Here is a 133,255-nt window from a genome sequence, read left to right on the forward strand (position 1 = left end):
TTTACAGTATTAGCGAATCAGATGCAAAAGATAGCTTAGTCCAGTACTGGCCTCTAAAGGCAAAGCGCAGTAACTACACATTTGGTCAAAATTGAGTTAAGGCTTAAAATGGACTTTGTGACAACTGTTTTGTCTTTTGGCAAAGTCTCCTGGTTAAACTGTGTCCTGTTTCAGAGATGAGAGTTTCAACATGTTTGACTAGCTGGTGTAAAAACTTTAAAGGCATTTTTTCTCAGTTTCAGTGTTGGCGTAGTTACTGCACTTTGGCTTTGGAGGGCAGAGTAATCAGACGCTGTTTGACAGGTGGACGAAATAATGTTATTTAACCGGTAAGGCTTAAAGCACACGCAAAAACCGTGCTTTCCTGATTGTGAATAAGTGCAGTGTCCTGTGAGATGATGCATGTTGTGCTGTACAGTTTGAGACGGAGGCATACTGTAGCACGATACTACAATATTTTTTTAAAAGCAGATCATAGAGACATTTTAATCAACCACGGTCATATCATATCGTACACCCCTACTACAAAGTATGCATGATTATTTCCCTTTTTTAACATAGACAACTCGTGCATTGACTGATATTTTTCTGATATTTACACTCTATCAAGATGGTTCGGTATATTGGTAAAACATACATTCTCTAAGTATTTGTCACATCCATAATGCAAAAAGTCAAATCCATAATGCTGGATTTGCTCTACTGCTATTTAAATTTATTTCAGTGTAATTTCAATCATCAATAGTTGTTTTCGCAAAAATCTCGAACTTCCCATCCCTTTGTCAACACAACGTCCCTTTATCATCTCTGCATCTCTCTTCATGTCCACTCTCTCAATGCAAACACCTGTCTGTTTTCATAAGGCTCTCTCTGTCTCCAGCTAGCCCCTCTCTCTCAATCATTTTCTCCCTTTTTCCTTCTCTCCTCTTGGTTGCTTGAAGGAGTCATAGAAAAATTAATATAATCATTGTGTGCAGATGCAAACACTCCAACACATACATACAAGCACCTAGAGAACTAAAACCATACATGCACTCGTGGCCCAGCATGCACTTCAGCATATTAAAAAAGTAGTTGTAGGTTGAGCAAGGGCTGCTTTGCATTCCGCCTGTGCTTCTCATTTCAGTAGTGCTGCACTTCAGTAACGCACGTGCTTACCGTAAACTACCGTGGTGAAGATTACACAATAATCGGCCTCCTTCAGCCATCCTGTTTGAACACCTGAAGTGGTCAGCGACTTGCTTCCTATTTGTAAACGCTTTGAAAGGACCAAACGCATTGGTCACCCCTCTCACGCGTCTGCCCTCGTTTATCAGCAAAGGGGCTTAACTGAAATCCTTGTCTTAAAAAAACAGCCAGCATTTCATTAGTCACCTAAATGCACACAAAATATTTCAAAATGACAAATTCAAAACGTGTAACTAATTTCACAGCTGCTTGAGGTAGTCTCTGGAGTGATATGCCAGCGTGTGTGTGTTTGTGTGTGTGTGTGTGTGTGTGTGTGTCTCTGCGGAGCTGGAATGCAAATGACGGAATTGGCTGTATCTCCTGTAGAAGGGAAGTAAGTCATTTTGTAGCAGCTGTGTTTGGAGCTTCTGGGGGAAAAAGGGACGGACTACCTCGGTCTCAGGACAAAACGCGAGGGTTTGTGCGTGGAACTCTGAGACGGAACTGGAAATGATGGGAAAATTAGTAAAAAGAGTTGTGGGGTGACTAGAAGTGTTAATCAAAAGCAGGTTAAGAAGCCCAACATTTGATTTGACAGGAAATAAATGATTCAGCCAACTTTTGATAGATTTTTTTTGAGCTAAACGCTTTCATAAGCCTGCCTGGAAAAATAAAAGCAAAAATGACTTAAGAAAGACTGTATGACAGGAATTAAAAATAAATAGCGTGCCACGCTGGGCGGGAGAATAGAAAAGCTGGGGGTCAGGGTAAAGAGCGATGGCGGGGGTTACACGAACCCCTTTATTGTCAAAGTCAAATGTGGCCGGTTGCTGTGACAACATGCAAATGAGATGCAAACGAGTGGAACATTTGGGAGGAGGGATGGTTGTCAGGGTGATGTTGTCATGGCGACCCCCAGTGATGCACAACGGAAGAACACAAACAGGCAGGAGGGCTGCGCAGGGGGACGGCCGGAGTCATATTAAAAGAAAGCGTTTGGAGATGAAGAGATTATGGAGCAAAGCGCTGGACAGGGGGCATATTGGAGGGTGGGATGTAATAGGATAAGGATATAACATTAGGGATTTGGGAGAGGGCAAGGCCAGGGAAAAAGAATGAGTTCTTCATTCCAACGCTTTTCCTTGCTCTGCTGTTTCTTTTACGTCGATGTTATCGCGGCGTTTTTAGGTCGGAGACTGATGGGGGGACATAACAAACTCGGAAGGCACAGGGAAAGACAGGTGGAAGAAAGAGAGAACACGGCTTTATTTTGCTGGGCGAGAGAAATTGGGTTGTGAAACGAATGTGTTAGGATTACAACAGATGAGGGGAAAAGAAGCACTCTGTGCTCTGAGAGAAACTTTCTGGGAGAAGTGGGTTTTTCATGATGCCAAAATTTCAGTAGGCGAAAAAGATTTCAAGAACAAAATTGAAACGAGGTTATAGTATGTAATAAAAATGTTTTCTTTTTTGTCTTTCTGTGAAATATGGTTGCCCTTGGTCCTTTGTTTTTAGAGCATTAGTCCATTAGGAGAATAATTAACGTCAAAAGAGTAATCAATATTGTAATGTACCGAGTCAATATCATGGTGCTTTCTTATAGGGCTGCAAATTGTAATTTAATAATTATGCATAATTAAGCATAATCGTCTTCAATATTTGCCCATTATTGATCCTAAAATGTTTTTTCCCTCATTTGATATTTTCGTTATCTTGCATTAACACGTTTTTACAAGCTTTTATTCTGTGGGGTGCCAGATACCCAGAGTTTAAATCCCCCAATCAGAGTTTTTCTCTTACATTGATGAATTAAAGAAAATAATATATCAAATAAATAAATAAATAAAGTTCAAACATATCATAATATACAGCATCAATATGACAGTGCTGTACAATTTTCTTATAGGGCTGCAAATTTTAATTTAATAATTACTCATAATTAAGCATAATCATCTCCAATGTTTGCCCGTTATTGATCCTAAAATGTTTTCCCCCCTATTTGAAATTTTCGTTATCTTGCATTAACAATTTTTCATGAGCTTTTATTCTTTGGGGTTGCCAGATGCCCAGAGTTTAAATCTCCCAATCAGAGCTCTTTTTTTTGCATGGATGAATTAAAGAGAATAATATATCCAGTAATAAGTTCAAACATAGCATAATATACAGCATCAATATCACAGTACTGTACAACTTTCTTATAGGGCTGCAAATTTTAATTTAATTACTCATAATTAAGCATAATCGTCTCCAATATTTGCCCGTTATTGATCCTAATATGTTTTTCCCCCCATTTGATGTTTTCCCTATCTTGCATTAACAAGTTTTCACAAGCTTTTATTCTTTGGGGTTGCCAAACATATCATAATATGCAGCATCAATATCACAGTACTATACAACGTTCTTATAGGGCTGCAAATTTAAATTTTCAATAATAGTGCATAATTAAGCATGATGGTGTTCATTGTTTGCCGGCTGGTTATTGGTCCTGAAAGTAATATATTATAATATACAGCGTCAATATCACAGTAGTAACTTTCTTATAGGGCTGCAAATTTAATTTTTTACTAATTATGCATAATTAAACATAATTGCCCATTATTGATCCTAAAAGATGTTTTCCCCCCATCTGAAATTTTCAGTATCTTACATTAACAAGTTTCTACAAGCTTTCATGATTTTTTTGGGGTTGCCAGATGTCAAGAGTTTAAATCCCCCAATCAGAGCTATTGTCTTACATGGATGAGTTAAAGAGAATAATATATATTCAGTAATAAGTTCAAATATATAATAATATACAGCATCTCAATTACTGTACTGTACAGCGTTCTTGTATGTCTGCAGATGTTAATTTAAGAATTAAACATGATTAAACATAATCATCTCTATTATTTGCCCACTGGTTATTGTTCCTGAAAGTTTTTTTTTTTTTTTTTTTTTGCCCATTTGATATTTTAGTTATCTTGCATTAACAAGTTTGCAGGGCTGCAAATTTTGATTTAATAATTTAGCATAATCGTCTCCATTATTTGCTTGCTGGTTATTGATCCTGACAGTTTTTTTTGCCCATTTGATATTTTTACTATTGCGCATTAACAAGTTTCCACAAGCTTTCATGCTTTGGAATTGCCAGATATCAAGAGTTTAAATCCCCTAATCAGAGCTTTTCTCATACATGGATGAATTAAAGAAAATAATATATCCAGTAATAAGTTCAAACATATCATAATATACAGCATCAATATCACGGTAGTGTACAACTTTCTTATTGAGCTTTAAATAAAAATTGTACTAATTTTGTGTAATTAAGCATAATCGTCTCTGTTATTTACCTTCTGGTTATTGATCCTGAAGGTTTTTCCCCCCACATTTGATATTTTCGTTATCTTGCATTACCAAGTTTGTTTAAAAAGCTTGTTCTCCACAAGCTTTCATGCTTTGGGTTGCCAGATGTCAAGAGTTTAAATTCCCCAATTAGAGCTTTTCTCTGTCTTGGATAAATTAAAGATAATAATATATTCAGTTGTTTGCGACTACGGTCGCTGAATAAATCCACTTATGCAAACCTCCATACGTTCTGCCATAATGTAAAGTTTTCTTTCTTTTGTTTAATAGAAAAACGATAACATTGTGGAATTGACATTTTTAGCTTTAGAAGTTTCTTAAGGTTCAGTGTTAATTTTGACAGAAATTTTTGATTTAGACTTTTGACTAAAATGGGTTTAGTTACAGTGAAATGCATTTATTAAGCATTTCTCTAAAAATTCCAAAGTCATTTTATAGGTTTGATATTAAGGTTTTATCATGATAGACACAGATTTGACTGATGTACACATAACATGCCTTTATATTAAACTTAAATAAAACCACTTCTCATAAAGAAACAAGAACATGGTCTTCTTTTCAATAATATACAAATGGTTATATAATATGCATCCTTTATGACAACTTCTTCATTATTTCAAGCAGACATATTTATTTATATAAATAAATTCAGATTAATCCTTATTAGGGCTACTAAAGTGATTATAAGTCGAGAGCAGTGAGTGATTTTCTTTCTTGTCTCTCAGACAAATTAGGCTGCTGTCACTTTTAAATTAAATGCGCAGATACACATTACTGCTGCACGCCTGCTATTCTCGATATTTGAGTCAACTGTTTACATTCACTTAAGACGTAACCAAGTGTGTTTACATAAATACTCATGAAAACAACAATTCGACATCATTTTGTGTGTATTTCTCTGTTAATGTGACATGAAGAAGTACTCGCACTGTGTACTGTAAGAGGTGCTTTTCTGTGTGCACTATGCATGCTTTGGGTGTGTGAGCTCAGAAATTATAGACTGAATTGAGTTCTCTTTTGCGTTGTCAAATTTATCCATATGTCTGCTCTTCTCTTACTCACAGATATTGACATTTTTTAACGTTTTATAAAACATGCAGCAAGTGTATGCTAGTTTATGTCCTGCTGGATAGATCAATAGGTTATGTTGCAGTTCAAATATACGCACCTAACCTTTTAACCATGCAGCAGATTCGCTCTGAATTAATCTCTTTCCAAATCCTCTGCCCCTAACATTGGCCCATTGGGGAAATGGCACCCTAAATCCTCACAATCTTCCTCTGAGTCTGCACTTCCGTGATGTAATGCCGTTTTGACTCTCAGATAGATGTCTGCTGTGGAGCTCGCCCCGGTGCGGGTTCGGCACAAGTGCACATCGAGGTCACATGGGGCGCAAAGGGGGCGCTTGTGAGTGCTAAAATGAAAAATGGGGCACCCTATGCTCTTGTGGACTTTAAGGAGTAGTTCACTTTCAGAACCAAAATTTACAGATAATGTACTCACCCCCTTGTCATCCAAGATGTTCATGTCTTTCTTTCTTCAGGATTTCTGTTCATATAATGGACTTCTATGGTGCCCCCGAGTTTGAACTTCCAAAATGCAGCCTCAAATGGCTCTAAACGGAAAAAAAGGGTCTTATCTAGCAAAACGATCGGTTATTTTCTAAAAAAAAAAAAAAGTACAATTTATATACTTTTTAACCTCAAATGCACGTCTTGTCTAGCTCTGTGTGTACTCTGTGTAGATATTAAAAAGTATATAAATTGTAAATGCTTTTAGAAAACAACCGATCGTTTCGCTAGATAAGACCCTTCTTTCTCGGCTGTGATCATTTAGAGCCATTTGAGGCTGCATTTTGGAAGTTCAAACTCGGGGGCACCATAGAAGTCCATTATATGGAGAGAAATCCTGAAATGTTTTCCTCAAAAAACACCATTTCTTTACGACTGAAAAAAGAAAAACATGAACATCTTGGATGACTAGGGGATGAGTACATTATCTGTAATTTTTTGTTCTGAAAGTAAACTACTCCTTTAACACGCAACCATTGTAAGTCATTGAAAGTTCATTATCGTTTTGTTTTCATCAGTGAAAAAATGTTGTTGGCGAACATTTTTATTGTCAATAAATAGCACTGTTAGGTGTTAATAAAAACAGGTTTTACCATTTTTTTATAATATAGAGATTGTTAATTTTATATGATAAATATAATAAATCAGAAAGGTACATGAGGCAAAAAAAAAATTAAAACAAAAAATTTAAGGTCTTAATAATTGCAATTATAATTTTTGAGCAAAATAATCGTGATTATAAGTTTATTAGTCTCTGATTTTAGAATATTATGGCCCGGTTTCACAGACAGGGCTTAGACTAAACCAGGATTAGGCCATAGTTCAAGTAGGACATTTAAGTCATTTTTATAAACATGCTTGGAAAAAAAAACATTAAAGGTGTGCATCTTGAGACAAAACAAAGGCACTGATATATTTTAAGATCAATCAGTGCAATTTTGTTTCAGTTGAAACAGCTCAGGCTTACATTTTAGTCTAGGACTAGGCTTAAGCCTTGTCTGTGAAACCGGGGGTATAACTATTATATTATGATACCATGAGTTTATTCTTAAAATCTTAGATTTTTTTTTTGTAAAATGCATTTTAGCTGGCTTTAAAATGTATTAATTTCTCAATGTAATAAACATTGTTCTAATTGCAATTATTCAGTTAAACTTTTAGAAAAAAATGCCGCTGTAGTCTAAATCAAATGCAAAACTGATATTTCACAAAGTCTGCTATTTTTTCTATTATTTATTTTTTGATGTTTACATACCTAATAGGTTTACATTAGTGCCTCACTAGACTTGACTGTAGTCTTTATTTTGTATTAGAAGTATTGCAAAAGCTACCGGTGTCACTACACATCTATCAACTCTTTTACCGCCACATTTGCTGTCCTTCGAGAGAAGATTCGCAGCTACAGAATGAGCAGCGATGTGACGGGCACATGTGAACCAATCACGCAGAGAGGCATTATGGGATAGGGGAGAGGTGACTGGAGGTCCGTGTTTTACAAATTGCCGCTAAAAACGTAGCAGGCAAAGGTTGAGTGAGAGATGTACAAAACCGAAAGAGAGAGAGAGAGAGAAAGTACAGATTGCTCACAGCAAGAGATGTTCTCTTTGCACTCCAGATCGCAGCGCGGGTGTGTAGCTGCCTCTCCGGCGGGCATCCCGCTGCCCGGTCCATCCCTGACACCACGCGTGGGAAACAGCACTTTATCACCAGCGCACGCACACGCGCTTACGGAGCCTCAGCTTGCTGATGGTTCCTCTCCAGCCCCCCTGCTATCTGCCTGCAACCGAAAAACCCATCTAGCAGTATTGGCAATGCACAACTCTATTCATTAAACAAAACAACTTCGACTCAGAGAGAATGAATCACAGCCTAACTACCGTGAGAGGTGAGGAATCACACTGTAAACCGAGCGTGCGAGCACTCCCGCTGGCCGTCTGCATGCCGGAGACGGGCTGAAGCCCCGCTGCGGCGGCTGACGGGTCACGGAGGCCACACATCACCTGGCACTAACCACCAGCCAGGTTAAACAAAGACTCGAATCCAGCGAGTTCCCTCCTGACGACTTGAAAACACAACCAGCGGTATCTGGCGTACAGTGTACAGTGTGTGCTGGCTTTTTTTTTATCTCTCTCCCAGTTTGTCACCATCTTGCTTTTGTCCTCCGAGCCTGTTTCCTCTTCTTGGCTCTTGTCGTTTCGTTTGTTCCCTACCAGAACGGATCTGGAGAGCTGACCGGAGGGCTTGGCGAACCGGCAGAGGAACCGCTGGCTCTCTAAACGCTCTTCACACTCTCCGAGATTAGAAGGCTAATCAGGAAGCCCTCTCTCAGGCACCTGCGAGCCCCCTCCGGTAGTTTGGGTTGTTGTTGTTAGTTAGCACCACATTAGGGGAAGTTAACTGCAATTACATTCGCCTGCCTGCGGGGGTCAGCCAGGTTGCTCCTCATTAACTCCAACTTCTTTCAGTTGTTGTTTTCCCTCTCTCCTGCTTCTTTCTCACTCTTTTCCCTTTCTAGGTCACATCAGAGACAACAATTAGGAGGAAAAGAATAGGAGAGGGCTGGTAGGAGAGGAGAAGCGTCTTTTGTGTGGCATATTGCGGGCGAACACAATGGGATCACTGTGTTCGAGACCTGAGAAAGACTTTCACCAGCCATCCGAGTGCGGGGCAGCGTGTTTATTCATCTTTGCCCGGGCGGTCGAGAGCATTTGAATGAATGGGAAGAGTGTGGGAGGGTGCTTATAAAGCAGAAATATGTTGAAAATTTCGAGCTTTATTTCTTTGCGTCGGCTTGTCTATGTATGTGGGAGTTTGTGTGATGTATTATTGTTGTATGTGTGAATGCCTGGCAGGACAGAGAACAATATAAACAATTTGGGCCTGACATCATCAGCAAGCTGCTTGTCAGAATAATCGAGACGCTTCAGATGCTTTCAGACGCAAAGGCTATGAGCCAACAAACAGACACTCACTGTGAACACAAATGCAAATATCGTTGATCACAGAGTCAGAGAGAAAGAATCTAGAGACACAAACACACTTGATTATTCATCGCCTTCAACTCTGGATGGTGACTCAACAATTACTCATCGGTGAGACACCAAATGTTGACGTGTAATCGGCTCCCTGTTGTTGTTCTTTCAAAACGGATCCTCTCGGCTAAGCTACTGTCCATCTTAAATGACCGGTTGAAATGGTCGTAGTGCTGTTTTTCTGATGTAAGCTGGTTTAGTCTTATTTGTAGCAGATTGGCATCATTCATCTGAGACCGGTTGAGACGGTTGAGTTGAAGTCTTTTCTGAGTTTTATTTTTTTTTGGTGTTCTGTCTTTCTTTGCCAGCTGTGAGCACTCGTGATGGCGTGATAAATGATGAATACACAGTTCAGCAACTCTTCAAAGAGCTGAGTAGTAAAGCTCAAGATGGCCTCCACTCAGCCTTCCCTGATGAAAAGACCAACATATCTAGTCACAAGCATCTGTTGTGGTTTGCATTCTGGACCCCAGAATCGGGTACTGGTGTGTTGGTTAGTGATAGACCGATAACTCAGCCAGGATGAGTTTTGGCTACCGTAGGACTACCAGAAGTGGTCCTTCTGCTTAATGTTATTTCCAAAATCTGACAACCTGGGCAATGGAAAAATAGCACATTTTCTTTTTTTTTTCTTTTTTATCAGTCAAAAGTTTTTTAATGTTTTTAAAAGTAGTCTCTTCTGCTCACCAAGCTTGCATTTATTTGATCCAAGGTACAGCAAAAACAGTAAAATTCTGAAATATTTTTACTATTTAAAATAACTGTAACTGTAAAATGTAAATTATTCCTGTGGTCAAAGCTAAATTTTCAGCATCGTTACCCCAGTCTTCAGCATTACATGATCCTTCAGAAATTATTATAGTCTGCTGATTTGCTGTTCAAGAAACATTTTATTATTATTATTATTATTATTATTATTATAATTACTATATTTAAAACAGTTGAGTACATTTTTTCAGGTTTCTTTGATGAATAGAAATTTATCTGAAATAAAAAGCTTTTGTAAGATTATACACTATTCAAAAGCTTGGAGTCAGTATAAAAAGAAAGGGTAAACATTTATACTTTTATGTAGCAAGTATGCTTCAAAATTGATTAAAAGTGATGATTAAAGACATTTATAATGTTACAAAAGATTTCTTTTTCAGATAAGCTGTTCTTCTGAACTTTCTATTCATCAGAGAAATCTGAAAAATTTCTACTCAACTGTTTTCAACATAATAAATAAATGTTTTTTTGAGCCGCAAATTAGATTTCTGAAGGATCATGTGACTGGAGTAATGATGCTAAAAATTCAGCTTTGAAATAACAGGAATAAATTACATTTTAAAATATATTCAAAAAGAAAACAGTTACAAATATTTCAAAATTGTACTGTTTTAGATGTACTTGTACAAATAAATGCAGGCTTGGTGAGCAGAAGAGAGTTTTTTAAAAAGACATTAAAAAAACTTTTGAATGGTAGTGTGTGTATATATATATATATATATATATATATATATATATATATATATATATATATATATATATATGTATATATTATGTATGTATGTATGTGTGTGTGTGTGTGTGTGTGTGTGTGTGTGTGTGTGTGTGTGTGTGTGTGTGCAGTCATAAGGGTCAAGCTGAAAAAATAAGCTTTCCAATGATAATATTTGGTCAAGATACAAATGTTTGAAAATCTAGAATCTGAGGGTGCAAAAATAAAAAATCGAAATATTGAGAAAATCATCTTTAAATGGGTCAAAATAAAGTTCTTAGCAGTGCATATTACTAATCAAAAATTTAGTTTTGATATATTTACAGCAGGAAATTTACTAAATGAAACATCATGGAACATGATCTTAACTTAATATCCTAATGATTTTTGGCATAAAAGAAAAATTTTGAAAAAATCATTTTGACCTATACAATGTATTGTTGGCTATTGCTACAAATATACCTGTGCTACTTAAGACTTGGTTTTGTGGTCCATAATATTCCTACTTACAGACTTTAGCATCTGCCATTATTAAAACAAACAAAAAAAAATACATAACCTCCATGACTTCAACCATGTTTACCACAAACCAACCGAGGGTCAACCAACTTCCCCACAGTGACCTTGCTGGTCAACCACATTGCTATTTCATCTTTGTAGGTGAACACCACTGACATCCATTAACTGAAAAACCAAACCCACACTAACCAGCACAGAAATTCATTCTGGTCTTGGCTGGTCTTGTCAGCAGCATTCATGCACTGTGCGTCATTTCTCCTTGGCTTAATCTCACTCTTTCCCTATTCCTAATGGATGCCTCCCCCTCTCATCCATCCAACTCTCTCTTTCCAGAGTGCGGTATCATTACTGTGGCTCCATATGAGTTTTCATTGACAACCGGTTGCTGGGTTCAGCAATAACAGTGGTAACAGTTCTGGGCTCCTGAGGGCCCCGGTCTGAGCTTGAGAGTGTGTGTTAAGCAGTATTGATTGTGCACAGAGACGAGCGAACGTATTTCACATCCTGCTGTGATTTCTCTGCCCCTGGTGCTCTTTGTCGTAGATATATGAGGTCCTGTAAAGGTGCTGATGTGTAATTCAAAATTTCAGTGTAGCTCTGCGCACTGCCTGCTGTTCAGGAAATCTATATATATATTTATCTGTTCGGGTCATGAGATAAAAAAGTTGGTGTGGGTGAGCATGTGCACTTGTGTGTTTCTACCTTGTCACCTCCTACCAGCTGCTGTCTTTCTATTTTTCTTTTGCTGTCCTCTGCCTGAACTCGGCCGCTCAGCATCGCCACTGCCTGACACCTCAGCCATACTAATGACAGCGAGGTGATGGAGAGAACGAAAGAGGGGGGAGCCATAGAATAAACCGGAAGGAGAGGAGGAGACAAGACATTATTGAGAAATTATTGCGATGAAAATAGAAGGAAGCTAGATAAAATTTATATGGAGAGAGACCGGGCTTGTTGTAATACAGGGAACTTGTCACAAGTGTGTTTTCTCTAGCAGTGGTTTTGTATGACATTTCGAACATCTAGCTCAAAATCCATTTAAATTAGATTCACTTTCCTGTCAAAAATGTTCATTTTAGTATACTTTTTCAGTAACACTTTAGTATAGAAACCAATTCCCACTATTTGTTGCTTATTACCATGCCTTAATAACACATTTGATCATGGACCACAAAACCAGTCTTAAGTAGCACCAGGTATATTTGTAGCAATAGCCAAAAATAATTTTTTTATGCCAAAAAATCATTATGATATTAAGTAAAGATCATGTTGTGTAAATTTCCTGTAAATATATCAAAACTTAATTTGCACCCTCAGATTCTAGATTTTCAAATAGTTGTATCTTGGCCAAATATTGTCCTATCCTAACAAACCATACATCAATGGAAAGCTTATTTATTCGCCTTCAAAACTTATGACTGATTTTATGGTCTATGGTCACATATTGGTTGTTTATTAGTACTTATAAAGCACATATTCTGCATGACAGTATTCTACGTCCTTCGTCCTGCCCAATACCTAAACTTAACAACTTCCTTAATGACTCTTAATAGGCAGCAAATTAGGAGTTTATTGAGGCAAAAGTCATAGTTAATGGTTTGTTAGTAGTGAGAATTGGACCTTAAAATAAACTGTAAACCATATATTCAATTGTTGTTGGATAAACATTTAGATTAACACTACTTTCAAGATAAGCTTACTGTATATAGCACTGGTAAACAGAAACTTTAGCAGATCTCAAAATGATTATCCATTTGTTATACCACACACAAAAATGAGATGCAATCTGCGTTCACTTTATTTAATAGAATTTGAAATGTTTGGTTTAATTAACTTTATTCAGACAAAATAGTGTAGAATAACAGATGTTTTTTAGCTACGTGACTATAATATGCAAATAATGGTATCATCAGGTTAATGTTACCATCCTAAATTATATTATGGAGAACATCCCTAGTATTTTTTCATAAATATCAGGGTGACATTTAAAGGAGATCATTTGGTTCATTTGGTCCGGGCCAAAAAGGAAAATTATACATTTGATCCTGGTTCACTTAGCGTTCACACTGGCATTTTTGACAGTGAACCTAAAGATACCAAACCTAAAGGCATAGTGATACGTTCACAACCTGATTGGTTGGGTTGAAAAAAAATGTTGAATACACCTTTAGTCTGCTGGACTAAGGGGGCTCATTGTTGCGTGTATATGATTTTATTTTCACCACAAAGAACTCCTAAAAGGCACTTTACCTCCTTGTTGTTCCATGTTTGGCCTCTGTTCATTTTGTTTTGGATACACCGCTTGTTCCCTTCCTGAAATCATGTCGCATATCGTTGCATTTTGTCATTACTTTCTGTTTTTGATTTGATTAGAAGTGTTTGATCCATGTTGCGTTCATATTTCATTCGGACCGCACCAGAGTTTGTTTGGTTGTGTGCACCAAACAAGTGGACTGCTAAAAAGATGGGTCTTTGTCTGTTTGTTCGGTGCGCACCAGGGTTCAGATGGCAGCGTTCACACTTACTCAAATGAGCCGCACTAACAGCGCAATCGCACCAGAGTTCGTTTTAATCGAACCAAACATGACAAGTGTGAACACACCCTAGGTCTTAGGTGTCCCAATAATGTGTTTTAGAAATTTCAGCTCAAAATACCCCACTGATCATTTATTAGATCATTTTGAAAATGCCTATTTTGAGTAGAAGCAGAAACACGCTGTTTTCGTGCATGACTCTTTAAATGCAAATGAGCTGCTGCTCCACACCCCCTTTCCCAGAATAGGGCTGTTCCTTTACAGCTTGCAACTCAGATACTCCACTAAAAGACATCTGTTTGGTGAAATCGTGTTTTAAACCATATTAGTTCAAACTTCTGATAAACGGTTTTCTAAGCGCACACATCCGAAGCACACGCACAGAAAGCGGCTGTCACACAGCAAGTGAGTACTAAACTAAATTCTCTTTCATTCTCTTACTGCGCTTAAACTGTCAAATACACACAAATTTATGTTAAAAACACACAAGTTACAAAAATACAGTCAGTTGTGTCTGTGAAAGTAAACAGCTGGGAAAGAAATCGCTTGTTTATATTAGATATGTGTGGCAGCAGCATAATATACAGTAAATAAACCAATAAATCCACTGCGCTCTTGTCTCCTCTGAGGCTGGGACTCTAAATATTGTTCTGTGCTCATCTGTGAAGCCAATGACAGAACCGTTAGCAAGCTTTGCTTGAATAGTCTCCATGGCGTTAGAACTGGTACACCATTGTCACTTGCGAAAACAAAATGGTGGCGCCGTAGGTGGAAATGTGCAGATTCTACATCACAGAGGGAGCCAAATCTGAGCGGCTTGTTTTTTCACATGCTTGCAGAGAAAGGCTTACCAAAACAAAGTTATTTGGTTGTCTTTTTTCACACTTTCTGGATTTGTAGATGCACCGGCGACCTGATTATAACACTTATTTTCTTTATTTATTAACTACAACATTGGCAAAATAATGGTAAGATTTTTTTTGTTGTTGTATTTTTGTCTTTATATTTGGCTGAAAAACCTATAAGAGACTGTTTAATGGACAGTTCAATTGTGACAACTTATCCCATGCACATTGTACAAAAGGAATTGCTGAGATAAAGTGAGAAACATGATATATTGAAGCTGGGAAACATGCTCAGATTGTCGTAGTAAAACTACTTCGTTAGTCAAATTGACATTTTGATTTCGATTTCCTTTTCATACATTTTTTTTTAGTAGTAACCCAATAAAATAAGTATTTTGGTGGTGTATATATAGTTTTATAGAATACTTAATATGTGACCCTGGACCACAAAACTAGTCTTAAGTAGCACGGGTATATTTGTAGTAATAACCAAAAATACATTGTATGGGTCAAAATTATTATTATTATTTTTTTTCATTAAGATATTAAGATCATGTTCCATGATGATATTTAGTAAATTTCCTACCGTAAATATATCAAAACTTAATTTTTGATTAGTAGTATGTATTGCTAAGAACCTAAGACAACTTTTAAAGCCAATTTTCTCAATATTTGTATTTTTTTGCACCCTCAGATTCTAGATTTTCAAATAGTTGTCTATTGCCTCATCTTAACAAACCATACATCAATGGAAATCTCCATTTATGAGTGGTTTTATGGTCCATGGTCACATATGTGAAGTGCATTATGATGTTGTTTCTAAAGAATCAAACACCTTACAAAGAAAAAATATCTGGGATATAGATTTAAAAGGTTGTATAAAGACTTCAACACTTGACACACAAACCTCAAGAATAGTAGTAAAAAGATGAGCTCTTAACATCACAACACAACAAATAACTAACAATAATGACAAAGCACAAGTTTAAATACAGTCAGCAAACAGCAAAACAACAACCTTGTTTCAGTAACAGCAAGATTTATTCATGCTGCAGTACATGTTAGGAACCCCAAATCCTTAACATTTCAGCCCAGACAACTGTTTTTGACAACATTTAGGGGAATTATGTTGGTCCAACAAGGGTTTTCAAGTAGTTTCAAGTAATATTAGTATTTGCGGCTCAAAAGGTCCTGTCAACTGGAAAACACAATTAGGGCATGATGCCTCAAAAGTCCAATGAATGTTCACTGACCTGAATCTTTCCAGGACCATATTACCAGAAATGTTGAACGGCTATTTTGCAGTCAATATGTTAATGTATGTGCATGTACACAGACGGTGACCTTCAAAACTAAACCTACCATGAGAAATATGCACTGGAGGAAAAAGTGACACCACACCCCAGTGTCCCCAAGGACATTTCTCTCCATTCACCTGGACGAAATCTGTAAGAAAAGAATAAGGAATGAAATGTGTTGTAGATTATGCCCAGAGCCCTTGTATTTTCTGATCACAGTGAAAAGACTCAGGGGACCGACTCACCTGATTGGCCGAGAGTGCTGGTGTGTGGCCGGAGCACAGAGGCGTGTGCGCCTGCTGATAGGCAGTTGCTTGGCGACTGTGTGCTTTATGCTGAATGACATTACAGACTGTGATTGATGCAGCCAGTGCCCAGCTGTGCATTGAAGAAAGGAGAGAGAGAGAGAGAAGCAGACAAATGAGGGAAGAGAGAGAGAGAGAGAGCAAGGATTTGTCCGCCTGGCGCATGCTAGTAGAAGAGGAGTAAGAACTATAATTACAGCGCAATTTAACGCATTAAACAAAGAGATCGATGCCACACCTACAGCTAGGAGCTTGTTTGATAATGTGAGTGTGTGTACATGCATAGAAATGTACGTGAGTGCTAATCTAATAATAAAAACATAATGAAAGCATCTAAAAATAATGTGTTTATGAGTTAAAATTTGCACATAGGCACTTTTATGTGCAGGAAAACAAATTTTTTTTGTCAAATGGGACAAACAAATTAAAGTGTTCATTAGTGTGTTGTAGTAATAGTTTGGAGCTCTATATGTAGAAGCAAGCTAATGAGCCCTGTGATTAATACACACAAAGGTGGAGACAAAAATAGAAGTCTTTGGTGCAAAGAGATGCACACAGTTGAAACGTAGGGATAGTGCAGGAGAAATGTAGTGTGTGTGTGTGTGTGTGTGTGTGTGTGTGTAGGTGGGAGATAATAATGCTTTTGAACAGCCAAGATGTTCTGTGTTCTTGGCTGCTGACTATCTGATAGCAACAGCTTGAGTTTGACATGAAGCTCTGTAGTAAAAAATATGAGTGCATTATTTATCAAAGAGCACCTGTATGCTGGGGTCACCTTGCCCAGAAACTGTCCACTTCCTCTTAATGATGAAGGGAAGATGGGAATGAAATGGGAGGAGAGGAAACGTGGATGATGAAAATGATGAAACTTTAAAAAAGCTAGATTTGCGTGTGTGTGTGTGTGTGTGTGTGTGTGTGTGTGACATGCAAATACTTTTTGGCAGAGTTTAATGTGCGAGGCTGTAAATGTTCATCAATTAATAAAAATAACTGCAGAAATGTACTTCAGTACAAGTCTGTTGTGATGTCTGCAGTATTTAGGGCTGCTTTATTACGAATTGTTTTATGGTCTATGGTGTTATTTCCGTCGGTGGTGTTCTTTTGAGTTATGCATTATGTGATGTTGGCGTAGAGCGCATCTCTGTCTTTAAATATGTGGTTGAATGTCACCTTGTGCTTTGTGTGCATCATTGCTCTGGAGAGTTTTCTTCTCTTGGGATATTGTCAGCCTGACAAATGTGTCCCCAATAGTTCAACTACTTGTGTGAAAGAGTTGTTCACTTAAAAAGTGTGACCACATATATCGTTGCATTATGCACTGTATAGCAGTTTCTTACCGTTTTTTTTTTTTTTTTTTTTAAAGAACGTAATGCAAGTATTAAGCAAAGGTGCATTAAATTGATCAAAATTAATAGTAACGTTATTTATAATATTATAAAAGATTATAATTTCAAATAAATGCAGTTCTTTTGAACTTTCAAGTCATTAAAAAAGTGAAAAGATTATATGATTTCCACAGGAATATTAAGCATCACAAATGTTTTCAACACTGACAATAGTAGGAAATGTTTCTTGAGCATCAAATCAGCATATTAGAATGATTTCTGAAGGATCATGTGACACTAAAGACTGGAGTAATGGAGTATTCTGCCATCACAGAATAAATTAAGTTTTAAAATATATTAAATAGAAAACAGTTATTTTAAATTGTAACAATATTTCACAACTTTCTATTGGCCCGGTTGGACCAGTGGTTCAATTTTTACTTTTTTAATAGTCGTTGAAATATTGTTTTTGACTTATGTTATCTTGTATTCTAATAAATAAATAAGCTTATATGATATCAACATTTAACTACCAATACATTTTTTAAATTCTTGATTCCAATTTCAATACCACAGCAAAATCTACTAGCCTAACAAATATGTGACCTTGACAACAAAACCAGTCTTAAGTAGCACGGGTATACAGTCAGGTCCGTAAATATTGGGACATCGACACAATTCTAACATTTTTGGCTCTATACACCACCACAATGGATTTGAAATGAAACGAACAAGATGTACTTTAACTACAGACTGTCAGCTTTAATTTGAGGGTATTTACATCCAAATCAGGTGAACGGTGTAGGGATTACAACAGTTTGCATATGTGCCTCCCACTTTTTAAGGGACCAAAAGTAATGGGACAGAATAATAATCATAAATCAAACTTTCACTTTTTTAATACCTTTTTTAAATCCTTTGCAGTCAATTACAGCCTGAAGTCTGGAACGCATAGACATAACCAGACGCTGGGTTTCATCCCTGGTGATGCTCTGCCAGGCCTCTACTGCAATTGTCTTCAGTTCCTGCTTGTTCCTGGGGCATTTTCCCTTCAGTTTTGTCTTCAGCAAGTGAAATGCATGCTCAATCAGATTCAGGTCAGGTGATTGACTTGGCCACAGTTGGTAAATTAGGCACAGTCACTTGAAGAGACTGCATGTATCAAATATAATGATACATATCTGTTTCTTTCTCAGCTATTTAAGTTTACTTAAAGACTTGTTTTTGAAGATGCTTGCCAAGATCTTGACGTACTTTTGTAACAGGGTGTCCGCGGGGTCTTAAAAAGTATTAAAAGTTGATAAATCAATTATGAGAAAATTAAGGCCCTTAAAAGGTATTAAAAAGTCTTAATCACGTTTTTACAAGGTCTTAAATTTTGTTCAAGTGTTGTCCAAAGTGTTTGACTCCAAAAAAGCATAAATATATTTATTTTCCTCCTAATATTAACAACGGCGTGCTCGATCCACGCGATTGGTTCGGGCCGGGTGATGTCACATAATTTGCGACAAACGCGGGAAGGTGATGTGACGCTCTCCACATGTAGCGAAACCATAGAGTGAAACAGACGGTAAAATGGGAAAATGTAAGTTTGTGTACTCCTGGTTGGAGAAAGACGAGTTTAAACAGTGGCTGAAGTCTGTCACTGAAAACAACCACGAGACCTACTGTATGTATTGTAAAAAGAAAATTAGTATATCGTCGAAGGGCATAAACGCTGTAAAGTCCCACATGCCTTGTGGCTGCTGTTGGCCACAGAGAACCTTCACTTGAGTGGCGATGAGGTCTTAAAATATTCTGAGAAGGTCTTTAAAAAGTCTTAAAAAGGTATTGAAATTACCTTTAGGATTCCTGCATATACCCTGTGTAAGTATTTGTCCATTAAAGTGCACAAAGACATGGAAAGTAACTCAATAAAAGGCTCACTCATTGCCTGAGACACTGCTCTATGTGTGTGCTCTGTGTTCACAAAACACACCGAATGGAGTCTCGTAATTGAATGCTTTAAAATCACGTTAATGTTCAAATTAGCAAGGTATATTTGTCCGTTTGTTTTTCAACTGTTTAAGTACACTTAAAGACATGATTGTTTTCGAGAATACTTGCAGATACTTTGAGGATACTGCTATTTTGTCATACTTTTGTATGCGTTTGTTCATTCAAGCGCAAGAAGATGCGAAAGAGAACTCACAGAACATGGTGCATGAGTACAGAATGTAGTTGTGTTTTAAATGCTTTAAAATCACTTAAAGGTTTACACTGGCAAGGCTTAAAGACATGTGCAAATGATAAACAGCTGTGAGGATGCAGTAGTGGCCCTATCAGGCCAGTGACAAATCCGTCAACTGTCCCCAACGCTGGCCCCGGGCCTGAGTGTTGTCTTACAGTTCGGAAAGGTATCTAATGTTCAGGACAATTGGTAAACCTGTTTGAAAACACTCATTTTTGTTATTTTGCTTAGCACCACGCAAATCACACGCTGTGCCTTTAAGGAAGACAGCTTACTATTTCTGCCTTTGCTCTCTTGATCTGTAATCTACATAGACATCTGTCTCTCTCTCCCGCCGCTGCGCTCTCACACATCCAGTTCACACAAACGCACACAATCTCATCTATTTTCATTACCAAATATGTTTCACCTGAATGCACACATGAGAGACTGATTATAACACTCACGTTTGAGCTTTTTAAAACAATGTTTCAGGCATAACAATTTTCATAAACATCTTATCACCCACTTTCTGTCTGTCTCTCTTTCTCCCTTCCACACACACACACACACACACACACACACACACACACACACACACACACACACACACACCGTCTGTGCCCATGGGCAGTACAGAACCACGGTAATTGAACTGACATACCTACAGTGTATTAATACAAGTTTAATATGGCTGGTGTGAATGAGAGAAAAGCCGGAGACATAAAGACGACGGCAGGAGAGGGAGAGAGAGAGAGAGAGGGTGAGTTAGAAATGAGAGCAGCAGAGCAAATCAAAGCAAAATTAAATGGATTTGCATATTTCAATGAACGCCGCAGGTAGACCTTCTAATTATTTCATTTTCCCTCAGCTCTCATTTCCTCACTTGTTCCTCTCAGTCGACAGACGGCCTGTTGGACTGTTAAAGATGTGTACTTTAGCTCCAGACTTATTTTTCAGTCCGCTTCAGCATCTGTAGCTCTCAGTTATTGCTAATGATGCACTTGCTCTTGTACTTCCTGTCCCACTGTCCCAACATCACCCAAATTTGTTTCGCATCTCGGCCTACCTTTGTTCAGGTAATTTGTTTTTGGAAGTGTTCCTCTTTCATTGAAACCCTCCCCTGAGACGCCTTCCCATCATTCAGTTTAATTCAGTTCTCAGTCTGTGGCCGTGACTGCTCACATTGTTGGCAAATCAATGAAGTGATGGTTTATGTAACCCAGTTTTTGACAAAGAAACAGCAATGATTGTATGAATATTAGTCATAAATGTTGTGGCACATATCTCTGACATGATTGAGGTGGTGTTTTGGGATTTTGGGGGAAGAATGGATTGTTTTGGTCTGTTGTTTAATGGATTTAGATGTGCTGGGCACACTGGAAGTGAGATACTGAACACACAAAAATATGTTTTGAGTGAGATTGTGATTTTGTAAAATGCAATGGCATATGTTTTGCACCAGTAATCTGCCAAATCTAATACGCCAAAATCGAATGATGTTGTGAGGTTCCAGATTCTAGCTAGCAGGCTTTGGTTGAAATTGCAAGACAATACATGGTTATAACTAGGGCTGAGTAAAATATTGATTTTTGTTCTAGTGTTCCCAATGTTGATTCTCAAAATCAAGCAAGACCCATTTTTTACTATTGAGTTTAAGGGTGTGAAAGTTGTACAGATTACCCAAAACTCACTCGACTGTATAGTTTGAGCCGTATTGTTTTGTTTTTGAATGTATATTTTCATAATGTATCAAGTTGGAAGATTCCAGCACTGCTTTTCATCAGCGCACCTGCTGAATCTTAAAAAAGAAAAAAGAAAATAAAACACATTTTACTAGCAGTGGTAAATGTAAGTTTGCAGTCTATATTGAATCTGGTTTAATAGCAACAGTATGTTCCCTAAATAATGGCCAGACACATCTAAAGAGATATTTCTCAGAAAAATGAAAATTGCCATCAATTACTCATGCGCAAGCTGTTCCAAACCTGTATGGATTTCTTTCTTCTGCTGAACACAAAATAATATATTTTTTAAAAATGCAGGCAACCAAACGTTAGGATTGTATGTAAAAAGAACCATGTAACCAGTATAGTACAATAAGAAATAAATGACTTTTACTGTATGAACTGGTTCTTTGTAGTGAATCAATGGCATGACCAGTGTAGCCAAAAACGAAAGACTTTCATTTTTAATTGTACCTTTCTTTTCATGTGTAATCAGTGGTTTACAGTGGTGTTCTGAAATAAGGAGGCAAAAAACTGTTTTTTCTTTTTTTAATAAAATGTAAATTCATGTCCTAGTCTCATTGTCTTGGTTAAATACACATTACTATCAGAAAACGAAGAAAAAACTATTCTGTTTTATATTTTTACATTAACAATGTAATCAATATTCTATTTATTAAAGCCAAGTATGAATCTAATCAAGTTAGTGTTATAGCAATGTTTTTTTTTTTGTTAATTTTGTCATTAACTTTTTACTGATTTCGAATTTTTTCAAAATTTTAAAATTACTCACTATAAACTCCTACAGATCATGATTTCATGCTATTTTAAGTTTTTTTTGATATAACAAAGTGGTTATATCTAAGTGTGTGAGTTGTTTACTTACTTTTTTAATTAGTTTCTGCATTAATGGCATTATATTGTTCATTCAGACTGATTTGCGAATGCAGAACATGCACAAGAGGCAGGGTTTATTGCATGAACCAATCCCAGCCAAACATAACCCATGACTTTCCCCCATTCATTCTCAATTACCCCATAACAAACTCACCGCACACTTTAGGGGGTCTGTTAAAACTCAGTGGGCTCAGGGGAAATGAGAGAGACAACTTCACCAGCTGGACTTTTTTTATTTTATTTTTTAGGAAAATCAAGTGGTTTATGCTGTTTTCAATGTCATATTTTGTAATACTGGCGTTGTTTTATTTTTGCACTACAATTTTTTTTTCTCATCCAGTATTTTGACTGCCTTCCTCACCTCCTCGGAGGAAACGCCCCTAGCTGTTTGTGCATGTAAATGATCTGCAAAGTTACAAAGTCCACATCAAAAGGAGCTAATCTCTCAAACAGAAAACACTTGCCTGAAAAACCTCGTTTGTAGTCCTGCCATTATTTCTGTGACTTGGTCACATCACTGTGTTATACATTTGCATAATGCCTGCCCACTGGCTGCTTTGGTGCCCCTTCAAAGAACAGATGGGTGATTTCACTATGTCTCGATGAGATTTTATTTTTTCACTGTGAAGGCAAAAAACATTGTATGAACTGATGGCATAGTTACCATAGATCTCGTTTATAGCTGCTCATGACGCTTTGAAAGCTGAAACCCAATTATCTGACACATTCTCTAAGTAGTGAATCAATCACAACAGACCGGGTTTACCAGACCGGCTGGCCTATCAAATCAGACTTGAGCTTTCCGGGGAGGCAAGACTTAAAGGGAACTTGTATAGTTTAATTATTTTTATTTTTAGCATTATTTTTATGATGTCCAATGGTTGAACTCAGTGAGCTACTGCCACTACCTGTTGCTATTTTTGTCGCAACACAATGCAGAAAATAAAATACTGAAACAATGCCACATTGTGTGGCTTTTGGTTGTAATTTGCAGTCACAGGGGAAAAAGAGAAGCATTGCAAGTCTTCAATGCTTTCCTAGCAAAAAGAAAAGGAAAATAGAATGGGAAGATATGTGGATAAATAAAACTTTCTAAAGACCCATATTTGTTCTCTCCACTTCAGCCCTGATGATGGCTTTTAGTAGACCACAGCTACTGAAAAAGCTTACAAACAGCAGAGACAAGAAACGCTAGATGCCATCCTGGCAGGATGTAAACATGTCGATGCTTGTCATGACGCCGCAGCCACTGAAGGAGTTTCTCAGCATGGATTTCACTCGATATCTGGGCTGTTTAGCCTCCTTGTGAGGAAAAATTTATGGTACGGCATTTGGTTTAAAGGATAACTCTTGCCAAAATGCAACCTGGGTTTTTTTTCACTGTAAACGAGACAAACATTATATCTAAAAGCATAATTACGACAAACGAGCCATTTTTGAGATTGACCGTGATTTAGTTTTGTGGTCAGTGGCCGGTGAATGGGAGTACTAAGGGCATAACTTTGAGCGCATCAAAATCGATATTTTTACAACACTAAGAAGGCTCGACACACCATGACACTTTGCTCGAAGTATCGCCTGGGTCTCTACACATGAACTCCAGCATTGAGAACATTGTTTGTGTACACAGAGTTTACTAAAAAGAAAGGTTTTGAACAACTCACTTACACTGTTTGGGTTTCCGCTCGCAGCCATCTTACCAGTCAAGAGGTGTTGATCTATATTATTTTTATGTCCAACGAGAAGAATAGGACCGGTACCGTTCTTCAAAGCGTATAGGAGGATTCAGTGTGTTTTAGTTTTGCCATCTTAATTAGGTAGTTAATTAATATATACATATTTAGTGTAGGCCTATTTATATTATTCTTTTTTTTATTTCATTCAGATTTTCTCTGTTCTCAGAAGCGCAGCTGATGATAAATTGCTTTGTTTTTCTGTATGCTGCTGTTTGCACGTTAAAATGAAACATTTGCTTGTATTTATATACTTGTGCATTCTATTTTTATTTTAAACGAACGTATTATTCTAATTTGATCAGTTAACGGTTAATGTTCGGATAACGATCAACGGTTGTCGGTCAGGGAAATTAACCGAAATGAGCATCCCTAGTATAAAACAATGGATTTGTTAACATAACTTAAATCTTTAATGGGTTTTCTACTACATATCCAGGGAGACAGGAGTATTGGTGAAAGATGTTCTGCAGCAATGTACATTTTAAGAAGATTTAGTTTTTTTAACTTTAAATTATGTATATGTATTCTAGGAGACCTCAAAAATAAAACAAAGAACATAAATGAGCTAATATGTACTTTAAGAACGTTATGAGCATGTATTATACCTGAAAGATACTTAATTGAATCAGAATCGTATCTGACAGAATCAAACTGAGTCAATACCTTGTGAATCACTATTGAATTGAATCAAGTAATCTGTATTGATACCCAGCTGTAGTTATCTCTGATGTAAACAAATCCAAGAGTCTCAACCAATATATTAAAAAACGCTCAAGGCCTGTCACACATCTTCTAACATTTCTATAATTCAATACAGCGTGTCTACAAATGCCTTATTCTTATAGTACTGTCTGTATCTCTGAGAATGTGGGGATATTCTGCATCTTTGTCATACGTCTCTGACAGTGAAGATGCATTAAGTGAATCTGTATTCAGCGTCTCTGACAGTGACAACATATTGTGCCATTTCATAATCTCGTTTTGAAACCCAATAACATTAGAAGTTGTATCATGGTTTGTTTTTATTCTTTCAGTATTCCAAGGCCATTTATATTTTGTTTTGGTAATTTGATTTGCTTTGATTTGTATTGGGTCAGAGGAGATGCTACTGATACGCATTTGCTGTTATTATATGGGTTTCAGAATCCAACAAAAAGATATTAGATTTCATCCTGTTTTGATTCACATCCTGTATATTTATTCTGAATGATATACATCTAAATAGATTGGACTCTTTGGCCTAGTTTTGTCTGTGGGTAATATTGCAAAATAAACCGTGTTCATTTAAAAAATACTGTAAAAAGTGTTTTCGAGAGTGCCTCTCCTTAACACATGACCCTGTTACTGAACGGATCACTCATTTTAGATTCATAGTGCACATTCACAATAGCAATAAGATCCCCTTCAATTATTTTTCTTCGTGATTTAATTGGAATTGGAATTTAATTATGCAAGTTGAATAATGAACTCATTTTAATCACTCTAACACTCTCAACAGTCTGGATAGGTCTAGAAGCGCAACTCTTGATTAATTGTGATTACAGTTACTTCCCATGATTCCTCATCCCACTCCTCGGTCTCGTTGTAACACGATCATGTGCTCCGTCTTTCGCTTTTCCGTCCCAGACACCTCCGTCATCTCCATCCTCACAGCATAAATGTCAAATTAAACTGCTTCCTCTTCGTCTCGCACTCTCTCTCTCTATCTCTCTGTTGCCCTCTCTCCTTCTTTTCCCAGCATGCTGGCTTGTATAAAAGGTTGTTATGTGAGTTAGGTGTTAATTGGTTGCTGAAGTCCATTAATATTCTCCTTGCGACTTTGCTCGTCAAGAGCCAAGCGGGGAAAACTGATGACTGTGTGATTTTCCTCCAGAGAGAGAGAAAGAAAGAGCGTGAGGGAGAGAATGATGGAGAGGGAGGAAGAAAGAGCAAGGTTCAAAGCCTCGCTGTAAGGTCACTGGCACAGAAGGAAAAAAATAACGAGAGTTATTTGGAAAGGAGGAGACAGAGCAACATTCTCAGAAGGCGAACAGAGAGGGAGATGGACAGAGAGAGAGTAACACTGTGTTGATAAAGAGACACTAAAGGGCACTATTCAGAGAGGAACAGAAAAGGAAGATTATGTTATCATATGGAAAGAAATAGTTCCTTTGTGGCCTGATTGATAACTGGCAGAATGGGGACGAGACGAGAAGGGATGAAGAAAGCAGTGTGATGATCACGTTCCTGTTCTCCTGTTCCTTTTGATGAACAACATGCGGTGCTGCTCACTAGGCTCTGATCCCAGTGAGAAACAGCACACGCCGGCTCTCTCAGAACCTGTGAGAACACGCTTCCTGTTGACCAACTTTATTCAAGTGTGTTGTCTCACTGCAGGTGTGTGTACAAACAAGTGTACTTGCTAGCTGAAAGTGACAATGGTAGCAGTGCTAAGGCAACTGTTATCAATTGAATCTTTATCAAAGCAATCAAAAAACTATAAGAATAATAGCTGAGAGTACATTCATTCATTTACCAGATATTTTTATCTGAACAAACTTACAAATGAAGAACATCACGAGCAATTTATCATATTAGTAATGTCGCTTTTTTCAGTAACAAGCTACTGGGGAATATGTAGCAGTGTAGCGTGACAAAACAGCTACATCATATTTGTCACACTGTGTCTCGTACGCAGCTTTACAGCCTACTGAGCTGAGGCAGCGATCAAATGATAATCAGTCCGATTCATTTTGGTGAATCAGTTCATTCGGGCAGTTCGAACAGAGACTGTTCGCTGGTTTGTGTCTTTGTGCAGAAGTACATTTAATTACTTGAGCACCAAATTAGCATATTATCTTTTTTTGGAAGAATCATGTGACACTGAAGATGAAGAACTTTAAATCTTTAAAATAAAAAGTCATTTTATGTAGCATTACTGTGATATTTCACAATATTACAGATTTTTTTTTAATACAGCCTCGGTGAGCAAAAATTTCTGGAAACTTTCCAAAAATCACTGGAAATTTAAAAAAAAAATCCTGAAAAGTTTCTAAATTTCTGGAATGTTTCTAAATGTACTCCAAACTTTCCACCTTTTTGCAACCCTAATCAGAAGTTCTGAGAAATAAAGTCAGAATAATTCTGACTTTTTCCTCAGAATAACAAGTTTACATCTCACAATTCTGACTTTTTTCCTCGAAATTACGAATTTACATCTCACAATTCTGACTTTTTTCTTCTCAGAATAACAAGTTTACATCTCACAATTCTGACTTTTTCTCAGATTAACAAGTTTACATCTCATAATTCTGACTTTTTTTCTCAGAATTGATTTACATCTCCCAATTCTGACTTTTTTCTCAGAATTACAAATTTACATCTCCCAATTCTGACTTTTTTCTCAGAATTACAAATGTACATCTCCCAATTCTTCACAAGACTTTTTTTTCATCATAAGTATGCAGTTGTGACTATAATTTGCAATTGTGAGTTGCATTTATAAAAAAAAGTAAGAATTATGAATATTTATCTTGCAATACTGAATTTTTTTCTTGCAAATGCAAGTTTATATCCAACTATTCTGACTTTATAAGTCGCAAATGTGAGTTTATATCACGCAGTTCTAAGAAATAATCAGTAAATCAAAATAGCGAGTTTATATTTTGCAATTCCGACTTAGAATTGAATTGCAATTCTTAGAATAAAAGTCAGATTTGTGAGATTAAAAACTCACAATGACCTTTTTAAATATTTTATTCAGTGGTGGAATTGGGCTTCCATAAAACTGAGACTATAAATATCAAGTTGGAGTCGATACAATGGTCAGAACATACATTAGTAATACAATTCATAGCAAACTAGTCACATACACATGATATAAGAAAATGATTTTTTTCTGGCAAACAGGGTTAATAAATTGAGTGGAGCAGCTCTGCAGTGCATTTTTTTAAAGTAAAAGATTCAGTGTTGACAGCTTCATTATAATGGAAATAATTTGGATCGTTCAGTTCAGACCGGGTGTTACTGTGATGTTGCCCTTGAAGGGGTATTTTTGCTGTTCAGTGCTGTAAACAGGCTGTGTGTAGGGGGTGACTGGGGTTAGTCCATCTTTCAGTGCTTTAATAGCATCCCACAAATTGAGACTTCGGCAGGACTCGGATTTCTGTTCTTTTTCGGTATTTTCGTTGTGAGTCGACTATGTGCGTGTGCCTCCGGGTTTGTGTGTGTGTTTGTATAAAGGGTGATAATTGTGCTCATAGGTTTAGAGTTCGTGTGAGGTTTTAATGAGAAGAGCTCACAGGAAGCTGTCTGATTGAGTAATGGCTGCCGGCTTGGCATAAAAGCCTGGCACTAACAAACAACAAGACTCAGAAGGAAAGAGAGAGAAAGAGTGCCAAGAAAGTCTTCCACACACACTCAGGGCCATGCGCACTCGCTTCGCTCTCTCTCTCGCTCTTACTCGACGCCCTTCTTCTCCTCCAAGAGACTTAAATTCACCACTCCCCCACCCACACGCATTATTACATAGCCTGAAGGACAAAACGCAAATTTAATCTGTGATAAGCAGAACATAGGATCAGCGCATCAAAAATACCCTGCACCTTTTCTGCTGATGCACCAGGATTCCTGCACCCACGGACACCCACCTTCCCACCTGCAGCCTCGGGCCTTCCTGGACCGAACCGCTGGTGATGGATTAAGTTTTAAGAGCCTTAATGTCTACGGTATCACAAGCAGTCAGAGAGTGTATGAGGCATGCATGAGTTTTTAACATAACCCTCATGCAACTGTTAAGTCATGTCCCTTAAGTGCTTTGGCAACATTTGGTCTGGTGTGATGCCAATGAAAAATGAAATGATTGGGATGCAAATGAGGAGAGAAGAATGGGAAAGTGGACTGTGGACACGGTCTCATGCTGCACACAACTGTAATGAATACACACATAGCCGCATCAACAGTAATAAAGCATAATAAGGGTGAGAAGATGAAATGGCTGTGTAGAGACATTGTCAGGAGTCATCTAGAAAAGTAGTCAGCTAGTTGCTGTCTTAGTGTTACCAACACACACAAACATATTTATGCAGTATACAGTAGTTGAATAGGTGGATGGACAGATATGTAGGTGGATTTGTAAGTAGATGGATGGATGGGTAGGTAGGTAGGTTGGTGTGTGGGTGGGTAGATGGATGGATGGATGGATGGATAGATTGGTAGATAGGTAGGTATGTAGAAAGGTTGTTGGATGGATAAATTGATGGATAGGTAGGCAGATAAGGTGGATGGGTACATGGATGATAGGTAGGTAGATAGATGGGTAGACTGGATAGGAGGATGGAAGATTTGTGGATAATAGGTAGGGCGATAGATAGATGATGGAAAGGTAGGTAGATAAGTAGGTGGATGGATAGGATAGGTTGATGGATAGGTAGGTAGAAAAGGTGGATGGGTGAGTAGGATGAATGGATAGGTAGGTAGATAAGGTGGATGGGTGGATCAATAGGTAAGTAGATGGTTAAGTGGATGATGGATATGATGGAGGATAAGTAGGTAGATAAGTAGGGATGTATATATGAGTAGATGACTAGATAGGATGATGGATAAGTAGATGGGTATGTAGAAGGTTGTTGGATTGATGGATAGATGGATAGGTTGATGAATAGGTAGGTGGATAAGGTGGATGAATGGGTGTGTGAATGGATAGGTAGGTAGATGGTTATGTATACAGTATGGAACGATGGATGGATAGGTAGATGTATGTATGTGGATGGATTTTTTTTTTTTATGCAGAACCTGGATTGAATTTCTTTTAATTAATCAACTAATTATCTAGTGTGTTCACGGCCCTCACAATCTTGCTATCCTCTCTCTTAGTCCCCTGTGCACACACTGGATACTGTTCACACATGAATACACACAGACTCACACATTAATGCACACGTAGCTTAGTACAGTACAGAATGTACAGCACATCGCAAAACAAGACGCATTTATTTACCACATCCCCTCGTGACTTTGTGAACACTCTCTGTGTGCCAGACAGATAAAGACTGTTCAGAAAGAAGCTGATGACCCAGAGAGCTTCAGTAAAACACAACCAACTGTAGAAGTCAGACTGAAAGACAGTGAAGCTCATTGACTGACTGACTGTTTTGATTTCTGAATGAGTGCTATTGTGGACACTTACCCTCCCCTGCCCTTTACCAAAATAATGATATGTGGGATATGCATCTGCCAGCACGCACACACTCAAGTATATATACAAGGGATCTCTCCCAAATTCTGTCTGTGCAGTTTCAAGAGAGGTTATACAAGCATCAAGCAGATGACTCAAGAAGTTTTGGGCTGCGAGTAGAAGCCGAGGAAGAAAAGAAACCATATTTGAAGGAATTAGAGGACCTTCCACCGATGGACAGCTGAAGAAAGGAGAGGAGAGATGGATTAACTTTGACTCAACCTTGGTGGAAGTAGGGAAGTTGTGTGACGACTTTGGGGAAAATCGAATGGAATCAGGCGGTTACCTGAGGCGCAGATCTGAAGTTGTGCTCCCACACAGTGAATATCAGCCCTGCCAATCACTGTGTGTGTGCTAGTGAGGATCCCGGCTGTGCTCAGTATCACGGTGTGCTTAGAACACTAGTATGAACGGCTGTTCTGGGCTTTAAGACACCTGCGCACATGGTGCGATAACACATAGCTTTTTGTCAGGGATCATTCTGGACTTCATAGCTGTTTCTACTGTACATGGTTTTCGGTGTTTTAGAGCAGAACCTTGCGGTATGCAATCTCAACTTCAATTCCATGTCAGATTGGTTATAGAATTCGTTATACGACGCCAAACACATAATCAATCGCCTGTCGGTACTTCCATTGTTGCGTGCAGCCCTTTCTGAAGTCGCGCAAATGTGGTTGTTTAACTTCTTACAGTTTAACTACTCATTTCAAATCTGGTGAAAACAGTTGGCAGACTAGATAGCGAATTGATTTATGATTGTTTCAGCGAGCCAGACTGTGTTTGCGCTGTCACGGTGGCGTTCTGGCACGAGGTGCACGTTCTGACGAGGTGAATCTCAGCAGGCTCTGCCTTGTCACAGAAGACAAAAACAAACTCTCAAAACCAGACCAGGTGTGAGGAGAAAAAAAAGAGTTTAATTTTTTTGTGGGATTTGAATTTGTGATGTGGTTAGCCAGCTACCGTTTTAGATATAAACACAACAGCATTCTGCATAGCAAGTATGATATTATCTAAAAGCGACTTCTTCATTAGCGTTTGCAACATTCGAGTTTAGTCTTTGAGTGCTAATAAGTGGTTTGACGGCAAAGTTAAGTGTGGAAATTGCCACACGACCTGAGTTTCTTTTTACTTTTGAATGTAGAGGATTGTTTTAATTAGCCGCCTTCGGTTAGTTGTTATCGCATGCGATATTAGTCGCTCGAGGATTAAAACGCAGCCGCTAAAGTGATTTAGCTAACCCTGCACTTAAAGAGCACTGGTGTTTAGTGTAGTAATTTTGCTGCGGTTTCAGCTGTGTAGCGTGTGCTGAATTGTGCAGTCATCAACCACAGAGGCCTCATTGATCAGCTACGAGCCTCAATACACAATGAGACGAGGCCAGCGATCTCTCCTCCTCTCCTCCACTCCATCCCTCCTGCTGCGATCCCTCGTTCTGCTCTCCCTCTGCCGTGAGTCGTCACATTTCTTGCTTTACTTCTCCATCTGTCTCGTTTCTCTCAGTAATTCCTCGGCACACCTTGAAATGAATCTTTCTTTTTCTGTCTGTAACCTTATGAAACCCAAAGCTACTTTCATTTCTCTTCATCTTTCTCATTTCGGTCTCGGCCTCTCCCTTTCTCTTTATTTTCACCGGTCCCCGTCTCCTTAGACACTTCTCTCTGTCCTTCTCTCTCACTCCGCCTCAGAGGAAGATAATTTATGGGAAAGAGCGAAGAGATGCGCGTGTGAAGAGAAAAGAGGATACGGGCAGAGGAGAATGGAGGCCGAGCCAGCTGGCAGATTTATGATTGAGGGATCAGAGAGGAGTGTGGACCAAAGACAGAAAGATAGAAAATAGTGGTGTCACACACTTTTTTCCTTCTCTTTTTTTAAATGGGCACCAGTCTTGACTCACTCAGAAAATGCATCAAACTTTTTTTAGTTTTGTTTTGTTTTACAAATTACCAGTTGAATAAGTAAATGCAGGATAGAGTTTTCATTTCGCATGCAAAGAAACCCGGGTTCAAATCCCAACCTAATAGGCTCTTCTGAAATTAAATTGCAGCAGAACTTGACAGCTAGTGATCAACACGCATTTTCATCGTATGGAAAAGATTTGACATTTTGATAATGATCCTTTTGTGTTCCACTAGAAAAAAGGGCATATGAACTTTGAGCGATGTGAGGGGTGGGTAGATGATGACAGAATCTATTCGATTGTATTGGCCACATTTAAATTGGTGCAGCGTTTTAGAAAAACACTTTGCTTCTTAATTACCAGTGAACCAAATAATGTTTTTGGATGCTTAATTGTACGTTCATTTTCTATTACTTTTACAGTCATAGCTGACTTAAAGGGGACATTGGATGCCTACCACAAGTTGGTGTGATTGTTTAGGGTTTTCATGAAATGTCTGCAACATACTGTAGTTAAAATTCCACAAAGGTCATGTACAACAACACCCGTTTTACCTAGTCAAAAACAGCTCTGTTCACAACGACCTGTTTTGGTGCATCTCTCTTTAAATTATAATCAGCTTTGCTGACCCCGCCCCTCTCTTCCGTTAATGCTTAAGGTCTGAAACCAGCCTTATGTTTGCTTTTACATTCAACCTGCATTGCTTACACGACATTGGTAGGGCTGGGAAAATATGTCGATGCGTCACGAATCGAGAAAAGATTTAGCATCGATTCTTAGATTCTTAGAATGCATCGTGATTCTTTCTCGAGTCGATTCTAAACTTCATTTTGAACAGCAGATGGCACTGCATGCTTTAGAAACAGCCGTACTCTGCTTGTTTCCAAATCCTTACACACACTCGAACTTAAAATAATCATTCATAAAATTCGAAAAGGTTGAAGTGAATTACAAGGGTGTTCACAGTGGGCTGTGTTAATCTCGCGTCATAAAAACATTCTGAGCCGAGGTGAAATTATATGTCTCAGCCTGAAAGCACAGGTGTTCTTCAGCACTGTTCTTCATGAGCGTTTGAGTTTGTGGATAAAAACTAGATTAGAGCACCATCTGCTGTTAAAACCTGTTCGAAATAGATTCCAGAGAGAATTGTGATGCATCCGAAGATCTCAGAATTGATCCACAAATCAATTCTTTATCGATTTATTGTCGCAGCCCTAACTGTTGTTGCTACAATTGTCAGCAGTCGTGGGCGGAGCTAGAGCAGTATGGCATCATACTGCCCAGAAAAGCAAAACGGCTTGATGATTGAGACTGTTGTGGTTTTTGGGATTAACAAAAAAAAGAATAAAATGGATTTTTATCATTTTAGGGGGATTGTTTTCGCACCCTGCTAAGACACATTTATATGCAAACACCATGTAAAAGTGAACATATGGAAACTAGCAGAAATGAATTACTGTAGGCAACCTCTTATTTACAGAAGGCAAACATTTGAATACTTGCCGACTAGTCAAATGATTAGTCATGCATATATGAATAATAACTTCATTAAACAAAGGTCGACATAGCAAGGTCAAGATGAAGAAGCAAAGAAGAGTAATGGCAAGTGGAAAACTCACAGAGAACAGACATCTTGTAGAAAGAAGGGAAGAGAGGAGAATGGTAAAACAAGAGCCAGAAGTTGAGAGGGAATTGTTAATACAACCATTAAAATGTGCAGAACACTGGGGAGGAAGGAAACGGCAGTATAACAATGAGGAGAACGGGACGAGTGAGCGAGAATACAGACTCTGTTGGGACACAGAAAGGCAAGAATGAAGGAAGGAGATATGACAGTGGCTTTATAGAGGATAACCTCAAATTCACTCAGGGACTTTTGCAGTTAAAGAGAACATGTATTCAAGAGGAACCTCAAGGAAAACCAAGATTGGCCATTTTATGGTGTAATTGCTGTTTTTCCCTGAGTATGTGCACTTATAGCTCGGCAAGGACATTGTTGGTCCTGTTCTCGGTGACTCACCACTTCAGGTTGATATGACGGTCTGTCTGTACTTCAGACTTCTCTTGCTGTTTTCCTTTGCTTTTTAATAACGTCACGTCTGGGGTGCTGGGCCTCATTGTCAGCAGGAGCAAAAGTCTTTAGCCTAATCAAACCTGAAATAAATACACGTTTTAAATGATGCAAATACAACAATTAAAAGGGAACATCGGGGGTATGATACTTTAGGGTCTTCATGAAATGACTGTAACATACTTTGGTTAAAATTCCGACACCCTTTTTTATCTTGTCAAAAAACAGCTCTGTTCAGAGTGAACCATTTTGGTGCATGGCTCTTTAAATGATAATGAGCTTTTCTCACCCTGCCCCTCTCTTCTGTCTTTTGTGTATTCTGTGGTGCGTTACCATCAAAAACAAAACAAATGTTGGTGGCTCTCATGTCGGGAGAAAATGAGGACTCTTATGTTCACTTTTACATCCAAATACAAAACACCTGCATTGCTTACGCGACAACTAGCTGAGGGTGGAAATATGCTAATACAGGACAGTCCGTCAGTGGTCATGGGCGGGGCTTGAGCAATATGATGTCACACTGCTCAGAAAATCTAAACGGCTTGATAATTGAGACTGTGTAGGTTTTTTGGGGATTTATCATTGTAGGGTGGTTGTATCCACACACTACTAAGACACATTTATGTCCAAACACCATGAAAAAGTGAATTTTGCATCCGATGTCCCATTTAAGGATGCACAATAAAATGTATAATTAAAATAGAATTTGCATATGTCTAGTCAGTTTATTAGTAATTTATTTTATTAATTTATTATCAAATTTATTTTAATTGTATAGTGCTTTTCAAAATACCAAAGCAGCTTTACAGAAAATCATGAGGTAAATGTTCATAATATCTTAATATATTTATGCCTTTATAGTTTTGCTCTATAGTACAGTATATATATATCGTATATCGCCATATGTGACTATACTTTATGTACTTTGTTCCTTAAAATATATATATATTTTTAGATTCAATGTTAATGTAAAGGAACCGTATGTAGAATTGTGGCCTAAACTGGTACTGCAATCACTTTCAAAATACTGTAGAACGGTGTATCCCCTCCCCTTCCCTCTGACTCGAGGTTGCCAGCTAAGCTGCAGGATCCGTTTTCAGCCGTCTCCGTCTTTCAAAGGCATCTCCTATACAAATCCTTGTTTAATTTCGGACTTTGTCACGACGTATTTCGGATTCATAACGAGGTCTTTTAGGTTTCATAACGTTATACATGTTTTATCCGACACGTTCGTAGCTGCAGCTGTAACTAGAGCAGAGCTGGCCACCCGGATGACGAAACTCTACTGACTTCGTGATTAGTAGATAACTGGAGGGTGGAGCCTCAGACCAAAACACAAAATGACAACAATAACATCAGTTGAGGGCTGCAACTTTCACTTTTAAATGACAATATCCTGGCCGGACCATTGTTGTCAGTGATATAAGTATTTGAAATGAACATGATTTCTTAATGTCTAGTGACATGTCAGGGCCATTTTATGATTAACTGAAATAAATTTCTTACATACAGTTCCTTTAAGGTTACTAAGAAAAAGTTAGTGACGTTTATTCCATAACCCCTTTGTACAGACTGTCAGATGTTCGTTCAGTAAAGCAGAATTTGAGCTTAGAATAATTCTGGAGAACATGATCGTCAGGTTTTACACAAACTTGTGGAGTTCATGCAGCCTGAGTGCTGCTGTCTTTGAAGCGAAAGGGGGTCATACAGTACAAATACTAAGACATTCTGACAGTCATTAAATTAAATTTTCAATTCAATGTTTCACTCAAACTGTTATGCTGATAATATAATTTGCAATGGAAAAATGTATTAAATTAGAAAAAGGCTAAATAGAAGCAATTTCAGTGGTCTCAGACATTTGAACCCTGCTGTATATTCATAATCTCAGCAACAAAAAGCCATTCTCTGCACCAGCATGCGTGTATGTGTGTGTGTGTGAGTGAGAGAGATAAAGAATGGGTCTTTAGCCTTGGCAGAATATGCTGTTATGTAATTCTCGCCAATAAAGCATTTTTTTCTTTAGCAGTTTGAATGTGAGATGCTGCTGGGGATGGGAGCCAGGTTGACAGGATGAGTGTGTGTATGCTGGATTTCTGCGCTGGCCGTAGGCTAACTCTCTCAGGCTAGCCTGGTGTAATTGTCCTGTAAATTTCCCGTAAGCCCCCTTTGTTATGCCCGACTGTAAATGTCTCTGCAGTGCTTCGAAACAGCGTGTCAGGAGCACGCGGGGGTCTCCGCACTGCTCTAAAAACAAACAAATGTCTACACACACACACACACACACACATACACATCAAAAACCCAAGGATATCAGGGACAGAATATCCTGAAGGAAGTAGCCTAGAGAAATGGATGGATGGATGAAGGGGAACAGAGAGGGATGAAATGGAGTGAGGAGAGAGGGATATGACTGAAATATGGTGATAGAAAAGAGCAGCGTAAAACATGAAGGTCAAAAGAAAGAGAGCGCAGCGGTTATGGTGAGGGGAAGAGATAAGGGAAAACAGGAGCAGGAAATCACAGATGGGGCGATGGAAGAGGGAATGAAAGAATAAACATGATGAACAGACAATGAAACGGTGAAGAAAAAGTGCTTGGAGCTTCAGGACACCCTTTAGAAATGATCTTAGATCAGTAAATACATGTACGAAAATAGCCAAAAATTTTCTTTTGATTCCTTTCTTGTAAAGGAATAGTTTACCAGAAATGAAAATTGTGTCAATTTAGGTTGTTCCAAACCTGCGTGACTTGCTTTCTGCTGTGAGACATAAAATAATAATATTTTGAGGAACGCTGGGATCCAAGTAGGGCTGGGTGTCTTTATTTATTTTTTATTTTTTATTTTAGAATGTTTGAACTATATTGAGCCAGTCAACTTAAAAATATAGCTACAATGTGAATGAAGCAACATGTTCTTCTAGTTAAAAGAAGCTCTATTCAAAGTTCACCACACATCATGAAGTTTTCAACACGGTGTAAATTTAAAACAAATCACTTGTTAAATATCTTACCTTCCCACATATTGTACCAACTTGTCATAAAGATATATGTTCAGAAACAAAATAAGAAAGATAAAGTCTTAAAAGTCAAGGCGATTCAAATTCAAAGTGACTAAGAGTATAACACCAATAAACTTTTGTAAAAACTAAGAGAATAATAGCAGCTTTCAGCATGTAACCATCATGCAAAAATAAAATATTAGACATACAGTAATAGTTCTTTACAGGTTTTTCCATTCCACTGCACTGCTTTTCCATAGTTTTTTCTATGTGAATGTGCTTGATGGACGTGTTTGACCATTGCGCTTGTGTCTCTTGCAGCGTCTCATGCTTAAAAGCATGCCAGTCAAGTTTAAAAGAAGTTCTTTCATGACAACTTTCGAACAAAAATGTAACATGGTAATGGATATGACAATGTTAATGTATTTGGTCTTGGCCAACCCAACACTCTCTATTGACTTGTATTGCAGGAAGCTGTCTGCTTGTCATTTCTGACTTCTAACAAAAAACAGAACAATGAATAAAAGCTGCTATGGTAAACAGTAAAGTGTTTAAGGACGCAAATAGCTGTGGATGTCTGGTTATTTCAGTTTGGGCCATTCAATTGAATCATTTCTCCAACAAAAGGAAGGTAAGGAAAAGGAACACTGACATAGACCAATAAATAAAACTTAGTTTCTCAATATATCTCCCCCTTTCAGGGTGGTGAAATAATCCTTTGACATGGTTGTAATGAATGTCTACTGTTGCCTTTAAATTTCCCTCCAGCGGGCGGGAGGGAAATATTCTCAGAGTAATATGACACGTTGCACTCTACTTTTGTGTGCTTAAATGCTCGATTTTTAGGTTGACAGCTCATAAAAACGTAGTTTTGTGTTTTTTTTTTTTAGCTTGTTTACTATAAACCTGGTCACAGCAGCTTTTAGACGTTGTCCTGAATTTTTGTTATAATTCAGAAATGACAAGGAGGCAGCTTCCCACAATACAAAGTCAATGGAGAGCGGATTGTTTTCTCCCCTGGTGGGCATGGTTTTTAGATTATGTCTCTATAGACCAGTTATAGGTTTGTAAACAATCGGGATGCGCACGCTTCATGGTTGCAGAAAACCAGGGAGAGTTTTATTGCACAGAGAGAATTACACGGATACGATAGAAAAATTGTTAGATTTAAAAACAGATTATAGATTATATTGATTAGATGTAATTTTCAAAATGTTCTCCGCTTAGTACAAGAGTTTGTCACCCAGCGATAACCACTGTTATTCAACGAAATTGACATTAGATAGGGGTCTTACAGATCTGAAACAGGGATGACTTTTTTTATGGGCGAAGCCTATGTGGTGGCAGAAAACTCACTATTTTTTAGTTAAATCGAGTTGTATCGAATTAGGAGATATAAACTTGCATTTACAAGAAATAAAATCTGAATTGTGAGATAAAATAAATAAAATGTAAAAATGTTAATAGTAATAGGTTTAAATAATATTTCTTGCTGTAACTGTATGGCTAATATGGCCCTATGAACAGCATATGTGAATATTATGTAGACATTGTTTAAATCAAATTTATGCGTTACAAGTAGCATAATTATATCAGTTTTCATACATAGTATGACCATTTAAACGTTTGCGTTTAGCTTCAAATGGCGTCTTTGACGACAGAATTCTATAAAAATGATTTGCATTCTGATTTTGACATAAAAAAGGCACAAAAATATTTTTTTCCCTCTAATTCCATGGATTTTACCCGTTTACCTCCACTTGTTACCAGTGTTTTTCTGCAACCACTCTGCGTGCGCAGCTGCAAGTGACGTAACTGTGACGTCTACTCAAAATTGGTCTATAGAGCGTGAGTGGTTAATAACGTGTGCCTCGAGTCATTCTTTTTTCTTAACTGTTATCGTTAGCGTATTGTCAGCATGTGTAATACTAACATTTGGTAGTATTTCTGTTCAAAAATCACAATTCCTTGATTCATAAAAAATAAAATCGTGGCAAAACATTACATTTGAATTAATCGATAAAATCTGAAAAAACTCCCAGCCCTCCAAGCAACTGTTTGGACTGTTGACGTTCATTGTATGAAAAAAAAAAAAACAGAAAAGCAATGTTATTCTCTCCAAGTATCTTCTTTTCATTTAATATTTTAGTTTGGAGGTGAACTATCCCAAAGTTCAGCAGAAAATAATATTTAAAAAAAATTAGTATTTGAGTTTCTGTTAAAATGATCAGTTAGTTTCCAATTTCTTGTGGCATTTCATGGCAGTCTTTTCTCAAAGAAGATACAATCTTAATATTGCACATAAAATGTTTGCAACAGACTTTGATTAAAATTCGATGGTCATGTAAAACAACAACCTTTTTACTCTTACTCTGTTCACATCGACCCGTTTCGGTGCATGTCTCTTTAAATGATAATGAGCTACTGCTCGCTCCGCCCCTCTCTTCCATTTTTTTGTGTATTTGGTGGTGTGTTACTATCAAAAACAAAACTAAACCACTGCATCCTCAGTTGCTTTGTTTTTTTGAGAAAATGAAGACTCTTGTTCACTTTTACATGAAACTACAAAACACTTGCATTGCTTACGAGACATTGCTGTTGCAACAGCTGCTCAAGTGCAGAAAAAATGGTGGGCAGGGTACAGCTGGCTGAGGGCTGAAATATGCAAGTACGGAGCAGTCTGTCAGCAGTTGTGGGCGGGGCTTGAGCAATATGACATCATACTATTTAGAAAATCAAAACGGCTTGATAACTGAGACTGTTTAGGTTTTGGGGGATTGAAAAAAAGGAGTGAATGGATTTTTATCATTGTAGGGTGGTTGTTTCCACACACCGCGAAGATGCATTAATATGCAAACACTATGTAAAAGTGAATTTTGCACCCAGAAACAATTAGCATTGAAACGGTAAATTTTGTTAATGTTGTTGTTTTGGTGTTTACTGACACCTAGTGGTGTGGATGTATCCAATTTTATTCCAAAAGTGAAAATGTCCATTAACACTGAGGCTGCAAAACTAAATTGAGGATTATTCAGCTGGCCTTTTGATCTCAAAATGGTAAACCTGCTTTGTATAAAATAAAACTTCTTTTATTAGGCGACTAAAATGGCTGGAGTATTTATCTAAAAAAAAAGAATATTCAGTTCTTTGTGTTAAACTATTTAATGAGGGAAGAAATTACTGCATGATCCTTCAATCTAAATAGCCAATTATTACAATGATGGCAGATTTTAAGTCACGGCGGTTTGACATTTCCAGTTCAGTCAAGACATTTGCTTAAAATAATTACTTATGATAATGAAGTAAATGCATTCAAGAAAGCCATTTGCATGTCCTTCATTATTTTTTTTAAGTTCAGCGAACTCTTCATTTTGTACTGTGCTGCTTTAGAATAGGGATACGGCTGTGAGAGAAAATATGAAGGCAAGAACATGGATGTAATTAGACGAGTAGAACAAAGAGACAAGAGATGGATGTTCAGTCCATTTTCTCCTCTCTTCGCTTTTTGCATGTCCTTTTCACTCTCTCCTTCCCCTTTTCCCTCCGCTCCTCCTCTCTCCCACTCTATCTCGCTCGCCCGGACAAAGCAGGATGATTATACTGCGAGCCTGAGCTGCAGAACAAATCACATTTCTGAAGGAGAGAGATGGAAATAAACAGGCCCCTTGCCGGAGAGATAGAGCGGGAGAAACACGAAAGAGATGATGAGGAATCCATGGTGGGGAGATAAAGAGGAGGAAAGTTAAGGAAATGTAAAGTAGACGAGACACGGAGGAAAAGTTAGGGAAGGTTACAAGGAAGCAAGTGACGGATGAAGCTGGTTACAGAGGGAAAGGGAGCTTAGCGTGAGGGTTAAGGGGCTGAAGACAAGAACAACGAGGGGGAAATGAAGGAAAGAGCCAGGGTTTGATGTTAAGGAGGAGGTGGGGGAGTCTGTGTAGGTGTGAAAGCAGAAGGGAATGAGATTAGCGGGGAAAAGCGTGCGGTAGGAGAGGGAATTATGAGTTTTAGAGACAAGAAAAGAAAAGAAGAGCAGGGGATAGAAATATGCCAGATTGGAGAAAAGACAAGGTGCTGAGGGAGATGGAACTGGGGAAAGACCAGGAATAAGAGAGTGACAGATTGAGATAAAAAAGAAGAGAGGATTTGCAAGGAATTATGTTTTATTTATGGTGTGAATGTTTTTTTTTTTTAAAAAACATGTATGATTGGCAGAGAGCGAGATTCTTCTGAGAGATAGTTTTAATTTTAGACCACAGAGTGAAAGAAAGATATGTAAAGATAGAAGCGGGGAATCTCAGTCAGATTACCTGAGACGTCTGGGAGCTTCAGGTTGTGGAGAATCATGGCTGGAAACATAAAACAGTGACGAGTGACTCATGAGTTACGAACATATCAGGTGCTCGCAGAGCGAAGCAGAAGACTGAAATGAAATTGGATTAAAGGAAAGAATCAAAAGACGTCTTAATGTCTCAACAGAGCTAGTATTGTTAAATTTTGACGTGGATCTCTTAGGATATCCTCATCTCTGGCTGGTTGTCTGCTAATTCATTTGAGAATTATAAATGACTAGGTTCTGTGTGTGAGGGCGATTGGTGGTTCCACTGTATGCTGTAATACAGCTAGTTGATCTCAGGCAGGGTAGTTGCTCATACGCCTGCTCTGGATCTGGCCTTCTACCAAGTCACTAAATTGAACTCACCTCCATAAGTCACAGCTGCTTTCTTAGTAGGGGAACATGGGGAAAGTTAAAGGGACAGTTGACTCAAAACTGGAGATTTTGTCATTGTTTACTCAGCCTTATGTTGGAAGTTACAATTGAGGTGAAAAGTTGACATTCCCCTTTTAGAATCTGCAAAATGTTAATTATTTTACCAAAATAAGAGGGATCATACAAAATACATGTTGTTTATTTAGTACTGACATGAATAAGATATTTTACATAAAACATTTACATATAGTCCACAAGAGAAAATAATAGTTGAATGTATTAAAAAAAATCACCCCATTCAAAAGTTTACATCCCCTTGATTCTTAATACTGTGTTCTTACCTGAATGATAAACAGCTGTGTTTCTTTTTGTTTAGTGACCATTGTTCATGAGTCCCTTCTTTGTCCTGAACAGTTGAACTGCCTGCTGTTCTTCAGAAAAATCCTTGAGGTCCCGCAAATTCTTTGGTTTTTCAGCATTTTTGTGTATTTGAACCCTCTCCAACAATGAATGTATGATTTTGAGATCCATCTTTTCCCACTGTGGACAAGTGAGGGACTCATATGCAACTGTTACAGAAGATTAAAAGGCTCACTGATGCTTCAGACGGAAAAACCATGTATTAGTTAAACTTTTTGAATTTAAAGATCAGGCTAAATTTAACTTATTTTGTCTTCTGGGAAACACGTAACTGTAGCCTCTGAAGGGCAATACTAAATGAAAAAATATGATATTTAGGCAAAATAAGAAAAATGTACACATCTCCATTCTGTTCAAAAGTATTCACCCCCAGCACTTAATGCATGTTTTTTCCTTCTGGAGCATCATATGAGTCCCTCAGTTGTTCTCGGTGTGAAAAGATGGATCTCAAAACCATACAGCCATTGTTGGAAAGTGTTCAAATACATAAAAATGCTGGAAAACCAAAGAATTTGTGGGACCTAAAGGATTTCTCTGAAGAACAGCCAGCAGTTTACCCATTCAGGACAAACAAGGGACCCGTGAACAACTATCACTAAACAGCTGTGGATCATTCAGGTAAGAACACGGATTAAGAATCATTTTGAACTTTTGAACATCGCCATTTTTATAAATTCAGCTATTATTTTCTCTTGTGGACTATGTTGTTTTGGATCCCATTGACTTGCACTGAATGTACAAACAGTTCACATGTTCTTCAGAATATCTTTCTGAGTGTCTTCTGTAGAAAGTGAAAAAAAAGAAGTTTGTTACTGTAGAAATCTAAATTAATAACTGTGTTATCCTCGGGTAACAAATAGATTAAAAAAATAAATAAATAAATTCACAGTTCACTATTATATAATGACAAAGAAAAACGTTATAACCAAAAGTCTATCTATTATTCATATATCTCTATTTATATAACTCTATTATTTATGTTTCATATTTATATTTAAACTCATTATTTATTTAATAACTGGTGTTGTTTATTTATTTGCTCAGTCTACCTCTTCTTCAGGATAAGGATTTGTCCTGATGGTGTGTATTGATACATCGCCCTCATCTGGCCAAATCATGAATTTGTCCTCCACGTCCCACCATCACCACCCCCACCCCTCCAACCTACTTTATGTATTTGCCTCTGGTAGCATCAGTACGCCGGCCTGCTATCGATCTCCTCACTTTCGCACCTAATCCAATTGTGAGCATGTTGTGTATTTTATTATGGTTTGATTCTAATAGGGTCAAGATGAACCCATTTGCGGTTTCTTGTTTTCGCCCTGCCGTCGGTGCTCATAAACTTCCGTGCCCACAATGCAGATTCGACTGCAAACAACTCCCACGCAAGTTGTAATGCTGAAGCTTGTGTGGTGTACTCGACCGCCCCTCCGCTATTTTCCTGGCAGCTGCGAGAGTGTCCAAAACCCACAGCTGTCTTTCTCCTGCCCCGTGCCTCCCTCTACATCTCGCTCGGTGTCTTTCCACCCCCGTCAGAGAGTTGGCGAGTTTCTCCAACGGCGTATTGGCGCGGCGGCACGCTCCCCTCCCTCCGTGCCATTTGTTTTCCCGTTCGCGTCCCTGCATTTCGGTCATTTACATGAAGAGGAGACAGCTGGCGTGCGGCAGAGTGCATTTAACGGATGCTCAATTAGCCGTGTTTTGTTTGACTTCTCAATCAAACACATTTAGCTACTTTTGTTGGGAATTTGGCCACACTTGTTTGAGTTCTGTTAGGTTTGAATTAGGTTTTTAATTGCCTCCCATGCATTCACAGACCTTCTCTTGATGTATAGTGCTGTTGGAACAATTAGGAGCCATTAAAACAATGGCGGCCAAGTCTGCGGACGCCCGAGTGCTGAGTAATAACAGTCATTAGAATAATAATTGGGATAGCAATGGCGGTGCCGATTGTCATGATATGAATCACAATATTGATGCGGAGGACAGAAATAATAATGGCTACAATTACAATGGCAATTGTGCGAAATTTCAAGACGTCCTCAGTCACTGTCTCGCATTTTCTTCCCTGTTCTCGCCTCTTGATTTCAGCTCAATGCCTCACCTGTCAATGTTTTATTAACCCGCTCTCCCTCCACACTGAATTGAAGACAAGGGTACTCTGAGATGGATAGAGCTTGACAGGATTAAATTTAAATGAAGCCAGACGAGCGGGCCAACGGGTGACCGAGGATGCCGTCTAGCGCTTTTATAGACTCACTCTCCTTTATTTCCCTCCTGAATATTGTCTTTTGGCTCTTTTCAGCAAAAACTCCATAATAATCCTAATTGTTCCTCGATGAGGTGTTTTGCCTCTGGTCTGTAACCAGGATGTCCTGATAAAATGTTTGGAGGCTGTCTTCACTCTTGACTTTGAAAGGAAAAAAGTTTGAGTTTTGTTCATTTGTACACCGTGGTACAACCTTGAATAAGAATGTATTGGAGAAAAAAGTCATGAATTTTCAGCATTGATGCATGCATTCCACTGTGGTGGAAATAATATTTCACATTTTTTATATAAAATCTCCAACTCTAGCTAGTGTTTTATGTAGCTTAAACACACGATTGACAAATATTTTAAACTTGATTGGAAATAACGCTTAGCATATTGTTCATATTTGATATTTAACTGGCATGTTTTATCTCAAGCTTTTTACTGACACTTGTCTCCTTTATAACCAAGGACTTCTGTAGATAGAACCCTTTTTGTTTTTAAAAAAAGGCCCAAAATGTACACAGCTTACAAAAGAAACGTAATGTAAATAAGTTGTCACGGAATAAGAATATGTGAATTACTCAATTTTGACAAAAATGTCCGATAGAACCTTATAATTCCGAGGCGGCATAGTGGTAAAATAGTTGATTATGGTGCAAATAGCACTGAGGGACAATTGTAATTTGAGTATAAATTGGTATTTTCTCTTAACAAATATATAAATTGTTTAATGTTATTTAAATAAGTTTAATTTATATTTTTATTATTGATTTCCATATTTTGATCTGGACTGAAGTCTGTTAGTAAAAGTCTTTCGAAAAGTAGCAAAATAAAATAAATGCAAAAATAAATTGTGAATTCATGGGAAAACGATTTCAAGACAGTTTTAATACTTTTATGTATAAAAAAGTACACCAACTTTACTAATGGCAAAATTGTTGGTTATGTTGGAAATAACACTGAGGGACAGTTGTAATGTGAGTAAAAATTGGACAAATATATTTATCACAATAAATATATTTTTTTTAGGTACGATAGTTAAAATTATATAAAAATAAATTTGAATAATTGTGGATTTTCATAGTCTATAAAGTAATGAAATTTTTTTATTTAAAATTCGAATTCGAATTAGAAATTGAAGAGGAAAAGTTTCTTCTACAGTTTTAATCTAGAAATATAAGATAAATGCAGAAACAAATAAGAAATTTGTGAGGAAAAGGTTTCTTTCTAAGTTTTAAATGTGATCTTTATATAACAAGAAAAGGAAAAAATATATAATAGTTATAATAAAAATTAACCCTTTGAACATTTTTGCATAGATTGCATAAATTTCATAGTCTATAAAATACTAAACATCTAAACATAAAAGGCTTTTGAAAAGTAGCAAAATAAAAATAAATGCAGAAACAAATTAGAAAATTTGTGAGGAAAAGTTTCCAGTGTGATCTTTATAACTCTAACAAGAAGAGAATTTTTTTAAAAGTGTTAGTTATAATAAAAATCAACCCTTAGAAGACAATTCCATAATTTTCATAGTCTATAAAATAATAAACATCTAAACATAAAAGACTTTTGAAAAGTAGCGAAATCAAAAATAATTGCAGAAACAAACGAGGACAAGTTTTCAAGACAGTTTTGATCTGTAAAAATAAAGTAAATTCAGAAACAAATTCAAAATTTGTGAGGAAAAGTTTCCAAGACAGTTTTAATGTGATCTTTATAGAACAAGAAGAGAAAAAGTGAAAAGTGTTAGTTATAATAAAAATCAACCCTTAGAACACAAATGTGTAATTTTCATAGTCTATAAAATAATAAACATCTAAACAAAAGTTTTCAGGACAGTTTTGATCTGTAAAAATAAAAATATACTCAGAAACAAATGTAAAATTTGTGAGGAAAATTTTCCAAGACAGTTTCAATGTGATCTTTTGAAAAATATTTTAACATAAAAGACTTTTGAAAAGTAGCAATTAAAAAACAATTGCAGAAACAAATGAGTAAAAGTTAAGAAAGTTTTGGTCTGTAAAAAAATTAATAAACTCAGAAACAAATTCAGAATTTGTGTAAAAAAAATTCCAAGAGTTTAAATGTGATCTTTATAGAACAAGAAGAGAAAACAAATGAAAAGTGTTAGTTATAATAAAAATTAACCCTTAGAACACAATTGCGTCATTTTCATAGTCTATAAAATAATAAATATCTAAACATTAAAGGCTTTTGTAAAGTAGCAAAATCAAAAATAATTCCAGAAAGAAGTGACTAAAAGTTTTCAAGTTTGTAGTCTGTAAAAATAAACCAAATTCAGAAACAAATGAAAAGTTTGTGAGTTTCCAAGACCATTGTAATGTGATCTTTATATAACAAGAAAAGGAAAAAATATATAATAGTTATAATAAAAATTAACCCTTTGAACATTTTTGCATAGATTGCATAAATTTCATAGTCTATAAAATACTAAACATCTAAACATAAAAGGCTTTTGAAAAGTAGCAAAATAAAAATAAATGCAGAAACAAATTAGAAAATTTGTGAGGAAAAGTTTCCAGTGTGATCTTTATAACTCTAACAAGAAGAGAATTTTTTTAAAAGTGTTAGTTATAATAAAAATCAACCCTTAGAAGACAATTCCATAATTTTCATAGTCTATAAAATAATAAACATCTAAACATAAAAGACTTTTGAACAGTAGCGAAATCAAAAATAATTGCAGAAACAAACGAGTACAAGTTTTCAAGACAGTTTTGATCTGTAAAAATAAAGTAAATTCAGAAACAAATTCAAAATTTGTGAGGAAAAGTTTCCAAGACAGTTTTAATGTGATCTTTATAGAACAAGAAGAGAAAACAATTAAAAAGTGTTAGTTATAATAAAAATAAACCCTTAGAACACAATTGCGTCATTTTCATAGTCTATAAAATAATAAACATCTAAACATTAAAGGCTTTTGTAAAGTAGCGAAATCAAAAATAATTCCAGAAAGAAGTGACAAAAAGTTTTCAAGTTTGTAGTCTGTAAAAATAAACCAAATACAGAAACAAATGAAAAGTTTGTGAGTTTCCAAGACCGTTGTAATGTGATCTTTATATAACAAGAAAAGGAACAAATTGAAGTGTGTTAGTTACAATGAAAATCAGCCCTTGGAACATAAGTGCCTATAGTTGAAGAAACACCCTTCACCTTCTCCACATGATTGTGTTATACTGTGAAATGAGTCACCTACATAATTCTCCATCAACTTTTCCAAGCTCAAGCTATATACAGACTTCCTGTCGTAGGGCATGTCTGTAACATGTCAGTCTGAGCATGTCAGACGTCTTGTCCTAGCTAGGTTAGTGGAGCGATGGCAGAGACAGTTCTCAGCGAATCAGCCAATGTGACAGCTTCCCCCTAGTGATCTGTTGTGATATCATCAGATCGAGTCAGTTCTGCTGAAGAACGCGGCGCCTTGGTGTCAGGGTTCCGAATTATTACCGTCCACCAGAGACAGGCTCTCCACGGAGAACACGGCTAATGATGTGCTGAGGTTTCCAGCAACATGTTCGCATGGTCCAGCGGTGATGACCTCATGTTCAACCTCCTCTATGTTTTGCTAAAACAAACTTCAACAATACACGAGCGTCACCCAGAACATGCAGCAGATGCTACTTTCAACCAAGACGTGCTGTTTGATTTAGCAGCGAAAGTGCCATTAGATGTTCTGTGTTCCCAGCGTATGACTGATCCGAGTTCATTCCGGAAAAAAGAGCCGTCATTACGGGCGCTTTCACGAGGTGGATGTCAGAGCGAGCAGATGGAAGAGAGAAGTGTGTCAGCCCACAGTAATGGATAAAGATAACGATGCTATTGGTCTTACCAGCACTTAATTAGGACCCTTTCTTTCTTTTTCTCCCTCTCGCTGTGTCTTTCTATCTGTCAGTCTCTCATTATTTTGCTTTTTTCACTCGCTCTTCTGCATAGTTCACACTTCTAAGCACAAAGGTAGTTACGTGAGCGAAGTGTTAATTGGTCACGGAGGTATTTCTATCTTCAAAATTGCTCCGTGTGCCATCTTGCCTCCTTCTGTCCATCAAAAATGTCTTTATAAATCATTCATTTCAAATGAGAGTTCTGCTTTAACGCTGTTACCCCTTTTTGTTTCAGCGCGGGGGCAGGCCGTGCAGGCTGAGAACGTGACCGTGCTGGAGGGGGGGACGGCCCACATCTCCTGCCGTCTCCAGAACTACGATGGCTCGATCGTGGTCATCCAGAACCCACGTAGACAAACGCTATTCTTCAATGGAACACGAGGTGAGCGTGGCTGCTGCTTCAACGGAAGTCATTAGTTGTCTTTTTAAAACCCCATGAAAATAACATCACTTCAAGTGTTCAGACAAAGTTGTTTTGACATAATAGTTTCAATATGCATGCTCACATTACTTTAGGTTAGCTAGAAGACTTGGATTATGCTGGGATACACACGACTAATTAGTGAGATATTTAGTTTTATTTTAGGAGCATAAACAACAACACAGTTTACACCTGACAATTGAGATTTTACTTTATATCTCATGATTGCGACTATATGTCACAATTTTGACAATTTCATTTAAACCTTAAATGCATGCCTCGGGTCTTTAGCGACCCGGGACGTCATTCACTCCCCTCCTTCTTTTTTTCAAGTTTGACATTAACTTTCTTAGTATTTCTCAATCTATTCATTATAAACAATATAACAAGAAAAAAATAACAAAATATAAAAGAATGTCTGTTTTTTTATTTTTTTTAAGTGTATAGGGTTGCTAGAGACCCGAGGTGTGTAAAAGTGTAAGTACAGTCGTGGCCAAAAGTTTTGAGAATGACACAAATATTAGTTTTCACAAAGTTTGCTGCTCAACTGCTTTTAGATCTTTGTTTCAGTTGTTTCTGTGATGTACTGAAATATAATTACAAGCACTTCATACGTTTCAAAGGCTTTTATCGACAATTACATGACATTTATGCAAAGAGTCAGTATTTGCAGTGTTGGCCCTTCTTGTTCAGGACCTCTGCAATTCGACTGGGCATGCTCTCAATCAACTTCTGGGCCAAATCCTGACTGATAGCAACCCATTCTTTCATAATCACTTCTTGGAGTTTGTCAGAATTAGTGGGTTTTTGTTTGTCCACCCGCCTCTTGAGGATTGACCACAAGTTTTAAGATTTGGGGAGTTTCCAGGCCATGGACCCAAAATATCAACGTTTTGGTCCCCGAGCCACTTAGTTATCACTTTTGCCTTATGGCACGGTGCGCCATCGTACTGGAAAATGCATTGTTCTTCACCAAACTGTTGTTGGATTGTTGGAAGAAGTTGCTATTGGAGGGTGTTTTGGTACCATTCTTTATTCATGGCTGTGTTTTGGGGCAAAATTGTGAGTGAGCCCACTCCCTTGGACGAGAAGCAACCCCACACATGAATGGTCTCAGGATGCTTTACTGTTGGCATGACACAGGAATGATGGTAGCGCTCACCTTTTCTTCTCCGGACAAGCCTTATTCCAGATGCCCCAAACAATCAGAAAGAGGCTTCATCGGAGAATATGACTTTGCCCCAGTCCTCAGCAGTCCATTCGCCATACTTTTTGCAGAAGATCAATCTGTCCCTGATGTTTTTTTTTGGAGAGAAGTGGCTTCTTTGCTGCCCTTCTTGACACCAGGCCATCTTCCAAAAGTTTTCGCCTCACTGTGCGTGCAGATGCGCTCACACCTGCCTGCTGCCATTCCGGAGCAAGCTCTGCACTGGTGGCACTCCGATCCCGCAGCTGAATCCTCTTTAGGAGACGATCCTGGCACTTGCTGGACTTTCTTGGACGCCCTGAAGCCTTCTTAACAATGCAGTGGAAAGTTTTTTCCGGATTAATTTTCATGGCAAAGAAGGACTATGCAATTCATCTGATCACTCTTCATAACATTCTGGAGTATATGCAAATTGCTATTATAAAAACTTAAGCAGTAATTTTTCCAATTTCCAATATTTATGTAATTCTCAAAATTTTTGGCCACGACTGTATATTTTTTAATGCTCAAAAATATGCAAATATCTGATGACTAAATGCATGAAATTCACCTTTGTTCCTCGAGGTGGCACTGTTTAATGGACAATAATGACGTGATGCTTCACTCATAACTATTGCAGGTATAAAACAAAGAATATCAACAAAAATTTAACTGGTTTAAATAACTTTATGGCAGAGCAATTACTGTACGCAATAAAATATAAATGTCACTGTTATTTGATGGTGGATGTGGTGAATAAGCTGACAGGAATCAAAATATTGACTTTGAAGTCATTAAAAATGATAGTTTCGTGAATATGGTTGAGTTCGCGAACATGAGCCAGATGCTGAATGTACTGTGGAAGTCTGTTCTGAGTATGACGACGATTGTAAAATCATCTGCTCGGATTGAACCCTTCTAAGTTTCAAAAGATAACAAATTATGCTTTATTTTATTCTTCTGTTATTGTTCTGAAAATATCAAGAGAGTTTTTTGCTATTGCAGAAGTTAGAGATCCATCCGTGCTGGATATATAGGTCTGGGTCGCTAAAGACCTGAATATGTTGTAATGATTGGCGAAACATTCATGCATTTAAAGGTTAAAAGAGACTTCTGCTCTTGTGTTTGCTGCTTTATATCTCTAAGTTTATAGATTTGACTTAATTCTGAGAGTTGCAACATAATATCTCACAATGTGGCTTTATATCTTGTGATTGCAAATTTGTAACTTTATACAGTCAGGTCCATATATATTAGGACATGAATTTGGACTTAAAGTGCACACTCTAAACTTTAATTTAAGGGTAGTATCATCAAAATTGAAGGAAAAGTTAAGGTATTACAGCATTTTAATACCTTCCCTCTTTTTCAAGGGACCATAAGTAATTGGACAGTTGTGGGCTATTTCTTCATTTTTCCTACATCACTTAAGCAGGTAAAAGGTCTGGTGTTCATTGTGTGCCATTTGTATTTGAAAGCAGGCAATTGTTCGGCTTCAAAAACAAAAGAAATCCATCAGAGAGATATCAGGTACATTAGGAGTGGCCAAATCAACAGTTACATTACAGGTACATTCTGAGAGAAAAAAAAAAGAATACACTGGTGAGCTCAGAAACATATAAAGGCCTGGATGTTTACAGAGGACAACAGTGGTGGATGATTGGATGATCCTCTTCATGGTTAAGAACAACCCTTTCACAACATCCAGCCAAGCAAGGAACACTCTCCAGGAGGCAGGTGTGTCACTGTCAAAGTCTACAATCAAGCGAAGTCTTCACAAGAGCAAATACAGAGGGTTCACCACAAGGCCAAAAAACATCTAAAAAAGCCATACCACTTCTATATCCCAAATTCAGCCAAATGCAGCAAAGTTGATTGGACGGTTCTTCATAGTACAAGTGTACGATGACCCAAGACATAGAGCAAAAGCAACCCAGGAGTTTTATATTCTCCAGTGGCCAAGTCAGTCTTCTGATTTTAACTTGATTGAGCATGCATTTCACTTGCTGAAGACAAAACTAAAAGCAAAAAATCCTACAAACAAACAACTACTGAAGTCAGCTACAGTAAAGGCCTGGCAAAGCATCACAAAGGAGGAAACCCAGTCTCTGCTGATGACCATGAGTTCCAGAAGGCAGAAGGATTCTCAACAAATTATTAAAAATGAACAACTTATTTATGATTATATTTATTTGTCCAATTACTTTTGGCCCCCTCAGTGGATCTGTGTATAGAAATGGTTAGAATTCCTAAGCATTTTATGTTATATTTTTGATCGACCCCTTGAATTAAAGCAAAGTCTGCACTTCAATTTCTTCTTGATTTGTTTGATTTTAAATCTATTCTAATTAGCAATTAACTTGCAATTGTGTCATTATCAGTGTTCTTTTTAAGAGTAATGCATAACAATATTGCATTACTCCCTAAAAAGTAACTTATTATGTTGTTTAGTTACTTTTCATGAAAAGTAATGCATTACATTACTTTAGCCTTATTTTTTTTAATCTGGGTAGGCCTTGCTTTTGTTTTTATTATCAAAAGCTCTGTTTTTTGCAAATGTAAAAGCCCTTTCACACCAAAAGCCTCAGGCTGAAGGAAAGATACATTCATGTCTGTACAGTAGAATGCAGAAAAAGAAAGTTTAACACTCTTCAGCAATAAGAAAAAAGTTCAAACAAACGTTAGTTTATCTTAACTAATATTTGCTCATTTGTGTGGTGGATCATCAGATCATCAAAGGTCAGCAGCAAAGACACTGGTTAATGAAATGGGATTAAATACATAAAGGATATTTGTATTATTAACATACTTAATGATTGCAGGTTTGCATCATTTATTTTAAAGAATACTGAATCTGTTTTTTTGTTTTTTGTTTTTGAGAATGAGTTGAATTAATGCAGGTTCACATTTATTCTAGAGCTTAAGTAACATTTTACTCCTAATTTCTGTCAACATGAGGACAGGAGAGATTTTAATCAATAAATGAGAGGGAAAAAACTGGCATTACTTATTTGAAAACGTAACTCAAATACTTTCTTGTACATTAAAAAGTAATGCATTACTTTATAGTTACTTGAAAAAAGTAATCTGATTACACAACTCAAACATAACAGCATTTTACTGTAAAATTAAATTAAAAATTTTTAAAAAATGGCTGGTTTTACAGTTTTCCCTGTTTATAGTATGGGAACCTACTGTTAAACTCTTACCATTTTTTCTGTAACATTGTTATCATATTTTATAGTTAAAATTACATTCATTTTTTACAGTGTATCAATGATCAAATTTTCTTTTTTTTATTTCAAATAAAAATGTTTTATTTTGGTTTATTTTTATTTATTTTTTTAATTTTGATTTGACTTTATATGCCCCAATATGACTACATCTCATAACTGACTTAAATTTTCAAATTGAAATGGTAATTTACTGAAAGTTTTAACTTTTTAGCTCACAATTGGGCTTTGTATCTTGTACTTGCAACTTTATTTATTTATTATGAATATGTCACAGTATTGAACCACAGGTGGATAGGCATGAAGAACATTTACTCTTATATTTAATTAAGTAATTTTTTGGAAAATCTGTACTTTTAAGAGTAGATTTAAAAGGTTTTAAACCTTTACTTTATCTCAAGTACATTTCCTATGAATAAACTATACTTTGATTCAACTGCACTGGGTGACTTTCCTCTTGTTACTTAAGTTTTAATGCATACATGTTAAGAAACACTTTATCTAATCTCTTTTTTTCTGGGGAATGAGTAAAGCCCCATTCTCAAATGAATGACTCTTTGGAGTAAATTCTGTTCAAGGCCTTAATCAAACAAGTTCGCTAAATGGTCTAAATTGGTTTGCAAATCAGTTTGAATGATTTGTAAAGATCCCAACACTGAATCACTGAATCATCTAAAGCGGTTTCTCATTTGTACCTGGAAATTCTGTGTTCTCGTTGTGCCCATGATACAAAGCAACTAGTAATTCGCTACTTGAGTAGTTGTTTCATTGGATACTTTTTTACTCTTACTAAAGTGATTTCTATAATTCTTCTACTTTTCCTTGAGTACAGTTTTTGGATACTCTACCCACCTCTTTCATAACTAACAAATAATAGTCTTGTTTTATTTTTTTACTTTGAGGTGGAAGCTGTCTTCCATAATAACTAACAAATCTTTATACACTCCGGACGAACAGTTCAAAAGCTGTCATTTGAAAGGTACCCTTTCAAAGGGTGTACCTTAATACCTTATTTCCTCTTGAAGGTTGGATTTTAGTTCCTTAAAAGTACATATTTGTACCGAAAGTGTACATATTAGTACTTTTTGAAAAGCTACCATCCCTGTCATGCTTTTTTGTGAGAGAGTTTAGCATCTGCTAAGCATAATATAAAGTTTGACAATGATCTTATTAAAGTTCCTCCCCATTTTTATTACATTGCAGCTGCAGTTTTTTTTTTTAAGCAAAAGCACCAGAATTGATTTATTAAGCACTCCTTCTCTGACATTGAGTTCATCAGACACATTCCATATCCATTAATGGCTCTCTTGTAGCGCTGGTAAGTGGTAAATATGTTAAACACAACCTTGGAGTCCGTGCTAGCAGTGGAGCAGTCGCTTTTCATGCTGGTTAGCTTTTATCATCTTTGGAATATATTTATACTGGCGCCATCAGTCTTTCTGAAATCCTTTTTAACTGATTACACCTTATTTCAATTTCTTTTTAAAGATCCTTTTATGTAATAACCTTTGTTTTTTCCATCTCAGCCGTCACTATCATTCAAATTTGAAATCCCTTTAAGTGATGACTCTCTGTCACCCTCGTTTTACATGATATGTAATGTGTTTTCATCCTTGCCTTTGTAACCCTTGCCTCAGAAAAGGACTCGCAAAGCATACATAATTCGGTGAAAAAAGGGAACGGAGAAAAGGAATTGGAATTGGTCGAAACAGAAAGGACCACAAAAGCTAAAAGCTGAATTAGTATCCGTGATCTCTGCTTTTATAAGTGCACATAATTGGGCCATTTTGTAGGAGCTAAATCACCCCCTCTTCTGAGCCATTCACACCACTATTTTCAGACACACTTTTTGCGAACAATCTTTAGGCTTTTAATATCGGTGGATTCTACAGTGCGATCATGACAGCTCCAGGCTGCCCTTACTGCTTGAGTGCCTGGTCTAAATGTACAGAGAAGACGCAAATGAAAACCTCTGCTTGCTAACTAATGAATCCCGATAACAGTCTTTTAGCGGGCAGCAGGGTGTAAATATCCCTCAGCGGTCATGTGTACAATAGCCTATCAGCATGTGCCCTTTCCATGAGATTCCTTCAGATTGGCCAGATCTGTGAGGTATGTAAATGAGGCGTGACTAAAGGTGACACCGGCCTGGACAATGCATTGACATTTCCCTGCCATTTAGCATGAATGAAGGCATTTATCTCCTTTAGTGAGGCTCTTTTACTCCTGGTGCGTGAAACATGGATAGAGTAAGAAGATACACATGTCACAAAAAAGAGCTCACTTACTTATTCAGTTGATCACTTTTTCATTCACTAATTCATTCACTCAGTTGCCTGTTCACATACTCAACGTATTGCTTACTTGCTCAATGCAAAACACTGAATCATTTATTGGTTTGTTTATGCAATAATCATTCAATTCATGATAATCAATAATAATCATTATTCACTAACTTGTATTCATTCAATGTATCACTCTTCACTTAATGTATAACTCTCATTTACTCATCTATTTATATAGTGAGTGATTTGCTTGCATCACTTTCACTCACTCAATGTACTACTGAATCATTGATTCATTCGTTTACTCATTCATTCATCTTGCTTATCTGTTTGCTGTACTGTATCTCTCGCCTAATGTACAACTCATTTACCAACTCACTTACTCATTCACTGACTGATTAATTTATTGATTCACTTACTCTGTGTATCACTGTCACTTACTCAGTGTAACATACTGAAGCATTGAATCAAATTATTATTCACTAACTTTATTCCAGTGTTGTTTTCGTCAACGATGACGATGACGAAATCATTTCGTTGACGCCACTTTTTTCCATGACGATAACGAGACGTTGACGAGATAAAATTGGCTCGTTGATGATTAAAACATGACGAGACGTGTGTGAGTTTTCGTTGACGAGACGAGAATAGACGAAAATGTTAGTGGGTGGTCCGTCAGGCGTTTAAAATGCATGACATTTCTGCTTATTGTGCATGCCAATTAAAACCGGAAAATATCTGCCGCTATGGCAAGCCGTTTTAGCATTAAATACTCTTTGCCATACTACTATGGCAAGCCGTTTTAGCATTCCATCCTTGTTTGTCTTTTATGTTTTAAAACATTCCTTCATTATTGTAATTATTGGTAAAAATAGTCGATCCGGAAGCTCACATTGTGTTGAACTATAGATCTGCTATTTTCAGAACGTATAAGTGACACTACCCAACAGCAAAATACTTACTGACCTACATTAATTTCTTAAAAGACTACTTTTTCCCCTTTTTTTGACTAAAACTAGACTAAAACCTTTTTGACTTTTCGTCGACTAAAACTAGACTAAAACTTTCTTGACTTTTCGTCGACTAAAATTGGACTAAAACTATCACATATAGAAGTGACTAAAATTTGACTAAAACTAATAACCATTTTAGTCCAAAAGACTAAGACTAAGACTAAATCTAAGATGGTTGTCAAAAACAACACTGCTTTATTCGATGTATCACTTTTTTTCTTACTTAATATATAGCAACAATTCACTCATCTGCTTACTCACTGATATGTTTAGTAAATCACTTACTCAGTGTATCACTACCACTCACTGGATGCAACACTCTGAATCATTGATTTAATTATCATTTATTCACTACCCTGTTCCTTTAATATATCACTCTTTTACTGACTCGGTGTGTAACTCTCATTTACTCAGTTGCTGATTGATTCATATAGTGATTCACTTATCACTCACTCAATGTAAAACTGAATCATTGATTCATTCATTGACTCACTGATTCATTCATTCATTGAGTCGTTCATTCACTATCTCGCTTATTTGTTCACTGTACTGTATCTCTCACTTAATGTGCAGCTCATTCACCAACTCACTTGTTCACTGACTTATTAATTTAGTGATTCACTTATTACTATCACTCATTCAGTGTAACAAACTGAAGCATTGATTCAATCATTTATTCACTAAATTTGTTTAATGTATCACTCGTTCACTTACTCAATGAATAACTAATTCACTCAGCTGCTTACTGTCTGATATATTTAGTGATTCACTTGTGTATCACTATCACTCACTCAGTGTAATCATTGATTCAATTAATCATTAATTCACTAACTTCTTCATTTATTACATCACTCTTTTACCAACTCAGTGCAAATGTTCATTCATTCAGTTGTTTGCTCACTGATTTATTTAGTGATTCACTTACTCAGTGTATCACTCACTCTATGTAACATTGATTATTTCATAAATCACTCATTCATTCAGTCATCCACTCAGTATCTTACACATCTGTTCACTCTACTGTATCTCTCACTTAATGTACAACTCATCACCAACTTACCTACTCGTTCACGGACTAATTTAGTGATTCACTTACTTTGTGTATCACTCAGTGTAACACTAAATTATTGATTCATTGCATAATTCACTCACTCGTTCATTGAATTATCCATTCACTGTTTTGCTTATTTGTTCATTGTACTGTATCTCTTACTTAATGTTCAAGTTATTCACCAACTCATTCAGCAACTGATTAATTTAGTGTTTCACTTTGTGTATCACTATCACTCACTCAGTGTAATACACTGAAGCATTGGTTCAGTCATTTATTTGCTTTTTCTTTCAATGTATCACTCATTCTCTTACTCAGTAAATAACTGTAGTTGACTCCCCTGCTTACTCACTGACTAACTTAGTGATTTACTTACTTTATCACTATCACTCACCAAATGTAGCACACCAACTCACTTACTCGTTCATTGACTAATTTAGTGATTCACTTTGTGTATTAATATCACTTACTCAGTGTAACATTGACTCACTCACTCACTCATTCATTCAATTATCCATTCATTATCTTGCTCATTTGTTCACTGTACTGTATCTCTCACTTAATTTCCTACTTATTCACCAACTCACTTACTCATTCACTGACTAATTTAGTGATTCACTTTCGCTGCGTCCGAAATCGCATACTTCCCTACTATATAGAACGCGAAAAACAGTATGTGAGGCGAGTAGTATGTCCGAATTCATAGTATTCAAAATACAGTAGGCGAGAAGTACCCGGATGACCTACTGCTTCCGACCGAATTCTGCAGTACGCATCCGATGGACACTTCAGGCTCCAGGAGAGGAGTCGTTATTCGAAAAAATGGCGGAAAGTGGAGACTCGGCGGATGTAGTACGTCCGAATTCCATTCATACTACCCATATTCATACACTGTAAAAAATTTACTGTAAAATTTACAGCAAGTTACTGGCAACTTTGGTTGCCAGCAATACTGTAAATTTTTACAAGTGCACTGTAAATGATTAACTACAGTTTTACTGTAAAATTTACAGCAAGTTACTGGCAACTTTGGTTGCCAGCAATACTGTAAATTTTTACAAGTGCACTGTAAATGATTAACTACAGTTTTACTGTAAAATTTACAGCAAGTTACTGGCAACTTTGGTTGCCAGCAATACTGTAAATTTTTACAAGTGCACTGTAAATGATTAACTACAGTTTTACTGTTAAAATACAGCAATTTTCTGTATATATATACTAGCAACGATATATACATTATTTAAAGCTGCTACTGTGAAATTGCAGCAATAGTTTGCAATTTTACAAGTGTACTGGAAATCATTAAATAACGTTTCACTGTAAAAATATTGTACTACTTTAATTTGTATATTCTTTATTTGCAGTATTTATTTTCCAGATTGCTGAATAATAATGACTAGCAATTTAAACAATTTATTAACTGCATAAGCTTTAAACAATATTTAACTGCATAAAGTGTTGTATAGTATGAAACTCAGTGCACCTATTATTTAATAAAAACAAAAATAATAATAATTTGACACATCTTAATCTTGATAAACAGGTCCAATTTTATTTAAAAAATCTCTTATTTATTAACTCTCAAATTTGCATGAAAGAAATGTCATAGAACAGTGTATTCAGTATTATTCTGAATTCCAAAATAAATTGGGCATGAAAATATTTACTTGAAACATATTACGCTGCTAAATATTAAGGTTAACCAATATTTAGCCAAAGTTGAAACCAACATCAAGTTAACCAACATGGTTATAATTAAATGGTTCGAAATACCATAAAGACAGTGATGAATTTTCACAACTTCATGGACAGTCCAACATGGCCAAACAACAAGCCCTCAAGTGAGTCCAAAAAAACTTCTGATCGAAAAAGGAGAACAGTTCAGATCCAGATGCTGTTCCAGCCCAGGATGCAGAGTGGCTAAAAAAATATATAAAAGAACAAAAAGGGCAATACATTAGATATTTTACAAAACAATGATACAGTCAGACAAAGACAGAGGGATGACAGATACAGTCAAAGGCAGAGAGAGTGATGATTGTTACAGTTAGATCAGTATGATATTAAACAGTAAAACACTAAAATTGTGAAAAATATTACAATTTTTACAAGTTATTACAAGTTTTATATTTTACTATACTTTCAAATATAATTTATTTCTGAGATGCAAAGCTGAATGTTCAGCATCATTACACCAGTGTTGCATGATCTTTCAGAGATCATTCTCATTTATTATCAATATCCTGATTTATTGTCAATGTTATTGTCAATGTTGTCAGTGTATGTTTTGGAGCCTGTGATACTTTTTCAGGATTCTTTGATGAATAAGTTTCAAAGAACAGCAGTTATTTAAAATATACATTTTATCTAAAAATATAAATCTTTACAATCAATTTCAATGTAACATACTATATATAAGTATAATATATAAGATTCCTGAAAAAAGTATCACAGGTTAATAAAAATATTAAACAGCACAATTGCTTCTAACATTGATAATAAATCAGCATATACAATAATTTCTAAAGGATCACTAAAGGACATTGGAGTAATTAGAAGACTAGTGTATTGATGCTGAAAATTCAGAAATAAATTACATTTTTAAGTATATTAAAATGGATAAAACATTTTAATAATATTTCACAACATTATAGTTTTTTCTGTATTTTTTATCAATTAAATGCAGCCTTTATGAGCAGAAGATACTTATTTCAAAACATAAAACCTACTGATCACAAACTTTTGAACGCTAGTGTAGATAAAGGATAAAATAACATAATAAAAGGAAAAAGATCTTGGTGTATGTGTACTTACATGTCAGTAATTCTGCTGAAAATCCTTCGCATTGCAAAGAAAACTGGTAACTTGGGTTCACTTCTGCTGGTTTCTTCTGTGTTCTGTCGTTTTAGATGGGTCTTTTCCTTTCAACTTCTTTGTTTTTCTCTCAGGATAAATATCTACAAAACAGTCAGGAAGCAGACAATATGTAATTCACATTAGTTTTAGCTTTTGTACATCTGAATTATTCTCCCTAAAAAAACTCTCTCTACTTGAGTTGAGAAACATATTCTATCATATCTACATGTAAAATGCAGGTACTCAGATTGTTAGAATGCAACTATTACCTTTGTATGAACTCCAAAACTCCGTCTGTCTCCTCTTGATAACGTTAGTCCAGAATATGTAATATGCTGCGAACAGGCCAGACAGGACAATGGGCTGGATTAAGGCATTCTTCAAATCAAAGTTAGCAAAAAGCATTAACGTTACATTCAAACAATAAGCGAATAAGCAAGTTATCAAAGGTGCTAGTACATCTCACTGCTTACGTTAACCACTTTAACAGCACCGTTCAGAGTTTACGTGACACACATCCTCCGTGAGCGGCTGACCGCGAATCGCGAGCCCTAAATACGCGTTTTATTTCGGTGCCCGTGTTAACAGATGGCTGCCTGTGCAAATTTGTTGTACATCATAAAATAATCACGAGAAAGTGTGCTGATCAGCACGACGTCGCCGTGAATCACATCTTTTGCCAATGAAGCTTGTAATTCTTAACGTAGGAACCCAGAGATGTTACGCCTATAGCCGATATAAGGCAGGGGAATGTGTGTGTAATCCTTCCGCGACTGCAGTGCCGAATCCCCGCACAAGTCTCTCTCGTGCTCCGCGGACGGAGGATTCGTTAATCTGCGGTTACCGCGAATGTTTATGACACCTTATATTCTTTAATATTCTAATACAGTTACAAATTATGAAAAATAAAACAGAAATAAGACACTTACTTACCACAGTTATGAATCGTTCTTCTTGCTGCTCCCAAATGTCGACCGTTAAAGATAATCCCGCCTCTTTAGATTTGAAATTTACCAGAATGCATTGCGGTTTACAGCAATATGCTGTATTGGCTGTATTATAAGAAATACAACCCGCTGCTGTAAAATATTGCTGTAATTTTTACAGCAATTTGTTACAGTGTACTATATAGAACGTACTGTTTTAACGGTCATGAAGTACTTTGAATTTAAATGTAGTACCTACTGAAGCAGTATGCGATTTCGGACGCAGCATTTGTGTATTAATATCACTCACTCAGTGTAACATTAACTCACTCACTTACTCACTCACTCATTCATTCAATTATCCATTCATTATCTTGCTCATTTATTCACTGTACTGTATCTCTCACTTAATTTTCTGCTCATTCACTAACTCGCCTACTGATTCACTGGCTGATTCATTTAGTGATTCACTTTGTGTATCAATATTACTCACTCAGTGTAACACACTTTATCATTGATTCAATCATCCATTCACAAATGTTTTTCATTCAATGTAACACTCTTTCACTTGCTCAATATATAACAATAATTCATTCAGCTGCTTGCTTGCTGACTTTTTTATTTAGTGATTCACTTACTCAATGTATCACAATCACTCACTCAGTCAATTATTAATTCAATTATTCATTCATTCACTAACTTGTTCCTTCAATATATCACTTTTTCTATCACTTTCTTAATGCAACATACTGAATCATTGATTCAGTCAACTTGTTTATTTAATGTATCACACTATAATGTATAATTCTCATTCAGTTGCTCACTCACTCACTGATTTATTTAGTGATTCACTAATCACTATCACTATGATTCATTCAATCATTGGTTCGTACAACCACTCACTAATTCATTTATTAATTCATTCACAAACTTACTCATTTGTTCAATGTATCACTCACTAAATCAATAACTCATTCACTGATTCACTTGCTCACTTGATTCATTTTGTGTTTACCTTACTCTATGTATCACTATCACATAACACAGAGTCATTGATTCATTCCCTCACTCACTCATTCATTCATTTAAACATCAATTGTTTGCTCATTTAGTCACTCGTTTGCTTCCAACATTACACACAGATACACATAGCCAGGTGTTGAAAAATGTCTGGGTTCATTCAGAGCAGTAATCATCTTATGGAGCCAGTGGGTCGTGCTGCTATCTGTGAGTGTGCTGATGGCAGAGGGTCACGTCTCCAGAGCACAGTCAGCCACAGACAAAGAGCTTTAAAAGGAAGTAGGGAGAAAAGGAGTATTTAGCGGCAGTCAATACAAAATGGGTTTGTGTGAATCTTATCCCAAAAAGGCCCATCCAGCCTTTGTAACCAGCATCGTTATTTGTTATTATTATTATTTTCTGACAATTGATTTTTCTCTCACCTTGGTTTCAAAGCACAAATCATTTTCGACACTCGTTCTCGACGCTTCTGTTTTCTGCTGCCCCTCAGTATTTATGTGTTGTTCTGTGTCAGCTGTTCTGTGAGAGATGCTGGTTAAAAACCCTCATCTGCTGTTTTCTTTTCCGTTTCATCTTTTCCTTTTTATGTTGCTCTATTCTTTTGATCTTTATTTTGTGATTTTTCTTGTTTGAATTCGAGGAGTTAATTTGAAACTATAACTTGCAAACAACAAACTGCTAATTAAAAGGAGTTAAGCTACAAGCTTCCCTTTTAATAATAGCTAACAACGCTACAAACTAATACACTAACTGCTGTAAAGCTACTTAAAAGGTAATACTAGTTTATTTATACACAAATTATTCTCACCAAGGCTGGATATATCTGATTGACAAATACATTAAAAACAGTAGCTTACAAAGTAAGTTACAATTCAAAATATGTGACCCTGGACCACAAAACCAGTCTTAAGTCGCTGGGGTATGTTTGTAGCAATAGCCAAAAATACATTGTATGGGTCAAAATTATTGATTTTTCTTTTATGCCAAAAATCATTAGGAAATTAAGTAAAGATCATGTTCCATGAAGATTTTTTGTAAAATTCCTACTATAAATATATCAAAATGTAATTTTTGATTAGTAATATGCATTGTTAAGAACTTCATTTGGAGAACTTTAAAGGTGATTTTCTCAGTATTTTGATTTTTTTGCACCCTCAGATTACAGATTTTCAAATAGATGTATCTCGGCCAAATATTGTCCTATCCTAACAAACCATATATCAATAGAAAGCTTATTTATTGAGCTTTCATATGATGTATACATCTCAGTTTTGTAAAATTTAACCTTATGACTGGTTTTGTGGTCCAGGGTCACATATGTGTTTTCTATTTTTAGTATATTTTAAAATGTAATTTATTCCTTTGATGACAAAGCTGAATTTTTAAGCAGCCATTATTCCAGTCTTCAGTGGCACATGGTCTTTTAGAAATCATTCTGATAATGTGATTTTCTGCTAAAAAAAAAAAAAGCATATTATCAGTGCTAAAAACAGTAATATTTTTGTTGAAACTGAATACTTTTGAGGACATTTTGATGCAGAATTTTTAGCAGCCATTTCCCAGTTTTCAGTGTCACATGATCCTTCAGAAATCATTCTAATATCCAGATTTGCTGTTAAAAAAATTGTTTTAGGACCAATACTGAAAGCAGTAATATTTTTTGTGGAAACTGTGATTCTTTTTATGGTTTTTGATGACAAAACAGATTTTTTTTTCATCAAATTATTTATTAAATCATTCCAATATGCTGATTTGCTGCTAAAAAAAATTGTTTTAGGACCAATACTGAAAACAGTAATATTTTTGTGGAAACTGAGTATTTTTTTAGGATTTCTTATGACATAACTGAAATTTTTCCAGTATTCAGTGTCACGCGATCCTTCAAAAAAATCATTCTAATATGCCGATTTGCTGCAAAAAAAAAAAAAAAAGTATTAGAACCAATACTGAAAACAGTAATATTTTTGAGGAAACTGTGATTCTTTTTAGGGTTTTTGATGACAAAACTGAATGTATTAAATCATTCTAATATGCTGATTTGCTGCTAAAAAAATAACATTATTCTCAATGCTGAAAACAGTAATATTTTTGTGTAAACTGAAAATATTTTAGGATATTTTAAAACTGAAAAAATTTCCCAGTCTTCAGTGTCACATGATCCTTCAAAAATCATTCTGATATGATATGCTGATTTGCTGCTGAAATTTTTTTTTTGTTTTTTTATCACATTATTATCAATACTGAAAACAGTAATATTTTTGTGGAAACTGAACATTTTAGATGAGAATATCTTAGATTAGAATATTTTAATGACAAAACTGAATTTTAGCAGACATTTTCTAGTTTTCAGTGTCACATGCTGAAGACAGTCATATATTTGTAGAAACAGTGATAATTTATAATTTATAGTTTTAGGATATTTTGATGACAAAACTGATTAAAAAAAACTGTACAGCCTTTTTTCCAGTCTTAAGTGTCACATGGTCCTTCAGAAATCATTCTAGTATGCTGATTTGCTTCTTTTTTATATATATCAATACTGAAAACAGTAATATTATTTTTTCTTTTGGAAACTGTGATCATTTTTATAGGGTATTTTAATTACAAAGCTGATTTTTTTTTTTGCATCCATTTTTACAGTCTTCAGTGTCACATGATCCTTTAGAAATAATTCTAATAATTCTATCTGAAAAAAATGTCAGTGGATATTTTGGATGTTTTGATGCATAAAAGCTTTATTTAATCCATTCTTGTTTGAACAGCAGTATTAATATCTTTAAAAAAAAACTTTGAATGGTAGTGTAGTTAAGTTAGTAGCATTTGTATGACTCTATTTTCTTTTCACAGAGCCATTTGGTTACTTTAACTTAGTGTGAATTGCCAACCGCAACCCATTTTACTTCTGTAATGGCCTTGACTTGATTTTAATCACTGTGAAAAGAAGGCGTTATAAACCAGAATGAAGCAAAACTTGAAACGAGATTGCTTAAATGCCTATTTGGACGTCAACGGAAAAGGGAAGTCATTTCAGAGAAAGAGAAACCCATTCCAGTTTGATTAAAAATTAAAAAGATACATTTTCTACTTTGCAATAACATGCACCACTGGAATAGCTCAAAATAAGACCACAAGGATGCATTTAGAAAGTAAATAGGCTCAATTTTAATTTAATTTTAACCTATCTTGCGGTTCCTTTATCCTTACTTATCCCAACTCTCTCTCTTTTTTCAGCACTAAAAGACGACCGTTTTCAGATGGTTCTTTTCTCACCGCGCCTGGTGCGGATCACGCTGACTAATGTAAGTGTATCTGACGAGGGTGGCTACTTCTGTCAGCTGTACACCGATGACACACACCACCAGGTGGCGACACTTTCGGTGGTGGTGCCTCCAGAGGTGCCTACAGTGGAGGTGAAGACTGAGGCGGTGGAGGGCGGGGAGGTTGAACTCACATGCGTGTCCCCGCGGAGCAAACCACCGGCCACACTACGCTGGGTCAGAGACCGCAGAGAAATCGCAGGTGAGTTTACTTTAAATGTCACAGTAATTTCAGTGCAGGTACATTTATATACTGTACATGCACTTACAAACATAAAAGCTGCATATAAGCACATGTACAAACACATAAGAGTCAGCTTTTTTTTTTTAAATCCTTCACGTGTGCATATTTGCTTTGTCTCTTTGTCAGACTCTCTGTCTTCACGGTAAATGTCATGCATTTCGACTAATCTCCCTGACAGCCAGAAAGATACGCTTTGCTCCTCTCCCCCATGTGTTTGCTCATTGGCACATTTTCCCCTCTATTGCTTTATGTCACTCTATCGAATTTCAAATGCATCTGTCCATCTGGGTCCCTTCGAATGTGTGCAGAAGAACGTTTTTTTTTGTCACACACCCCCACACACAGAACTGGATCCAGGTGCGGCTCCAATCTGTGCCTTTTATTCCTTTTCTGTCAACTCTACCTCTCATTTTCCTGCTCTTTTTCTCACTGCCATCATATTTTCTCTATCTTTTTGTTTCAGCTTTTCTTTTTCGGGCTCTGAGAAGAGAAAGAAAATAACAAAGACACAGAGACAGGGAAAAAAAGAGACAGGGAAAGTGCAGGGTGAGATTGTAGGCTTGGCGCTCTATCAATGTTGTTGGAATATAAAGTTGTGAGCGCAAGTGTCTGTCTGTCTGCGACTGATTCGGTAAGAAGGGGCGCAGTTTGAATTTCGACTTCTAAGTCTGCCGCTGTTCCGCTTCAGTGAAAATAATTTAAATGTCTGCCTGATCAAGGCTATTTAAGCAATATCAAACAAGTAAGAGTTATATAAACAAGTTGATGTCAAGTAATGTGAGTTTCAGACAAAATTTGCTGTTAATTCACCAAGTAGCCCACAGGCTGACAGCCTGTCTGAGAAAATGGCATGACTCCAAAATACCGCTCTCATGTTGTGGTCTGAAATGCCACTAACACAGACAAGTGGAGTGACACAAACATTAAAAACTGGCCTGTGCTGTTACACCAATGCTGCGTTCATGTCATTGTATTGTGAGATGGTATCTCTGAGATTGGACATGCTTCATAATGTTCAATTTGTCATTTACAGCATTTATTAATCTAGGTTTATTTATTTTTATTTTTTTTTAAAAAGGCCGGATCAAAAATACAGTAAAAATTTAATGGTAATAAATATAATTAGTATTATTATAAAAAAAAAAATCTTACTGACCTCAAACTTACGCACAGTAGTCAACACATGTACATTGCAATAAACAATATTAACAAACAATGCTTTACCAAAAGCCAATAGGATTTTTCAGATGGCTTTTGGATTATTGCTGAAAATAAACTCTGTAACCAACAAAAGTTTATGATTTGATACCTGTTTCATAATTTAACAATTGATAATTATTCATCAAACAAAAATAAAAGTAATCGGTTCACTCCGAGCAGAATCGACATTTAAACATTTCTGTTCCTGTGTTCCTCTGTAATATTACAGAGGAACTATAAAATAATGTAGTCTATTGGCCGATTCTAATACCGATATTGGTCAACTGCGTAAAGCAAGGATCTAAAAAAAAAAGATCGGTTTACTTAGAGCAAAATCGGTATTTAAACATTTCTGTTCCTGCGTTCCTCTGTATTATTACCATTACAAAACCAGTTTGACTAGAAAATAATGTAGGCTACTGACCGATTTCAATACCAATATTGGTCAATTGCATAAAGCAAGGCTCAAAAAAAAAAAAGATTGGTTAACTCCGAGCAGAATCGGCATTTAAACATTTCTGTTCCTGCGTTCCTCTGTATTATTACCATTCCAAAACCAGTTTGACTAGAAAATAATGTAGGCTATTGGCCGATTTCAATACTGATATTGATCAATTGCATAAAGCAGGGCTTAAAAACGAAAGAAAAAAAAATAAATTATTGGTTCACTATGAGCAAAATTGGCATTTAAACTTTTCTGTTCCTGCGTTCCTCTGTATTATTACCATTCCAAAACCAGTTTGAGGAGAAAATAATGTAGGCTATTGGCCAAATTCAATACTGATATTGGTCAATTGGATAAAGCAGGGCTTATGTGTTTCATAATTTTAACAATTGATAATTCTTCATCACTACAACTTGAATGCATTTTGAAGCCAAATACTATTTGCAGAAATAGAAAGCTAAATGTATAAATAGTTTAAAATGGCTATAGATTTAGCCACGTGACTTTTTCAAGACAAGTAAAAGCTATAAAAAACACAATTAGATATTACTGATGTATTTAATGTTGTACAATAAAATGTGAAAATTAGGGATGAACCGATTACCGATATCAATTTAAACAAACAACAATTGGCCAATTCCAATACCAGTCAATTGCATAAAGCAGGGCTTAAAAAAATAAAAAATACCGGTTCACTCCGAGCAGAATGGGCATTTAAACTTTTCTATTGTCAAATTGGCTAGAAACGGCCCTGCTCCTGATTTATGTTCATACCAACGCTGGTTGGTCATACAAATAGAAGCAAAACATCATTCAAAACTGTAAAGCTTTTGCAAAATAAAGAATGGCTTTCAGACGTTTCGTTTTTCTTTCTGTGAACTTCAGGGCATGTTACAATGATCCAATTTTTTCTTTCATTTAGTTAATCAGTTAATGATTTAAGTGAAAAATTTTGCGTATAGGCCTATGTATATTCCTTTTTATGTAGCCTAAATAGTTTTATTCTGTTTTCTCCATTCACGGACGCACTGCAGGTGCATGATGTCACCTTGTGTGATTTCGTGTTATACACTATCCTGCCATTTTTGCTGGATTTTAAACACACAAAAAGCTGAATATTACCTGCCATTCATTTTCGCTTAAATGTAGACCTAATGTTTGGCGGTTCATGACAGATCCTCAGATAAACAAAAGCGGGGAATTACCATTGCGACATACCTATGATGAATTTACAGCTCGTTTTCAGTATGTACAGTGGGTGCGGAATGTATTCAGACCCCCTTAAATGTTTCACCCTTTGTTATATTGCAGCCATTTGCTGAAATCATTTAAGTTCATTTTTCCTCATTAATGTACACACAGCAGCCCATATTGACAGAAAAACACAGAATTGTTTACTTTTTTGCAGATTTATTAAAAAAGAAAAACTGAAATATCACATGTTCCTAAGTATTCAGACCCTTTGCTCAGTATTTAGTAGAAGCACCCTTTTGATCTAATACAGCCATGAGTCTTTTTGGGAAAGATGCAACAAGTTTTTCTTTTTTGGGGATCCTCTGCCATTCCTCCTTGCAGATCCTCTCCAGTTCTGTCAGGTTGGATGGTAAACGTTGGTGGACAGCCATTTTTAGGTCTCTCCAGAGATGCTCAATTGGGTTTAATTCAGGGCTCTGGCTGGGGTATTCAAGAACAGTCACGGAGTTGTTGTGAAGCCACTCTTTCGTTCTTTTAGCTGTGTGCTTAGGGCCATTGTCTTGTTGGAAGGTAAACCTTCGGCCCAGTCTGAGGTCCTGAGCACTCTGGAGAAGGTTTTCGTCCAGGATATCCCTGTACTTGGCCGCATTCATCTTTCCCTCGATTGCAACCAGTCGTCCTGTCCCTGCAGCTGAAAAACACCCCCACAGCATGATGCTGCCACCACCATGCTTCACTGTTGGGACTGTATTGGACAGGTGATGAGCAGTGCCTGGTTTTCTCAACACATACCGTTTAGAATTAAAGTGCCCCTATTATGCCATGTTTAAGGTAGTTAATATTGTTGTAATAGTCTCTTAAAACAGGTTTACATGTATGCAAGTTCAAAAAACACTTTAGTTTTCTCAAAAATTAGATTTAATTTTACCCCGTTTCTAAATGATTCGTAAACGACTCGTGTGAAGCAGTTCGAAGAATCAGTCTCTCTAAACCCCTCCTTTCAGTGAGCCCTCACCGCTGTGATTGGTCAGATGGTGCAGTCCTTTTGGATTGGTCTACCGCTTCAGCGCAAAACGAAACGCCCATTGGCATAACTGAATGACAGCTGTGGAGACCTGTTAATGCATAGAAAAGATAGCCTCGATTTTACCCTATCAATTCGAGCCGGAGTCTGACGATGAAACGGTTGAAGTGGCACATCGACAAGAAACTGTTTTGCAAGCATGACTGGAGCAGGACGTTTCTCAGTGGGTGTCATATTATAACTGTGGAAACTAAGTGCTTGCAATTTGCTTTTGTAAGCGAACCGGGCACACCTCTACGTTGTGAACTTCAACACTGTAACGTACAACCCATAACACTGCGTTAAGCCATCGTTTATCATTATCATTACTTAAACTAATAAGGCAGACAGACAGTCAAGCTGCATCAATCACAATTTTTAGACTACATTGCACTCACAGCTGAACAACAGAACTACAGAAACGCAAGTTAGCCGCTTACCAAGACATGTGCGGGGTTGTTACACACCATAACGTACACAAAGACGTATTTTGAACGATCGCTAGAAAATACAATCATCAATTATTAATCATACTTACAGGTAGAAGTTCAGAGGAGCAAGCCGGTCCAAATAAACTGGGCACTGATCCATTTTTTAAAACCAAGCGTTTGGTGAATCTCGCGTTGTAACGTTACTCCCCAAGATTGGAAAAACAGTCATCAGTAAAATGACGCGAACACAACACAAGATTGGCATTGGACTGCTGAGGTGTTGAAAAAATTAATGTTAACCACTCATTCTTGGTAGTTTCATCTTTCGGAAGGGCATATAAAACAAATTCACTCTCACAGCGCAGGGCGTCTTCTTGACATGATGTAACGTTAATCCACGTGAAAATGGTAGGCCTACTGTTTGTGGGCGGGCAAGTTGTTCGCGAAATTGAACGTGGGCGGACATTACGCAAATGTGTAGCTCGTGACGTGTGGCCGTTACAGAAAAAAGATTCGAATTGCTGACGACTCGTTTAGGCGAATGTGAGCCGACTCTTTTTTTTGATAGACAAAAACTTTATTTATAGTGCACTGTCGGCGTCTCAACTTTGCAGATAGTTTATGTTCACATACAGCTACTTGACACACTACATGAAATATCATATTTGAAAAGGCATAATAGGGGCACTTTAAGGCCAAAAAGTTCTATCTTGGTCTCATCAGACCAGAGAATCTTATTTCTCACCATCTTGGAGTCCTTCAAGTGTTTTTTAGCAAACTCCATGCGGGCTTTCATGTGTCTTACACTAAGGAAAGGCTTCCGTCAGGCCACTCTACCATAAAGCCCCGACTGGTGGAGGGCTGCAGTGATGGTTGACTTTCTACAACTTTCTCCCATCTCCCGACTGCATCTCTGGAGCTCAGCCATAGTGATCTGTGGGTTCTTCTTTACCTCTCTCACCAAGGCTCTTCTCCCCCGATAGCTCAGCTCTAGGAAGGGTTCTGGTCATCCCAAACATCTTCCATTTAAGGATAATGGAGGTCACTGTGCTCTTAGGAGCCTTAAGTGCAGTAGAAATTTTTTTGTAACCTTGGCCAGATCTGTGCCTTGCCACAATTCTGTCTCTGAGCTCTTCAGGCAGTTCCTTTGACCTCATGATTCTCATTTGCTCTGACATGCGCTGTGAGCTGTAAGGTGTGTGGCTTTCCTAATCAAGTCCAATCAGTATAATCAAACACAGCTGGACTTAAATGAAGGTTTAGATCCATCTCAAGGATGATCAGAAGAAATGGACAGCACCTGAGTTAAATATATGAGTGTCACAGCAAAGGGTCTGAATACTTAGGACCATGTGATATTTCAGTTTTTCTTTTTTAATAAATCTGCAAAAATGTCAACAATTCTGTGTTTTTCTGTCAATATGGGGTGCTGTGTGTGCATTAATAAGGAAAAAAATGAACTTAAATGATTTTAGCAAATGGCTGCAATATAACAAAGAGTGAAACATTTAAGGGGGTCTGAATACTTTCCGTACCCACTGTATTTTCATATGGACAGTGTATAGTTAAATTGCAATGCTAATCGAGCCTTTATCACTGTATAGAATACTATCAAATAAAAATCAGTTCACTAAAGTTTATCAGTTTCAGTTTATACTAAAGTTATTTCAAACACTAGATGCTATACTGTATGCAAGTTGGAGTAACAATATGTAGTTATTCTCATAAAGTCTTATTTTGTAGTACATTTGCATAGGCTGTACTATGTGGTCTGACAAACTATATTTTGTACAGATTTTTATTCTGTTTAGGCAAGTATTTAATTATTTTGCCCAGAGAAAAACACTAGATTATGCAACAGACATGTAACTGATTCTCTCCATGTAGTTAATTAATAAACCATTGATATCTGCCCTTTTCATGGCATTTCCGATATTCTGATGACTTTAACATAATCAAAGATACATCAGTGCAGCCCTAGTGAAAATATCTTGAGCTTATTTTAGATATTTAACCTAAAATCCATTAACCCCATTGACTTTGTTATGATGGAACTGGATGTGCGACTAGAATAACTCTGTCCTGGATTTCAGCCTCGGTCATCTCCATGTGTATTTTTAGTTAATGATACCTAATATATTACCTATGGTTAATAAATGAGACTTATTTACTGATCTATATAACGACTGGATTGGTCATTGCGTTCTAAACTGCCATTCGGTAACCTAAAATCACCCGATTTGAAGCGTATCTGTCACACAGGATTAGTTTTTAGTTGTTATCTGCAATGTTTATGGTCTTCTCAGGCAGGATAAGCTATATTTTGAAATCGTTAAGGTGTGTGTGTGAGCTGTGCACTTGCAGGAAAAGGTAACTCTTTCAACACAAAATACATTTCTTTATGTACCTAATTACACAGGAAATATTAAACATGAGCATATATCTGGTATTAGTTTCAAAAGCTGAAACGGATATACAATAAATACTACAATGCAAGCCTCTGTTCATTTTTCTCTATGTTGTATTGAAATTCAAAGCTTACCAAATGCAAGCTTCACGTCTACAAAATAAGATCATTTATGAGAATAACTACATATTGTTACTCCAAACTTGCGTTATAGCATCGATCGAGTGTTTGATTGCTCGATTAGCATTGCAATATAAATATACACTGTCCATATGAAAATACCTGAGAAGGCTTGAAGAACACAGATAAACCATATACTGTTATAAACATGGACTGATTTTCATCATGTTTCATCATACAAAATATTTTTTTCTGCATCTTACTCATCTACAGCAACAGCTGGATGTCTTTGTCCATACAAAGGATTTTCTGAAAAGTAATTTGTTTTATTAGTCCTATGAGTCTCGCTTGCAAGTATAGGTCTCTGCAGGAAAGTAATGGGAGGCCAAAACAGAAGGATGTTTTCGATCATGTTACATGATTGGCTTACGTCATAGTGGCGGTTAGGTTTTGGAGTGGGGTCAGGTAAGGGGCATCATTTTCATTGCGTGATTTAGAAACACCCACAAAGTCAGAAACACCCACTTTTGCTCTGCAGAGACCTCATTCTCCTCACTTGTGGACTTCTGTTGAATGAAATCACACGAGAGTTTAATGCTTCATAATGGCGCTGGATTATTATGTGTCAGAATTGACAGGCTACATGTGAACTATATTCTTTGTTGTATTTTCCTGTCAAAATAACAGAGTTCCTTTTGAAATTCTTCAGCTTTTAAGAACTGCCGGTTTCTCCGGTAGCAAGCGGAACTAATGCACAAACGGCAATCTCATTGGTTGGCCAGTTATCGTCCCTGTTTTGATTTCAGCAAATCAATTCAAACGAACGCAGACAACGTGATTAATATTCATGAACCCAGCAGCTCATTAATCCTTAGTGCATTTAATATTATTAGTAGTAGTAGAATTTGTAATTTTGTATTATTTTTAGTCCCCCCCCCCATTTTTTTATAGAAACTAAATTACAACCAACTAAATTACCACCAGTTCTAAGTTCAGTCAACATGACAAATATGCATTCATACATGGTTATTCTAATGACTGAACTTGATAGGTGTCTCTCACATTGTCCCACAGCAACATTAAATAGTGTAGATTAGTGTACAATGTTTTATAATAATCATTTATTATATTTAGTGTCGATTTCTTTCATTTAACATATTTAATATTGGGGACATCCAAGTTATTTAACATATTTGAATTTTTTTCCCCCTTACTTTCCCTGGTAATTAGTTACTTTTATAATGATGTAACTCAGTTACTAACCCAGTTACTATTTGTGAGAAGTAACTATAACTGATTACTTTTTTGAAGTAACATGCACACCACTGAAATACAGTTTGTTAGGTGATGTTTTCTAAATTCAATAAACCCTATGGGAATACTAGGAAATACCAAATTATCTCAAATTATCACAGTTTATTCACTATTCAGACAAGTGTTAGTGTGACACAACTATCAATACTTTGTTGACCAGTTACCAAGCAATGCTTAATTGTGTTCGGTCTGTGGTGTAGAAAACAAAGTCGCATTAGCAGTTAAAGAAAAATCACGTTAGCAAAACTTGGTCCCAAATTCTTATCAATTTTACTGGTAGTCCACTGTATGATTTTTGGGGATTTTTGGGTGTAATATATCACAGTTGATTTTATTTTGCTATCCTCACTTACATAAATAAAATATAATGTCTTGCACCCACTAAATAAAAAAATTATATCTAGTGTCTGAATAATTGTTGGTTTGACTGTAAATCAGTGGTCTTATTGTAAAGTGTTATTTTAGAAACTTCTCTGTGCTGAACACATCTTCAAAAAAAAACAAAAAAACATGAGAGCTGTTCAAAAGCTGTTCATGGCTCAGAAATGATTTGTTTCTATGGCAATACTCATAACACCAAGTAGGATCTGTTTGTGGCTTTGTTGTTGGTGACAGCAGAATACTTGATCGCTGCATTGATTCACCTTCATAAGCGTTTTCAAAATCAAACACGTATAAAGTGACATATCAAACTGAAAGATGTTTAGAGAATGCTATTTGTTTAAGCCACAATGGTCAAGTGATTGGTACTTTCTATTAAATACAAGTTTGACAACGACCAAAGAATAGTTTTACAAGTTGGAAACCCATAATTGCGGTAATCTTCATAAATATCCCTCATAAATCTGTAAACTCTGTTTGACCTCACTCTCTATCGACCTACTCTTGCCTCTGTCTGTTTCATCACCCCATTACTGCCCTGCACTCGCCCCTTGTCATTTAGTTTTCATCATCAAATTAAAACTTAATAGTCTCAGAAGGATAATAGAGCCTGTTTCGTGGTTGTGAAATCGATGTGTGTAAGGTGTATTGCTCAGCACGTCAAATTCATACCGTTTGAAGTAATCAGGGCGCGCGCAGTCCTTTGTACGAAAGGTATGCAAATAACGTCTGGCTGAAATGTGAACACACATTGTTAAAAATTCACGCAAACTGACTTCTTTTCCTTCCATCCCTCTCTTTTTGGTTCAGGTGTGATCTCTCAGCAGGAGAACGGCAAGACTGTGAGTGTTTCCAACACTATCCGCATCCCCGTGGAGAGGAAAGATAACGGAGCGGCGCTGAGCTGTGAGGCGTCTCACCCGGCACTCGTGGGGCAGAAGCGAGTTCGTCACTACAGCCTGGACGTTCACTGTGAGCCAACAATGCTGTCACGTTTCCATGACTACCGCCATATTAGACTGATTAACGGTTGTTATTAGCTCGCTGAAGCCCCATCTGTTTAAACATGTTCACTTGGCAAGCCTCTAACGAGGTTTGTTTGTTTGTGTTACATCTTGCCTATTATGATAAAGGACGAGAAGACAACAGTATCCCGTTAAACATCACACCACAGTGGTAACAGAAACACTCCAAATGTGATGCTGTGGAACGATTTCAACCAATAAAAATATCTAATATTAACTTTACACAAGGACTTTTCTCATAAAGTTGCTGTAAAAATCGTAAGGGCTATACTCTATAAAAAGACAATCGAGTTCAAATAAATTTTAGTGTATTGCTGTTGTTACCCACAGTGAGTTTAAATCAGACACCTGCTAGAAATGTGTTGAGACACTTGCTCTGTCATAAAACCTAGTGAGCTGCATTTGTAGGCAGCATTTAAAGAGTATTTTAATGCAAAATTATGATTATAAATATTTAATTCAATAGTAAAGATTATCACAGCTAAAATAAAATGTTAAATATAGTTTTTAGCAGTTATTACTCTAGTCTTCAGTGTCACAAGATCCTTTATTATCCAAATTTTATTATGTCGATTTGTTTGTCATTATTATTATTGATGAAAACAGTTGTGCTGTTCAATATTTTTCAGGATTATTTTAATGAAAAATCTTTTTTTAAATTTGAAATGTCACTTAATGTAATTTTTGATTTCAGAATCTGCAAAATGTTAATTATTTTTCCAAAATAAGAGGGATCATACAAAATGCATGTTATTGTTTATGTATTACTGACCTGAATAAGATATTTCACGTAAAAGATGTTTACGTATAGTCCACAAGAGAATTTATAAAAATGACCTGAACAGTTAAACTGCCTGCTGTTCTTTGTAAAAAATCATTCAGGTCCCACACATTTTTTGATTTCCAGCATTTTTGTGTATTTGAACCATTTCCAATAGTGACTGTATGATTTTTAGATTCATCTTTTCACACTGAGAACAACTGAGAGACTCATATTCAGCGATTACAGTAGGATCAAACGCTCACTGATGCTCCAGAAGGAAAAACAAAACATTAAGAGCTGGGGGTGAAAACTTTTGAACAGAATAGAGGTGTACATTTTTCTTATTTTGCATAAATATAATATTTTTTTCATTTATTACTGCCCTTTAGAAGATAGTTACATGTTTCCCAGAAGACAAAATAAGTAACATTGACCCTGATCTTCAAATTCAAAAAGTTTTCACACCCCTGGCTCTTAATGCATTGTTTTTCCTTCTAAAGCATCAGTGAGCGTTTGAACCTTCTGTAATAGTTGCATATGAATCCCTCAGTTGTCCTCAGTGTGAAAATATGGATCTCAAAATCATACAGTCATTGTTGGAAAGGGTACAAATACACAAAAATGCAGGAAAACCAGATAATTTGTGGAGAACAGCAGGCAGTTAACTGTTCAGGACAAACAAGGGAATCATAAACAACTATCACTAAACAAAAAAACACAGCTGTGGATCATTCAGGTAACAACACAGAAAAACCAAGGGGATGTAAACGTCTGAACGTGGTCGTGTTATAAATCCACCTGTTATTTTCTCTTGTGGACTATATGTAAACATCTTTTATGTGAAATATCTTATTCAGGTCAGTATTAAATAAACAATAACATGCATTTAGTATGATAACGCTTAGTTTGGTAAAATTAGTAACATTTTGTAGATTCTGAAAGGGGGGTGTAAACTTTTGATCTCAACTGTATGCCTCCTTGCTAAATAAAAGTATTATTTTATTTAAGAGAAATACACATTTTAGTTACAGTAGCCTAAACCAGGGCTGCTCAACCCTGTTCCTGGAGATCTACCTACCTGCAGATTTTAGTTCCAGCCCTGCTCCAACACAGCTGGCTGTAATTATCAAGTGCTACTTAAGAGATTAATTAGCTGGTTCAGGTGTGTTTGTTCAGGGTTGGAGCTGAACTTTGTAGGATAGTAGTTCTCCAGGAACAGGGTTGGGCACCCCTGGCCTAAACCTTTGAATCACAGTTTATAAAAATGGTCTAAGAAATGTTATTAGGGGCCAGGCACCGAAGGTGCGTAGGCACCTATTGTATCCGTTAGAATTCTTCTTCTTCTTCTTCTTCCGCCGCAAGTCTATGGCAGCCCATAGAACCGCTTGCGGGAAAGTTGTATAATTTGGCACACTGACAGAGGACAGTCTCATCTTTAACCATAGCAAGTTTGGAGTCTCTAACTCAAACTCTCTAGCGCCACCACTTGTCCAAAGTTTCACTTTCTTTTTGCTAATAACATTTGAACCATAAGCCACAAAATCAAAATTCTTTTTTTCTCTGAATCCGTGGGTCATGCCGAGTTGAATGAACACCAAAATTCAAAAATCGTAAGGTTTAGTTTTTTTTCTATAATTAATTGTTTGTAAAACCTACTTTTTCGAACTTGTCCTAAATTGGCTCAGATCATCTTCAGACCATGCTGGCAAAAAGTTATGGAATTCAAGTTGATTGGACAAACAGTTCTCGAATAACACACTAATTAATTCTACGAAAAACGTGCAAAAATGGATGTGAGGCCATATCTCCGCAATGCTTTGGAGTATTGAGACCAAACTTGGTGTGTGTTATTACAAGCATGACCTGAGGCTACCTGCAGTGTTTCGCCACAGTGCCACCTAGTGGTCAGGAGATATGAAAAATGGCTATTTTTGCTTATAACTTCTCAATGGATTAGCCAAAAATCTTGCAACTGCTCTTGTTAGATTTGGAGGAGCATGCCGAGTCGAAACATATACAATTTTCCCATGTCAGCCATTTTGGGTGTCGGCCATTTTGAATTTAGCTTTAAAATGCTGTATCTTGAGAACGGATTAGTGTATAGTTTCGACATTAATTACAAAAATGTTCGGCACCATGCCCTGAATGTACATAAAAATTTTGGGGCCAGCGCCACCTTGTGGTCAAAAGTTATAACGAAATTTTGAAAAATGCTAATAACTTTTGCGTACATTAGCCTATTGAAATAAAACTGATTTTGATAGATTCCTTCGGTCATGCTTAGAACACCGATACCAATTTTGCCAATTTTGGCCGAACTTCCTGTCCGCCATTTTGATTCATGTTGAAAACCTACTTTTTCGAACTCCTCCTAGACCGTTCGTCTGATTTGCACCATATTTGACTCGGATCATCTTCAGACCATGCTGACAAAAAGTTATGGATTTCGTGTTGATATTCGAAATCGTTTTCATTTAACGCATCAACGAATTTGCTGAAAAGATGCCAAAGCGCATCTGAAGCTGTATCTCTGCAAAGCTTTGAGATATTTGCACCAAATTTTGTATGTGGCATTGTCACCTCACACTGATTACACCACATCAATTTGACAACAGCGCCACCTATTGGTCAAGAGTAATAAACCATTCATTAACTATCAATTATAAAATGTCCAAAAATGCTAATAACTGTAGATTGCATTAGCCTATTGTAATGAAATTAGTCTCAAAATATTCCTTGGGTCATGCCGACAACATAGATATCAAATATGCCACAGTTGGTCAAACTTCCTGTCCGCCATTTTGATTTAGGTTGAAAACCTACTTTTTCAAACTAGTCCTAGACTGATTTTCACTAAAATCGAGTCAGATCATCTTCAGACTGTGCTGACAAAAAGTTAAGGATTTCACGTTTATAGATGAAACCGTTTTCGTACAGCTCCTCTACAAATTTTAGGCTTGATGCCAAAATGATTCTGAGGCTTTATCTCTGCAAAGCTTTGACATAATGACACCAAACTTTGTGTGTGACTTTGTCACCTCACACTAAACACACCACATCGATTTTGATAACAAACCTAATAAGCCATTAAATCATATCAGTAGGCGTTCTACATCATTTTTCTACGTCATTTTGACTAAAATCATCCTGAAATGGCTTCTTTTTACTTATTGTTGCAGTTGGTCTGCTGTTCCTGCCATCCTTAGCTCCTCATTTTCCCCTTTGAATGCTTGGGCCCGTAATTGCTGCTTGCAGCTATATTTATAATTTCATTTGCACCGGCTGTGCTAAAATCAACTGTGAGTCCAGAGAAACATTGAGTTGTTAGTGACTTGTGAGGTTCCATTTTAGTCAGGATACTGCAATTGAAGACAGTATGTGTTCACTAGGCTTTGTGACAGAGCTCTTTTTCAGTTTTATTCCCTTTCTCTATCCTTCTCTTTATCTCTGCAGTTGCTCCTACGGTGAAAATCATTCCCCCTCAGGGCATCCTCCGAGAGGGAGACTCCCTCAGTCTCACCTGCGCCGTTACCGGCAACCCACTGTGAGTGTACAAGAGCTTGTGTGTTTTGCTTTGGAAATGTATCTGTCAGGTTGCATGTGGGAGATTTTGATGGATGTGTGTGCCCGTGTGAAGTTTTGTTTCTACATGTGCTTTAAAAACTAATCATCTGAACTGGTCCCACAAGAACAGCTTTTAACTTCTAACACTCCAAAAATGCTTAAAGAGGATCATCTCAATCCAGCTCCAATAAAGTATTACGGCTCAGAACAAAGATGATCCTGCATCTGTACATGAGGGAGAACAGCCTTGACTCCGTCCTCTGTTCCTCCTCCAATAACTCTCTCTTTTGCTCTCATTATTTCCCCTTTAATTTCAGTTTCAAAGTACAGAGTAAAAGCAGTGACTGGAAAAATAAAATAAAAATGGATTGTACATTTATTATAATAATAATTACCACCTTTATTTATACACAAAATAAAATCTGTATTTTATTTTAAGAAGTAAATTCATTTTGCAGTAAAGGTGAAGGTAATAAAAAGTAATAACAGTGTATAATAAAATTAAACAACATAAAAGTTGCTATTATATATAATAGTTTTTATTACAATTACAACCTTTATTTATAAACAGTATAAAATGAATGCTTTAATAAACAGAAGTAGCAGTAAAGACTGAAGTAGTAAAAATACAAAATACGATAAAATTAAACTCTTATAGTGTATAATGCCACTATTTATTTATTTATTTAAAGATAAAATAACATACTATTAAATACATTGAATTTTCTTTTATACAAACAAGGTAACACTTTACAATAAGGTTCCATTGGTTAATGAACAATATATTTATTACAGTATTTAATCATATTTATTTATTAATAAAAATACAGCCGTTCATTGTTAGTTCATGTAAGTTCACAATGCATTAACTAATGTTAACAAACACAACTCTTAATTTAAATAATGCATTAGTAAATGTTGAAATTGAACAGTATTGTTCATTTTTAGTTCAAATGAACTAAAGTAGTGAACTAATGTAATATTGTAAAGTGATATAGCAGCACCATTAGTCATAGTTGTAGTAAAAATGGTAATATTTTACAATAAGTTTCATTAGATAACTACTTTAGTTAACATAAACTAACAATGAACGACTGTATTTTCATTAACGTTAACAAGAATTAATAAATACTGTAATAAATGTATTGTTCATGTTTATTCATGTTAGTTAATAAATTAACTAATGTTAATGAAACCTTATTGTAAAGTGTTACCATACATAACAGTATACAATTAAATTCAATAAAACAGGATGAAATGGAAATGAAAAAAGACATTAACGAACATTGAAATGAAAAACAATTATACTACAACAATTGAGGTGTCCTTCACCAGCATTTGACCTTTTTCCACCAAGTTTTTCTTTTTTACTTCACTAAACGTCTCATAGTGAAGGAGAAAGCGTCCCTCTGTCAACCCCACCAATGTCACATTGAGCCGAGGCACTTTCTTCCTTCAGAAGGGATGTTTGTCTCAGTCTTTCTTTTTTCTCCGGCTCGACCGTGGTCACTGAGCCTCTTCTCCCTAAGAGGCTGTGAGCAGAAAGCCATTAAACCTCTCCAGAGCCTCGTAAGGGACCGCTACAGAAATGAAAGATGGAGAGATAGAGAGGACGCTTGAGCTGCCACTCATTTTACGCTGAAATGGGGAAATGACAGAGTGAGGGAAGGGAAGAAAGATGGGCTCGGAGGAGTTTTAGCTGCGAAAGAGAAATGAAAGGCTACGTGATTTATGTGCTAGGGGAGAAGAGAGTGTGAAACGTGTAAATGTTTAATTGTAGGGGCATGTTTGAAGATTACAGAATGCACTGATGAGAAATGAGAATAGACTGCCCACCCACAGAGAGACCGCTCTCTGGATAGGTTGAGATAAATGAGCGTATTGATGGGAGGAATGAGAGATGGATCCAGATGCCGTTCTACAGTTTCTGAACTCACAGTACACTGCGTCGTGCTGCTTGGTTATAAAGCCATTACGATCATGTTCATCCGACATTAATCACCAATTAAACACAGTCTGCATTTGTTGGAGGGGAGTGTTTATTATTCCTCGGCGCTCTGGCTGGCTCATCCTCTGCGTTTGTGCTCATATATACTGTATGTGTGTGGCGTACTGTATGCTAAAGCCTGTGAGGGCTGTAATTAAACGTGTCCTGTGGGATTACGGCGGGTGATGACGTAGACTTGTCTTCCAGCCAGGGTGGATGAGGGATGAGGCGTTTCACAGGCGGTGGGCTCAGAACTGAAGCCTCAGGCTTTTTGCCCTACAGTTTCCATGTATCTCCTGCTGCTGTGGATCACCTCGCAGCTGTTTGTGTGTGTGTGTGTGTGTGTGAGTTTGTGAGTTTGTGTGTGCGTTAGGTAATCTCCTACTTTCATGCTCTTTTGTCTCTGTCTGGCTGGTATTATCTGCTAGGACTATTCTCTCTTTTCTACCCCTCTTGCCTTTGAAAAATAGCAAGTATGTAAAGGTACAAAAAAATCTATTTTTCAGTTTGAAATATTCAGATATTCTTATATATGTATGTGGATCAAAGGCGAGACGTCCCATTTTGGTGTCTGCATCAAATTAAATTTACAAAAGAGATTTTATATACATAAAAAGCATATTAAATGCAGGTGAAGTGTCTGCTTTTAAAAATGTTTCAAATAATATGCGAAAATCAAGTCAGGATATGGGTGAAATCATTTTATATCGTCATTCGGTGTAACAATGAGATGCATATTTGTTCGGGCATGGACTTATTAAAATATATAAAAGACAAAAATGTGTTGAACTAAATTGAATTATGTTAAATAATTTAAAAAATGTGATCCTTAAAAAGAGTCTTTTGATGATTCTGGAACTAAATATGCCTGAATTAAAATTTCCTGATCATTCATTTGCCCCCATGTCATCCAAAATGTTCATGTCTTTCTTTCTTTAGTCTAAGAAATGAAGGTTTTTGAGGAAAACATTCCAGGATTTTTCTCCATATAGTGGACTTCAATGGGGATCAGCAGGTTAAAGAGTTCAAATTGTAGTTTCAATGAAGCTTCAAAGGGCTCTACATAATCCCAGGTGAAGAATAAGGGTCTTATCTAGCAAAACGATCATCGTTTTCTAAAAAAACATGTAAATGTATATACTTTTTAACCACAAGTGATCATCTTGCACTAGCTCTGCAATGCGCATCTATGACTTCACGTTTTATGTCATCACATTGGAAAGGTCACGCACAGTTAGTTCTTCATCTGTGTATTGCATTTTGAAAAGGTAGGGTAGGGCAAAAAAACTCAAGTCTCATTTTCTCAAACTTCAAAAATCGCCCGACATTGTTGTTTGACCTTTTTTTGTAAAGGGCGTTTGACTTCCTTTGTCAATCGTTTTGTAACCACTGGGTTGGTAGCGCTGGAAATCGACTTTTGGAATCGACTCTTGATTCCCAACGCCTCAGAATCAATTGTTTTTGGAATCAAGGGTCGATTCCAAAGGTTGGATTCGATCTCATCAAAGGGAATCGGCAACTCATTCAGAGCCGTTTTCAGTTCAACAAAGCTTACAGTATATAGGTGTCTCTCAAACGGAATGCTGGATCTTACGAAGGCTGCATATCTCGGCTACTACGTCATTAAACGTCACTAAAAGTTAATTCATGAAAATAAACTGAATGTAAACGAGTCTATACTGAGCTCGTCTGAGTTTGAGGATGTAGCCGTCCGTTTGAGAAGCACCCATTAATTCACCTCTTGCGAATTAATAGTGATAGAATCTGATTCGTTTAGAGGAAAAGGTTCTTTCGGATGGATCGTTTTGATGAAAAAAGCAATTCAGAGGTCATTTTAAGGTGGAACTGGCTTATGTTGTCCACAATTTTGAGCGCTGCATTACAGAATAGATCATGATTTGATCAAGGGTCTTGATCTTATTTCCAATTTCTGTTACCCAGTGATAATTCTGAAAGAAAACACGGAGAGCACAGATCAGTGGCTGAGAGCGAATCTGACTGAGGGTGTGTTCACACTTGTAGTTCGGTTTGTTTAGTTCATTTGTTCCGGACCAAAAAGGAAAATGATACATGTGGTCCTGGTCGGCTTAGCGTTCACACTGGCATTAAGCTAAAGATACCAAACCTTAAGTCTTAGTGATATGTTCACAACATGTTTGGTTGGGTTGAGTGACTTATATTTCATGACAGAACTCACTGAACACTCGTGTTCGACTTGAAGCGGCGCTGCGGGTGTATGACATCAAAGTACCCATTGACTGATCGGTCTGCTGATCACCACTTTAAGTGGAAATCACGCAATGCCTTCTACTGGACTAAGCATGCTCGTTGCGTGCATATGATTTTATTTTCACCACCTGCAAACTCACAAAGAGCTCATAAAAGGCACTTTACCTCCTCGTTGCTCCACGTTTGTCCTCTGCTTGTTTTGTTTTTGATACACTGCTTGTTCCCTTCGTATATTCATGTTGCATAGCATTGCATCTTGACATTACTTCCTGTTTTTAGTTTGTTTAGAAGTATTTGGTCCGTGTTGCTTTCATATTTCATTTGAACCGCACCAGAGTTCGTTTGGAAGTGGACTGAGACCTAACTTTTAAGCGATCTCTGTCCACTTGTTTGGTGCAAACCAGGGTTCGGAAGGCAGCGTTCACACTTACTTAAATGAACCGCGCTAACAGAGCAATCGAACCAAACATGACAAGTGTGAACACACTCTGAAAGTTAAACCACAAGCTCTTATATCAGTGTTGCTGTTACTGCTCTGATTATTTTGTTTCAGTGTACAGTTTGTTTGTGCAAAGCATTTCATGTCTTGTTCTTGTCATGCAATAAACACATGTCCACGGCTGAGCTGTAGGCTATGACTAATTTCATAGGCAATGCAGACAAAATTACAATTTAAAATCAGTCAGAGCTACAGAGATGTATCGTAATTTTTACAATACATTGTAAACCAGGAATTGGAATCTATTTCCAAAAAATTTGGAATCGAACACCCTTTGAGGAGGTACTTTTGTCTACGTGGCACATGACCTTTCCAACGTGACTACGTAATGCATAAAGTCATGCTAGTGCAAGACAAGCATTTGTGGTTAAAAAGTATATATATATATATATATATATATTTAAGCAATAAGGTACGAGAGGCCGTGCTGTATCGTGAATAAATCACGGCTGAAGGGCGTTGTTAGGCACGACGCGAAGCGTTATTCCCACACAATAAAAATATTAATATCAAAAATATATATTAATTTATATATATTAGGTTGTACGTTTTCATTAAGTAAAATCATTAACTGCCTTCCGCTGTAAAAAGTAGTCCCTAACTGCTAAAGCTTTGTTTACGTTGCTAAGGGTGGTTGCTAAGGAGGTTCAATGATACACAGAACGTTGAGTGAAGCGGTCGTAGCTGTGCTGTATCATGAATAAAACACAGCTGCTGACCAATCAGAATTGAGGAATGGAACTAACCGTTTTATAAATATATATATATATATATATATATATATATATATAATTTATTTATTTTTTTGAAAATGAGCTATCGTTTTACTTGATAAGACCCTTATTCCTTTGGCTGGGACCATGTAGAGTACTTTGAAGTTGCATTGAAATGACAATTTAAGCCTTTAGCCCATTGATCCCCTTTGAAGTCCACTATCCTGGAGTGTTTTCCTCAAAAACCTTAATTTCTTTGCAACTGAAGAAAGACAGTTGCAGGGTGAGTAAATTGACATTTTTATGAGTGAGTCATTGAATCATACTTTCAACTGATTCATTCAAAAATGCTGATTTGTTTAAGAAAAAAACAAGTAAAAAGTCCAAAACTGCCTTCTTTGAGTAGGTGCTTTTTGGATGAATGTATTTGTGAATGTATTTGTGAATGTGATCTGGATATACTACATTAATTATGTTGTCATTGTCACATGACCTACTACTGTCAATTGCCTCGCAATTGTCCGTTAGATGCATACTTCAGAATCTCAGAGATTTAAAAAAAAAAATCAGTGGGGTTTATATATATATATATATATATATATATATATATATATATATAATAAACAATAAAGAATTAATTTAACATACTCTCTGAAAACAATCTTATCTTACACAAATAACAGATAATAACTTCATTTCAGATAAATACACATTTCAGATAACTTGTTTGTTTTCAGGTCGTTCAAAGTTTTCACCAGACAATAATACTGATTAAGAAATGTTTTTTTTCCTCCTCCAAATCCTTTTATGTCTTTTTCATCTTTTTTATATTATCTGATTTCTATTCTCTTCTGTCCCTGGTGCCTCATTATTTGTTTTTCAAGCTTTTTTTTTTTTGAATGCCTTGTTCCTTCTTTGATAAATTCTTGATTACTTCTTTAATGTAATGTCTTTTTTGTTTGTTTTGCTATCTTCTTTTCTAGACCGCGTGACATCCAGTGGTCACGAGTGAATGACACTCTTCCTGAGAGGGCGGAGAAAACAGGAAACATTCTCCATATGTCTCGCCTCAGCCAATCACACAACGGCACCTACCTCTGTCAGGCGCATAATAATTACGGCCGTGCAGCCGACCACTACACACTGCTGGTGTATGGTAAGAAATTAACCCATTAACCCTTACACTACCCAGTACAGTCCGCAGTTTTACATGTCAAAGTCTGTAGGCTTTCATGTGAAAGCTGTTTTCTCTCCTCTCAGAATTACAAAACAATTCCATATGTATACGCATTGAACACCTACCCTTTTCCAGTCAAGAACAGCGTGGGTTCTTTATAGCTACAGAGGTGGTTTACTCTGGCTTTGAATGCAACAAAGTAGTCCTGTTCTCCCACCATGGTGTGTGTGTGTGTGTGTGTGTGTGTGTGTGTGTGTGTGTGTGTGTGTGTGTGTGTGTGTGTGTGTGTGTGTGTGTGTGTTTTTTTGTAGTCCTCCCCCTCGCACTTAGGTCTGCCACCTGTGGTTGTTCAGGGTACTGCGCCTTCCAGCTGTGTCTGTAGACCCGCAGGATGTGTGATGTATTTTGAAAGAGTGCAAGAAATGAGATCCCCAGAGGTCTTCTTCCTTTCTTTCTCTTTTTTCCTCCTCCTTTTTTTTTTTGCATGGTAACGACAGCCATCAAATACACACCTTAACGAGGCAGCTCGGAGAGCGCAGGTGGGTGGGAATGTCATCTTTCATCCCGCTTCTATCCTTCTCTCCCTCTCTCTTCCACTAGTTCTATCCGTGGTTCTGTGTAGGTGAGCCTCTTAGCTTTGAAACACCTCTGCACTTAAGAAAATGTCCCAGGAATCCCTTTCTCTGGCTGTTTATTCTTCCTTCCTTCCTATTTTACTTCCTTCATTTCTTCCTTTATTCATTCCATCCTTCCTTACTTCCTCTTTTCTTGCCCATGTTTTTTGTTCCTTCCTTCCTTCCTTCCATCCATCCATCCATCCATCAATCCTTCCATTGTTTCTTAATTTCTTTTTTCTTCCTTTGTTTCCTCCTCGCTTTGTTCCTTCTTTTCATCATCCTTTTAATTTTTCCTTCCTTTCTTAATTGTTTTGTTCCTTCCTTTCTTCCTTCCTTCCTTTTTTCTCCTATCCTTCTCTACCTCTCCTTCATTCCTGTCCTTACCTTATCTATTGTCCTCTTTTGCCCTTTCATCTTTTCATTCTTTCTTTCTCCATTTTCTTCATTCCTTTACTCCTTTCTTTCTTTTCATCATTTCATCCTTACTTTGTTTCTCCTTTTTCTTCCTTCCTGCCCAGTGGTGGACAGTAACGAAGTAGTTGTACTTCGTTACTGTACTTAAGTACATTTTTCAAGTATCTGTACTTTACAGGAGTAGTTTTATTTTGAGTAACTTTTACTTTTACTTCACTACATTCCAAGGCATAAGATCGTACTTTTTACTTCACTACATTTCAAAAACATGTCGTTACTCCTTATAATATATCACGTGTTCCGAGACGCAGAAGCGGTGTCTGATTAATGAACAAACTGATTCTTTTCAATTGGTTCGCAAATCGCAACAAACGATTCATTCACGAATTGGACTGATCCAATTGCAGCTGTTCTCGAGTCCACAACTTATTGATTCAAATGAGCCGTTTAGAGCGAGTCTCCCGTCAACTGGATTCACAAACAAGAACCGGGAGATCATGTGAGCGCGTGCGCGAGTGATGCTGCAAAAAGTAAGTTATAATGTCGCATTTTAGGATTAATTATTGTATCTGTCAATTGTTTGCGAACTAAATCTGCTGTAGAGGGTGATGTATTTAAGCCCTCTGAAATGCTTGAATGCAGACACATTAACATCATTGTCTCTTTTTAGGTCAAAAAACATTAAAACAACGGATTAAATAAAATAACTCATGCCCGTTCATATTCCTCGCTGCTGTAACATTAACAGTTTCATTAAAATGCTACGTATGTATCCTTATGTGACGTCTGTTTTTAAATTGTTTAAAACTATTAAATTGTGCTAACTTCCTAACAAACAAGCTTGCTGGTGCTAAGTTGAGGTAATTTTCAGATATGAAGTCCACATATTTATAATCAACCACCTAGACAGTTTACATCTGAGGGAAAAACAAAAGATGTGATGTTCAGAACATGGTACAGAACTACAGTAATTATCAAAGTGGGAAGTAAAGCCCTCTGGGGGCATTTGGCCAGGAGTGTTTTTACACAGACAATGTTTGAGAAAAAAGAAAAATATTATGAAAAATAATTACATTTTTCTTCTTAACTTCAGGCCTTATTCTCCTATCATTTATAACTGTGCCGTTTTGCAAAATAACAAGCTTTAAAAATAACACCTTTTCTTACTGGTTGAAATGAGATGGTCAAATCAGTTTTCTCTCAGGTACATGGCAATGTAAGCTTCACAGTGAACATCACTCTTGTCAACGTAGTCCATATCAACAACACTTGACTCCATGTAGGCTAGTGATTATTTTGGGAAAATCCAAGGCTTTTTGAACAGTAGGATGTTAAAAAAAAAAAAAATATATATATATATATATATATATATATATTAGTGGTGGGCCGTTATCGGCGTTAACGTGCTGCGTTAACGTGAAACTCTTATCGCGCGATAAAAAAAATATCGCCGTTAATCTATTCTCAAAATTGGGTTGGGAGCTGGGTCTAAACTACGCAAGCTATGATGACTTTCACCTTGATAGTTTAACGCGGATGTATACCGAAGACTATAGAATATGGTCGCTCGTTTAAGTCTCCTCCGCCAAAACACAGACGGGATCGCGTCGTCCTCCATTCATAAAAACCGAATCTATTATAGCGAAATGCCACGTAAATTCGTCGTTTTTTGGATTCATAAATCAAATGTTGGTCAGTCACTTAATTCAAATCGCGATATGGACTAGTGTATGTGAAAACTGAAATGCAAAAAGACCGTTTTAAGATGAATCCGATATGTTCCGTTTGCCTAGCTGTATGTATGCATGGCGGAGACGAGCTTTTACTACACGCATACTGAAACACACGTGACGCTCCCGGTAATTTTTGGCATTTTCATCTCACATGAACAGATAAACTCAATCTCCAAAACTGCTGTGAGTGTCACTTTTACCGTTTCATTTGAGAAAACTAGCATCATATCATACTGTATGACACAGAAACTTCACGGCAACCTGTCAAAATAAAAGTACGGTGTAACATGTAATGGGCTGGGTAGGTGTTGACGTTAAAAAAAAAAAAAAAAAAAATCTAATAGGTAGAAAAAATTATTTCATTGTTAGTTAGTTAGTAAACACAAGTACATCTAATTGAACATAATTTATTTTCATCAACAAATTATCATAGAACAGCTTTATGAGCTTTATGATCCATTCTCAAAGACTTTAAGTCATTATTTGGGTAGCACACATATTCTGAATGCCTTCAGCAGAATTCAAATTAGCCATTTTAATCTAGATTAATCTAGATTAATTCCAAGATTTAATCTAGATTAATCTAGATTAAAAAAATTAATCTATGCCCACCCCTAATATATATATATATATATATATATAATATATGCTAATATAAAATTAAATTAAGTAACCTTTATAAAATATCAAAATAGTTCAGTACTTTTTTACTTAAGTACTCAAAAAATGTATTACTTTTGTACTTTCACTCAAGTAAAATTGAAAAAGGAGTACTTTTACTTTTACTGGAGTAATATTCTATTATACGTATCTGTACTTTTACTCAAGTACTTGATTTGTGTACTTCGTCCACCACTGTTCCTGCCTTTCATTTATCCTTCCCTCCTTCATTCATTTCTCATTTCTTTCCCTTAGGTTTAATACTTCCTTTGTTCCACCCCTTCTTTTACCCTTTTTATCCTTCCTTTCATTTTTTGTCTTTTCGTCACATTCTTATTTCTGTGTTCTTTTAGTTACATTCTTTCTTCTTTCCTTTCTTCATTTCTTTTTTCCTTCCATTCTTTCTTATTTCCTTCCTTTTTCCTTTCTCCCTTCCTTCATGTTTCTTATTCTTTCCCTCCTCACTCTCTTCTTTTCCTGTCTTTCCCACCCCTTCTATGTTCCTTTCTTCCTTTGTTTCTTATTTTCTTCCATCCTTGCTTCCTGCCGTCCCTTTATCCAGTCTTCCTTCCTTACCTCTATTTTACCTTTCTATTTTTATTCTTTCTTTCTTTCTTTCTTTCTTTTTTCGTTCTTTCTTTCTTCCTTTCTTTCTTTCTTCCTCCATTCCTTTACTCTCCTTTTCATCCTTCCTGTCTTCCTTTCATCCTTCCCTTCTTCATTCATTTCTCATTTCCTTCCTTAGGTTTAATACTTACTTTGTTCCACACCTTCTTTTCCCCTTTTTATCCTTCCTTCCATTTTTCCTTTCTTTTATATTTATCATAGTCCTATGTTCCTTTTGTCACATCCTTTTTTTCTTTTCTTGCTTTATTTCTGTTTTCCTTCCATTCTTCCTTATTTCCTTCCTTCCTTTCATGTTTTTTTATTTTTTCCTCTTTTTTCCTGACTATTCCACCCCTTCTGTATTCCTTTCTTTCTTTGTTTCTTCTTTTCTTCTATCCATCCTTCCTGCCTTCTCTTCATCCCATCTTCCTTCCTTCCTTCCTTCCTGTCCTTACCTTAGTTTGTTTTTCTTACCCTCCTTAATCCTTTTCGTTCTTTCTTTCTTTCTTTCTTTCTTTCTTTCTTTCTTTCTTTCTTTCTTTCTTTCTTTCTTTCTTTCTTTCTTTCTTTCTTTCTCCATTTTCTTTAATCCTATACTCCTTTCTTTCCTTTCATCTTTCCTGTTTCTCCATTTCTTCCCTTCTTCCTTCCTGCCTTTCTTTAATCCTTCCCTCCTTCATTTCTTTCTTTCTTTCGCCCTTTCTTCCTCTATTTTTCCTTTATACCTTTACTCCTTTTTTTCTTTTCATTCTTTCATCCTTTGTTTCTCCTTTTCTTCCTTCCTGCCTTTCCTTTATCCTTCCCTCCTTCATTCGTTTCTCATTTCCTTCCATTGGTTTAATATTTCCTTTGTTCCACCCTTTCTTTTTTATCCTTCCTTACATTGTTTCTTTCCTTTGTATTCCAGTATTCCTTTACTTGCACATTTTCTTCTTGCCTTTCTTCATTTCTCCTTTTCCTACTTTCTTCCATTCTTCCATATTTCCTTCTTTCATGTTTCTTAATTTTTCATTCTTTATTCTTTTCCTCCTTCCTCTTTTCTTCCTTGCCTTTTACAGCCCTTCTGTTCCTTTCTTCCTTTGTTTTTGTTTTCTATCCTTCCTTCCTTTTCATCTTTATTTATTTGTTCATCTTATCTATTTATTCTTCCCTTCTCCTTCTCCTATTTACTGCCTTTTCTGCCCCTTCTATGATCCTTTTTTCCATTGTTTCTACTTTTCTTCTATCCTTCATTACTTCCTTTCTTCCTTTCTGCCTTCCCTTCATCCCATATTCCTTCCCTCCCTCCTTCCTTCCTTCCTTCCTTTTTCTCTTTTTCATTGCTGTCCTACACAGAACACAGACCGACCTTCCCCTTTAATGTGTTTGTGTGGGAGTAAATGAACAAGATTTGGAGTTAACTCTCAGCGGTATCAGCGTATTTAGACTTCATCCGCTGGAAATCCCATGCTCAGTGCAACTAAAAAGAGAGAAATGGCTGACTGCTGAAGGCTGACAGAGGAAGAGAGAGAACTATCGAGATGATGAGTCAGCAGTCACAGTGACACGAGAGGGTGGAGGAGGACTGATCTCAATATCTCACTGCTTCGCACTGACAAACTTTCTCTCACTGAAGTATTTTATGTCTAAAGTGACCATGAAGTGCAAAATGAAGAGCAACCAGCCAATACGAACAGAATGATGATTATAAACTGGAGGAGAGCGAAAGAAAGACAAAATGAGTCTGGAAAGACTAAATGAGTCAGGGTGACGCAGATAAGGAAATGAGGAAGACGAAAGGACAGAGGAGGAGGAGACTTTGCTTTTTCAGAAATTTCGCAATTTACGCCGACTGATATGCAAGTGTGTATTTACCACATAGCTCAACAGGTACGCCTGTCAGTGCTGCTTTATCTCTGCCTGTCTGGAAACTTTTACATTTGCATATATATTTGGTACACTTTTTCTCTTTTTTTACCAAACCCACTTAAGAAGCTTAATGTGCAACTACATTTTATACTTGTTTACATGTTTTTATGTGGGTTCAGGTTTTGCCTATACAAGAACTGTTTTACCAGGAATTACCTACATTGTAGGCATCAGCCAAAATTCTCTATGATGAAAATGTCTAATAAATGCTTTATTAGAAATACAAAAATGCAAAAAGGTGTCTCAGTGCTAGATTCAAGATTAGAAGATAGAAGACTTCATTAACTCAATTCAACCTCCACATATGCAGCTTGTCCAGTGGCCAAACGGTCAAAGGACAGTCCCCTGGAGACATGCTTATGTAAAACAGCAGCAGTAGTTAGCCATGATGGACCTCGCTGCCAATAAAAACCATTACAATCGAATGGCCTCAGAGAGCCACTGAGATTGAAATGAGTGAAAGGATGGATGGAGAAATAGATGGAAAGAGAACCAACGTTGCTTGCAGGAGAGAATAAAAGATGTGGCACAATAATGAGCTGTGGCTCTAATTGGAAGAAACAACATAGGCACTTAATTAATGAAGTGAAACTCAGGAAAAGGAGCGGAAAGCCTGAGCAACAGGGAATATAGTAATTGAAAATGTCATTTTTTTACCTTTGGATAGTCATGACAGGAATATTAAGCTTGGCGAATTGAAGAGTTTGTCGAGTTGACGACAGAGACTTGGCCTTTGAGCTGAGAGGTGAGAGACTATGGGATTTACGGACTCCGTATACAGAAGATTAGAACAACTTGAAGATCTGCCACTCTCTCTTTCTTTGGTGCGATAATGTGCCACAAAGCCCAGAGTCCCAAAACCGCAGAGAACAACATTGCTGACAAGACTCACCCAAACATCTGCGTGATGAAATGTTTATCAGCTTCCAGCCTGAGCCGTAATGATGTGCAGGAAGCAGGAGAGAAGAAACGCCTTTTAAATGATTGGTTTTTGGAAAAAGTGCTGGAAAAACACAGAAATGTGATGAATGAGAAAGTGGGAGCACTGAAAAGAGAGGAGAGAGCGGAAAGGAAAGAGGGACATGAAATGTAATGAGAAAAAAAGATCTGAATAACCGAATAGGCAACCAAAAACAAAATCTGGCCATTATTTACTCACCCACATGCCATTCCAAACCTGCATGGCTTTCTTTCTTCTGTAGAGCACAAAGGGAAAGATTTTGAAGACCGCCGCTTTCCATGCAATTACAATAAATTGGGACTAAAGCTTTCAAGCTCAAAAAGGATCCAAAAGCCCCATAAAATAACATAAAAGTCCTCCACATGGTTTGTGTGCTACACTCAGTCTTCTAAAACGATATGCAGTTTTTATGCGAGAAACAGACCAAACAAACTAAATTTGTTATTCACCACTTTGTTTTTTACCCATTTTTTGCATTGTGATCAAAGTAAAGACTGATTTTGTTTTTCACATTAAATTGATTCAGTTTTCGAGTTCAACTCACTGACCTTTGTTCATCTTCATAACACAAATTAAGATATTTTGAAGAAATCCGTGAGCTTTTTGACACTGAATAGACAGCAACAGACATTCAAAGCCCAGAAAGGTAGTAAAGACATTGATAAAATACAATAAAGTACACAAACAGTATTCTCATAGCTCGTAGCTTCATGGACTATTGTATCAATGCCCTTATTACCTTTCTTGGCCTTGAATGTAGTAGTTCTGTTGCTGTCTACACTCTTAAGGTGTTAAAAAATATATAAAGGTGCTTTAAAAGGTTCTTCACAGCGATGCCATAGAAGAACCATTTTTGGTTCCACAAAGAACTATTCAGTCAAAGGTTCTTCAAAGAACCATCTCTTTCTTACCTTTTTATAATCTGAAGAACCTTCTTTCGCCACAAAGAACCTTTTGGGAAGCAGAAAGGTTCTTCAAATGTTAAAGGTTCTTCATGGAACCATTTAAAAAAAGGTTCTCCTATGGCATCGTGAAGCACCTTTATTTTTAAGAGTGTATGCAGGGTCAGAAATCTGTTAGATTTCATCAAAAATATCTTATGAACAAACGTCTTACAGGTTTGGAATGACATGAGGCTGAGTAGTGTATGACTAGTTTTTTGAGTCAGCTGTCCATTTAAGTATAATTTTTAAAAGAATTTATCCCTTTAAGATTTGTTTTCGAGGAAGCCATACCTTTAAAAATCTGAACTCTTCGAAATATGTGATGTTTTGCCACAGAGAAGGATAAAAGGTATTGAGAGAAGAGGAATGAGAGTGATGATTAGCTGCCCTCCTCTTTCTGAAGAGTCATGGTGGTCTTGGGATATTGATCTGCGCCCAGTTATTGATCGGTCTGGTACCAAGCTGTTAATCCCTCAGAGTATTGAAGCCCACACACATACGCAACCGAAAACTAAGGTGCTGCTGCTCTTTGTTGCATAAAAAGTGGTAGACCCATATGCAGATGTAGGAGAAAGTAGCTGCGAGGCTGCAACAGGAACAAGATGGAACGAGAAAGAGCGATGAGGCTAGTGCTTATATTAGAGGTGTGGAGGATGGTGAGCAGAGCAGTAAGATTGATGATCTTTGGGACGGAGGGATTGAAGATTACAGTGAGAGAAAGAGCTGAGCCCGGGGTGCACAGTAACTGCAGTATTTTGCAGTGGTGAGAGATGAAAGGGTGGAACAGGAAGCTGCTGCACCCTGCTGGCTGGAGATGTTACCCGCAAAGAGACCCTTGACCCTGGCGGAGGGGTGTAATTCAAGAATTCATTGCTCACACGCTCATACACTCACTCACACAATGCCATTTTGCTTGTTTTTCCCTGCATGTGCTTGTATGTAGCTGCAGTAGTTTTTAAATAACCCTGTTGTAAATCCATTCCCTTGTAGTGTCTGTCTCTCCCAAATCTCGTCATGCCATCGCTCACCCCACCCTTCCATCCTCCAGCTTTACAAAGGAATACCAAGGTAACCCTTCCTCCATCACCTTACCTTACCTCACCTCCATTATAATATTCACTTTCCTTTTACTTTCCTGAGTTGCACTTAGTTTAATGCACCAAAGATAGTCATACTTTAGTTTTGCATGACTACCTTTGGCTGTTTTTGCTATTGTAGCTGTAAGAATTATGTAACCGACCTCTGTTGTGATTGGCTAACCTCCTTATTTGTGTAATGAGTGACAGTTTTATTACAGTGCTTGCACAACGAGCACTGAATTAATATTTATTTTGTCGTCTTCTCCTTCTTCTACACAAATCTCTGCAGTTATTTCTGCTTGCTTCATTTGTTTTGTAAATTATTTTCTTCATAATTTCAGCCGTATGCTGCCTTTTCAGTGGATGTGACAAACTATAAAACCAAATGTCATTTATTTCCAAAGGAAAGTTCCTCTGTGAATGCAGAATATTTGGTTCTGTTTGACAAGATGTGACTGTCTGACTATATGAAATATGATATTCAATGGATATCCTGCAATATCCAACTACTTAGAATGGATGATTAGGAGTTAAAAAATTAGGTTGTTAAACACTATAGCCTATATGTTGACAGTGTTTAAATATATTCAATGATTCAAGCTACGTTTATTGAAAATCTATCATCTCCAGTTCCCTTTTTGCTGTGAATCGCAGTCAGCCCTTCATATAATCTGTTTTGGTTATTGTAAAGTTTTAGTTTTGTTTAAACATTTAATTCAGTTGTCCTATTGACTTATAGTGCATTCACGCCATGTTGTAATTACAGTAATTACTATATGACAACCTAGAATAATGCGTTCTATTTCAACTGTATTAACGGCAACATGAATCTGTGTAAATCGAGTAATCAATAGACAAAACCCAACAGTTGTTGTACAAATACCTTATTAATAAACTTTTAAAGTTAATTTGGATTATTTAGCAGCACATCTGGCATTAGTTCTCCAACTCTGATCTAGCTATGTTCAAATGCACTGTCTTTCATTTATTTTCAGATTAGTCTTGCATATACATTTAGTCAATTATTGAATTTTTTAAACAGAAATATTAAGATACTGCATTTAACTGCTGAATTTTCTGGCATTTTGAATGTTTCTATGTGACGCTGCATGACAGGTACAAGTTGGAGCTTTCAGAATTAAGAATTTACAAGTTGCAATTACAAGTTTTACAAGGATGTGAATGTTTTGTACGGTACAAGTCAGAATCTCACAATTATGGTAATTCCGACATTGCATGAACACACCAGAGAAACCTTTTCATTGTTCCTAGAACTAAAGTGAAGGGATAAAATATTTGATCCCCTGCTGATTTTGTACATTTGCTTACTGACAAAGAAGTGATCAGTCTATCATTTTATTGGTAGGTTTATTTGAACAGTGAGAGACAGAATAAAAACAAAAAATCCAGAAAAATGCATATCAAAAAAGTTATAAATTTGCATTTTATTGTGTGAAATAAGTATTTTATCCCCTGTCAATCAGCAAGATTTCTGGGTCCCAGGTGTCTTTTAAACAGGTAACGAGCTTGTGACTTATAAAAGACACTTGTCCACAGAAGCAATCAATCAATCAGATTCCAAACTTTCCACCAAGGATGTCCAAGAATGTCAGGGACAAGATTGCAGACCTACACAAGGCTGGAATGGGCTACACTACCATCGCAAAGCAGCTTTGTGACAGGGTGACAACAGTTGGTCTGATTATTCGCAAATGGAAGAAACACAAAATAACTGTCTATCTCCCTCGGTCTTGGGCTCCATGCAAGTTTCAATGTTAATGAGAATGGTGAGGAATCAGCCCAGAACTACACGGGAGTATCTTGTCAATGATCTCAAGGCAGCTGGGACCATAGTCTTCAAGAAAACGATTGATAACACACTACGCTCTGAAGGACTGAAATCCAAGGTCCCCCTGCTCAAGAAAGCACATATACAGGCCTGTCTGAAGTTTGCCAATGACCATCTCAATGATTCAGAGGGGAACTGGGTGAAAGTGTTGTGGTTAGTTGAGACCAAAATCAAGCTCTTTGGCATCAACTCAACTCGCCGTGTTTGGAGGAGGAGGAATGCTGCCTATGACCCCAAGAACACCATCCCCACCGTCAAACATGGAGGTGGAAACATTATGCTTTGGGAGTGTTTTTCTGCTAAGGGGACAGGACAACTGCACCGCATCAAAGGGAAGATGGACAGGGCCATGTACCATCAAATCTTGCATGAGAACCACCTTCCTTCAGCCAGGGCATTGAAAATGGGTTGTGGATAGGTATGACAATGACCCAAAACACATGGCCAAGGCAACAAAGGAGTGGCTCAAGAAGAAGCACATTAAGGTCCTGGAGTGGCCTAGCCAAATGTCAGCCTCGAAAAGTTAATGACTTGGAGAGGATATACAAAGAGGAGTGCAAAACTGGTGGCCAACTACAAGAAATGTCTGTGATTGCCAACAAGGGTTTTGCCACCAAGTACTAAGTCATGTTTTGTGAAGGGGTCATATACTTATTTTACTTTAAAATGCAAATCAATTAATAACTTTTTTGAAATACGTTTTCTCACTGTTCAAATAAACCTTTTTTCCTCACTGCACTGGTGGAAGTTCCTGCTTTTTGGTGCTTTCGCACCACAGGAACTAGGAATGTATTTAGTTCTAAGAACTCCATTTGGTGGAACTAAATTAGATTCTACTTCAGTGTAGGGTCTAAAACAGTTCTATAGGAACTACCTGTGATGTACATGTGTGCTGATTGGCTAAATGCATACGAAACACAGACTACCCGGCCTTTTTAAAAACCCTTGTAAAAATATCTCCATTATCACGAAACCCATGACACAACTCTGATCACGGCATCCTCCATTCATCGGTTGTTGACCTTTGTAAATGCTATAAATAAAGACGTGCTGTCGGCTGCTTCAGAGTTCCTGTTTGCCAGTGTGAATGCAACCAGAAAAATGGCCCAAGGGCAAAATTGGTTCTCTAGGAACCACCATGCTGGCTAATTCCTAGAACTGAGCTCCTAGACCTCCGTGGTGTGAAAGCCCCTAATGTGCTGCTACTTTTCCCTCCAATATGGTAGGGATTTAAATTAAGTGAAATGCAGGGGATGTTACCTGTGACAAGATGATTGACAGGCCAGTTTACACTAACAGGATGCGTGTAACTATGCAACAGATTGGCCAATAAAAAAACAAAATTTTATGACATAATAGTATGTCCCAAAAACATGTCTTTTCTTCACAAAATGAGTACATACCTTTAGGGCATAGTATAGGTAGGAGATGCAGCTTTGGTCTTTTCTTCAAAAAATGAGTACATACCTTTAGGGCATAGTATAGGTAGGAGATGCAGCTTTGGTCTTTTCTTCACAAAATGAGTACATACCTTTAGGGCAGTGTTTCCCAAACTTTTTTTCTGGGGACCCACATTTTAAAGTCGATAAATCCCTGTGACCCAATAAACATTAGGCCCATATAGTTCATATATCACGAAGAGAATTTATGCATTAACAAAATATGTATGACCATTTTTAAGGTCATGCTTCCACTTAACTATTTAAAAGAGATACAGATATTTGACAAAGCACATTTTATTTAAGTAAACTGCAGATTTGCAGAAAATGTTGTTTACCACAAACACAATATTTATCCGTTATTTTGATATCAAATCAAAAAGTGCTTTTTCAGCATTGTGATCCTCTTTTATCACAGTACACTAATACAATAACAGACATATTCACGTTTAAACTCAATAAAAAACAACGTATTATTCAATGCACTTGACTTCTAGATTTGTATATTAAGTTGCTCAAGCAAGTTGCAACACATTTAAACACAACACAGGGAGGCTATAGCTTCCTTTTTTTAATTAAAAATTGGGCTAACAAAAAATATTTTAATTAAAACTTACCACAGACAGAAACAGTCGGCACTCGTGCTTTTCTTTCGCATTAAATCTTTATTAAAAACAATCCTTTTAAAGAACTTTTCTACCTGGACAAGTGCACGTATTATGTTCCCTTTTTCTTTAAAACTGCATTTTTGCTTATTTTAAACCTAGCCAAAAAGCCACGTGTTGACTGTGAAACAGTGGATTTCATTTATATGCATTTATGGGACATTTTCGTGTCAATCCATGTTCATTTTTACAGCGAACAATGCGCTGTCACTTTAATTCAGCGCTTGCAGCACAGCAAAAAATAGACTCTGTCGAAACGATCGCTGCTCTGCTGCAAACGCACTGTTTCTAGGACGTACTGCCGGACAGCAACCGCGTGCAGTGTGAACGCTCCAATCCGTTAACATGGGTGCGAAAAAAATTACGCAACGCATGCGCACTGCACACGGAATAAGTGTGAAACAGGCGATGCAGAGCGCAGCTAAAGAACAACAACAAAAAAAGAAAGCAGAAGAAGAAGAAGAAAACGACGAGCTCCCTCGTGCGGCTAATAGGTGAACTACACATATAAATTTTAATCAAGAGTATATAGCGCACTGAAAAAGAGTGCTCGACTTGGCGACCCATACAAAATCTCCCGCGACCCACCCCGCCTTTGGGAATGACTGCTTAAGGGGATGGTATAGGTAGGAGATGCAGCTTTGATCTTTTCTTCACAAAATGAGTACATACCTTTAGGGCATAGTATAGGTAGGAGATGCAGCTTTGTTTTTTTATAACATTCTAAAAAAAATTCTACTTTGTGTTTTCTCTGTTACTTCTGTAAGTGTCTTCAAGCTACAAAGGCAGGACATTAGGCTAACTTATCCATCTATATGGATATATATCCAAAAAATAAACAAGTAATCCATGTTAAATTCACCAAATTCATCTTTTTCCCTTTTTTAACACTAAACTGACTCAAATGTTAACTCTTTTAGTACAACAGTTTTGACTGCATACAAGTGTAACTTCCTTCTGTGAACTGATTCCTTAGTGCGTCATAATGGCGCCAATGCTGGATTATTATGCATCATATTGTCTATGATATAGAGAATATATAACGTGACACCCCTAGTTAACAGGATAATGATATTTCATCATATAAATATCACAATTGTTCTCAATACTGGACTATCGTGACATCCCTTATAAACATGATAGTGATATTTCATCTTTTAAATATAAATAGGGGGGGCAAGGGAAAAAAGGAGGGCCAGGTCCATGTGGCGGTAGAGGATCTAGAAGCTGAGGCAGGACCGGCAGATCAGGAGGAGCTGAGGACCCCCACAGCGGGACATGTGGGAGCGAGGGTACCCACAGTGGAGTGGACGACCACCAGAGCCAGACCGTAATCTTACAGAGTGGGGCAGAAGCCCACCAGGGCGGAGCAGACGGAGCAGGAGCCCACCAGGGCGGAGCAGGAGGCGCTGGAGCCCACCAGGGTGGTGCTGACGGAGCAGGAGGCGCTGGAGCCCTCCAGGGCGGAGCAGGAGGCGCAGGAGCCCTCCAGGGCGGAACAGGAGGCGCAGGAGCCCTCCAGGGCAGAACAGGAGGCGCTGGAGCACTCCAGGGCGGTGCAGACGGAGCAGGAGGTGCTGGAGCCCTCCAGGGCGGAGCAGGAGGCGCTGGAGCCCTCCAGGGCGGAGCAGGAGGCGCAGGAGCCCTCCAGGGCGGAACAGGAGGCGCAGGAGCCCTCCAGGGCGGAGCAGACGGAGCAGGAGCCCACCAGGGCGGTGCTGACGGAGCAGGAGGCGCTGTAGCCCTCCAGGGCGGAGCAGGAGGCGCAGGAGCCCTCCAGGGCGGTGCTGACGGAGCAGGAGGCGCTGTAGCCCTCCAGGGCGGAGCAGGAGGCGCAGGAGCCCTCCAGGGCGGAGCAGGAGGCGCAGGAGCCCACCAGGGCGGAACAGGAGGCACAGGAGCCCTCCAGGGCGGTGCAGACGGAGCAGGAGGTGCTGGAGCCCTCCAGGGCGGAACAGGAGGCGCAGGAGCCCTCCAGGGCAGAACAGGAGGCGCTGGAGCACTCCAGGGCGGTGCAGACGGAGCAGGAGGTGCTGGAGCCCTCCAGGGCGGAGCAGGAGGCGCAGGAGCCAGGGCGGAACAGGAGGCGCAGGAGCCCTCCAGGGTGGAACAGGAGGCGCAGAAGCCCTCCAGGGCGGAACAGGAGGCGCAGAAGCCCTCCAGGGCGGAACAGGAGGCGCAGGAGCAGAGCAGGGAGCCTTGGCGGTGCAGGCAGAGCAGGGAATTCCGCCATGAACGCCACCTCTGAAAGAGGTATAGGCACAGCGGACACGTGGACAGATGAGGCCTCCAGAGCAGACTCCTTGACAGACTCATGGGCAGACGAGGCCTCTGGAGCAGACTCGTGAACAGACTCAGGGACAGATGAGGCCTCTGGGACGCAGTGTGCAGCCCACACACTCAAAATGGTGATTGCCATCACAGGTAACGCAGTCGGCAAAGGGATGCCCACCGGGCTGGAAGATGTGAGGCTTGGGAGAGTTAGCTCTGCGTGGCTTGCTTGGCTTGGGAGTGAAGGCTCTGGACGCTCAGGGGAGACGTGACTTGGCAGTGAAGGAGCAGCTGTGACCTGGCTCATCATGACAGGAGCAGCAGTGACTTGATTTGGCGTGACAGGAACAGCTGTGACTTGACTTGGCGTGGCTAGAATGACTGTGACTTGATTTGGCTTAAGTGGAACAGCTGTGACCTGACTTGATTTGGGAGGTGTTGTAGTGTCTTGAAGTGACTCTGCAAGTGCTGTTGTAACTTGCTTGGATACAGGTGTTGAGTGTTGAGACGTCTTGACTTGACTGAGGGAGTGAAACTCTGTCTTGGCCTGACTCAGGGAGTACTGCTGGATCTTGACTTGACTCAGGAAGTGAGGCTGGGCCTTGGTTTGACTCAGGAAGTGCTGCTTGGCTTGACTCAGAAAGTGCTGCTTGGCTTGACTCAGAAGGAACAGCTGCTGTGACATGACTTGACTTTGCGGGAACGGCAGCTGTGACATGACTTGATGTTGTAGAAACAGCAGCTGTGACATGACTTGACTTTGCAGGAACAGTAGCTGTGACGTGACTTGACTTGACAGGAACAGTAGCTGTGACGTTCACAGGCTGTGGTCTGATTGACGTGACGTGAGGTTGACGTGGCTTTAGCAGTCGCTGGCTCGGTTGACGTAGCATTAGCAGTTGCTGGCTTGGCTGACGTGGTGTTAGCAGATGCTGGCTGTAAGAGAACAACTGTTCTGGCTGACAGTAGTGGAGGGTCCTCCAAGCAGGATATCAGTCTTTGATAAGCCATGGAAACGTGAGGGTCTGATGCAGCAGCCACCATTTTGACAACATACTCGGGCGCGCCGGCCATCTTGTGAGAGAACTTGGGCGTAGCAGCCATCTTGCGAGCTGGGTCTGATAGGGTGGCCATCTTGTGAACAGGCTCAGGAAGAGCGGCCATCTTGAGAACAGGCTTTGGGATGGCAGCCATCTTGTGAACTGGCGTTGGTATGGCAGCCATCTTGTGAAGGGATCCTGGGCTGGCAGACATCTTGTGAAGGGGCTCTGGGCTGGCAGACATCTTGTGAAGGGGCTCTGGGCTGGCAGACATCTTGTGCAGGGGCTCTGGGCTGGCAGACATCTTGTGCAGAGGCTCTGGGCTGGCAGACATCTTGTGCTGTGGCTCAGGACTAGCTGACATCTTGTGAAGGGGCTCTGGGCTAGCAGACATCTTGTGCTGTGGCTCTGGGCTAGCAGACATCTTGTGCTGTGGCTCTGGGCTAGCAGACATCTTGTGCTGAGGCTCAGGGCTAGCAGACATCTTGTGCTGTGGCTCAGGGCTAGCCTTTACTGTGGGAGCATTGTTGTCCTCTTTTGTGACTCCCACAGTAAGAGGAGAGTCATTTAACAGCAACGCATAATCTATCAGATCTTTCAGTGAGCACTGAAAAGTCTTTGAGCCAAACTTCATCACAAAACGGTACTTGGTATGCAAACTTACAGAAGTGGTGAACGTATTCCTCAATGGGGAGATCTTTTTGTCGTAGAAGCAGAAGCTGGTCAACTGGGTCCATGTTGTGGTGCTGGTGGTGAAATAAAGCCGCTGGATCCGGGTTTGGCGAAGTAATCTGTTACAAGTGGGACGACTGAGAGTGAGGATCCAAATGCAAAGGCTTTATTAACAGACGTGGTCAGACAGGCAAGGTCGAAACACCAGCAAACATCAACAACAAAGATAATCCAAGAGCGTAATCCAACAGGCGTGGGTCAAAATCCAGGTGAGCAAACAAAGTAACAAAGAAAACAAACAATGAAACAAAACAAGGAACAAGGCTAAACTATGAATAAACTGATACAGGAACAAACAAGGAAACTAACTAAGGAGCTAAGAAACCAGGAAACAAGGAAAAACGCTTGGTAGAGTAGCTAGGAGCAAACAATACTTTGCGGTGAGTAAGTGTGCTGAGCTGGCTTTTATGGCTGACAAACAGGAAGTAACCAGCGAAGCAGCAGAGGGAGCAGCAACAGTCAGTGAGGGGCAAGGCTCCCTCTGCTGGCCTGGTGTGACAACGATGATGATATTTCCTCATTAAAATATCACAATTATCATCAATACCGGTATATCGTGACACCCCTAATTGACACGATAGTGATATTTCATCATTTAAATATTACAAATATCGTCAATATTGGTATATTGCGACACCCCTAATTAACACAATAATGATATTTCATCATTTAAATATCACGATTATTGTCAATACTGGAATATTGTGACACCCTTAACACGATAATGTTTTTTTTTCATAATTGAAATATCACGATTATCATCAATATTGGTATATTGCAACACCCCTAATTAACACGATAATATTTCATCATTTAAATATCACGATTATTATCAATACCGGTATATCGTGACACCTCTAATAAACACAATAATGATATTTCATGCTTTAAATATCACAATTATCTTCAATACCCGTATATTGCAACACCCCTAACGCAATAATGATATTTTATCATTTAAATATCATGATTATCATTAATACCGGTATTTCGCGAAACCCCTATTCAATTTCTGTCTTTGCCTGCCTCTGTCTTTGCTTTCACAGCTTTACCTTCAATTTTAACACTACTACTTGCTGGCTTGCAAGCTCTGTTATTTCCTTCAGGAAATGCAAATCCAATTTTTTAATTGTCTTCCACCTCATTCTCCACCTTAACATATGCGAATTCCTCCCTGACGGCTCTGCTCCAATGCTTACTTTGAAACCAGCTTCCTTCCATATGCTTTCTCCTGCTAAATCGCCTAGCTTCTCATCTTCGCATTCATGTTTTGTGTTTATTAATGTTCCTTAAGATGCATGTGCACACAATCCTATTGTCTTCCAAGAGCCCTCGTCATCTGAAGCACTAGCGCTGCTCTCCAGAGGATCTACTCAGCTGCTGCGCCGTGTTGTTCGTTAGAATTCAAGAGGCTGCGAACAGATGAAGAAACACATGCTGAAAGAGAGAGCAAGAAAGTGAATAAAAAAAGATACACTGACCCCTTAAAAGAGGCCTGGCTCTACACGGCATCACTTGTCATTCATGATGTTGTGGGATGTGAGGTCAGGTCAGACGGGAGCCCTTGATCCTCCCACCTGACAGAACTATTAAGAGACTTCAGTGTACTGCAAGGCATCAGCATCACGCAACACTGCACAAACCTCACATAGCAGCTCCAACACACTGACCTCCAGAAGATATCAGATGCAATTTCTAACATTTCTATTTCATGCACCTCAAAGTGCAGTCATTGAATCCATGACACTCTTTTGCTGGCTCTATCTTTCACATGCTCTTCTCATTTCTTGCTCTTCATCTTTCTAACTGGCATGGTTTGCTGTCTCCAATATCCAACAAGAATTGAAGGGATAAAGACTGTGTTTTCCAGAACAGACTAGAAGAGAAAGACAATTGCAGGTAGAAGCGAGAGACGCTCTGGTCTCTTTAATGTCACTTCCTCAGCACCGGGTGGCTGGTTCCCTGAAAAGTGTGCGCGAGGCAGGGAGCAGCGTTAATTTTTCATAGTCTCTGAAACGGACTCCTAATGAAATGTTACTCGACAGCCTGTTCATAGGCGACCTCCCTCTCTTCAGCTCTCCCGCTGTTTCTGAAGCATTTGCGGTGAAGGTGAAGTGTGTAATTTTTTTGATGTTTAAATACTTTCTCTTATCCCAACTTAATATGCAGAGACAACTGTGAGTAAAGCCATTTGTAGGTTTATTTCCCTCGAAAAATGTAAACACTGGGGCTCTGTGGTAAAAACATTGTTTTATTTATTTGAAAGTCTCGACCAGGCCCTCACGGCAACAACAGCTTAACCAATGGTGTGAGCTTGGGGGCGTGGTTATGAGTTTGGCTTACCAATAGAAGATGGGAATTGTTTCTGAAATCAAACATTACACACTTTACCTTTAATTTAAATAATATAAAAAAAAACATTGTTTACATACTCTGGTGGTTCCCGATCCAAATGCAGGAGAATTTGAAGAATCCTAACACAGCTTTTTTCACCCAAAAACAAAAATTATGTCATCATTTATTCACTCTCATGTATGGAAGCCCATTTCTGGCACTGAAAAAAAAAAGGTAATTGTGACATTATCTTACAATTCTGACTTTTTTCTCGGAATCGCGTGACATAAACTCACAGTTGTGAGTTATAAAGTCAGTATTGATTAATATAAACTCGCAATTCTGACCTTTTTTTCTCTGAATTGTGAGATATAAACTTACAATTCTGAGGGAAAAAAAAGTATAATTGCAAGATATTAATTCACAATTCTCTTTCTTCTCGGAATTGTGAAATTCATTCTCGCAATTGTGACTTCTCAGAAAACAATTGTGAGTTATAAAGTCAGAATTGTGAGATAAAAATATAAACTATATGTCGTTATGACATATATGATATAAACTCGTATATGACATATATGACAAACTTAAAATTATGAGAAAAAAAATTATATCTCGCAATTAGGTTTTTTTCTCAGATTTGCGAGTTTATATTTCACAATTCTGAGAGAAAAAACGAATTGCAAGTTTGTATCATGCGATTCTGGGAAAAAAGTTTATATCACGCAATATTAGGGCTGCCCCCTAGTAGTGGACTAACCATTAGTCGACGAGAAGAGGCTTGGCCGACCAAAATTTTATTAGTCACAGAATTTGAAAAAAAAAAAAAAAAATTTGTGTGAATTTGTGCAGTTCATGACAGAGAGATTGTTAACGGCTGGTCATTGTGGTAATACAGTATACTTGCCTTACAGACATGAAAATGACACATTTATAATTATAATATCTGCCGGTGCACTGTGGCTTTTTTTTTTTTTGCATGTACTTTAGCACTTATTGGGCTGTGTAGGCAATTAAAATCTCATTATAATGATTTATTAATAAACATGCTACTAATAGTCGACTAATGCTTAAAATTAAGAGCTACTAGTCTATCAGAAAAATCTTTAGTCAAGGGCAGCCCTACGCAATACTAGAGTTTATATGACAATTCTGAGACTAAAAGGCAGAATTGTAAGATGTAATCTTGAAATTGTGAGAATAAAAATCTGTATTGTTAAATTAAAAAGTCACAATTACCTTTTTTAAAATGTTTTATTAAGTGGCGGAAACGGACTTCCATACTCATGTCATTTCCAAACATTGTCTCGATATTTTGTGGATAAAATGAAAGTAAATAGTAAACAATTTAGCTAAAAAAAATCATACAGGTTTAGAATGATATGAGGACAAGTAAATGATTTAATGACTAAAGATATCAGTCCTGCCTGTAGCTCTCCAGGACTAAAGTTGGCCACCCCTGCCTTACTCCGAACAGTGTTTTAATATTTTTATATACTGTTTTATTATGCTTATTTTTATTATATGCTTACATATTTTTCATTTAGCTTATTTATAGTAATTAGGTTTTATTTATTTCCAGTTAATAATTTCAGTGTTTTAGAGCGTTCCTGTTTTTCATTTAGTTCAGATTTTTCATCTAATAGCAATTTTTTTCTGCTTTAATTAAATTAACAAAAATGTATTTAATAGTTTCAGTTTTTAGCTGATGATAATAACCCTGACTGTCAAGCTTTTCCTTTTTTTAGAGTTTTGAGTTTAACAGCCTTGGTCATGAGCTATTGCGTTCCACAGACATAAAGACATACAGGTTTGGAACTAAATGAGGGTGAATGAACAATGACAGAAACTTTTCTTATTGGTGGTGTTGACTTTTGCCCTGCAAGCCAACATGCAGCACTTTCCTTCCTCGCTCTTTCTTGGCCTCTTCCTCATTTTTTATGTCACTTTCTCTCTTCTGCTCTCTCTATGTGTCTTTCTGTTTTTTTCATTCACTCTGTCTCAATGTCTCCTATTTTGCTTTTCTACCCACCGCTGTGTGGTGTAAACAGGTTGTTAAATATTTAAGAGTGCTGTCCAGCCTCATGTGTTGATGATTCAGAGTGTCTGTCTGCCTCTCACTGTTTCCTATCTGTCAGCTTCGGTAAAAGTTTACTGTAAACTTCATACGCAGACTCTGATAGCATATTTTCTTTGCAGGCAGTCTCTTTTTAGTAATAAAATGCAAGCAGTAAAATAAACAAAATGCTTTAATGTGATTTCTTTGTTTTCAAGTCTTGTTGACTTGTACTTAGTTAAAATGCTAAAGCTCTTCTTATGTTTGTGTTTGTCTCAGACCCCGGGGCAGTGGTGGAAACCCACAGTGCCGTTCCGTATGCAGTGATCGGGGGCATCCTGGCTCTGCTGGTCTTCACTGTCATCTGTGTGCTCATCGTCACCATCTGGTGCTCCGTCCGACAGAAAGGTGACCTCCTCTCTCCACAAACACTTAACCTGTGGTGACAAACTGACATGCGGCACCTTACCTTCTAAGGAGAGGGAGGAAGTAACAGATATCTAAGCGGAAGAGAGAGAGAGTCTGGAGAAGATAAAGGCTGGTTCAGACTGCACCAACATCAACTAGATTCAATCACTCATCCAGTTTGTTGGTGTTTGGTGCAGTAAGGGCCAGCATCGACAAGAATTGGAAAAATAACAGCAGTAGATAGTGATATAAGGTTGAAATGTGACGGTAGAAATATTACTGTTTATACTGCAGTGCATTCTTATCGGTTAGCAGAACTGCTCTGTTTTGTTTTTGTTTTTTTTTCATGTGACAGCCATGAAGAAACATTAAGTAATGTGAAAATACAGAGCGAGATGTGAGGGTGTTTGTCATAGGCAAGAAATGCAAAGCAGAGTTTTGTTTTGTTTTTTTGTGCCACATCAACTTATTACTTATTCCAACCTCAAATTCGTTTCAGCAGGTGTTTCGTATATCCATTATTTTACATTCATCCAATCAGAATTTTGAAGTATTTTGTTAGTTCTTTCAAAAGTAAAACTTTTACTCCAAGGCAAGGACACATTAATTTGACAGTAAAGACATTTATTATATTATAAATGTTTTCTATTTTTAATAATTGTTTTTCCTTAAAGGGACAGTTCACCCCAAAATGAAAATGACCCCATTATTTACTCAAGCTATCTTAGGTGTATATGACCTTCTTCTTTCAGACAAATACAATTGATGTTATATTAAAAAATGTTGTGGCTCTTCCAAGCTTTATAATGGCAGTGAATGGCTGTTGAGATTCATAAAGTGTTCCACACGGCTCTGAGGGTTAATAAAGGCCTCCTGAAGCAAATTGATGCGTTTTATAAGAAAAATATCCGTATTTAAAACTTTATAAACTGTAATCCGCTTCTGAAACTTCTGCTTCTGACAAAACACCAGTCATGAATTAGAATTACAAAATGAGGATTTATAAAGATGTCTGAGGATTTCTGTATAAGCCATTTTGCTGAATAAAGGAAACTTTGCTTCTTTTGCTCCTGTAAACAAACCTTGGTTCTCGCGAGCTTACATAATGTCTACATCCTATGTCATTCGCTAGAACGCCACTCTTTCGTGAATGTCCATACGACAGTTAGTGAAAGCTAGAGATTACGGTTTATAAAGTTTTAAACATGGATATTTTTCATACAAAAACGCATTGAATCGCTTCAGGAGACCTTTATTAACCCGCCAGAGCCATTGTGGAGTACTTATGATGGATGGACGCACTTTATTGCACTTCTATTGGACTATTAAATCTCAACAGCCATTCACTGCCATTATTAGGTTGGAAGAGCCAGGACATTTTTTATTATATCTCCAATTACATTCATCTAAAAGAAGACAGTCATATACAAATAGGATGGCTTGAGGGTACGTAAATCATGGGGTAATTTTCTTTTTTGGGTGAACTATATCTTTAAAGGAGAAGTTCATTTTTTTAGAACAAAAATTGACAGATAATTTACTCTGCCCCTTGTCATCCAAGAAGATCTATCTTTTATCAGTCGTAATGATATTGTTTTTTGAGGAAAGCATTTGAGGATTTCTCACCATATAGTGGACTTCAATGGTGTCAGCGAGTTTGAACTTCCAAAATGCAGTTTCTATGCAGCTTCAAAGGGCCTCAAATGCTCGTCTTGTCTAGCTATGCGTGTACTCTGTTTATTCCGGTTCAAGACAGTTAGGGTATTTCAAAAAACTCCCATCTCATTTTCTCCTCCAACTTCAAAATCATCCTGCATCGCAGTTTTACCTTTTTATTGTAAAGGGCGTTTGATCTACTGCATTGCATGTTCACTTTATAAACACTGGATCTGTACTTTTGCAGCAATGTAGGGCGATTTTGAAGTTGGAGGAGAAAATAGAATGAGAGTTTTTTGAGTCTTTTTTAGAAAATTCTTCTAGACTGTGATCTTTTAAAGCTCTTTTGAAACTGCATTTAAACTGCATTTTGGGAGTGCACACTCGCAGGCACCATAGAAGTCCACTATATGGAGAGAAATCCTGAAACGTTTTCCTCAAAAAACATCATTTCTTTACAACTGAAGAAGAAAGACATTGTAAATTTTCATTCTGGAAGTGAACTTCTCCTTTAAGCAGAACAACAGTTTTTAACATTAATAATAGTAATGTTTCTCAAGCAGCAAATCATATATTAGAATGATTTCTGAAGGATCATGTGACACTGAAGATTGTAGTAATGTCTGTTGAAAATTCAGCTTCGCATCAAAAGAATAAATTACATTTTTAAATGTATTAAAAAAGAAAAAAATGTAATTGCAATAATATTTCACAATATTTACATTATTTTATAACGTAGTAGTTAAAATATTACTTGTAGTCTACTATTTTACTGTTACTTTGTTTCGTAATAGTGTTTAATCTTTTGGGCTTTGTTTGGAAATTGTCTGATGTTGGGGGGAAAAAAAGGTCAAAATTTAGTCTGAAATGTAGGTTTTTGGAAACGTAACTTTTTAGTTATGGAACTGTAGTCTAAAATCAATATCGCACTAGTGATCTTGTTGTAGATTTTGATTCTGCCGCCCACCCCTACGGTGATGTAATGGTTCGGTAAAAAAATCAGGAGGAGGGAATAGTTGGTGTAGGTGTTTTTTTTTGTTCTTGAGGGCACATAGAAAGTTTAAGTGTAAATGTGTTGAGATGAGAAAAGGGAGAAAGAAACAAAGAAGAACGTCTTCACAGGTCTATGCCACCCTGGTATATAGAGATGTAGCCCAGGGAAATGTGGGCACGGCCCTCTTGTTTAATTGCCTTTTTTCGTCAACCGTATCATGGCGCATCTATAAAGAAAACTTAATTACCTCGTCCCCCGAACTCTAAGAACTTCTGGCCATCTCAGTGTGTCACCATTTCCAATAAAGATCACGGCACCCGCAAATTGGGGCGGAGGCAGAGGGCGGGGAGGAACCCGAGCTAACCTGCCAATCAAAGTCAGATGCAGTTAGTTCACCCATTGGTGCAGAGACAGAGAGCATTAGGGTTGATCCTGTCTAACCTTGGGGTGGCTGGAAAGGCAGAATGGAAGTGATTAATCTTAGGGCAGAGGAAGAGGAGCATTACAGCTGTGATGCATTGTGCTGGTCCTGTACGGTCCACGACATCACTGTTTTTAATGGCCCCATCAGCCTCTGCTGTACACTTGCATTTTAGGAAAGCAAAATTGCACGTACATAAGATCGATTTTTTTAATTAAACGGTGTCGAGCCGGTGCCACAGAGTCACTTCTGGCCGAGTTATTTCAGTTATTTGTCTTCCGGCCACAGAGGCAAAACCATTGTGTCATATAATGATGTGAATAAAAAGGTCGCACTGTACCAAATCGCTGACTGTGCAGTAAAATGTCAGAGGTGATTATTTCTAATGAATTTTGTGAATAATTAAAAGTTGATCTGCATAAGTTCTCCCCAATTACAGTAGATGACTTTTGCTGGCCCTGCAAAAGAAGCACTAACTGGCAGAAACGTGATGATGAATGTTTAGATGTGTGCGATCTAATACAACAGCATGAATCCCTAGGGGACAGTTCAGTTTGAGACATACTGATTGAAGACACTCTGGTATAGGTGAAGACACAAGGGAACGTGCAAAAGTTATACTGACTGTTATGCATACAAATGAGAATACAGTATGTTAGAAGATATATATTTAGGGCTAGGTGTCATGTGGGGCACTGTTGTTAATCCTAATTGAAATAAAGCTGGAAATAAAATATAAGTATTAGATAAAAGCTAAAAAAACTAACAAAAGTTTGAAATCTGAAATAAAATAAGTTTAGGTTAAACTACTACAATTAAACTAAAATACAAAAATAAAAGCTAATTCATACTAACTGAATTACATAAGGGTTAAAGAACGCTGACAATCTTTCATTTTTGGCTGAACCATTTATTTAAGATTTCATTCTTTTTGTCTTGTTTGTAATATGTGTATAAATATATACACTGCCAGTCAAAAGTTTTTGAACAGTAAGATTTTTGAATGTTTTTTAAAGAAGTCTCTTCTGCTCACAAGGTCTGCATTTATTTGATCCAAAGTACAGCAAAAACAGTAAAAATTTTACTTGTTTCTATTTGAATATATTTAAAAATGTAATTTATTCCTGGAATTTCATCGCTGAATTTTTAGCATCATTACTCTAGTCTTCAGAAATCATTCTAATATGCTAATACGCTGTTCAAGAAACATTTTTTATTATTATTATTAATACTTAAAACAGTTCATTACAGTTTTATTAGGATTCTTTGATGAATAGAAAGATCCATAGACCAGTATTTATCAGAAATAAAAAGCTTTTGTAATATACACTACACCATTCAAAAGAAGTCAGTTTTTTAGGGTTGGGAAGTGATGTTAAAAACATGTATAATGTTACAAATAATTTCTATTTCAGATAAATGCTGCTCTTTAGAACTTTCTATCCATCAAAGAAACCTGAAAAAAAAATCTACTCAGCTGTTTTCAACATAATAACAATAATAATAAATGTTAGAATGGTTTATGAAGGATCATGTGACTGGAGTAAAGATGCTTACATATAGCTTTGAAATCACAGGAATAAATTCGATTTTTTTACATTTGAAAATGTGTTTTCTCTAGCTGTGCATTTGTATGTTTTCAAACACCTCTTCTAAAATTGTTTTTGTAAATAGAAAAGTGAAAGATCACACTACTAATATGTCCTAAAAGCAATAGATAAAAAATAAACAGAAGAGGGCCCAAAACAGAGCCCTGAGGCACACCCCTAGCAATCTGAGATATTTATGATTTAAAACTTTTAATTTAAACAGAGTCCAACCCGATAAATAAGATATAAACCAATTAAGAGGAGTACCAGTGATTCCAATGGAAATCAGCCTTTCCAACAAAATACTGTGTGAAATTGTGTCAAAAGCTGCACTTAGATCAAGAAGAAATATAGATATAGATAGAAATCCTAAATCCGCAGCCATTAACAAATAATTTGTGACTTAATAAGTGCAGTCTCTGTACTATGGTATGGACGATAGGCATTAGATGAGCATGTACCTCTCTAGTTAAACAATTTTATCCAATAGAAATGGGTCAAATTTGTTCTGGGTTATGATCTGCACCAGGTTTCTTATGTGTGGGTGTTTTGGCTGCCACTTTAGAAATAATACCAGTAATAAGCGAAGAATGTATGATTTGAGCTAGCAAAGCTAACAAAGAAGGAAGACAAAACTTAGCCAGCTGTGTAGGAATAGGATCAGACTGACAAGTAGCAGATTTCGATTTTTTAACACACTCAGCTATTTCATTGGCCGTAGGCAAATATAAACTAGAAAAAAACTGTTAAAGAAAGAAAAAGCATGTACTACATGCCCCCCGTTATTGTGAGTCATCAAAGTGTTACAGTTGAAGTCAAAAGTTGACATACACCTTGCAGAATCTGCAAAATGTTAATTAGTTTACCAAAATAAGAGGGATCATACAAAATGCATGTAATTTTTAAATTAGTGTTGACCTGAATAAGATTTTTCACATGAAAGACGTTTACATACAGTCCACATGAGAAAATAGACATTGCATTAATAAAAATGACCCTGTTCAAAAGTTTTCATACACTTGATTCTTAATACTGGTGTTGTTACCTGAATGATCCACAGCTGTGTTTCTTTATTTGTTTAGTGATAGTTGTTCATGAGACCCTTGTTTGTCCTGAACAGTTAAACTGCCCTCTGCTCTTTAGAAAAATCCTTCAGGTCCCACAATTTTTTTGGTTTTTCAGCATTTTTGTGCATTTGAACCCTTTTCAACAATGACTGTATTGTTTTATGATCCATCTTTTCACAACTGGACAACTGAGTGACTCAAATGCAACTATTACAGAAGGTTCAAACGCTCACTGATGCTTTAGAAGGAAAGCAATGCATTAAGAGCTGGAGGGTGAAAACTTTTTGAATTTGAAGTATCTTCAGTAGTTTCTGAAGGGCATTGCTAAATGAAAAAAATATGATATTTGGATAAAATAAGAAAAATGTACACTTCTTAATTCTGTTCAAAAGTTTACACCCCTGGCTTTTAATGCATTGTTTTCCAATTGAAGCATCAGCGAGCGTTTGAACCTTCTGTAATAGTTGCATATGAGTCCCTCAGTTGTCCTCAGTGTGAAAAGATGGATCTCAAAATCATACAGTCATTGTTGGAAAGGGTTCAAATATACAAAAATGCTAAAAACCAAAGAATTTGTGGGACCTGAAAGATTTTTCTGAAGAACAACAGGCAACAAGTGTTCAGGACAAACAAGGGACTATCACTAAACATAAAAACAAACAAAACAAACAGAAAAACACTTTGCAGGTTCTGCAAGGTATATGTAAACTTTTGACTTCAACTGTTTCAATTTTGTCATTAAAATAAGTCATAAAAGCATCACACAAGGTAGTAGAATATAAATGTAATGAAAAAGCATCAGGTTAAAAAACATCTAATTGCACCCAGCAAGCAATTTAATATGCTTTTGTTGTTGTTGTTCCTTTAATTCCTGCAGTGAAGTACAAACCTAATTCTGATTAAATTGTCTCTTAAATTTCCCTCTAGGTTCATATTTGACTCACGAGGCCAGTGGGTTGGATGAACACGGTGAGGTTCAGGAGGCGTTCCTCAACGGTAACGATGCCAGCCAGGGCAAGAAAGAGTACCTGCTGTAGCGCCGCCCTAGTGGACCTCTTCAGAAACACTGGACCGCTGCAGAGTGCACACCGCAACACACACTGTTCCCAAACAGACCTACACACCACCACAACGACAACCAGAGGGAATCACAATCGTGCCATATGAAGATGGAGAGGGAAGGAGAGGATGGAGACAATAATAGAGCGGGGTGGAGAGCGAGAGATTCGAGAGGAGAGGATAATTATTATGATCGAAAGAGACCATCACACACACTCGTTCTGTTTTTACTTGCGCGTACGACAGAAAACTAGCCATAATTATGGGACCAGGAGAGAAAAGTGTCCATTCAAACCAGGCCGATCCATAACCGGGTGAAACGCCGTCGCTGTGGGAAGCCGCAAAGGGCTTATGAGCTATTGAATGTCCCAACGTGAGCAAATTGAAATTCCCTGCATTCGCCAAAGCGTTTGGGCCTTAGAGACTGAGCTGCTAGACAATAAATCCACCAATGACAGCATTGAGAGCTCAGAGCCGTCCTCATAAAGTATTCATCTGCGCTTTTTATCCGGCAACTCCATTATCTGCTCACGTTGGCCAGAACCTGTTGACTTGTGAAGAAAAGTTCCTCTCGTTTTGATCCTCTCTCCGTTTCCCGCTCTCCGATACTCCTTCCTCTCCCTCCGCTATCTCTCCACTATTGTTTGTTAATAATTAAGGGATTAGACATGTTCTCTTTTATGAGAAGAATGAATTGGAGCGAACCGCTCACTCCGACGCTGTAAAAAGGGGCTTAATTATCGCAAAGAGTCATTGGAAACGTGAAACCGTATTGAGCTCGACTTGGGTGAGAAAAAACAGGAAGGGAGTTTGCGGAGAACATGTCGGAAATTTCAATATATTTTTTTTCTCGATTGCTCAACACGAAAAACACTCACACAATGAAACATATCTCTAAAGTCATTATTTGTATGAAAAAGTCTACGAAGTAAGTTAAATGACTCTTTTAAGAAAAAAAAGAAAAAAACATTTACTTTTGTGCGCATTACCGAGCGATGCTATCGTACTAACACAGAATATTAGCTTAGAGGTGCAAAACTGAACAAACTACTGTTACGTCATCTTTAAGAAAAAATGTCAAAATTCAAAAAAAGATATATTTCGTTTGTCTTTAAAAGATATCAGAGGTCTTAATTGTTTTTATTAATTATTATTTGGACTATTATGATCGTTGTTACTGTTATTATTATTATTCTTACTGTTATTATAATTGTAAATGTTATAAATTGTATACTTCCCATGCTTTAGTTTTACCAGTAGAGACAGCCGTGTACCCACTTTTCTCTCTCCTCTTTCATTCTCTTCTTGATCCTCTTTGTGTCTTTCCTTCTAGTTGTCCGTCTCCTCTTCTTCGTCTTTCACTTCCTGTTTATTTTGTAGTCTTTGCGTCGCTGTTGATATAGCTAACTGTACATCTTTATAGGGGAAAGATACCAAGCACGACAAAATAAAAAATACTTAAAGAATCTCGCGTAACAGACTGATTTTCTGACTTGGAGAAGCTGACACAATCAAGTTTCACCAGTGGCAATAAAGCAAAGCAGCAAGGAAAAAGGGGAGGATATTTTAATTAGCAGAAGCAGCCAGCAGAGATGAAAGCTATGTGACTGAGATGATGAATCATAAGACTCCTGTGACAAAAGAGCAGAGACGCACCGAAGAGAGAAAGCAGGTGCATTAAAATACGACTCCTCCATTATTCCACCGCAATCAATATACGATTGTGTCAGAAGTCACTTGCTGAGCGCTCCGGGAGGGGTGGGTCTACATTTAAAAGCCGAGGGGAGGATGACTGATCGATGTGTTTGTCCTCTATTGATGGAGAGGCTCTGCAGAAGCCTGTCATAAACAGTAACTGTCACATGGCAATCAAAGCGTGCACTGCGTTACCTGCTGTTCTGCTCGCTTTGAGCGGCTCCTTAGATAAAGAAGGACATATGCTAGCAATTTCCATTTAGTATGAGTACAAATGCTGCACAAAGCATGATCGGCTGCTAATTTTGGGGGTTCGGAGAAGCGAGTAACGCTTCAGCGAGCCGGCCGAGTTCAAATGAAAAATGACAGCCGTAGACTTCATCTTCAACTTCATCAATCTCTTGTAATTTTGTTTATAGGACCTCGCCTGGCAGATCCATGGGCAATAAACCATATGCTGGTCAAACAGCGCGTCAAACTTTCCTTCGGCTTTATCCAAGGACGATGAACGGTGACGTTCCGTGCGTGACGGATATGAAGTTTCCGAGCTCCTTGTAATGACCCCATTCGCGCGGATGCGGACTTGACTGAGCAGGTGCGATGAATTGACCGAAGCCGCTGTAGTGATGAAAGATTGTCATATCGGCAGGAAGCTAAAGGCTCTCGAGCGGAGAAAACAATCGAATGAGCTCTCGGTTAGGGAGAGCTTTTACTTGTTTTTCCTTTTTGACAGTCCAGCTTCACTCAATAATTCACCTCAGTGCTGGAGGTTAGTGCAGACTTTAATGAGAGAGAAAAGCATTTGCAAGAAACATGAGTGGAAGACAATGATCAAGAAAGGGAAAAGAGCGCCAGACGAATCAAAGTCGGGCCTTTACAAAGACAAAGCGACGGAAAGTAGCATTAGATGGAGGATTTCATGCTTGAAACTTGGAGGGATAATGGGTGGATTGGGGAAGGGAGATGGCGAGGAGGGAGAGGAAGACACGGAGATCACAACACAAATATTCAGATACAAAAGAAGTCATTTTTTACACCAGCTCTGGCACAAGTGAGCAAAAAGAATAATCCAATTAGTGTGAAACATTGCTTTTATTCGAGCTTCACATAAGAAGTACGCGTTTAATCAAAACAGCTATGGAATCCTGTTTTCCCTGGGAGTTATTGAGTGGTTAATTATCTCGATGCATTCAAACAGTCTCTCCCACTTGATATGCTATTATAGTTGTTATAATTAAACATTCAGATCAAACTAAAAGCTTGCGCTGGGTTTCAACATTGATGGGACACATTTTAATAGTACTATATTTAATTATGTATAAGTATGCAAACATATTGATGTATTCATACAACAGTCTTCTGAGATTGTTGGTAAAATCATTTCGCCGTTAATCCTGCAGTATCACTGGGATTAAACATGGCAGCGATGGAATATTTATTGGACCATTTTGCAACATAACAGGAATTTACAAAGTGCTTTCTAATGGCTCTTTACAAATTTATGTCTGCAACATAGATTGCTTATTTGTTTCTGCTGACATAAAACTAAGGTCTGAAACATACTTCTTGCATATTGTAATAATTTGATCATTTTACAGCCCCCTGAAGAATTCATTATTTCCAAGCCAAAAAAAAAAAATAGTCTTATCTTAGAAGCCATGTTCAGGGTGTGTTAACTCAAGAATTACGATTGCTAGTCTCACAGGAATTGGAAGTTACATAGTCAAACTTGTTTCCCTCAAATCCAAATGGTTCGGTGTCCCCGCTGAGTTCAAGTATTTTCATAATTGGCCCCTAAAGTTGGAAAAAACTGAAAACTTTTTAGACGTGGGTGGTACTGCGGCCTTAATCATAAAAACACCAAGGATACAAATAAATGTGTTTTGATCTTGGAACCAAAGTTTTGATTGGCTTTGTCAAATTTGTAAGTCTATGAGAAAATGTGAGATGTTAGTATTTTAGTCAGGTTCGGTACTTGCTCATTTTTTAGGCATTCATTTAGCCAGGTCCAAATGAAAATGTTTCATGTAACTATGTTCGTTAGAATAAACTGATAAAATATGATTGAAGTTTCATGAATTTCACATTTTGTATAAATCTATGATAATATTAACCTAGATGTGTAAACATTCTGTCAGATTGCTTTCTGCAGTAGAGACTTTCTGTGCATGAGTTTTGAGTGCAACTTCTAAAATTGCAACAATAACCAATTTTTTACCAGTAATACTCGTGATTTTATAAGTGAAATATTTATTGAAAACTTCACACCTTTTTGAGATTTGGCATTTTGTTTTCTTGCATAGACAACCACACAACTGACACAATCAAGGCCCAGAAAGGTAGTAAGGACACTGATAAAATAGAAATCAGTGGTTTAGCCATAATTTTATGCAAGTAAAAGTGGTTGCATTGCTGTCTATGCAGGGTCAGAAAGCTTTTGGATTTTAACAAAAATATCTTAATTTGTGTGCCGAAGATGATGTCTTAACAAGTTTAAAACGACAGAAGGGTAATTAATGACAGAATTTTTATTCTCAGCACACACTTAGAAAATCACAGTTTTTCTGGAGAAAACAAAGCAGCAAGGTGCAGTTTAAATTGCTTTAAATCCATTCATCATAGTATATAAGACTAAGAATATGTGAATCACAGTATCAAAGCTGGACCTTTAAAAGCGGTCAAATAGCGGATACGAATAACAATAGAGTTTGAAATCATCAATCGGAAAGACTTCATTGAGAATAAAGAATGTGCCCATGTAAAATAGAACTAATGACTACAGTCATTAGCTAAATTTAAATGGCCACATTTTGGAGAAACGTAGCGTGTAGGTCTATTTAAGAGGGCTAAAAAAAATTTTTCCTTTTATTCATACTTCAGTTTAACACAAAAAAACTATGAAAAAACGTGCAGAAACACACTTCTTGAATTCAATCTAAAATGACATGGATCGACCCTAATGCAAATACACTGCAGAAAACCTGGCATCTGCCATGAGCTAGTATTGGATTAGTTTTACTCCACTGCTGAATATAATTTCACATAACCCATGCAAGGACTCCACAGATAACTTTTGGAGTAAGTGCCCTCTTCACATGACATCCCGTCACATCTCTGCAGACACTTTGGCTTTCATTGTCGGTCCAGGGTGACTGAAATCTTCCACTGAACGGAAAGCACTCCCCACCGATTTGACTCGAGAGGAGATAACCCTTGAGGTCAGGTTGGGCGCAGATAACAAGGAGCACTCGAAGCCTACCTGCTGAGAGGTGCTGGTGAAGAGAAGTGGGGGCACTAGGCTATACATCTGAAAGAGAACAGAGGCCGCCAGAGAGGTCCAGCTGGGTCTAGCAGCGCTCGGGGCGAAAAGTAACAAAGCGTGGGTGATGTGCAGGGGCAGGCAAAACATCACCAGCAGAGAAATCGAGAGAGCTAATGTGCGAGAGCGCACTGAGCTTCGTTTCTGTGAAAACGTGAAGCTTGCAGGAAGCTGCTGTGGTGTGAAACACATTAAGTCCACATACACGCCTGACAGAACCAACAAAGGGATAACAAACACAGAGACTGCGTAAACGTAAACCAGGAAGACCGGACTGAGCATGGTGTCGGTGGCACAAACGCCCCAGTGGCTGGCGTGGATCTCCGCATATGTAAAGTTCTCATTGTCCTCCACCAGGAACTTGGAAAGAAAACCTCCGTAAGGCAAGAACTTCCCGATTACAGAGCGATCCTGTGGGTAGGGACGATTGAGAGGAAGGGCAGGGGTGGTATAATTGGCTTCGGGCCATTCATCCATCCCCAGTCCAGCCGTATCGCCGTCCTCAGCAGCTCCCCAGGTATCAGAAGAGTTAGAAACGATGAACTGGCCGAAGGCGATGATCACCGAAATGACCCAGCAGAGCAGCACCGAGCACAAAACCCGCCTACGAGTTACTAAGCCTTCATATCTGAAAGAAACATAAGCCCCGTCCTGAATTTGTACTATTTAGCATATTCAGCACAATTTAATACTCCGATTTTATAGTCAGCACAAATCGGGTCTTTAATGTTACTTCACATATGCAAAAATCTTAATAGCTTTGCTGAACTTCTCAAACGTTAGCATTACAAGCAAGGTCAGGATGTTCACACTCACCTGTTCCCCAGGCGGCACCGCAGGTGTGTATTGAGGGTGAGTAGGAGCAAAAGGCACACGGTGAACTGCCTGAGCAGGAGGGGGCAGGAGACCATAGCGATACAGGTGTACTGGCATTGGGAGCTCCTCAGGTTCAAGAGCACAGACACAGGAGTTTCCACAATGCTGCCCACTGAGCCCACCAAGCCGAGGCAGAGCTTCAGGCATGCAGATGTGCTCCAGTTTCTAGCTCCTGGCCCAGCTGCAGCACAACCAGCAGCCAAGCACAACCGCACACTCACTCCGATCGCCAGCACTGCGATTACACACTGAATCAGGGAATATACCCACATGGAATACATGACCCCTAGGAAAGAGAGAGAGATGAAATATGAATTTAAGAATGAAATATGGATTAATTTAAGAGTGACTTTGGATAAATGAGTATGCTAAATGAATAAAAGTCATTTTGGGGATATCAACAGCAATTGATTCCTCATGTTTAGTCCCTTCGTATCAACACCCCAGATAAAATGAACACTAAAAACACAAATGTTGATGAGAAGTGTATATAATATTGAGACATTATGTGTAATGTAGTCTTACATTCCAGGGAATCTTCAGTTAGGAGGGTATTTTGACAATCTTCAAAAATATTGGGTTTGTGTATATGCTTTATTTTTCTAAGATTAACTGTTTTTCCCCCCAAGGCTTGGTTAGATGCCAGTGTTTCCTGTCATAGCTATGCAACATTTTGATTTCTAAAACAGTATATTAGCTATTAAACTGTATCTTGTGATTTTAACTCTGTATTTAACCTCAGAACGATCTCAAAGTAAAAGTCTGATTTTGTGGTGGCTGTGCTTTAAAATTGCATTATTATCATCTTAATTCAAGTGATAAAGGATTTTGAAACGCTTATGGCGTTTGTGTATACTACGCCAAAGTGCGTACACATGCAAGGCGCTGGATGCTGAGCTCGCGCTCAGGACAGTTGGACATTGCTGTGTATCAAAGGTAAACAATGATATAAATACTGTTCAGTTTCTCGCAAAAAACGGTTGTTTTGTGTCTTAGGACATCAATGTATCGTCACGAGCCGCAGGGTTTAATTTGGATATGTCTGTGCATTTTTTTTTTTACTTTCAAAGATTTGATGCCCATTCACAGCCATTATATGACTAGCAGACATCTATGCTGCCCTCCAAAGGCAAAGCGCAGTAACTACACATTTGGTCAAAATTGAGTTAATGCTTAAAATGGACTTTGTGACAACTGTTGTCGTGTTTTCAAAGTATCCTGGTTAAATTGTGTCCCGTTTCTGAGATGAGAGATGAAAGTTTCAACATGTTTGACTAGCTGGTGTAAAAACTTTAAAGGCATTTTTCTCAGTTTCAGTGTTGGTGTAGTTACTGCACTTTGCCTTTGGAGGGCAGTACGGTTTGAGTTAAAAATCTTTGTTTGTGTTCTACTGTAGAAACAAAGTCATCTACATCTTGAATGCCCTGGGGGTAAGCAGATAAACATCAAATTTTCATTTTTAGGTGAACTATCCCTTTAATACAGTAATAATTATTGTTGTTATTAGAAAAATTGGCATTTAAATAAATGGTCATTATTACTGTTATTATAAAAAAAATCTATCAATAATGTTAATAAAAATATGAATACAAAGAAAATAATTAAAATAAATAATTATTACTGTTATTATAAAAAATCAACCATTTATTATGATTAGTTTTAATACAAATTATAATATGTGGCTGATAAATTTATCAATAATGTTAATATAAATCTTAATACATATAAAAATAAATAATTCAATAATAATAATGTAGAATTTACATCACTAGTTTATGTTTATATGGTATGCATTACATGTGGGTTTTACATGGGTAAATACATTTGTTTACATATTATTTAATCAACTATATATTATTATTGCTATTATTTTTTTTATTAATATAGATAATTATGCTAATAATAATATCAGTAATGTAATAAAAAGTCATATTAACACAATATGAATAAAAAAGCAATAATAATAAATTCATATGGCTCAATTTGCATCACCGTCTTTACATTTGTGGTGCATTAACCATATTTGTTTATATTATATGTTGTTATAAATAATCAACTGTATATTATTATGACTATTATTAATAATAATAATATCATTAATGTTAATAAGTAATATTAATACAGTATGAATTAAAAATCAAGAAGTCTAATAATACATTTATATTGCAAATGTCTTTAGGTTTGTGAGTTGTGCATGACTCATATTTGTTTACAATACAAGTGGTTTTACACAGTTAAATACATTGTATACAAATGTAATTATATTTAAGCATATTTATTCATGTTGTCATTCAATTGATTCTTTTATACAAATTATCACCTGGCAGGCATATGGTTATTGAATAATAAATTAATAAATTATTATTTGTTTTCCTTGGAAAGTTTTATAGCATATGTTTTCCCGCGTATGCGTTTAAGACAAACAGAGCTGCATGCAGTATAAGATAATATTCCTCGTGGCATTTGTGGTTTACACTCCATTCAAAAGGTTAGCGGAGATTGTTGTGACAGTGCATTCATACAGCGGATGTGATCACAAACTACAGCGTGGAAAAGCCTGAAAAGTCACGCGTGCAGCAACAGCCGCTACAACAACCCGATCACGTACTGGCTTCGCTGCTCTGACAGACAGGTTATTTCATTTTGTGCACAGACAATGGAAAATACATATTTGCGATTAAAAAAATAGCTGTTAAAATATCCCCCGAAACGCTTCAATATGCCACCTGTCTCTTTATCATAATGAGTTTGACCTTTTCAACAGCCACTGACAGTAATCAGTCGGAGAAAGCCCGTGAGTGCTTCATAGTAATGAACAATGATTGCGCAATCTCTTAATCCAGTGCTCCTCACAAGCGCGGGCTGGGCCGCTGGGTCTGCTCTTCTTTCATTGTTTCCCCACTCATACAAATTGATTAGCTGAAATAATTAATGGTGTAAAAGTTAGAAGTCGTCTCATTGTACCGCTCCCATTGTAATGCTTCTGCACTTCACTCTCCGCACAATTAATTTCTCCGGCTAATCAACCACGAGCCCAGCGATACAACAAACACTCGCGGATTCACGGCCCTCCACCGACGAAAACAACAGGAAATGGCTTAATTAAAAACCAGCACGTTTACAATTGAATAAAAGGTGAGAGAAACAAGTTGTTGAAATACCGTAATTGGACGCGAAGATAAATATGAATCTGTCAGCTCAGTTTTCTCCGTCACCCAAAGCTAATTCCGGTCACACGCTCCGCAGGTCTCAAATGCGCTGATGGACAGAGCCAGCATATAACAAACAATTTTTACCACAACTCTTCCCTTCAGTACAGTTTGTTTAATGCTTATCAATCCATTCAATAGTGTGTGAGCAAAACTGCCCATTCCATTTGGCCAGTACAAAGGGCAGCCTCGCCTCCATAAATATACATCAATTTCATTCAGGAACACATAAAGGCTCCAGCTCACATATACACTTCTAGATATGCACAGTCTGAGACAGACACACACCAGCACCGATTTGCACACACCGGGACTCTATCTCTAAAGTAAACAGATATGGCAAGAATGATTGGGTAGAAAGAAGAATGAAGAGGAGAGGAAGAGCTTATCTGTCTGGGAGTTTAGGTGTCGATGCACATGAACTAATTCACTTCTCAGCAGGGTATGAAATGATAGATTTCTACCACGGTTCAATAAAGCTGCTTCATTGCTTTTCTTTAAGAAAAAAAAAAAAACACAGGTTGTACTAATACATATTGTCTTTTGAACTTCACAAGACAGTCACAAGGTTAGGAAAGTTTCTAGACCTCCTGTTGTTTTGAAAATAAGGGCACACCATTTGTGTTGGGGGTCAAAATGGCCATCTTTGGTTTCCATGCAATTTGCCAACAAAAAATCAACTCTATGAAAAACACTCATGGCATGTTAAAACATATAACCTCTATTGCAGCCTGTCAGAGACAAAGAATATAAAATATGAGAAAATATCAGCTCCTACTGGCAAAAAAGAGGTCAATTTGATCCACATACTTGTAGACCAACTGCAAACAACTAAGCATACATAGTATCTAAAATTATGTGCACTTTCTGCCTTTGTTTTGTCTGGTTCACAAACCCTTGTGAGGGACAAATGGGTTTCTCACACTTACTTTCAAATGCTGCAACAGGCTAGTAATAGGGAGCCAGAAAACTAAGCCGTGAAACTCAAATAGATGAAGAAATAGCAAATTCTCCTTCGGATGAATCAGAGGACTGAATGAAGAGTCTGAATGAAGTGAATAAAGAAGATTGAAGTGATCGAAAATTCTTTAACTGAGTAAACTTCAAGGTTTAAATTTTCTAAGTTCGTTTTTGACAAGCTACAGTAAAGGTTTTTTACTTGAGTCTTTGTGGATTGCATATAAACCAGTCATAACACAATCATCGTCACTAAAATTTGTAGCTTTCCAAAACACATCTATATGTGCCGAAACTTCAACCAAGAGGTCTTCAGTCCTCCTCCTGTTAACCCACTGTCCTGCAGAGTTTATTTTCAGCCCTAATCAAACACACCTAAGAAGCAGCTAATCTAGCTTTTCAGGATTGATGAAAATACACAGACGGGTGTGCTGAGGCAGGTTGAAAATAAACTTCACAGGACAATGGGTCCCCAGGGTTGAATAACCCCAGATTTAACCAGTTTTTCAAATATAAATATAAATATACCTTTTTCACAAGCTGTGATGACATGTTTTAACATAGTAAATCTAGCACTTTTAGAAAATTTATGTATATTTATAAAGTTATAATTACAGTTGAAGTCAAAAGTTTACATACACCTTGCAGAATCTGCATAATGTTAATTATTTTACCAAAATAAGAGGGATCATACACAATGTATGTTATTTTTTATTTAGTACTGACCTGAATAAGATAAGATTTGAAGAAAATTTTACTTATTTTGTCTTCTGAGAAACATACCGCCCTTCTGAAGGGCGGTACTAAAAATATATGATATTTAGGCAAAATAAGAGAAATGTTCACATCTTCTATTCAAAAGTTTACACCCCTGTGTGTCATTTTTCCTTCTGGAGCATCAGTGAGTGTTTGAACCTTCTGTAATAGTTGCATATGAGTCCCTCAGTTGTCCTCAGTGTAAAAAGATGGATCTCAAAATCACAGAGTCATTGTTGGAAAGGGTTAAATACACAAAAATGCTGAAAAACCAACACATTTGTGAGACCTAAAGGATTTTTCTGAAGAACATTGGACAGTTTAACTTTTCAGGACAAACAAGGGCCTTATCACAAAAAAGAAGAAGAAAAAAGAACAGCTGTGGATCACTCAGATCACAACACAGTATTAAAAATCAAGTGTATGTAAACTTTTAGAAAGTAATTTTTTAAAATTCAACTATTATTTTCTCTTGTGGACTATATGTAAACATCTTTTATGTAAAATATATATTTTCAGGTCAGTACCAAATAAAAAATTACATGCATTTTGTACGATCCCTCTTATTTTGGTAATATAACATAACAGTGTGTAAACTTTTGACTTCAACTGTATATAATGTACATTTAAAAGTTTACCCAACTACAACTTCTGTTCCTGGGAACCGCAGAAATATGAAACCAAGGGTGTCCAAATCTGTTCCTGGGGGGCTTCTGTCCTGCAAAGTTTAGCTCCAACACTAATTAAGCACACCTGAGCCAGCTAATCTAACAGACTAACTAGAAACTTCCAGGAAGGTCTATTAAAGTCATACTCTGCAGGACATGAACTCTCCAGGTGCAGGATTGGACACCCTTGGTCTAAATCAGGGGTGCCCTATCCTGTGTGTTTGATCAGGGTTGGAGCTGAACTTTGCAGGGAGGTAGATCTCCAGGAACAGGATTGGGCACCCCTGGTCTAAAGTAATGGATGCAGTGGTGGGCATACTGTGAATATTGATCAAGGTCCCATCTACATGCAGGCTGTGGCTGATAGACATGCATTTGGCAAAATACCTGTGGAAGTCATATACATGCTTATGTATGGTTATTTTTAATGGTATGGTTATTTGTGGCATTTATTCTTCCATGAGAGACTTTACAGTTGAGGTCAAAAGTTTACACCCCCCTTTCAGAACTTGCAAAATGTTACTTACTTCATCAAAATAAGGAATCATACAAAATGCATGTGACTGTTTATTTAGTATTGACCTGAATAAGATATTTCACATAAAGGATGTTTACAAATAGTCCACAAGAGAAAATAATAGTTGAATTAAAAATTACCCCGTTTAAAAGTTGACATCCCCTTGATTCTTAATAGCCTACTGTGTTCTTACCTGAACGATAAGAACACAGTATTGTGTCCCTCAGTTGTCCTCAGTGTGAAAAGATGGATCTTAAAATCATAGTCATTGTTGAAAAGGTTTCAAATACAAAAAAATGCTGGAAAACCAAAGAATTTGTGGGACCTGGCAGGTTTTTCTGAAGAACAGCGGGCAGTTTAACTGTTCAGGACAAACAAGGGACTCGTGAACAACTATCACTAAACAAATAAACACAGCTGTGGATCATTCAGGTAAAATCACAGTATTAAGAATCGAGGGGGTGTAAACCTTTGAACAGGGGCATTTTTATAAATTCAGCTATTATTTTCTCTTGTGGACTATACGTAAATATCTTATATGTGAACTATCTTGTTCACATTTATGTCAGTACTAAATAAACAATAACATGTATTTTTTTATGATCCCTCTTATTTTGTTAAAATAACATTTTGCAGATTCTGATGTAAACTTTTGACCTCAACTGTAACATCTATGGAAACTGTTCATTGCACAGAAGCTTCCTAAGATGTTATGGTTTTCACAATTAGAAAAAAAGGATCATTTTAAGAACTGTTCACTGAAAAGTTCATTGTGAAACCAAAAATGGTTCTTCAACTAATGGAGGTTCTGTATTGCCATTGATGGTTCCATGAAGAACATTTAACATTTGTGGAACCACAAAATGTTCTTTATAGTGGAAAAATGTTCTGCTTCACTGCATGAAATGTGTTCAATTAAGAATCATACACATAAAAAAACTTATTTAACTGGTCTGTTGAAAATCATAGGCTTATGTTCAGCTCTCACTACCCGAAATGAGGAAGAAACTTCCTTTACGAACAGCTGGAAAAAACTTGCACTCATATGTATATTGATAATAAAAACACACTAACACTATGGAGTTTGTTCAAAAATAACTAAAATATATAGCCATCATCACTATACCTAAAATACAAGTGCTAAACATCAATGTCCTTCACTTCCAAAGCTTTGCAGTCTGCATGTGGGCAAAGTTTTAATCCATAACCATAAGATTTAGCACAATGACTGGTTTACAAAGAACAGTTCAGTTCAATCACAACTTAAAAATAACTCATATTAGCCAATATAGAGTTTTTTATGACACACCATGAACCGGCCATATTGGCAGCACTGAACATAAACAATGCCTTTGAGCCGAACAAAAGTTACATATTTTGGTGATTGTTGCTGCTGAAAATGGTCAATTATTGTAATGTTTTGGGCTGTACTAATCGGTCGGAACAGGAAAATCATTTCAAGTAGGCTACTACAGACTGCCAAAAGTTATATAACAAATCAAGGAGAAGAGTACAAAAAAACTGTCTTCTGAGGAAAGAAGGCATTTGTTGTTGGCCAAACTAAACCAGGATTTCCAGGGTAAGAATTTTGTTTGTTCTCATCATTTCCGGCCAGGTTGGTGAAATATAGGCTAATATTTTAATTAATACTGCCTGTATGTCCTTCTCTATATAATTTAGCAGCTTCCAAACTTTTTGTGGTTTAGACAGCATAAATTAGCAGAAAAACATATTCAGTAGTACATTAACCGTGCAATCAGTGCTGTTGTTTACATATTGGAGTATCTCCAATATGGCCGGGCAACTGACCAAACTGTGAAGTGCACTGAATTTAACTCACCTCAAAAGAACATGAATATTTTAACACGGTGAAGGCTTTTTTTTTTTAGGCATGCCTAGCCTAGTTATATAAATACAAGTTTAGCAAATAGACCTATTATCCCAATATTAAGTTAGGTGCCTATATAAAGAATTCTTCTTTAGGTCCTCCTGATTTAAACAGTTTGCTATTGATAATGTTTTTGCTGGCCAATATACTTGCCTTCACTGTGATTTACTCACTTTGTTATAGACCATTTACATTGATTTAAAAAAAAATAGTTGAGTCATTTATCTCAAATGACTATTTAAACGTACTTTTTCTTAACTTCCATACTTTGTTATATTCCATACTTGTTATATTTACATAATAGTTATTATTTTTTGTTTACAAAACATTCTGGCTAGACATCCAGAATGTTTACATTTAGGCATGCTTCGTGAAGCTGAATAGAACTCAGTCCATCACTACAGCTTGTTCAAGTCTCGCGATAACGAACGCGACTTGCCCCTGTTAACACGCATAGGAAACCCTGCGAGTCCCTCTTCCTTTTGCTGTCCACAAGCAAGGTAAAGCATACTCCGTATCTTTCGAGGTTATAAAGTGACTTTTAAGCATCGTTTCCCACTATTTCGTTCATACAACTAGCTTATTATGTAGTAGTACTCATACTAACGGCGGACTGTCAATAAAATGTTACAGAAATGCGTAGTTTTTTGAAAATTAATAATTAGTTCGCATGCTATGAATTCCCGGTGTTCAATGGCTGCGCCCATGCAGCCGCATTAAGGCCTGGTCTACTCAACATGTATTACTTTACCTAGCTGCAATAAGAGGCGTTATTAGTAGCAGTTCCAGTTAATCGCTACATGATCTAAAACGTTAGCTTTATAATTTGTTGCTAGAACTTGGTGGTGTGGTGTGTTTTTCGGCGTCAGAGTAAACGTGGTCGTTAGCTGCGCTGCTAACACGTTGCTTCTGAACATCCAATTACGCGCTAAAAATTCGATATGCTTATTTTGTGTTACATTTATACTTTATAAACTTTAAGTCAATAATATTGTCTTTGCACTTTACGCCGTCTCTAGGCTTCCTCTAATATAGCGTTTCATGTTAGCCATCTAAACATTTTACATGTAACTTGCTCTTGTTAGAAAGAACTGTAAAATGTACCTCTACGTGACTTTAATATAAAATTGATTATGGTTTTCAGATGCCAGGCGGTGGTGTAACAGTGAAAGACGTCAACCAGCAGGAGTTTGTCCGTGCGCTGGCAGCCTTCCTCAAGAAGTCAGTTCAACTGTCTTTGTGTTCAGTGATTATATTCTTATTTTATAAGCTTGTGACACCCTGATAAAATAGTTTTGGCTGTGTGTGTACTGAAGCTCATTTTGAACCCTGGTGTTTTGACAGGTCGGGGAAGCTGAAGGTGCCAGACTGGGTTGACATTGTTAAGCTGGCCAAGCATAAAGAGCTGGCTCCCTGCGATGAAAACTGGTTCTACATTAGAGCTGGTGAGTGTGATGTGTTTTATAAAAGTTTGTGGACATGCATGAAACTAAGACTTTCATGCATTGCACTTTGTGAAAATCCATCCAAGCAGAACCATTTGTGCTGTAGAATTAAGATGCTGGCTGTGCATCTATTAAAGGGATAGTTCACCTAAAATTTAAATTCTGTCATTTATTACTCACCCTCATGCTGTTCCAAACCCATAAGTCCTTCATCTTTCATCTTCGGAACACAAATGAAGATATTTTTGATGAAATCTGAGAGCTGTCTGACCCTCCATAGACAGCAAGGGTCCTACCACGGTCATGGTCCAGAAAGGTACCAAGATCATCAAAAAAATAGTCCATGTGACATTCGTGGTTCAACTGTAATTTTATGAAGCTACAAAAAAAACTGTGTTCAAAAAATAAAAAACTTTATTCAACAGTTCTTCTCCTCTAGGTCAACCTAGCGCCATTTTGGAGAGTATCATGACACATGTGTCGGCTGTCCTCTGCATGTAAACAACGCATGTGTGTGTGCTGTTGATGTAGAATGTATATGCCACACTTTATGTATGAAGTAAAGCGCACGTATGCGCCATGATACTCTTCAAAATGGAGCTAGGGTGACGCTGAGAATTTCTTTTTTTCTTTTTGCACACACAAAAGGTATTCTTGTAGCTTCTTAAAGTTAAGGATGAACCACTGATGTCACATGGACTATTTTATCGATGTCCTTATTACATTTCTGTGCCTTGACCATGGTAGGACCCTTGCTGTCTATGGAGGGTCATAGAGCTCTTGGATTTCATCAAAAATATCTTAATTTGTGTTCCGAAGATGAACGAAGGCCTTGCGTGTTTAAAATGAAATGAGGGTAAATAAATGACAGATTTTTCATTTTTTGGTGAACTAACCTTTTAACTTTAGCCATGCACCACACTTAGACTTTCTGCTGGAGATGTGCAATATATTTGTCAGGAAATCATGTGTATTTATCTGAATCTGTCAGATTATTTCTGTGCCAGGTAGGGCTGCGAGATAAATGGCATGCGATTGTCATGCGTGTCTCATCAGTAAAGCCAGTTCTGTGATATAGTAGTAAATCTCCATCACCTGCATTCAGATGGCGCAGCATTTAAAACAGAGCCGTAGATTACTGGCAAGCTATGCAAAATCGAGTTCATAATCACAGATGAATCGCATTATTTTGAACATGATATTGCGTAGCTTGTCAGTGATGTACGGCTCTGCGTTTTAAATGCCTCGCCATCTGAATGCACATGATAGAGATTTACTACTAATCGCAGATCCGGCTTTACTGACGAGGGGCGCATGACAATCGCATGCGATTTATCGTGCAGCCCTAGTGCCAGGTCTGTACAGAATAGGTCTCTATTTGGTTCCACTTTTATTGCATAAAATGGAATTATCTTGTGAATATTTGATTTGTTTATAGTTGGCATTGATTATACATGTTAATGTTGTCCGTAATGAAGTTGTAATTTTTCTATTTGTATTGATACCAAGACATAGTTTCATGACTTCTGATCATTTAGAAATCATAGTGAACAGTAATATGCTATTGAACACTTAGTGTTTCAAGTATTACATTGTTGTTTTCAGTTAGTAGTGAAGTAAATGGGTCAGAAATGGAAAACAATGGTGGATATGAAAACAATATAGTAGATAGTAACAGACTTTTATAAACAATACTTAAAGGTCAAATAGGGCTGGACAGTATGACCTAAAATCAAAATCTCGATTAAACATTTTACTTGGGGTGTGTTCACACTTGTCATGTTTGGTTCATGACAAAAAAGTCGCATTTTGGTTTTTGATGTTAAAAACGATTTTCCTTTTAAAGATTTTCCTTTTAAAGAAAATTAATGTATTTTGCCATTTCAAAGTACAAAAATAACCTGCATCTCTTAAAAATGAAGTACATTTTTAAATATTGTCATGTGAAAAGTAGAAAATAACTTGCATCTCCTATAAACAAATACACGGTAGTATGTTTTTTTTTTTTTTTTTAAGAGAAAGTATTAATGGGGTTAAAAGAAAACAAAATAATTGACTTCAGTCAGAGGTTGTGAATTTCGTTTGATTACTTTTTGATTAATTGTCCAGCTCTAAGTTTAAGTATGTAACAGCAGTATCAAGTGTTAAAGTAAACGCCATGCAACAAACAGTGTTGTAGTCGAGTCACCAACTGTCGAGTCTCGAGTCCCAGTGTTCGAGTCCGAGTCGAGTCCAAGTCGAGTCACCATTACCAGAGTCCGAGTCGAGTCTCAAGTCCCCAGTGTTCGAGTCCGAGTCGAGTCTCGAGTCCCGTATTCGAGTCTGAGAGTGCCTACATGTCTCCACTCTGGGACCTTCAAAAAACTGATAAAATGTATTAAAGAGGTTCTACATTAAACAAAAATCAATACGATATGCAGAGAGAGAGTGAGAGAGTGAGTGAGTGACCGACCGAATTATTTAACGTGTGTGTGTGACGGCAAGCGACTGGTCAGAAAGCAACGTGTAACGTTACGCCGGTTTCACACTGCACGCGTAAGCAGGACGTAAGCAGCGCGTGCGCAGCACGTAAGCAGAGCAGAAGCAGCACGCATCCATTGGGCTTTCACACTGGCAGCGTTTGTCGCGCGCAGCTGAACCGCAGCTTGTGTACAGCAAAAATAGACTCGGCGCCAAAATGATCGCAGCACTGACGCTTCTGCTCTGCTCCTGCTACGCGCTGCCGCGCCGTCCCTGCGTGTGGTGTGAATGCTCTAATCTGTTAACATGGGCGCCGAAAAAAATACGCGCTGCTTACGCCCTGCTTACGCGTGCAGTGTGAAACCGGCGTCAGTCTGACATGTTTCTTGTCGACACCACAGGATTTTAAGAGTCAAAATTGCAAAAAAATGTTTAATCTGA

At 37.4% G+C, this 133,255-nt stretch overlaps 2 protein-coding genes and 1 long non-coding RNA gene across 4 annotated transcripts; 1 reads left to right on the forward strand and 2 right to left on the reverse strand.

Annotated features, from left to right (window-relative positions):
- The first annotated feature begins 30,266 nt into the window (after positions 1 to 30,266).
- Positions 30,267 to 116,490, forward strand: cadm4 (cell adhesion molecule 4). Of its 2 annotated transcripts, XM_073847313.1 has the most exons (9): positions 30,267 to 31,649; positions 48,697 to 48,843; positions 65,684 to 65,971; positions 75,379 to 75,540; positions 79,810 to 79,900; positions 86,332 to 86,504; positions 95,359 to 95,436; positions 108,110 to 108,238; positions 114,893 to 116,490. In XM_073847313.1, exons 1-9 carry the CDS (start codon positions 31,568 to 31,570, stop codon positions 115,000 to 115,002), a joined length of 1,260 nt encoding a protein of 419 aa, XP_073703414.1. In that variant the 5' UTR covers positions 30,267 to 31,567; the 3' UTR covers positions 115,003 to 116,490. The 2 variants fall into 2 exon arrangements, with proteins under 2 accessions (XP_073703414.1, XP_073703415.1); XM_073847314.1 differs by lacking the exon at positions 95,359 to 95,436.
- LOC141343379 (uncharacterized) lies at positions 59,177 to 61,514 on the reverse strand. Its single transcript, XR_012356735.1, has 3 exons — positions 60,776 to 61,514; positions 60,465 to 60,607; positions 59,177 to 59,570 (listed from the first exon to the last, which is right to left on the reverse strand). It is a non-coding gene; the product is annotated as an uncharacterized lncRNA (long non-coding RNA).
- Positions 116,491 to 119,377: 2,887 nt separating the features above from the next.
- LOC141342067 (adenosine receptor A2b-like) lies at positions 119,378 to 121,561 on the reverse strand. The gene is made up of 2 exons (XM_073846451.1): positions 120,855 to 121,561; positions 119,378 to 120,666 (listed from the first exon to the last, which is right to left on the reverse strand). The coding sequence occupies exons 1-2, from the start codon at positions 121,193 to 121,195 to the stop codon at positions 119,826 to 119,828; spliced, it is 1,182 nt and encodes a 393-aa protein (XP_073702552.1). The 5' UTR covers positions 121,196 to 121,561; the 3' UTR covers positions 119,378 to 119,825.
- Between the last annotated feature and the right edge of the window lie 11,694 nt (positions 121,562 to 133,255).

This window comes from Garra rufa, chromosome 9, assembly GCF_049309525.1.
Source record: "Garra rufa chromosome 9, GarRuf1.0, whole genome shotgun sequence".
Lineage (NCBI taxonomy): Eukaryota > Metazoa > Chordata > Actinopteri > Cypriniformes > Cyprinidae > Garra > Garra rufa.

Excerpts from the sequence above, each read along its gene's own strand:
- cadm4 (XM_073847313.1), top strand. The coding sequence starts at position 31,568 with ATGAGACGAGGCCAGCGATCTCTCCTCCTCTCCTCCACTCCATCCCTC. Across the intron at positions 31,650-48,696 it reads CGTTCTGCTCTCCCTCTGCC|CGCGGGGGCAGGCCGTGCAG; the intron begins GTGAGTCGTCAC and ends TTTTTGTTTCAG. Across the intron at positions 79,901-86,331 it reads GCCGTTACCGGCAACCCACT|ACCGCGTGACATCCAGTGGT; the intron begins GTGAGTGTACAA and ends CTTCTTTTCTAG.
- LOC141342067 (XM_073846451.1), bottom strand. The coding sequence starts at position 121,195 with ATGTATTCCATGTGGGTATATTCCCTGATTCAGTGTGTAATCGCAGTG. Across the intron at positions 120,667-120,854 it reads CGGTGCCGCCTGGGGAACAG|ATATGAAGGCTTAGTAACTC; the intron begins GTGAGTGTGAAC and ends TGTTTCTTTCAG.